Here is a 144179-nt window from a genome sequence, read left to right as displayed (position 1 = left end):
TGCTTGTTAAACAGCCTAGTATCATTTAGTTCTGAAACACAGTATATTTATTTACAGGATTCTGAAAGTAGTTTATTAAAGAACCCACTCCCCATACCGAACTACAGTACATTAAGCGAAAACATTATTATTAAATGGGGCCGTAGCTTTGAAAAGTTGCTACCTTAAAGCAAGATTCTAATGTCAGTTTTGCTGAGAAACAGAACAAACAAAAACTGATTTCATTACAGGCAAATTTATATAATAATGTACATGGCTATCGTGGGTCTTATTGTGCCCATGACAGATTTTGTTCATACTGTTCACCCTATGTGTTTTGTGTTCATGCTATATTTCTTCCTGAAAGGAGAAACATATTTACTTTTCATTTCAGTATTTATTAGTGTAAAATAGAAACAAAAATTTCCATATATCCTCTACACCTTTATAGTGTACCCACTAAATTTTAGGTGCCTCCAAATAGAGGAAAAATCTAAACAAGACCAAAAAGAAATGAACTAATAAAAAATTCTACAAGTACTATTTTTCAAATAGCCTTTAGCCTATGTTACTATAAACCAGTAAAAATTATATATATAAATTCTATGTACATCTATGTGAAAGTTATATATATATATGCATATATATACTAGAGTTTTTATATGCAAATTCCTTCAATGGGGAAAATTAACTAAAAGACTATTAATAGCTGTAAGTCAGTGATATATACCAAGAATTTAGGTGATTTTACTCTAAAGGATCAAATGACTTATCGTAGTCTCTTCTATTGTTTCTTCACACATTAATACATTTGCAGGCCTCTCAGAGTGTCTGCAGTTACTTCTGGCTACAGATGTCTGCCATTTCTGATATATTGTGATTTCTCTCCAACTGGAGGATTTTCTTCATTGCAGTGATTAGTTAAACGTTTTAAACAAAGAGAAATAATTTCCAAATTAAAGAGATAAAGTGAAAAGGAACCAAAAAAATGGCAAGTTATGTGTATTTCAAATAATTGTGAAAATTCCAAGAAACAAATAATTGGGCTGAGATTTCTCAATTTTCTCTCCTCTAGGAAGACTCTCTGGTACCCTGCTGTGGGAATCTGTGTGCATGTATGCATATGTGTTTGTATATATATGTGTGTATGCATTTTAGTTCCTCTTATAAAATAAGCATAACTTAGGCACTAGTTATTTGTCCTTGACACTCATGATCCATAAATGTCATTGTAAATAAGAGGTGCATGACTTTAATATTTCAGTTAAATCTCATAGGTCATGATATAGCCAAGAAATTTTGCAGTTAAAAGTAGATACTCCCCTAGCATGAATGCAAAAAGAAAGGAACTCTATGCTTTAATGCAAGTGGAGGACTGGGAGGTGGAATAATGAATCCTTTTCAGAAAAATGTGTTATGTAAATGTCTTTCCCGCAGCTTAGAACCTTATTCGTGCACTAGACACATAATGATGATTATTCAATATGACTAGATTTAAACATGCAAAAAACCTACTTAGATGTCTCATAATTCTCCGTAAGCCACATGGCTAAACAGCATTTAAAGAGTGAGAAAACAATACTTCAGTCTTGTGAGCCTCACTAAAGGAATGAATAATAAATTTCAGAGAGATATTCTTGGGTTGCTAATGCATACTGGTTTCATTAATTTACCAACAGACTTTGCTTTGTTAGTTGTTCTTACCTTAAAGAGATTATAACAGTAGAAACAGAATGAGTGCAGGAAGAATCAGGAAACAGAAGTGCCAGGTACGTGTGCTTTTTGGTTTTGTTTGTTTTTTAACATAGCCAACAATTTCAGGATCTCAACCACACATTGAGAGATGTTACAGGTTCTCTGTTCTTGAGAAATATCACCTTAATAAACAATCCAATTACACTTAGCATTTTCTTCTTTCTTTCTTTGTTTTAAGTTGTTGCTTTAAATATTGCTGAGTGTGTGTGTGTGTGTGAGAGAGAGAGAGAGAGAGAAATAGAGAGAGAAAATGTTGTACTTTACGTTTTTTTCCTTAATTAAGCATCCATCCTAATTATGTGACTTAAGGATGATATATAGCATTTTCTCTCTAGCAACCTACTTACTAATACTAGTCTTCCATCATTTTCTTCAGCAGCCCTAACACTCTCACAGGTAAACTCATAGGGAGAGGCCATCTCTAGATGAATCATTATTTTTTAAATTTAAATGATAAATGGAACTCTTTAAACACAGCTTGATCGCCAGTAAGGGTTAGTCAAATTTCAGCTGAATAAATTAACTAATGCATTTTAGAATAGAAAGGCAGTGATAATCTATCCACTTTCCTTTAATTCCTGGTTATATCCACCTGTTGTTATATATGGGAAAGTAGAAAGAAGAGAGGGGTAAACAAACAAACAAAACCTTTAAAGCAAAATTATAATCTTGAATTGCTACTAGGAAAATAATATTACATATGTTTCATGTTACAAAATTAGAATTCAAGTGTATGTCATTGAGCATTCTGAACTAGTACACTACTTAGTTAAATTTGGTGAAAATATTTATTCTATCTCAAATAATGTTTTGTATGACTTTTGTGAGCAACACACTGCCATTATTGTTAATGTGTTACATGAATAGAAATAATTCAGTACATAATTTCTACTTTCAAGGGTGTTACAATTTAACTAAAAAACATTTGCAGCCAAAAACTGATTGAATAAAAGTGTTTATAAGTACTTAATAACATATGGCAAATTACATTATTTAGAATGAGGGACAACATGTAGGAGGAGAACAAGATGATCACAGAGGACATGCAATTCACTGAATGATGAGTAATCTCTATGAGACCACCAACTATGTCTATCTCATTCTCTATGGCATTTTCCCAGTGGTTTTCCTATCACAGAAGATAAATAATTATGAAAAAACTTAATTAATTTCTTAGGATAAATCTGACGATCAGAAGCTAAACTGTGTATTATTTAAATGATTACAGAGTTAAATTTGGACACATTTTCTGTTTCAGCTGAGGCATGGAGATCATCAGTATCAAATGATACAATTAGTTGTTATCAGATCACTTTGGAGGGCCTGCAAATAGTATTTATCCAAACATTGTATATACAATTCTTGAAATTTATCACCCAAATTGTGATTATAAAAGACTAGTGATAGTTTATGTGTCATCTTGACTGGAACAAGGGATGTCCAGATATCTAGTTAAACGTTATTTTGGGGCATGTCTGTGAAGGTGTTTCTGGAAGAGATCATCATTTATGTTGGTGGACTAAGCAGATAGCCCTCCCCAATGTGGATGGTCATAATCCAATCTCTTTAGGGCCTGGAGAGAACAAAAAGGCAAGGAAAGTTGACTCACTCCGTGGCTGTCTTATTGAGCTAGAAGATGGGTCTTCTCCTGTCCTCAGATCCTGGTTCTCAGGACTTTATTTTATTTTAGTTTTTAGTTTTTTTTTTTTTGAATGTATATGTAACGTTTTTATTTTTTGTACAAAAATGTTCATAGAAGATTTATTTTATTTTTTAAAACATCTTTTTTTTTTAATTTAACTTTAAATTTTTTTTTAAACAGCAGGTTCTTATTAGTCATCCACTTTACATACATCAGTGTATACATGTCAATCACAATCTCCCAATTCATCACACCACCACCACCACCCGCTGCTGCTTTCCCCCCTTGGTGTCCATACATTTGTTCTCTACGTCTGTGTCTCAATTTCTGCCCTGCAAACCAGTTCATCTGTATCATTTTTCTAGGTTCCACATATATGCGTTAATATGCGATATTTGTTTTTTCTCTTTCGGACTTACTTCACACTGTATGACAGTCTCTAGATTCATCCACGTCTCTACAAATGACCCAAGTTCATTACTTTTTATGGCTGAGTAATATTCCATTGTATATATGTACCACATCTTCTTTATCCATTTGTCTATCGATGGGCACTTAGGTTGCTTCCATGACCTGGCTATTGTAAAGAGTGCTGCAATGAACATAGGAGTGCATGTGTCTTTTTGATTTATGTTTTTCTCTGGGTATATGCCCAGTAGTGGGATTGCTGGGTCATATGATGATTCTATTTTTAGTTTTTTAAGGAACCTCCATAATGTTCTCCGTAATGGCTGTACCAATTTACATTCCCACCAACAGTGCAAGAGGGTTCCCTTTTCCCCACACCCTCTCCAGCATTTGTTGTTTGTAGATTTTCTGATGATGCCCATTCTAACTGGTGTGAGGTGATACCTCACTGTAGTTTTGATTTGCATTTCTCTAAATATTAGTGATGTTGAGGAGCTTTTCATGTGCCTCTTGGCCATCTGTATGTCCTCTTTGGAGAAATGTCTATTTAGGTCTTCTGTCCATGTTTGGATTGGGTTGTTTGTTCTTTTAATATTGAGCTGCATGAGCTGTTTATATATTTTGGAGATTAATCCTTTGTCCGTTGATTTGTTTGCAAATATTTTTTCCTATTCTGAGGGTTGTCATTTCATCTTGTTTGTAGTTTCCTTTGCTGTGCAAAAGCTTTTAAGCTTCATTAGGCCTCATTTGTTTATTTTCATTTTTATTACCCCCATTACTCTAGGAGGTGGATCAAAAAAGATCTTGCTGTGATTTATGTCAAAGAGTGTTCTTCATATATTTTCCTCTAAGAGTTTTATGGTGTCTGGTCTTATATTTAGGTCTCTAAACCATTTTGAGTTTATTTTTGTGTATGGTGTTAAGGAGTGTTCTAATTTCATTCTTTTACATGTAGCTGTCCAGTTTTCCCAACACCACTTATTGAAGAGACTGTCTTTTCTCCATTGTGTATCCTTGCCTCCTTTATCATAGATTAGTTGACCATAGGTGCGTGGGTTTATCTCTGGGCTTTCTATCCTGTTCCATTGATCTATATTTCTGTTTTTGTGCCAGTACCATATTGTCTTGATTACTGTAGCTTTGTAGTATAGTCTGAAGTCAGGGAATCTGATTCCTCCAGCTCTGTTTTTTTCCCTAAAGACTGCTTTGGCTATTCCGGGTCTTTTGTGTCTCCATACAAATTTTAAGATTTTTTGTTCTAGTTCTGTAAAAAATGACATTGGTAATTTGATAGGGATTGCATTGAATCTGTAGATTGCTTTGGGTAGTATAGTCATTTTCACAATATTGATTCTTCCAATCCAAGAACATGGTATATCTCTCCATCTGTTGGTATCATCTTTAATTTCTTTCAACAGTGGCTTATAGTAATCTGCATGCAGGTCTTTTGTCTCCCTAGGTAGGTTTATTCCTATGTATTTTATTCCTTTTTTTGCAATGGAAAATGGGAGGGATTCCTTAATTTCTCTTTCAGATTTTTCATCATTAGTGTATAGGAATGCAAGAGATTTCTGTGCATTAATTTTGTATCCTGCAACTTTACCAAATTCATTGATTAGCTCTAGTACTTTTCTGGTGGCATCTTTAGGATTCCCTATGTATAGTATCATGTCATCTGCAAACAGTGACAGTTTTACTTCTTCTTTTCCAATCCGTATTCCTTTTATTTCTTTTTCTTCTCTGATTGTCATGGCTAGGACTTCCAAAATTATGTTGAATAATAGTGAGAGTGGACATCCTTGTCTTGTTCCTGATCTTAGAGGAAATGCTTGCAGTTTTTCAACATTGAGAATGATGTTTGCTGTGGGTTTACTGTGTATGGCCTTTATTACGTTGAGGTAGGTTCCCTCTATGCCCACTATCTGGAGAGTTTTTATCATAAACGGGTGTTGAATTTTGTCAAAAGTTTTGTCTGAATCTATTGAGATGATCATATGGTTTTTATTCTTCAGTTTGTTAATATGGTGTATCAAACTGATTGATTTACGTATATTGAAGAATCCTTGCATCCCTGGGATAAATCCCACTGGATCATGGTGTATGATCCTTTTAATGTGACATTGGATTCTGTTTGCTAGTATTTTGTTGAGGATTTTTGCATCTATATTCATCAGTGATATTGGTCTGTAATTTTCTCTTTTTGTAATATCTTTGTCTGGTTTTGGTATCAGGGTGATGGTGGCCTCATAGAATGAGTTTGGGAGTGTTCCTTCCTCTGCAATTTTTTGGAAGAGTTTGAGAAGGATGGGTGTTAGCTCTTTTCTAAATGTTTCATAGAATTCACCTGTGAAGCCATCTGGTCCTGGACTTTTGTTTGTTGGAAGATTTTTAATCACAGTTTCAATTTTTTACTTGTGATTGGTCTGTTCATATTTTCTATTTCTTCCTTGTTCAGTCTTGGAAGGTTTTACCTTTGTAGGAATTTTTCCATTTCTTCCAGGTTGTCCATGTTATTGGCACACAGTTGCTTGTAGTAGTCTCTTAGGGTGCTTTGTATTTCTGTGGTGTCTGTTGTAACTTCTCCTTTTTCATTTCTAAATTTATTGATTTGAGTCCTCTCCCTCTTTTTCTTGATGAGTCTGACTAATGGTTTATCAATTTTGTTTATCTTCTCAAAGAACCAACTTTTAGTTTTATTGATCTTTGCAATTGTTTTCTTTGTTTCTATTTCATTCATTTCTGCTCTGATTTTATGATTTCTTTCCTTCTGCTAACTTTGGGTTTTGTTTGTTCTTCTGTCTCTAGTTCCTTTAGGTGTAAGGTTAGATTGTTTATTTGAGATTTTTCTTGTTTCTTGAGTAGGCTTGTATAGCTGTAAACTTCCCTCTTAGAACTGCTTTTGCTGCATCCCATAGGTTTTGGATTGTCGTGTGTTCTTTGTCATTTGTCTCTAGGTATTTTTTTGATTTTCTCTTTGATTTCTTCAGTGATCTCTCGGTTATTTAGTAACGTATTGTTTAGCCTCCATGTCTTTGTGTTTTTTACTTTTTTTCCCCCTGTAAATCATTTCTAATCTCATAGCATTGTGGTCAGAAAAGATGCTTGATGTGATTTCAGTTTTCTTAAATTTACTGAGGCTTGATTTGTGACCCAAGTTGTGATCTATCCTGGAGAATGTTCCGTGCACACTTGAGAAGAAAGTGTAATGTGCTCTTTTTGAATGGAATGTCCTATAAATATCAATTAAATGTATCTGTTCTATTGGGTCATTTAAAGCTTCTGTTTCCTTATTTATTTTCATTTTGGATGATCTGGCCATTGGTGTAAGTGAGGTGTTAACGTCCCCCACTATTATTGTGTTACTGTCGATTTCCTCTTTTGTAGCTGTTAGCAGTTGCCTTATGTATTGAGGTGTTCCCATGTTGGGTGCATATATATTTATGATTGTTGTATCTTCTTCTTGCATTGATCCCTTGATCATTATGTAGTGTCCTTCCTTGTCTCTTGTAACATTCTTTATTTTAAAGTCTATTTTATCTGATATGAGTATTGCTACTCCAGCTTTCTTCTGATTTCCATTTGCATGGAATGTGTTTTTCCATTCCCTCACTTTCTTTCTGAATGTGTCCCTAGGTCTGAAGTGGGTCTCTTGTAGACAGCATATATATGGGTCTTGTTTTTGTACCCATTCAGCAAGCCTGTGCCTTTTGGTTGGAGCATTTAATCCATTCACGTTTAAGGTAATTATCGATATATATGTTCCTGTTACCATTTTCTTAAGAGTTTTGGGGTTGTTTTTGTAGGTCCTTTTCTTCTCTAGTGTTTCCCACTTAGAGAAGTTCCTTTAGCATTTGTTGTAGGGCTGGTTTAGTGGTGCTGAATTCTCTTAGCTTTTGCTTGTCTGTAAAGCTTTTGATTTCTCCATTGAATCTGAATGAGATTCTTGCCAGGTAGAGTAATCTTGTTTGTAGGTTCCTCCCTTTCATCACTTGAAGTATATCATGCCACTCCCTTCTGGCTTGTAGAGTTTCTTCTGAGAAATCAGCTGTTAACCTTATGGGAGTTCCCTTGTATGTTATTTGTCATTTTTCCCTTGCTGCTTTCAATAATTTTTCTTTGTCTTTAATTTTTGCCAGTTTGATTACTATGTGTCTCGGCGTGTTTCTCCTTGGGTTTATCCTGTATGGGACTCTCAGTGCTTCCTGGACTTGGGTGGCTATTTCCTTTCCCATGTTAGGGAAGTTTTCGACTATAATCTCTTCAAATATTTTCTCGGGTCCTTTCTCTCTCTCTTCTCCTTCTGGGAACCCTATAATGTTGTTGCATTTAATGTTGTCCCAGAGGTCTCTTAAGCTGTCTTCATTTCTTTTCATTCTTTTTTCTTTATTCTGTTCCACAGCAGTGAATTCCACCATTCTGTCTTCCAGGTCACTTATCCGTTCTTCTGCCTCAGATTTCCTGCTATTGATTCCTTCTACTGTTTTTTTCATTTCAGTTATTGTGTTGTTCATCTCTGTTTGTTTGTTGTTTAATTCTTCTACATTTTTGTTAAACATTTCTGGCATCTTCTCTATCTTTGCCTCCATTCTTTTTCTGAAGTCCTGGATCATCTTCACTAACATTATTCTGAATTCTTTTTCTTGAAGGTTTCTTTCCTCCACTTCATTTAGTTGTTTTTCTGGCGGTTTATCTTGTTCCCTCATCTGGTATATAGCCCTCTGCCTTTTCGTCTTGTCTATCTTTCTGTGAATGTGGTTTTTGTTCCACAGGCTGCAGGTTTGTAGTTCTTCTTGCTCCTGCTGTCTGCCCTCTGGTGGATGAGGCTATCTAAGAAGCATGTGCAAGTTTCCTAATGGGTGGGACTGGTGGTGGGTAAAGCTGGCTGTTGCTCTGGTGGGCTGAGCTCAGTATAACTTTAAACCACTTGTCTGCTGATGGGTGGGGCTGTGTTCCCTCCCTGTTATTATTTTGGCCTGAGGTGACCCAACACTGTAGCCTACCCTGGCTCTTTGGTGGGACTAATGGTGGACTCTGGGAGGACTCACGCCAAAGAGTACTTCCCAGAACTTCTGCTGCTAGTGTCCTTGTCCTCACGGTGAGACACAGCCACCCCCCACCTCTGCAGGAGACCCTCCAACACTAGCAGGTAGGTCTGGTTCAGTCTCCTATGGGATCACTGCTCCTTCCCCTGGGTCCTGATGCGCATACCACTTTGTGTGTGCCCTCCAAGAGTGGAGTCTCTTTTTCCCCCAGTCCTGTCTAAGTCCTACAATCAAATCCCGCTAGCCTTCAATTTCTGATTCCCTACGAATTCCTCCTCCCTTTTCCAGGCCCCCAGATTGGGAAGCCTGACGTGGGGCTCAGAATCTTCACTCCAGTGGGTTGACTTCTGTGGTATAAGTGTTCTCCAGTTTGTGAGTCACCCACCCAGCAGTTATGGGATTTGATTTTATTGTGATTGCGCCCCTCCTACCATCTCATTGTGGCTTCTCCTGTGTCTTCGGATGTGGAGTATTTTTTTGGTGAGTTCCAGTGTCTTCCTTTTGATTACTGTTCTGCAGTTAGTTGTGATTCTGGTGTTCTTGCAAGAGGGAGTGAGAGCATGTCCTTCTACTCCGCCATCTTGAACCAATCTCTCAGGCCTTTAGATCCAGACTGGAATCTACACCATGAACTTTCTAGTTTTCAGGTCTTCAAATTTTACCACTGGTTTTCCTGGGTCCCCAGCTTGGAGATGGCAGATGGTGGGACTTTTCAGTCTCCATAATAGGTGAGCCTACACCTTACAATAAATCTCTTCATATGTATATATCCTAATGCTTCTATTTCTCTGGAGAACACTGAGTAATACACGACATAAAAACAAATGTTTTGGAGGCGATTTTATATTTTGATTTGGAGGGGATTTTATGTTTATTTTTGTTTTGTTTTGTTTAGATAGAACTCTATATTATTATCTGTTCAGGGTAGTTTCTATTGATGAATGTAATTATGGAGGAAAATGTTATTTGTTCCTCTTTCACTCCAAGCTGAAAATGTGGAGCTCAAAATTGGACTACTTGTAGAATGTAATATGAGTTCTTTGCAATTGGAGGGGAATGGGAAGGGAAATTTAATGAACTTGTGTTTGGAAAGCCTACAGATTAAAAGAGATATGGTTTTGCTGGGGAGCTGAAATTCCTCAAGTTTCTCAGGCCAAAATGATATGTGAAGTTTTTCTAAGATTCAAACATAAACTACAGGGGCTAGAGGGACAATAAAACTGCAAGAGACAGTTTATGCAGAAGGTACTACCTGAAAATCAGGTGCTAAGAAAGAAAGTAGAAGATACTAATTTTTTACTACCTAGTTGAGAGTGGAAATTTTTAGTCAAAGGAACAGCAGGTGAAAAAAATTCTAAAAATTAGAATGCTCTAGAAAAGCATACATACAACAGCTCATGAGAGAAAGTCAGTTGTGAAAATATAAGTAAATAATAATGTGTAAGAACATTTCATGACAGTACCAGCAAGTTACACTTTTCCTGATTCTCTAAAGAGAAGATAGGGGAGAAGTGGAGATTTAAGTCTGGCAAAGAAAAATATAGGAAGATAGTCACTTTAAGCAGCTATTACAGATTTCTTGTCTACTGTAAGGTCCAGATGGGGCAGGAGGGAGAAATATAAATAACAATGGAAACTTTGGTTGTATTGTAGAAGACTGGGTAATTAAAGTACAGTTTTGGGTCTTTTTTGTCTCTTTTTATATAAATTGATCATAGAAATTACACTGCATACAAATGTATATAATGCTGAACATACAAATGTTCAATGTGAATACAATAATAAACAGTATCTCACTGAGTGTGATACACAGTTTATGTGTTACTCTGCTCCCCAAACCAGAAATTAAAAAAAAAATTTTGATGGCATTTATCACCTTCAATTACATTAGTGCATGGCTGTATAATTGTAATAAATATATCAGAGAATGCATTCCATTGTTTGCTTTTCTGGTAGGTGCAAAGGTAACAATTGCTTTTTAAACCAAAAAGGGGGGGTGGTGGTTGGTTAGTAAAAAGAAGTTTTTGTTTTTAAGTATGTAATTGCTCCACAGATTTCTTTTACTTTTTAAAACTGATTTCTCATTTAAAAAAATACTCTAGACAACCACATAACACAGAATATGTACATATATATCTAGGTACCCACAAACAGGTATGCACATATATATTTAGGTACACACAAACATTTTCAATGAGGTGTTCTGCATTGGGGTGAGAATGCACTGCTGTTTTGAATGTAAGAGTTAGTTTCCTTTAACTTAATATTAACACAGCTTTGAACTCTTAAAGTCTGCTTTCTAGGTCTTTATAGTAATTAAATTATTAGCTATCCTATTTTTAACTTATTCAGGTTTTTGTCATATTCTTTTAATCGCCAAATTCATGTCTCTGAAGTTCTTATCCATTGCTCTTCTCAGGCTACCAAAGCTGACAAGTTACTGATGAAGGTTTTCACAGCATACTAAATGCTGACTCTAAGACGCATGGCTTTTCCAGTGAAAATAAAAATAAATATAAGGTAATAGAATTTTCATTGGACATTTATAAAGAGCACAGTTTCTTCTGGGAAAATATTTGGAATTCTCAGAAAGTAATCTAATAATTCAGTTTTAAATAATAAACATGGAAAGTAATATTTTATTATCTTGTTTTAAATTATTCTAAGGATGGCCATGTGTTTACCTCCTTTCAGAGGGACTAGGATACTGGCAATAACTGGTTTTCTTAGTTTTTTTAAAAAATGTTTAACCATATGTATATAGATGTTTCTAAATGACCAGCTAATTTAATAGAACAAAATACGACAGAATGGTATTTTATTTTAGGGCATATCACTCCAATGAAAATTTAGAAGTTTTCAGTTTACCATGACAATAAATAGCACTTTTCAAATATTTTCCAATAAATAAGATTGTCAAAATCTCATTAAGAACAATTGACAGCAATAAAATCAGTTTTTTAATTTCTCTAAAATTATCTGGTTCTTTTATGACTTTCCAGGTGGTAGCAACTTATAAATTTCAATTAATTGTTGGGCTAGGAAGGATAATAAGCTTCCTTCAAACTCCCAAATTCCATTATTCCAGTTGATAGAAGCATATACTGGTTGCTACACAGTGACATTAATCACTGTTTCACTTTTTTGCTGACTTTCCTGCTGACCATGAGTGTCAGAGACCTACATATATCCACAACTGCAGGATATATCTTGTATTTCTACATACTTTGCAAGCAGAGGCACTTAATGGCTTTGTTCCAGACTATCTTTTCAAGGACATTTATGTAGCAAACATCCTTGGAAGATTACGATAACATCTCCTTTCACTTCAAAGGACAAGGTTTCTTTAAGCTTAGTATAAGAAAGATAATGTCACCATTGGGACAAAGGTCAGGTAGGATTATTGAACGTTATACAAGATTTGGATTCCCTAAACTCAAGGTTTCTCTCCTGTTTATAACACACCGCTAGTGGGTTTTTTTTCTTTAGAAAAATGAGGATGGTTCCTCTTACTTGCAACCAAAGTATTTCTGAATAGAACATCGGTTTATTTTCATAAGATCTATGAAATTATCAGCATTGTTTCATCTATTTCACTGCTATGGACAGAGACTCAGAAAGATTAAATGTTATTCTAATTATAAATAAATGATCTGGGTCTTAATCACAGATATTTTACCTTCCCAAAACTCAGTACTTAAAACAAATTTGGAATTTCATTGTAATAAGTAGCACATATATGAACTAGATAATCCAAAAAGTACAAAAATTAAAATCCTTTTCTTCCCTGTCAAACAGCCACTTAAATTTTAACCTCCAAGCCAAGATCTTTGCCAGTTCTTTTTTATTCAGGAGTTAATTTAGACTCATATAAGTATATACAATTTAAATTCTTGTATAATAATATTAGCATTTAATGTACTCAGTTATTCACCTACCTTCTTTTCACTTAATTATATATTGATATTTGAAAAAGGGTTCATTCAGGAAAGCACTCTGGGCATTTTGAACAAAAAAGCGTTCAGTAAAGTGAAATTTTGTTTTTAAATACATAATTTCTCTACACCTTTTTTTTACCTTCTAAAGCTTGTCTCATAAAAATTAGGCTATAGACAACCAAATAACACATAATATATTCCTTACTTTTCTTATGGGTATGATTCAATTAATATGAACACTTACTAGAAAAAGAGAAAAATGCACATGGGTTTAATGAATACATGGCTCCCAACATTTCATTAAGAGTTGCAGGTAGTTTTTAACATCACTAGGGGATCACTTCCTTGAGAAGACTACATACAAATCTTGTGTTATTGCCCTGTTATAGGCATAGAATAATTCTTTATTTTAAAAAAAGGTATTTGTGCCCTAGAAACTTCGTATGATTAGCACGAAGACATTATGATAAGTGACAACCACATTTTTAGGTCACTCAAACCATCTCTTTTTATCTATTCAGAACATGAAGTTTCCAATAGTTCAGAATTATAATACATTAGTTATGAAAACAAGCAATGATGATATGATACCTTTGGTTTATATCATGGCCAGGTTTCCACATATAATCAATTGTATCCTTCTAATTGCCCATTCATATTTAAAGTTTTCCACATGATCAGTAAAAAGAAAAAGAGAGAATTGAATGAATAATTGTCAGATAAGTTACTTCTATCCCAGTCTTTCTAATAAAATCTGGGTTTCAGTCACAGGTCTTAGATTTAAACCTCCCTCCCTCCTGTGTGATTTGGTATTTTACCAACTTCTACCGAAAGCATAGAGAAAGTAAGAGAGAGTGGGAACTCTTGGACCTTAAGAGAAGTATTAATACCAATTACCCATGAATTATTGGAAGAGAATGAGAAGCAAACCAGAGAAATGATGTCAATTTGAGTGTTTGCCTTTTATGTCATGGTGATATGACCCCTAGTATCTCTGGACAATTCAACATCTAAGATTCTAAGAAAGTAGCTTAATATGCATGTAAGGAGAGGAAAAGCATAATTTTTCCTGCAATAGGCAAAAGGCAAATAAACACAGCTAATTTATCATTCATCCATGATACAAACTTACTGCTTTTTAACTCTGAAGTGTTGTATTTTTCCCCATTCTGTGGTAATGGTTAATCCCCGAACACTCTGTGACACTAATCTGTTATTCTTTGAGGAATGTAGTAAACTGTACCTTTCTTTGGGTCAATAGTCTTCAAAGAAAGTATACTTTATCTAGTAATACTGCTCCTTCTTGCCTGTACCTTGGCTTTGGAGCATCCAGATTTATGTAAAATCCTCATTTGTTGCCCTAACCCTTTTTAGTGCTCTAGCACAAAAAAAAGATTGTATTTTTTCTGCACCAAGATAAGAATGAGGTCTTTGCTAACTCGTCTTTGTAAGAAGAAAATCACCTTGTAATAGACACTGATCTTGAATACGACATGAATTTTTTCTTTCAATTATGGAGACAATGCTGTAAAATAAAAATATGAAATGCTCAGCCTAAGACCATACACTGAGACCAAAATAAACTTTATGACTCTCCAAATATTTTATCACTAAAAGTCTTTCACAATGCCTGTTGATACAAAGATGTTCATCTGAGCATTTTTTAGGTTAGCCATACAAAATATAAAAACAAAATGGAAACTCATGGAAATGCATGACAATAGAAAATTGGTTAAATAATGTAACATGAGGAATATCCATAAATAGAACCATAGAGACATTTAAAATGCTTACAAAAATATTACTAATGTTAGAAATGTCTACACTCTCAAGTAAAGAGAAAAGTTATAATATGAAATTATGTATGTGAAGCACTCTCAGTCATGTAAAATATTGTACAAAGAAAGAAAGAAATTTGCCAAAAGTCAGTTAACTGTGGTCACTGAGTGGTCACTGTGGTTCTTTGGATGGATTTAATTTCTTTTACACATTTTTCTGCATTTTATAATGTGCATATTTTACTCTTAATCAACTCTTACAAAACTGCTTATTTTAGGCATAGTTTTGAAAGCACTTTAGCTGTAGGTTTTCATAAAAATTTACAAGTTAAATGATTAAGCACTTATCATTTAAAGAGGTTGTACTGTGTAACATTCTGGTAATTTTATCAAATTAAACTCCCTATTAGCAGAAAAGGGTGAAAGTGCAAAAACTTTTGAAAGGACAATTTAAATTTCTACAAAATTTTGTACTGTGTTCTGACATTTGTTCCAGCCTTCCATTCTAAGTACCCTATTTTTCTCAGCTTTTCAGCTAATCTAACAAGAATTGATGAAAAACAGTATAGCCTTTTGTTTAATCACACTTGATGTATAGATTTGGCAGGTGTAGAATTGTATGAGCTTTAACTCTCTCTTATTAACCATTCTGAAATCCACTGAGTCTAGGAATTAGGTTCAGTTAATAATCCACTGACATCTAAGGTAAAATTCACAGTCACTGTATATGCATGTCAAAATCTATTAAAACAAGTGAACAAAGGGTTTACTCTACAAAGCTTAATTAAACAAATAGATTTTCACCAAGCTGATTTCAGAGGAATGACTGTATCTAAATGGTGATAAAAGCGTTTCCATTAAAAAACTGTCATTCAAGTTGTCCCCAGTATATATTGTAATATCTCCTGTGGTCTGCAGCTATATTGTCATGTTTATATTTATGAAAGGATTATATATTTTTCTACTATATTCCACATATATTTGGGCCTAAATTCATGGTAAATGAAAACCCACAAATAGCTATAAAAGACTACCTTTTACCAGGTACTCAACAAAATGTAAATGAACACAGACTAGAGGTTTGACACTGATCACATTCAACTGGGAAACATAGTTAAGAATTTAATTCATTGGTGTCTCATGACAACTATTGGGAGTATTCTACATAATTAAGCTGTTGCTTAAAGTAACCATGGAACAGCCAATGGAAAATTGAGGTTAAAAAATCATTTTGCTAGCATTTACTTTCACGTGCTAATCTGTTATTCAAAAGTTATTGGGCTGGCCAAAAAGTTCGTTCGTGGTTTTCCGCAACACCTTACGGATGCCCAACCCAATATTTATTTAATATTAACTGTGTGCATACTGTTTACCATGCAGGAAGCTGGAGAAGCACAGAGTCGCCCTGCCTTCCAAGTACTTATTATTGAAATATGTTGAGATAGAGATAAGTGTTTCATGAAACCCAAAATAGATAGAAATGGCTAAAATACAGGATGAAAGGGAGATAGTAAGAATTGAATTTTTTAATATCTACTACATTGTATAAATTTAAAGTTGTGCTATGTTTGATAATTTAATATTTTAACATTTGCAAAGTTACTTCCCAAAATTCAGCATTTCTTTTTTTTTATATATTAAATATTAGGCTGGATGCTGTATCACTTCATTTGCTTGTAAAGTAATTGAAGTGTAGGGAAGGTAATCTCACCCTACCCTCACCCCTTAACCCCATAGATAATTATACCTAGAAGGTATCAAAACCAGAATTTGAAACCAGATCATCTGACTAAACTTTGCATTGTTTCATTAAAATACGCTCTTCTGTCTCAAACGCAAAAGAAAATGAAACAAAAAATAAAGCACTCACGCACAGGTGTGTGTGCTCACACACACACACACACACACACACACAACTATTCAAATTCAACCTGAACTTAAAACTCAATAGCTTTGCATTGGGTTTAAATTGCACATAATTGTAACACTAGAATGTACAGACTTGACTGCTTTCATTTTTATAACTGAACCCAACTTGACTGTTAAGTTTTCAATTCGTTATAGAGTCATAAAACTTATTCTTGCCAACTCAGGCTTCTTAGTCACTTCTAGTTTAAATTACAGTGTCCCTTGGTTAATATTGAAGTTCAAGGTTCACAAACTTATCTTATACCTTTCCTTATTCCATGGTGGACACCAAAGCCCACAGAGAGCTTACTTATAAACCTGACATCTGGGGCAATGTTTCTAGAACATTTAGCACTGCATTGTCCTGCTGGCCTGCACTGTGGAGTAGAACCCCTCCTATTTAGTGTTTGTCTGACTCTGACTCTGCTTGCATCCACAGTTGACAACCAAATTTCCACTATGTGGTACCCCTTATGAGGGCTAGAATTCTTCTTTTGTATGTTAAAAGATAAACTGAAGCATATTAAAACTTTTAAGAGTTTGAGTAAAAGTCATTTCCAGTGGGTCAGTGGCAAAACAGACGTGGTTAGGAGAACTCCTTGGACAGGAGCCAGGGGAAAGGTTTATATAGAGAAGGTGCAGATGCAAAGAAAATAAATTATTTGATTGGATAAAGCTTAAAGCTGAACTGACTGTTTGTGATGGGTTGTCCTTAGGTTTCTATTTCATAACCTTGAGACATTTACAGAATTAGGTTTTGGTTTGCTTACATAGGCCACCATAGAATTGGAGCCAACTTAGTCTAATGGCCTCCTTGTTTAATTAATTTAATAGGTATGTGACATCCCAGCTATTCTTCCTAAAAGTTTCAAAATTTCCTCCACATTTCTCAGATAGTGGGTAAAATTTCCCTCAATGGTATACATATAGTCATCTCACTTATCTTCTATCCCTGTGGTATCATAAAGGACATGAAACCCTGCTAAGTGATCTGCTGTTGCCCTCTTTTACAACCTTGGAAATTAATCAAATTCGCCATGTCCTTTGGGATGACCACAAATTGCCTGTGCCTTCTCTTGCTTCTGATTCACTTTGGGAATAAGACCTGAGATATAGGGACTTGAAGTCCCTATCAGTGAATAGATTTTCTTTCTTCCTCATCCTTTGTTTAAATTCTAACCCCAAATGCAGAAATGGTTCACATTTCCTCTCTGTGTGAAAGTTAAAAAAATAAGCTTTATGCAATCATGAACACATCTTCAATCTGTATGTTAACTGAGCTCTAAAATTCCTAGGGTATATGCTCTTGCTATTGCAAACCAAGATTTTTAGATTTGAAAACTCTATTTTCTCTTCTCAAGCACCTAACTCTTAATAGTAAAATGCTAACCTTTTAAGACTATGTCTCTGCAAGGCATTTAAAATAATCCATTTACATGTTCAAGTGACTTTGTTCTAAGTTACATCTGACAAGCTTCACAAAGCAACAGACGTCAATGAATTATTAAGTATAAAAGTGAAGGCAATAGAAAAAACTTTAGAAATGAAAAAATATTGATTGTCAGCAGAAAAAAATTGTTTTTACATGCGTCATCAATATTGTTTAATATATTTGCAATGATTATATCATTATAGAATATATGAGCTAAATTGTAGCACTTTATGAAAGCTAAGTAATCAGTTAACTAATATAATGACTAGTCAAGGACATTAGTTAAAATATAAAGATACACATCCCTATATATATGTATATAAATAAGAGATTTTGTATGACAAATAGTAACATATAGTTAAAAAATACCTTGGCCTTTTCCATATACCAATTACTAATCTGATACATTATATTAGACAATGCATAATTTTTAAAAATTTTATATAACAATATAACTCAAATACATGAAGAGAAAATTAGACCCATAAATGACTTAGAGAAAAATTGGTGCTAAATATGGATAGACAATTTAGGTTAAAGTGAATACATAATGAAATCTAAATATGTTGTCAAAATGGACAAAGAAATTGTCTCTGGTTCATCTGCTGACAAATTAATTTCTTTAAAATTCTTTTTAAATCACTATATCAATTAAACACTGCTAGGAATTCTAGGAAGTGATGTGATAGTCAGCCAATAAGTTTTCATTTAAACATTCCTTAAGTAATTTAATCTAAAGAATAAATTAACTTAATTTAATAAGCCCACTTGTTCTTTGTTTTTAAAGTTTCAATATTGTATGAACTAGTGTTGTATAAGGTTAGAGCTAACAGAAACTCAAGAGGTCTGAAGCAGACCTGGCATGGATTTAGTGGCCCACTGATGTCAGAGTCAGTATCTCTGCAATTCTCTGAGCCTGTTTTTCCAAACTGTAACCTCATGGTTACAGGATATTCACTATTGTTCTAGAATTCACATTTATAGTAAAGGCAGGATAAAGAAGAAAAATATCGTTTTCTACGTACAGCTCACCTATAATCAGCAGAGCAAAATTTTTCAGAAGACCCTTCTTTCCAGCAGATTCCTGCTTAAGTCTAATAAAGTTTAGGTTAAAACTAGGTCACATAGCAACTTCTAGCTTCAAAAAATAGAAAATGGGAAAAATAGAAAAATGGTTGTCATGACTGACTAAATTCAGTTATAATCCACTATTTGGGGTAGAAACATTAATCAGGGTTCTATTAAACCAAAGAATAAGGGAGAATGGATATCAAGGCGAAGACAAATTCTGCCACAAATTACCATCAGATTCTGACTGCAAACTGGGACAAAATTCCTCTCCTGATTATCTAAATTGATATGGTATATCCTATTTGATGAGTGAAGGATATGACCTAAGGTCACATAATTTCTTTGAAATGTGAAATTCAAAGCCTTTGTGTCACTCACTCAATCCAAAGGGTCAGTCTTTGTTACTCTTCTATGAAAACTTGGAAACTTGGTGACCACATTTGCCACTAAAAGTTCCACTGGCATTGGCAAATGATATCATCTAAAACAGGCTTTCCAGTAATCTGAAGACAGTGTTATTGACCATAGGAAGCATCATGGTTTCCAATGCCTTGTTTGTTACAGCAGTGAATTTTGCAGTAGTAACTGCAGTCTTCGTGTGTGTTGTGGTACAGGAATACAAGATAGTCTGTAAGTGTTATCATCAACCCCTGGCACACAAAAACAAAAACTATCTGAGTTCCCAAAGTTCTAGTCTTTAGCTTTTTTTAGTTCTTAAATATATATGCATTTTCTCAATGCCACCCAAGGGCCTGGAGTTGGGGACTTCCATGTATAGACTATGCTCAAAACAAATCCCTGGTACAAATTATCCATCCAAACTTCTTTATCTCTTTTGGTACATTTCTTCTCAGTGAAGTCTTCCATTTGATATTATTCAGGGCTACATCAGTTTATTAAACATAATTTCAAATCTCAAGAGTCAGGAGTTGGTGTCTTGATCATTTTCTTTTAAAGAGATATTTGTGTTCCTTATGCACTCACATTCGCCCTGAGACATCATCTATCTTTAATACAAATTGATGAGAGGTAATGGGTAGGTGGGAGTTAATTGACCCTTCATACCTACAGAACCAAGAGCTAGGCCAGAGTTCATATTCAGCCAGGAATGACATATCCACACTGACTGGGAAAATATTTCTGCATTGCTTAGTGTCCTCACTATTGTACCCTTGATTTCCTAGACACCTTTGCACTTTGCCACTGTCAAGCACATATGTTGTCTCTTGAAACAACATAGGTTCCCCAGGACCTAGCTCCACTGCTATGGCTTTTACCAGCTCTGATTGGTCCTTGTTATTACATCTGTGGCTCCAAAATACTTTCAATATTACACCTGGGACTATCCCAAGCCCCAAACTGTGAAGTTATGCCCTTATCCCAGAAACATGGGGATGAACTAGTCTTACATGTGTGTAACTGAAAGGTATATTTTATTTTCCACAGAAAATTGTCTATTTCCGATTTTAAGAATGCTGCCAGGAATTTTAGAGTAACTGCTACTACTCTCTAGACTCTCAAACTGGTACCATGTTAAATATTTCATTGCTGAAATTATACCTAATTATTTCCCCAAATGCAACATTTACCTAATCCAGTGGCCACAGATGGCATAGTAATATGCTTTTAAATGGCATCTTCCTAATAGAAAATGTTTATGTATATAGAAATATGAAGTAAATGCAAACAACACCTCCCTTAAATATCAATAATATTTCAAAACTTAAAAAAAAAAAGTCAACAATTATTTCCTTCATACAGGCTAACTGGATTATGAACCCTATGTTCTAATCTTATGAATTCTCTAAACAAAATCTTCAAGTCCACCTAGGATTTGTTGAATTTTCTCCTAATAACCAATTTAGTGTATTATTTTGCCTTCTGTATTAATCGCTGAGTACTAAACTTAAAGTACTTATTTTTGCTTAAATTTTTCAAAGATATTTATAGATTAATTTTCAAGTTCTCCCATTCTTTCTTTCTCTCCTGGTGACCCTTAATCTGTTTTACTACACTGGTGGAGTTAAAATTATACTAGATGTCCTGTCTAAACCACTGAACACTATTTGGTCTCAGTCACTGTGATTCTCACCCAAACCCCAGCCTACATTAAAAGGTAATCTTTCTAAGTAAGAGACCTCTGTTTTGTTAATATTTATTAACTAGTTGTTAATGTTTATTCACTAGTTGTTAATGTTTATTCAGCAACTAGTTCAGTGGTTTGTGCTTAGTAGGGCTTTTTACAAAATGTTAATAAATCACACATTTTATTTTTACTTTTCACCTTACGTTTAATGAAATAATTAGAAAGTTTTATTTTAGTATAGTTACCATCGAATGTTGAAATTCTATGAAACGCCACTTAATAATTCATTATCTTGCAACAGGAACCAGACTTTAAGAATTTATTTGAAGACTGTTATGTAACATTAGTGAGTATGTATAAATTTGGCATTGGCTCTTATTTCTGTCTTCATTGAAAGAAGTGTCAAATAAGTTGATTTAGAATTTTTTAAATTCACATATTAATTTTCCACACTGGAGCTGATATGAGATTCTCCCTTTCATGTTCAATTAAAGTTTAATTGAGCCTATTAAATGTGGCAGGTTTTATAATTAATATAAAACATTTAATTTATGGTTTCTCAAACGTCAAACAAAGAGGCAGATAGTGTAAACTGAATCTATTATTTTTCCTTAAGGATGAAGAAACATTGTAGGATGCAAGGCAAGGAGTACCTATTAGGTTACGAGAGGACCAGGAAGTAAAATTTCTAAATTAAGATTGGGTAAATTAGACCCAAGAAGAGAAAAATCAAAGAAAAATTCTGTTGAAAAGGAATTTGTTACAGCAGTCCTAGGAAACTAATACATATTGTAATATGTGCTATTTTGTGGCCATTGGCTTTCAAGAGCAAGAGGAGAGCCTGCAGGTGATAACTGGTTAATGCCTAAATTAGGGACATCCCTGAAGGGTCCTTCATAGGATTGCCTAAGGCCCCTGTTGCAATTGCGTCACAGTTCAACTTCCCCATCTTCCCAATCCTGCAACACTACTATCTTACTGGTGTTGTTCCTGAGAACACTACTAAATACACCTTAGTGCATCCAAATCTTAGAGTCTATTTCCTAGGGAACCCAGCCTTTGGTAGTTGGTAGAAGTCTTGTTTTTAAGAAGCAGAACCTAAAAAGAAATTTCAGAACTGGATTACCTACAGGCAAGCTAGAAATGAGGAGCCTAACACTGGAGGAAAGTAGCATATCATAGATGTTAACATGCTGTTGGACCACAATTGCTAAAATGTTCAACAGTGATAACCTTGAACAGAATTACTGTGAAAGACATTGCACAGGCTAGTATGTATTATCTCAGGCTTTGAGAGGCAGGAGATGTAATAATTATATGACTATTTTATGCAGAATAGTGAATGGTTTTGCTTATTGGTCAAGGACTGGGAGAAGAAAGATGAAAAATTAGGGACATAGACAACTGGTAAAGAGACATACAGATGGAGTTATGGGAGAGGTATGACCTTTTATGGTGCTGTTTCCCCAATAAATAGAATTTGTATGCCTGAATCTAAGTGGTAGCCATATGAATTGTCCTTATTAGCCTCACTCCCGGTGACTCATCTGGATTATTTGTATTTCCTGACCCTGAAACTCTAATCTCTGCCATTCTAGATACCATGGTTAGAGGTTGAATGCTTATAGGAGTGTATTGCTGTCACCTGGTCACTTTGGGCTCTTTGTGCCAAAAGCCCTGCAGTCAATGCTGACAAGGATAAGAATAATTGATCTTGACCATCAGATTAGACAGGATTGCTCTGATATAATGGGGACTGGGAAGATAGTGTTCGCACCATCTTAATCCCCTGTGACAACTATTTGACTTCCCCTGCCCAATTTTGATGGTTAGTGAGCAAACGTAACACCAATGATCTAATAAGGACATGAAGATCAAGGCTCAGGCCTCTCAGGTATGCAAATCTGGTTCTCCTCAATAGGTAGCTACCTAGACTAATAGAGATTTTAGTCAACAGTAAAGGAAATCTAAAACATATAGTAGAGGGTGCAAATAATGAATAAACAGTTGCCACTATGAGATTGGTTGTGATGGGGATATTTTTGTTCCATTAACATTTCTCTTATAAGTTGTCCAGAAAAGAAGCCAGCCAGAATCTTGGAAAACATATTCCCAGATCAGGTGAAGTTATTAAACAAAGCAAATAGATTCTCACTAGTCAAGAAAGAGACTGTATTGAATTGTAGATTTGTCTCAGATCCACTTTCAAGTCCAAAGCACTCAGTACTCTATCTGCCAGGACAGATGTTTACAGGCAATCACAGATGAGACTCAAGGAATTTCCCATGGTCAAAGGTAACAGCTTCCTTACTGTTACAACCTCTCTCAGGGGTCCTTCACTTCCAAAAACTGGTCTGTGCAGAGGTACAAAGACCCAACTTTCTTGCCTCCATTTGGGATATCTCTGAAGTGCCATCAGCTAAGGCCTCTGTTGCAATTGCATTGCAGTTCAAATTCTCTCTCTGCCTAATCCAGCTTCCCTCACTCATAAATGGGATGCATGAATGACAGAATGGCAATTATGAAAGTGTACATTTTGATCACAGGATAGTCTTCACTGAGGATCTGCATATACTTTAAAAGCTATTCTTTCCTAAATATTTCATAGAAAAATCTTCATATACTTCCAGGTGTACACATATTGAATTTGAAAAGGCTGATCTATTTCAGCCATTATTAAGTACACTTTACATTTGGAATCCTCATTATAAATCATTTTATGAAAAATAAATTAAAACATTAGATAGAATTAAGCCTGGAATACTTTGTTTACATTTCTTTTAAATGTTTTATCATATATGACAATTTATTTACTTGCCTGGTGTTCCATTAAGTGTCAGACATTTGCATTTTATTCAAAGTTTATATCAAACTACCACAACCTCTTCTCTCTAATAACTGGTCAATATCATTTTGAAATGAACATAGGAAGAATGTGTATATAAAAGATAATGCATTCTACTGAACTAGATGTCATTTGAAGTAAAATTATCAGTGAAAGAACATAAAGATGGTATGATTCAAGCAACTTATTTTTATAAAGCAAATCCTTTGTTCTTGCCTTAGGGGAAAGACTAAGAGTGTTTCTGACTCAGGCAACAGGATGATATTAGGTATGATTGGAATCTCACTAGGCAGATGTGCAGTCACTGTAAATGCCGATAATGTTCTTGTTTAGTACAGAATGTTTATAATTTCTCATGTAATCAATGACAGCCTGTGACAGATTTCTCACAAATAAAGGTCAAATTTTGCACTAGCTTGTCATAATTGATCTTTGCACAAAAATAGAAACAGGAAAGTCCCAAGAATTTCTGTAGCTATGTCTTTCAAGACTCCCTTTCTTCTCTTTAGGATGTTTTCTACATATAGGTTAAGAATTTAATACTTTTTTTATTCTTCCTACGTTATAACAACACATCTTCAAAACAAGTAATATGCGTAAATAAATTTTGCAGGGATATGTTACAATATATATTATTTTAATAAAGATGTCTAATGTTTCTGGAGAATTGGCACACAATGAATGAAGCCACTCAGCCCTGAAAATAAAAGTCATAGTTATCCTCAGAATTGTAAAAAATAATTAAAGGTCATCTGGTATAATTATTCTCAACTGGGGCAATTCCTGGTAGAGGCCAGGGATCCTGCTAACATCATACAATGAATAGGACAGATTCCCACAATGATTATCCAGCCCATGACATCAGTAGTATCCTGCCTGAGGAGACTGATCTAGTGTAAACTTTCTATTTTAGGTAACATTCAGATATGTTTTCAATAGAATCATTTCAGTTTTCAAATGATTCAGAGAAAGTGTTCTACAACAACTTTAGAAAACAAAGTTTCATTATATTACCACTTTAATGATATAGAACTGGGGAGGTATATAAATTTTCCGTAATAGTTTTAGAAAGGAATCTAAATTAGGTTAAGTCTATGATTTCTGAGTCATTTACCTATGTTATTTAATTTGGAGAGAAATCAATATAAATACAAATAATATAACTCTATGTAAATGATCTGGCTAGTAATTTAGGACAAAGTTTTTGTTTTGTAAACCCTTCATAATTTATGCATATTTATAAAAACTCCTCTACCCAGATCTATTCAACCTGTGAAAAGAGAAATATAAGGTTCTTGTAACTTACATAATGTTAATGTTAATTCTTTTCTTTTGAAAAATGTAATTGTATTCTACTGCTCCTATTTTCTTTTCTCAACATCCATTACTCTTTATGTTTTTAGTGTTTACTTCTTTTTATGAGACATGTACAAGTATGTGGTTTATTTTATATTACTCATATTATCACTCATATTATTATCTGTTTTCTGTGTACCTACCTATTCCAATTTTTTTCTCATTTTGCCTACCTTCTGATTTAAAAAATAACTTATAATTTGTAAAAATGTTTTCCCTTCTACTAATTTTACATATGTATGTGTGTGTGTAATTTTACTATTCTAGAGATTAAAACTTTTAACTTTTACCTATTACAGTTTTAACACAAATTGTTACTTTCACTGGTCTTGCTAGAAACTCAGAATATTTCATTCCATTTACTCCTCTATATTTTGAGTTATTGTTCTGAAAAGTTTTAAAGCCACAAAACTACTACTGTTATTTTATACCTTCATTTACTTTATCACTGTTCATTTATATTTACTCTTTCATTTCCCCCATTGTTCTCTCCTTCCTGCATGGCTGTGTTTCCATGTGGGGTCATTTTCTTCAGTCTTAACAAATCACTTTCAAATTCTCTTAGTCCAGGTTGTCTGGTAACAAATGCTATCAGGTTTTCATCTGAGTCATTTTATTTTACCTTTATTCTGAAAAACATTTACTTGGGATAAAATTCAAGATAGGTATTTATTTCCTTTTAGCACTTATAAATACCACTCCATTATATTCAGTTTTCCATTTGTTGAAAGAATATTTGCTGTCTTGATATTACACTTTTGAAGATAATACAGACTTTTCTCTAGCTGCTTTTAAAATATTCAATTTGTTTGATTTTCAGCAGTCGTACTGTTGTGTGTCTCTAGGTACAGTTTTCTCAGAATTTATTTTTGATTGGAGTTTGCAGAGATTCTTGAACATGTCACCTGAGGTCTTTACTCGGTTTGGGAAACTTTTCAGCAATTTTTCATTCCATATTATCATTGTCTCTATTCTTTTTTCCATCTGGCACTCAAATTGCAAGTATGTTGGGCTTTTTCATGGTACCCCATCAATATTTAATGTTGTTTTATATAGTTTCCATTTTTTCTTTCTGTTTTAGTATGTATTCTATGGATATATTTTATTGGCCTATTTTCCAGTTTACAAATCTTGAATTCAACTGTGACTGATCTCTTATTAAAATGATTTAAAAGTTAAATATTAAGCAAATATTTTAAAATTTTAGAATGTCATTTTAATGGATCTTAAAAATCTGATGAAATTCTTCATCTTTTATCTTATTGTTCTATCTCATTCTGTACTTGTTTTTACAAATATCTGTGCCATATTCTTGTCTGTTTCTACTGTACATTTTTTATCTTGTTTTAGTTACACAGCTTTATCTTTTGTTATATCTAGTAATTGTTTTATTGAATGTCATAGTGTGTATTAAAAATATAGATATTCTTATTAATGGCATCTTGTTCCAGAGAGTAGGACAATGTAGTATTGGCTGATTACCTTAATTTACTAAAGTTTGTGCTCATAGAGGCCAGATCTGGTAGAACTTGGTATTTTAGTTAATACTAGGGTCTTTTTTTATTGAGATATAATTGATGTATAACATTGTATATATATATATACATGAATTATATAGGTAAAGTTACATATGTAATGTATATTTTATATAAATACATGTAAAATGTATAAACATTATATTTAAAATAGATAAATATATTTTTGTTTATATATTTTTGTATTTATAAATTTAAATATACATAACATATATATATATACACATTTCTCACTGAAATAAATATTTTATTAGCATTTGATAGTAGTAAGGAAGAAGATGTAAATGTAGATGAATCTAGGAATTCAAAGGCCAGTCAGAGTCAATGAAGTGGTCAAATAGAATATTTCCTTAAATGTTTAAATTCCAGGAATAAATTTAAAAATTATTGCAAGTCTGTATTATATCATTAACTAATTCTTATATTACATCAGTGAGGAATAATTTTTCAGTAGGATAATTTTCTGTCTATATATCTATGTTTCTACTTATCTATCTATGGATATCTCTCAATATATATTTATCAGTTTACATATATCTAGTAAAGAGTACCCAATAAACAAATTAACCAGCCTGAATTATAACATATAAATTCAGACTTTTTAGACACCAATGTTCTCCATTTAAAATTTAGAGATAAATTGCACAGTTTAAAAATTATATACCTGTAGCCTTTTTGAACACTCTTGGACTTCTCCATACACTATAATTTATAATATTACCTCCTTAGAGTAATGACTTCTTTTCCCTCTAGGAATCTAGTTGGTCCCAAGCTTGCCATATCCCAGAGGCACTTATTGATGCCCAGTTCTCTTGAAAATAAAAATCTAAGTATTCATAACTTTGTACAGTTTATTCTACCAGTAAATCATATTGTTTTATATTTTCAGCTTGTTTTTTCAAACACCATACACATAGTCAAAAACTTTATTCATCCACTATCAGGTCAGAGAAACCCTTCCTTTACGTAGAGTTGTATTCCCTCATTTTCCATTCGTTACAAAACAAAAATCAAAAACAAACAAAAAAAAACCCTTAGTCTTCATAAATCAGGCAAAACATCATAGAACTGCAGAAATGATGAAAAATTACAACCTGTGTTCAATAATGGTAAAGCTATACCCATAAAAAACATTAATAGAAGGCTGAATAATGCAAATACCATATTGATGACCAAGGAAAGTGGGAACACAAATAAAGAAAGGGATTTCAAGCTGGGTGACCAGGGAGTGCTAAGTGAAAGTGTTGGTTTAAATTAATCATGTGAAATAAAAAGAATTTACCTGGATGTAAAGGCAAACTCATTAGTTTATGTAATTCCTCTAATTGCTTAATTTAGACCATCTCCTAATTTAACTACTCATATTAATTTACAACGTTTTGGCAACCCCTGTACCATTAGTGAAATGGTATATGGATTATCAGTTATATAATGGGGTTTGGAATGTTTGCATATATATATATATATATATATATATATATATATATATTTCTATTTTTATTTATTTATTTATTTTACTTCAGAAACAAAGACTGTGTTATTGTGTTACCAGATTCCTTTGTTTTTTCACACAATACTTAGTAACATATAAATCTGTTGTTCAATAAATGATAGTACTGCAATCAGCATTATGCAACAATAATAGCAGTGTATGGAATTCAAGTCATACAATTAATAATTGATATCTGATATTTTCTTGAGAAAAAGTTTTCTAGGGAACTTCAGGGGAAGAAGTATACCAGCATTCTCAAAGCTGAAAGGACTATCGTGCACTGTAAAGACACAAGGAAGGAGAGAAATAACAACATAAACATACCCAGCATTCATTGAGCCCGGTATCTGGTTAAGTACTTTCTGTACCTGATCTCATTTTTGTCTCAGAGAAAAAAAGACCCGTTTGGCTCATTAATTCCTATTTCTATTACATATTCAGTTTATGAAATAACAGCAATTTAATTTTATATCTAGATTACTTTAGATAAACTTGTTCAAATGCTTCTGTAGTTGGGGAAACTGAAAACCTATTGTTCAGAATATCTGGTCACTAAAAAAAAGGGACATGCTTGTTTTATGATTACTCCCAGGATCCCAGGGAGTACTTATTTTTGCTTAAATTTTTCAAAGATATTTATAGATATTTATAAATATATGATATATGAACCTTATTTATAGATATATGGTATATGAACCTTATGTCAATCTTATGAATTCTCTTAAATAAGTATGTTAAGTTCAGTACTCAGGGATTAATACAGAAAGCAAATAATCCCATTCTGATTACTCCCAGGATCCCAATGCCTTATCCATTCCTTGGGACAAATCAAAGAAGAAAAATGGAAGGTCACCTTTGGGTCACTGCTATTCAGTTTGCTGTGCCAAGCTGAAAACCCAGGCCATTAAATATGAAAATCCACTCATTGTCTCAGACCTGATTGTATCCTGTCTTTCAGATCAGACTCACCATAGTCATAGCAACCCTAATGGGCGGATGTGCATTGGACCACATCAGTTGCAGGGTGTCTTTAACTGAGAAAAGTTTTGTTGAAAATATGTGTGATTAACGCCTTCAACTATTATCTCTAATTGAACAGACATGAAAGAGGGTCATTTTGTTGTCCCAGATAAGCCTATTGCATGGCTATTAAAGGCATATTGAGCCCTTGCTGAATTAATCTATTATTGCTTCTTGTCTTTGGTAACCATAACATGTCGTTGGAAGGCGGTGCAAAATTTGAGTAACTGTTTGAAACACAGCTCCAGTAATCCTCTAAACATGGGTATAAGAGAAGAGGGAAAAGCTGTTTAGTGCCTAATTGAATGTGCTGTGCTGTTTGCATTAATATTAAGGAGTGGTACTTTATTTTACTGTGTTTATAGCAGAGTGATGCATGACCTCAACATCAGCAGCTACTCAGCAAGATTCATGGAGTTTCTCTATCCATAATATAACTAAAAGAGAAGATCAATAGAGAGATTCAAACTCTGTGTCAGGGTGTGTGTGTGTGTGTGTGTGTGTGTGAGAGAGAGAGAGAGAGACAGACAGACAGACAGACTGAGAGACAGAGAACATTCAAACTGTAAAGAACCAAAAAGTTTTTCAGAGATGTGCAGCTGACAGTGGGTCAACATCTATGTACTTCATATAGAATATGATTTATGGGAAGTACATATTTTGAGAAATAAATCAAATATTGATGGGAATTAATTCCAGAAGAATAGACTGTCTGGCTGAACGTTGAATCTTGGAGGAACTTGGGCTATGATTAGATGGGCAAAAAATGATTCTTATGGAGACTTAAAGGTAGCTGTGTCTAAAACAGGTAAAAACAAAAAAGTGATGAATATGTTTTGTTATTTTGAAAAAGTAAGAGCAAATTCTACTCTATTATGTGAACAATGGCATTTATGATAATTCTATCTGTGTTGAGCAATAAAAAATATAGAGAAATTAAATATAGCAAGTTAAAGTTGCAGAAGAGATAAGCTAATTTTTAAAATAAATTTTAATGCCTAATTTTTCATATCAAGTATGGTCTTTTATAATTTGTTAACATCTAATTGACTATACATTTATAATATAATAAAATTAAATCTGCACGTAACACATTAACAGTTATGTGGATGTGCATTCCAAAATGACCAAAGGGCCAAGCATAAACAACCAAGTAAAAATGTATGGGAATAAATCTAGGAGAATTTGAAAAATAATCTTGAAGTGCAGGATGTCAACATAAGTGTCAAATTCTGAAGTAAAATATTGTCAGAAACTACATAAAATTAAAAATTTCCATACAGAAAGAAATTACATAAACAAAATTAAGAAAAAGTGAAAGTCTGCATGAAATACTTGTAATATAGAACAATAGGTTTTTTGGTCACAATATTTGAAATATTCTAACATTTAAAAAATCACATTCAATTTAAAAGAGTAAAAAGTTTTGAACAGTTGTTCTTAAAACCATTCAAATTTATTATGTAACATTGCCTGTCTAACAGACAGAAAAATGAAAAATAAATCAATGACATATTATTTTGTCCTAACAGAGTGACAAAATTTTATATCCATTATCAGCTAGGGTATGCAGGTAAGAACAGTTTTATATATCCCTGGTGCCAAGTAAATTGACCGGAGCTTTGAATGGGGACGTTTTTGAGTATTCTATATCAAATTAAATATTTTTCAGTGAAACATACATTCAACATAAGAAACATGTTCCATAGAAATACAAGTCTGCATATTTCTTTTTAAAAATCACATACAGGTATATTAATAACAGTATAGCTTGTAATTATGACCAAATGGAAACAATTATAAAGTTCCACTGATAAAAGAAGAGTTAAATCACAGAAAAATGTATCCTCTAGAAAACTACACAGCCATTCAAAAGATATACTAAAATGAATAGATTTCTAAGACACAATGTAAAGTTAAAAAAAATGGACAGAAGACTATGTGAACTATTATTTACTTTATGTAAAGACAATCGGGAAAGTAGAACATCTTTCTACATGAGCATATACATACACGTAGAAAGGGATCTGAAATATTCTAAAATAAATCACAAATAGCTATATGTGCATGTCATTATTTTAAATATTCTCTCTTCCCTATATCTCAGTTACTTTCAGATCCTGGCTTCAGAACCCCTTCCTCTGTAAACTTGAGAAAATTTCTTAACTTCCCTGTACTTCAGTTATCTTATCCTTCATTGCTCATATATTGTGGTATACATGCACACACACACACACTCACATACCCATACTGATCTTGAGTGGTGCAAATTTGCTACATTCACTCATTACTTCTAGAAACCTTTTGTAGATTTCTTAGTATTTTCCATATATACTCTTGTGTCTTCAGTGAACAAAGAACTCTTTACTGTTTATTTTCCGAACTGTATGAGTTTTATTTATTTTCTCTCTGATTGAACTGACAGGATCTATAGTACAATATTGAATAGAAGAGGTAAGAATGGACATCAATGTCTTGTTGTTGACCTTGGGTAGAAAGTATTCCGTTTTTTACCATTAAGATAGTAGCTGGGGCTTCCCTGGTGGCGCAGTGGTTGAGAATCTGCCTGCCAATGCAGGGGACATGGGTTCGAGCCCTGGTCTGGGAAGATCCCACATGCCGCGGAGCAATTAGGCCCGTGAGCCACAATTACTGAGCCTGCGCGTCTGGAGCCTGTGCTCCGCAACAAGAGAGACCGCGATAGTGAGAGGCCCGCGCACCGCACCGCGATGAAGAGTGGCCCCCACTTGCCACAACTAGAGAAAGCCCTCGCACAGAAACGAAGACCCAATACAGCCATAAATATTTAAATAAATAAAAAATAAACCCAAAGTTTAAAAAAAAAAGAGAGTAGCTGTAGATTTTTCATATATGCTTATTATTAGATTAAGCATGTTATATTTGCTTTCTAGTTTTCTAAAAACTGTAGTCACAAATGAGTGTTGAATTTTACAGGCATGTTTCTGCATTTATTGAGAAGATTATATGCTATGTCTTAATTTTATTAATATAGTGTAGAGCATTAATTAATATTTGGAAGTTAAACGAAGCTTAAATTCTGGTGATTAGCCCCACTTGGTCAATGTATATATTTTTTATATACTACTGTATTTGATTTGCGAATATTTTGTTAAGGCTTTTGTAGCCATGTTCGTAAGTGATACATTTTCATATTTCTTTCCTTGCAGTCCTTTTGTCTGAATCTGTATGAAGTAACACTGGACTCATAAAATGAGTTAGAAAGTGTTCCTTTCTTCTCTATTTTCTGAAGGTTTTGATCTAGTCCATAATATTCCCTTATTCTTTGAATGCGCTTATTACCTCTAGTGATGTCCCCTTTCATTTCTGATACTGGTAATTTTTGCCTTCTCTCTTTTGTCCTCTTGATTGGTTTAGCTATTTTTCTTACCATTTTATGGGTCTTTTCAAATATTCAACCTTTGTTTTTATTCATTATCTTTATTGTTAAACTGTTTTCAGTTTTATTTTCTACTTATTTTTCTTGTTTCCTTTTTTCTACTTCTCTTGGGTTTAATTTGATCTTTTTCTGAATTCTTATGGTGAGAGCTTAGAAAATCAACTTATTTTTTGAACATTAACATTCAAAAGTATATATTTCCATCTGAACAGTTCTTTAATTTCATTACAGCACATTTTGATGAGTGTTTTAATGTCATTCTATTCAAATATTTTCTAATTTCTCATGTTATTTCTTCTTTAATACCAAGGTAGTTTAGAAGCATGTAGTTTGACATTTATATATTATTACCTTGATTTTTTTTCCTGATTTTTGTATATAATTTAATTCTGGTGTCAATAGAGAACAAGGACTATATGATTCAATCCTTTTAAATTTTGAGAATTATTTTATTGTCCAGGATATATTCTGTCCCAGTAATTTTTCCATATACTATCTCCAAAAAATATGTATGGCTGTAGTGTTTTATAGTTCTTTGTTTGTCCAAGTTGGTTAATAATGTTTTCCAATTCTTGTATATCCTTACTGATTTTCTGTCTGGTTGCTCTGTCAATTCGTAAGAAAAGAATATTTAAATATCCAATTATATTTATGTTTTTGCCTATTTTTTTGTTACACGTATTGTGAAACTTTCTAAGTGCACATACACTTATTTTTTTATGTTGTCTTGCCCTCCTGATCCTCTTGTCATGATGAAATATCCTTCTTTGTCTGTAGTAGTATTTTTTCTTGAAGTCTATTGTGTCTGACACTAGTTTAGACACTTTAGCTCTCCTATGTTTACTTTTTGCATGGTCTATCTTTTCCCTTTTGTCTTACTTTCAATCTATTATTTCAGTTTTTGATTTAATGTATTTCTCTTGTGGACAACTTTTAGCTCTACCTTCAGTCAGATTAATTTTGTTTTTTGGAACACAGTGTTCAGTCTGCTCACACTTGAAATAACTAAGCATGTATTTGGATTTATGTCTATCATTTGACTATTTTCTATTTGTCTCATCTCCCTTTTGTTTCTTGATTCCTACTTTTTTGATATCTCTTTTGCTAAATATTTAACATATTATTTTAATGGCTCTATGCATTTTAGTTATATTTTGTGCTATTTTTAGTAGTTGCTCTGAGAATTTTAATATGCATATTTTACTTACCACAATTTATTTTGTTAATATGGACTTTATCCTAGTCATATTTTACCTATAATGTCTCCACTTCTCCCCTTCTTTATACTATTGCTATCATGTGTATTAAAATTTATGTATGTTGTAAACTCAAGAATACAGGTATATGTGTTCCTTTAGGCAGTCATATGTCTTCTGCAGAAATTAAAGAAAAACATACAACATATATAACATATATATCTAATGGAACATTTTATATTTATGATCTTTATATTTATCCACATGTTTACTGGTTTCATTCCTCTCATATTGCTTCTTATGGATCTGAGTTACCATCTGGTATCATTTTCCTTCAGCCTGAAGGACTTCCTTTTTGCATTTCTTATAGCATGGGTCTGTTGGCAATAGATTCTTTCAATTATTGTTTATGTAAACATGTCTTTATTTTGCTTTCGATTTGAGGGATAATTTGCTGAATATAAATTTACTGACTGATTTTTATTATCAGCATCTTCAATATACAATTCCATGTTTTTTGACATCAGTATTTTTTATAAGAAGATAATCATTAATTATATCATTGCATCCCTGTATATCATTTTTTATATCATTTTTCTCTTGCAGCTTTCAAGACTTTCTCTTTTTACGTTGGCTTTCAGCAGAGTGACATAATGTGAATTTCTTTGTACTAATCCTACTTGGGTTCGTAGCTCCCTGGAGTTGATCTTTTTTAGCACTGAGGCAATGTTAAATGTGGGCAAAGCTTATGATCAAAAACCTAAAGGCTGTAAAATGTTCACCTTTTGTTGTCTGAGTTGAATTCAGAAATGTAGCAAATTTGCAATTTTTTCTGGTTTTACATTTTAACTGGACTCCCTATTTTCTCCTATGTGCATGTGTATCTTAGCAGTAAGCCAGGGTTTTGTGGCAGGTTAATATCACAGTGCTTCATGGCTCTCTCACTTCCAAAATCTCTGCATTAAATTTCTCAGTGCTCTGTCACCTTCCCTGAACAAAAATCATCACTTCTGGCAGATAAAGCTGTGGGTTTGGGCACCCTTGGTAGGGGAATGAAAGCTCCATCAGGTAAGTGGATCACAGACTCGTGGATCTTATACAACACAGTAGCAGTTTTTTAATGAGTAGATACAGTCAATCTTCATTATTCACTGACTCTATATCTGTGAGTTTGCCCACTCACTAAAATTAATTCATAATCCCCAAGTTAATACTCATGGTCTTCAATGCTTACTCAGAAATGTGTGGAATGGTAAAAACTTTGAGTGGCACACATTCCCAGCTGAGGTCAAACAAGGTAATGATCTGCCTTCTTGTTTAAAATGCATTTTTGTGCTTTTTTTTTTTTTTTTGGTGATTTCACTGTTCAAAATGTCCTCCTAGCATAGTGCTGAAGGGCTGTCTAGTTTTCCTAAGCACAACAGGCTGTGATGTACCTTACCAAGAAAATATGTTTAGTTACACAAACTTCATTCAAGCATGAGTTATAATGCTGTTGACCTTGAGTTCAATGTTAACGAATCAATGATATATATTGAATAAGGTATCTTGAAACAGAAACCAATATAAAATAAGGTGTTGTACTGATCTGGTGATGAAAGTTTTGAACAGAGGCTAGCAGGAATCTAACCCTCTATTTTTCTTGAGGGTAATGATTCAGTATTCAACTTTCTAGAACATAACCATGAATAACAAGAATAAACTGTACTTCTCAAGTTGTTGACCACCTTCAATCATTTTCCAGTGTCCTGATATTGTTGTTTATGGTAACTTGGTTCAGTCATATTATTCTTTTCTCTTGAGTAGATTTCCTCAAACTTCCCATGTTGCCATTTCTGGAAGTGGAGTCTGCTGCTTATTTTTTCAATATTAATATATTAGATTTTATATGTTTTATAATTTCATTCATATATGCTTTATTTCCTCATATTATTAGCTATGAAAAAATATATTGAAAAGAATGATTTATGAGACGCTCTGTATTCTCAGTCATTTGGTAATGTGGCTTTCATATACAGATGTTTTTCTTTTAGCTACTTGAAAAAAAGAAGTCTAAATTATTTGGAAAATTTTCAAACCAAAATATCTACTTTTTATATAATTTAAATATATATATAAATATAATATATAGAACAGAAAAGTGACTAGAACATATATATCAAGTATAAATAAATTAAGAAAGTGAATAATCTTATTATGGTATATGGAAAAATAATAGAATATTATCAGAACTTCAGAAGTAACCCAGATTCCCTTCCTCTATCATAAACTTGATCCTTCTCCCAGAGTTAGTAACTATCCTGAGTTCTGTGATAATCATTAATCATTGTTCTTCTTTCTTTAATTTGGATTGATGTATGCATTCTGAAACAATGTTTTTTAAGTTTTACTTGTTTCTGAAATTTATAACAATGGACTCAGAGAGTATATACTTCTATTGAATCTGATTTCTTTTGTTCAAAATTATATTTATAAAATTCATCCAAATTGTTGCATGTAGGTTTAGCTTACTCATTTTTATTGTCATATGATCTCCTATTGTATGAATATACCACATATTTATTTAATCCATCCTACTGTAGGATGAGTTGTTTCTATTTATTATTTGTCCCAAATAATGCTGCTATGGATGTCCTGTGTATATTTTTTGGTGTACGTGATGGTTTATCTAGAATCTATACATAGTGGTAGAATTGCTGGATCAGAGGGTATGCAAACCTTATAATTTAACAAGTAATGTCAGAAATGTTCTAAAGAATATACTAGTTCATGATGCTCTGCATCCTTGTTACTAATTGATATTTTCAATAGTGGTATTGTCTTGAGGTTTTAATTTGCTTTCTCTGATTACAAATTTGATTACATATAATCGCTACTATTATCTACTTCAGTTTCCTTTTAGTAAAATTCCTTTACAAGTCTTTGGAATTTTTTTTTTTTTCATTTGAGTTAATATCTTTTTTTACTGGTTGGAAAGTGTTCTTTTCATATTTTGGACACAGTTCTTTGTTAGCTTTTTAAATTTTTGATATTCTCTCCCATGTTGCAATTGGTATTTTTATTCTGTTTACGGTATCTTTTGGTGAATGCAATTCTTAATTTTACTGTATTTTAATTTATTAGTCTTTTACTTTGTGGTCAGTGTTTTATGTGTCTTGTTTAATGACTCTTTCCTTGCAGCAGGTTATTGAAAATATTCCACTCTATTATGTCCTAAATCTTTATAATTTTAGCTTTTCTTTACTTGAAATTGATTTTTTAATATGGCAGGATGAGAGGCTGTGATTTCATTCTACTTCATATAGATACCACTTGCCCTATTGTCATTTATTTCAAAGGGTGATATTGCCCTATTGGTCGTTTATGCCATGCCCTTTTGCTCTTACACTAGTCCATACATCTATCAATCTTTTTTTTTTTCTAATTCTTTGTTCCATTTACATGGGTAATTTTCTACACTTGAAACAATACAACGTCATCTTAATTATCATAAGTTTAATACTGCCTTGTCATTTTCAGAGTAAATTCTTCCACCTTGTCCTTTGATCAATGAGTGTCATTATTGTCCCTTTAGATTCAACTCTGAATTCTATACTAAAAAAATCACAATTCTGTGGATATTTTAAGTAGCATTGCTTTTAACCTATTATGAATCTTAGGAAGTTGCCATTTTTACAATATTGAGTTGTCCAGTCTAATAACATGAATGATCTCCCCATTTATTTAGTTCTTCTTTCATTTTATCTATAAATTTATATAATTTTATCTAATTATTAACTTGCCCAACCTTGAAATTAACTCCTAGGCCTTCCATGTGTTCAGATCAGATCACTATACTTTATTCCTTTAAATATCATTATGTTTATATCTGTATCTAATTACTTCCTGCACTAAATTTAAAGTATTTTTTACATATGTTTATCTCTCAAAGACAGGGAATATATCTCATTCATTTCTGAGCCTAACATAGTTTCTCAGTAAACATATGTTTATTAAAATGTGACAAATATTCAGCCATATGGAAATGGTTGTGACAATTTATAAACCATTTTAGCATAATGTTATATAAGAAATGATTATACAGATGGTCATATCATGGAAAGATATCCATGGCATTTTAAATAAATAACTTGGAGTCATCCTCATCTCCCCTGACTCTCACATCTCTCATTAACTCCATCAGTAGATCATGTTGGGCTCAGTTCTTAAACTACACCTAGAAATCCTACCCTTTACCTCTACCCTCTGCACTAAACACTAGTCCAAGCTTCCACCATTGTGAAACCCTCTTTTCACTCACGCAGTCCATTTTATAGAGTTATCAAAGTAATAATTTAAAACTAAAATGAAATCAAAAGGATACTCTGCTTAAAAATGCTCTAAAATCACTTTTCATCCACTCTGAGGAGTAAAAGTCGAAGTCTTTACAATAGTCCACAAGGTTATAGATGACCTGTCCTTGCCTTATCTCCAAATGCATCTACTGCTTTTGGCATCCTGTACTATTTTTCATCTATAGTGACCTCCAAGACGTTTCTTGAACTCACTTCTGTTTCAACTCTGTGTGCCTACTTTTACCTCTAAATTGGACCCTTTCTGGGTATTCAAATAGATTTATTCCTTGACTCCATTAAATTTTTGATTAATTATCATATTTTCAGTGAGGCTTTCTGTGACAAGCCTATGCAAAATGGCACTGCTTCATCTCCCTCCACCTTAAGTTCAGTCTTTATGCTTATTTCCTATTCTACTTTTCTTACAACCCTTATTACCATCAAACATCTAACATGTCTTATCATCCAACATGTATAAGATTATGTAAATATTTTTTGTATAATGTACCTATTTAAATTATTTATTGTCTGTCTTTCCCCATTCTAGAATGTAAGCTCCCATAGTAGAGAAGTTTTGTTATGTTTTATTTAGTTTTGTTCTTTTCCCTTTTGTTCATTTCTGTATCTGGTGCTGAGAATTGTTATCTGGCACATGGTAGGAATTCAAAGTTACGTTGGATAATTTAAACAAAATTACATAAATGAACAATGTTTGAAAATTATTTTAAATGGTTTAATATGAAATTACAGAGAGGATGTTTCTGTTTGTTCCTAAATAATATGCTATGATATATTTAGCCCCATACTTATTATCTGAGCTATTTCACTAAAGTATTAAGTATGTTACAAAATTTGGATTACAAATAAAATAATAGATATTATTGATTCATAAAAACAATAAATAACATGAATAATACAACTTCTCTATTTACATTTTAACAGATTTATAATAGAGCCATCAAACCACACTCTTGAGGAAAAAGACCAAATAGGTTAAACATTAGTATATCCAGACATAAGTGTTATTTGGAAGTCATTTTTATAACGCTGTATATACTTGAAGTGGGATTTCTCTTTAATTATCATCATATTTCAGACACACTGAGAAGCCCATTAACTATGACCTTGTCAAAGAAAACAGGGGAATAGTAGTTAGAATGATAGAATCTCTCTTTGGAAGTACATAGTTGGCAGTGAGACCAGATTTTCCTAGATCATTAATAACACATTTTCCAGTGTTTGTCCTTTAATTATTTAAAAATAAATTTTAATGAAAGCAAATTCAGAAGTCTCCCTTTAAAATGTCTGATCAACAATCACTGGCATAAAAACCAAAAATAAGTTATGGAAAATTATTTTTTAAATCCATAATATAATCAGTAATTTTAAATTTTAGGTTACTGTTGATGCAACACCAACTATCCCAAATGTTTTGGGTTAAACCTAATTTCTTATTTCTCCCAATTCAGTTGTATACTCTGTCATTTCTTCTGTTGGTTACACCTGGGCTCACTCACAAGTTTGAGGATCAGCTGGTCTGGGAGGTTTAAAGATGGCTTCAGTCGCAAGTCTTGGAGCTGCTGGCTGGCTGTCCGCTTAGGTACCTTGGTTCTTCTCTACAGGGCCTCTCAACTTACTTGAGGTAAGAATATGATTCTTTATGTGATGGTCAGTACTGTTCCAAGAGGGTCAGGTAGAAGTTACAAAACTTTATGAGACCTAGGCTTCAGAACTCACACAATGTCACTTCTATTCAAAGCAGGTTATAAAGGCTGCTAAGATTTAAGGGGCTGGGGAACAGGCTTTACTTTTAATGAGAGGAGCTACATACAATCTATGGCCATATTTCATTTACCATAGTACTGTGAGACTATTTTATTGAATTTTGCAATAAGTTCTGAGTCACAGAGGTAATGTTTAAGAGTTTACAACAGAGTACAGATTTAGAGAGAGGGTTACTAATCTAATGAAAGATAAAAAGGTAATCAACAAAAGAACCCAATGTGATGTCCAATTACGTAGTTCATTTTCCTATAGCCACTTGGTTTCATGATTTATTTTACCAGAAAATGAAGTAAAATAGGAACAAAACAATTGGTCAAATCAACTTGGAGGTAAAACCAAAGTTATTTACACAGTGAATATATTATAGGTCTGACTGAGCTTCACTGTGCAGGTTAATGAATAGAATACAAGTGTATAAAGTGCAATCACTTCCCACACAGATTTTCTAATCTCTAAAGGAATACAATATACAAATATATTAAATGATTCAAACATCCTTTTTAGGTGCATAGTGCCTAGGTGTGCTACTAATAGTATAGCAGCCAGAGGATTAATTACTAGCTTCGGCACCCTTGTCAAGTCAGAGACAAGATACAAAGTGTAAGATGAAATCATTAAATTTGAGCAGGATTAGATAAGAAGCAGCAGGTGAGGTTTAAACAAAGTGGGGTAAGAACCAGGAGAGATGATTCGTAGGCTCATCACATACAGCTAGAAACCAAACTGAAAAAAAATCCTTTGGAATAAAGTTCAGATGCTTTTGATAGTTTTTATTGCTATGTGTGTGGCTACTAGTTTAACCAGGCCAAGGTCAGTTAAAGCTGCTGACATTATGCAGAGACATAGGAACCAATACACACAATACACTCATACATACATATTATCTAAGGGCTAAATTTAGTGACAAAGGCAATCTGAAATAGTGTTCTAAATCAGTGATCCTCAAACTTTAGTGTCCATTGGAGTCACCTGTAGAGGTTCACTGACCTATAGACTGCTGGGTCCCACTCCCAGAGTTTATTCTGGTTTGGTAGGTCTGGGATGGTACCTGAGAATTTACAACTCTAACAAGTCCCAGGTGATGCAGTTGCTGCTGGTGTAAGAAACACGCTTTGGTAAACATTACACTAAATCAAAACAGAGCACCACATCAACCTTCAAATGCTACACCCTAAACTTTAGATTACCCACATCCAGGACCCCAGAAGCTCCATTAGCTCTGACATCACTGCTGTTCCTTAGAAAAGCAATTAATTTCTTAAACTACCACAAAGTTCTCCTCTGCAACACCATCCTATGATTCAGTGCACAGGTACCTGCATTTGTTTGGCAAAGCCTAGCTCCCATATTAAACGAGCTGTAGGACAACTTGGGAAGGTAGGTCAACTCGTATGTTCAGGGTGTCCCAAACAGAGTGGTTCAGATTCTGAATAGCCAATAAGAATGACAAATATATGTTCTAGGAAATGAAATCTCAGTTAGCAAAAGGCAAGCCTAACTCTTTCTAGATCTTGATCTCTTAGGTCTCAATTTGGAAGAGTCTAAGATATACTCGAGTTACTATTATATGTGTAGATGAAAGGATGGCTTTGAAAAATAGAGGCAGGCTGAAACCTAGGCAAGGAATTATTACCTTAGTGTAGTCCAAGTTAATAACAAGTATTTTTAAATTTTTAAGAATCACAAGATATAACTTCTTTCTTGGTGTTTATTTTCATTCACTATCAACAAGTTGTTTAAATCATCCAACTTGCTCTCAGTTATCCTACCTTGAAGGCGTTGGCACTTATTCTGAAAGGGGGGGGCGGATGTCTAAGAACCAATGATGATAATGATAAGCAAGGTGGATATTAAGAGGAAATAATACTCAGGTAAGAGAATTCAGGGCTGCAAGATCTAGCTGCCATTTTCAAATCCATAGGATCTGGGGTTTATCTTACAGGGTGAATAGCAACTTTAGTGTGGAAGGTTACATAGAAGACTATTTTAATAATGTAATGTGAAGGTTAAAGGTATGAGTTAGGATGATGACATGAGAAATATGGAAAAGGAATATATCATTTGAAGGAACATGATGGGTCTCTGTGGCTAAATTACCAGCAGTGAAATATTTGCTTCAAGGATAACTGGAAGCATAGGAGTGCATTTTTAAAAGATAAGTTGGTAGGGAGGTCTTGTTTGAGGGAAAGAATCAAAAAGTTTTGGACTAATTGCATTGGTAGTGATGGGGAAATATTTAATACTTATTTTGAGATGCAAGACTGGAACATAGGGAGACAGGAGAATTTTAGAGATTACAATGCCATTCTCCAAAGAGAACAATTTTCAAAAACCTTGGTGACAATGTGATAAAATGTAATAGGCCAGAAGTTTTTTATAAAGGAAAATCATAACTGATATTCTCATCTTAAGAAAAACATATTTCTTCTTTTTTCTAATTTCTGGGTACTGAAGTTGTGGGCATAGTGGGTAGCCAAAAACTTAGTCTTACCGACTAACTGAGCACTTAACTAAGGTTTGTTTAGGAGGAAGGAATTAATAAATATCACTGGAGTTAACTAAAGTGTGTTCCAAAGAAATGAATATATTAGTGAGAGTAGGAAGATTAATACACGGAAGATTTCTTGCCTTTTGTATCTTTACCACATTGTATGTTGCTATATAAACAGTACCTAGAAGAGTGCTCAGTGCATAGTCAATTCTTAATAAATGATTGTTTAAATAATCTGTGTATGGTTTTTGAGCTTTGAAGCAGTTGGTGATGTTGCAATACTAAAGAGAGATCAAAGGCAAACCCAGACTTGACATTTGTATAAGTTGTTGAAATGGAATGCTCATTAATCTTCAGATGGTCGCAATCTCAGAGTAAAACTGTAGACTCTTCATTTAAAATGTTGGACCAGAATTCAGAATAAGCTTGAATTGGTCTTTGATTTTAGAAAATACACTCCTGCTCAACACACCTGTGTACTTGCAGGCAGAACAACAGACATTCTCATTCCCCATGACCCCACTTTCACTCAGCCATCTACACTCAGGATGATTTTCAACACTTTGTGGTCTCTTGGAATTGCTCCACTTCTGCATCTTTAAATTTGAACATCTTAATTGTTGGCACAACCTCATATTTTCCCAGATCCCTAATTCCCTCATCTTCATCTGCCTTTACTTTGACCTTATCTAAATAGGCAAACTTCTTTTTATTCCAAAATATCAATCTCCTACTTGCTTCACTATTTTTGTTATAGAATAAAACATAGACCCTAAGAAAACTCCCTTTAATCAAGCTCTAATCAAATGTCTCATAGTTCACTTCCCTCTTTGCCCTTCATGTTATCACTTCGGAAACATTCATATAACATTCATATCCTTGATTTATAATTTTTGGTTTATGTGTTCCTCACCTCTGTTATACTATGAGAACATTGAGGGCAGGTAGACTTTTACTATTTTTCTAAATCCTCACATTTCAAGGTTTTAAAGGAATAAATTTGGAAAACTATAATACAGTGAAAAATTAAAGTGTCCATTATAATTTATTATGAGAAAGGAAAAGCAACGTGTGCTTATCTAAAGGGAAGGGATTTCGGGCAGAGAGAAAGTTACTGAGTAAATTCATATAACTGGGAGAAGATAGCCCATTTTAGTTAGATTGAAATAACCCTGCCAATAATATCAGAATTTAAAAATTTATATATCAAATGAGTAAGAAAGGATTTCAGACGCTGAGGTACTGAATAGAAAATCATCATGAATATATGTTCTAATATCTGGTCAGTATTCAACCACTTCCTTTGATAATAATTCTAAGCATGTCCTTATGCATTAATCATACAATGGGTAGCATCATCTATTGTTGTTTGTGCCTCTCCTAGGAGTGACTGAAAACCAGAACAAAATCAATGTCAATATTAAGTATGAAAATGCTCAGAATTAATAAGAGGTTAGAGATTATAACAAGTAATAATCAGTATTCATAAGTGTTCAGAGTTCAAAAGTATTTAGAATTCATAAAATAAAAAAATCAGTAAATCTTCTTAATATCTTCAAATACAAAATTCTGTATACACTAAAACTTTAATGTAGCCCCAAATTAATAATCTAAGGTCATAAATCAAGCCTTGCTAAATTAAAGAAAATTGAAATCATATCAAGTATCTTTTCTGACCACAACACAATGAGACTAGATATCAATTACAGGAAAAAAACTGTAAAAATTCACACATGGAGGCTAAACAATACACTACTAAAAACAGAAATATAAATCAGTGGAACAAGACAGAAAGCCCACAGATAAACCCACGCACACATGGTCACCTTATCTTTGATAAAGTTGGCAAGAATATACAATGGAGAAAAGACAGCCTCTTCAGTAAGTGGTGCTGGGAAAACTGGACAGCTTCATGTAAAAGAATGAAATTAGAACACTCCCTAACACCATACACAAATATAAACTCAAAATGGATTAAAGACCTAAATATAAGGCCAGACACTATAAAATTCTTAGAGGAAAACATAAGCAGGCACTCTATGACATAAATCACAGCATGATCCTTTTTGACCTATCCTCTAGAGAAATGGAAGTAAAAACCAAAAGAAACAAATGGGACCTAATGAAACTTAAAAGCTTTTGCACAGAAAAAGAGTCCATAAACAAGATGAAAAGACAACCCTCAGAATGGGAGAAAAGGTTTGCCAACGAAGCAACTGACAAAGGATTAATCTCCAAAATATACAAGTAGCTCATGTAATTCAGTATCAAAAAAAGAAACAACCCAATCCAAAAATGGGCAGAAGACTTAAATAGACATTTCTCCCCAGAAGATACACAGATTGCCAACAAACACATGAAAGGATGCTCAACATCACTAATCATTAGAGAAATGCAAATCAAAACTACAACGAGGTATCACCTCACATCGTTCAGAATGGCCATCATCAAAAAATCTACAAACAGTAAATGTTGGAGAGGGTGTGGAGAAAAGGGAACCCTCTTGCACTGTTGGTGAAAATGTAAACTGATACAGCCACTATGGAGAACAGTATGGAGGTTCCTTAAAGAACTAACAATAGAACAACCATATGACCCAGCAGTCCCACTACTGCGCATATACCCTGAGAAATCCATAATACAAAGAGTCATGTACTGCAATGTTCATTGCAGCACTATTTACAATAACCAGGACATGGAAGCAACCTAAGTGTCCATCAACAGATGAATGGATAAAGAAAATGTGGCACATATATACAATGGAATATTACTCAGCCATAAAAGGAAATGAAATTGAATTATTTGTAGTGAGGTGGATGGACCTAGAGTCTGTCACACAGAGTGAAGTAAGTCAGAAAGAGAAAAACAAATACAGTATGCTAAAACATATATATGGAATCTAAAAAAAAAAATGGTTCTGATGAACCTAGGGGCAGGACAGGAATAAAGACAGAGATGTAGAGAATGGACTTGAGGACACGGGGAAGGGGAAGGTAAGCTGGGACGAAATGAGAGAGTGGCATTGACATATATACACTACCAAATGTAAAATAGAGAGCTAGTGGGAAGCAGCCGCATAGCACAGGGAGATCAGCTAGGTGCTTTGCGACCACCTAGAGCGGTGGGATAGGGAGGGTAAGAGGGAGACACAAGAGGGAAGGTATATGGCGGTATATGTATACGTATAGCTGATTCATTTTGTTATACAGCAGAAACTAACACAACATTGTAAAGCAATTATACTCTAATAAAGATGTTAAAAAAATAAAATTAAATAAATAAATAAATTACTAAAAGTAAAACACTGTTCAAAATAAAAATGGAATATAATGTTAAAATGTATACATAACTTACTAATTTTACATAAATGTATTAATATGAAAATTATAGCAATTTAATTCTGTTTAAAAATGTGATCTTTGGACACAAAGAACATCTATGCTTTTGGCATTAGCTGTGAGAATTTGTGTGTATGTACACTCATGCACACATATTTCCCTCTGATTGAGAAATTATTTCTGACTCTGGTATAGTTGGGGAGTGTTGAAGTAGTAGATATTTATGAGCTAATTTCAAGTATTTTCCTCAAGTTCTTTCATCCTCAAATAATCCCACATTTTCCTGGCTAATTTGGGAAAAGTTTTTCTTTCTAAAGCAGTAATATAAATACTTCTATTGATAAATAGCAAAAACTGCTTTTTCCAACTTTTCCCAGTCAACTTCATTTTGCATTTCGATCATCTAGTTTATTACTGTCATCGTCATATTCTACTTGTCCAGAAAGTCTTATATTAGAGATAAGTTTATTCTTGCCTGATAGTTTCCTCCCTTGTCTTTATTTTACTTTGACTTTCTTTTTACTACTTCTCCTTCTCCTTCTCATTCTGCTCCCTCTACTCCTTTTTACTTCTTTTGGCAGTTACCAAAAGTGTACAGATAAATCTACACAAGTCTACAGAAATAATACTTTCCTCTTGCAATGATGCGAAGAAAAAGTGCATTAAAATGTATGTATGTAAGACCATGCAGTTATTATCAGATAGAATTTTACATATTGGTCCTACTTAGATAAACAATAATTGTCATTAGTATCCCCTAAGCATTCAAGCATATATCTGTAAAGAGAAGACAATACACCGGGAAAGGACTTTATTTGCTTTAGTTATACTATGATAGAGTTTTAGCAGTATATGAATATATAATCCTAAGCATTTGTATTTTTAAGAAGTACAATATTTATCTACTTTTTGAGTCTCCAGTCACGTAGAGGTTATGCTTTACTCTTGAGTAGTTACTTTGGTTTCTCTTTTAGAATTCTTAATTAAAACTCCATTATGGACAGAAATTCATTACAAATATTTTATTTAGCTCATTGTTTTGGCTTCTCTATTCATGTAAAATAGGTCATATCCTGGAAAATTATTTCATTTTACATGGTCAGTATTAGAGATCGTTTTTGTGGCTCTTATTTTTTCATATATGTAATTTGAACTTTTTCAACAGCTGGAAAATTTACAACTCAAAATCAGGAAATGGACTTTCCAACATACAATTACTTCATAAAACTTCAAATACTTGGCAGAATGTTCCAGTGGCAGAAACTATCTTGCTCAGTACAATAATTCAGGAGTTTGAAAAGGATTGGGAGGGGGGTGCAATGCATACAAGGGCGATGGAATTGGCTGACTGGTATTAAGTTTCATTGACATCCTACAGCAAATGAAAAGCAGAAATGTTAACAAAAAATTGAATACTAAGTGTGAAGGTTGAGGGCCTTTTGGTAGCTTACAAAGAAGCCCTTGTCTGCTGCTGTGGGAGAGCAGGAAAATGTGGAGACTAAACTCAAGATTTAATATTTAGAGTCCCTGAACTTCAAAGACCCATGGAATGAAGATCCCATATGCTAAAATTAGGGTCCTGGTTCAAAAATTCAGACACTCTAGCACATGGAATGGGGTCAGAGGAATGCATGACACTCAACATTTTAGTTCCCCAGCCTTTTAAACCCTAAGTTTACAGAGATGGTCCATCCTTCCCTAATAAGACTGTCACTTTCCTTGAGTAGAAAGCACTGAAGAGGCTTCTCTCCCACAACATAAAAGGTTCTGCCTTGTTAATATCTTTTCCCAACTCCTTGACTACTGCCAATTGTAGCATAATCCAGTCAGGCATATGCTAGATCTGATGAGGGAGAAAAGGGTCAATGACCCAAAGGAGCTGCAAAAGTTAGCCAGCAGATTTCATCAGGAGCTGGGAGATTGCCAGTGTGACTATATTAAAAGGATGCTTGATAATCTAGGGGACAGAAACTTAGGACTGGAAAAGAGAATTTATTAATTTGAGGATATTTCTGAGATACAATATATAATACCTTGGTAAGAAACCCAGGCAAAGGCACTAATTAGCTGTTTGGATGACTTCTATAAACCTGGAGAAAATGTAGACACTGTTGAGTGGTATGAAAATATTTATATTTCTATAGCAGATAGTAGAGAAAGGGATTAAAAGGCACAGGAAAATGGGCATGGTGAAGTGTATGCATTACCTTAGGCCAGAATAATGACCACACCATTCACTAAAGTCATCAATAATGAGCTGGTGACAGGTGCATCAATTTCACTAAGTTCAGTGGTGGTTGGCCCTTCTCTACAGTTAGGGCTAATGGCAGGAGAGGCTGTCACACAGCTTGGTTGGTTTGGGTATGATGGGCCTCAAATAAATAGACATCAAGTGATCATGCTAAAATGTCAGACACTGGGTGGTCACAGTTACAATACCAGCACAGTCTTGAGTTGCTGTTAAGGGAGCATAGGATTATGCAAATGAATACTAGAATGTAACATCCCTGAGGGCAAAATAATGGGCAGCCCATGAGGTTGCTGCATAATATAAATAAAAGAATGGAAAACAGATGAGTAGGAGTTCAAGGGTAGTTACTTCAATAAAAGTTCAAGGCCCAGCATTTATTGTTTGTAGATTTTTTGATGATGGCCATTCTGACCATATATACACTACAAAATGTAAAATAGATAGCTAGTGGGAAACAGCTGCATAGCACAGGGAGATCAGCTCGGTGCTTTGTGACCACCTAGAGGGGTGGGATAGAGAGTGTGGGAGGGAGATGTAAGAGGGAGGGGATATGGGGATATATGTATACATATAGCTGATTCACTTTGTTATACAGCAGCAGCTAACAACTAACACACCAATGTAGAGCAATTATACTTCAATAAAGATGTTAAAAAAATATAAAAGTTCAAGGCCCTTTACCCAATTCCTGGGAATGAGACAATTTTCAGACCTTCAAATGTTGAATGAAATGGTCCTGCTCCCCAGGAAGGACTCTGCAACCACAGAGCAAATGTATGTATAAACGATTCCCTAATCTTTTCTCCATGGATCCGAAAGCTGTTCGCTTATGTGTGTGGTATGTTGGGGAAAGGAATAGCAGACATTTTAATAACTACTGAAAACAGTGTCTCAGATGATATTAATACGCAGAGAATTTAAACATCGTCATAGTTCTCTGACAAAATTCTGGCATATTAGAGTCATGTAAAACATGAAGACCTGGCCAAAATCCAGCCTCCAGTGAGCCTACAAGTTTTATATACTCACTTGTTGGTCAGTTCCCAAGACTCTGACTATATAATTGAGACTGACATACTTGGCAGTTAAAGCAACGTTTGTATTAGACTCTTGGTCTGTGGAGTAAAGCTATTATAGTGAGGAAGGCCAAAGGGGAGCTTCTGAAACCACAACCCTTGAGGGAGTAAATCAAAAACAGGATAAGATCCTTGTGTGACAGGGACAGGGGGAGTGAGGATGTTTGTTGCCACTTTTCAGTATCTCAGGAATGCAGGGTGATGGTCCTTTATATGCCTTCATTTACTTTACCAGTCTAGCCACTGCAGTAACCAAATGATTCTGGAGAATTCCTGTGGACTACTGCAAGCTCAAGCCAATGATAGCCTCAATTTCAACAGCCAGGATATTTTTGGTATCTTTATTAGAGCAGGTTAATACAGTCTGAGTACATGGTATGTGACCTTTGAGAGTGTGTGTGTGTGTTTAATTTCAATGAAGAAAGAGGGACAGAAACACTTCTCATTCACAAGGCCTAACAGACCCGCAAACGGAGTGTTTGTGGTGGCAACAGCAGAGACTGCATGGGCCCATCGGCATGGGTTCCTACTTACCAAGGCTTATCTAGTTATTGCCACTTCTGCATGCACAGCATACCAGCAACAGAAACAAAAGATGAACCTTCGATATGGCCATTCCTCAGAAGAAGCAACCATCGACTTGGTTGTAAGTTTGCTTTTACCAAGTCCCTTCCATTTTAATGGGCCTGCAATTTGTTCTCAAACAATAGGCACCTGTTCTGGGTATGGGTTTGTATTTTCTGCTTAGAGAGCCTCAGCTAGCACCACTATATAAAGGCTTAGGAAGTGCATACTTCCTAGGTATGGAATTTCACACAGAGGAATCGTATTCCTTCAGGAATGAAAACGTGTGACACTCCACTAGGTAAGTCACCAAAACCAGCAGAAATAGTAGCTGAGGGTGAAGGAAAGTTGGAAGGAATATTGAAACACAAAGATGACTAGTAGTAAGTAAGGCCTTCCATTTTCTAAGTCTCCCCTTAGGAAATGAGGCCCACTAGAAACCTCTAGGAGTTTCCCTCCAAATGTATTGGGTTGGCTAAAAATTTATTTGGGGTCTTCATAAGACCTTACGGAAAAACCCCAATGAACTTTTTGGCCAGCCCAACTTCATTTGGCCAGCCATATGGAGAAGTGGGTCTGTGCTTCACAAATGTTCACCTGTGGCAGTCCTGGTGGTGAACCACTCAATTATCCCTTCTAAAAAGAACCTGCCTCCAGCTGCAGCAACTTGAAAATCTTCTGCAGATTTCCTTCAAGGCCATGCTTTTCACAGGTACTAGATCAGAGTTGCTCCCTGAAACCTTTTGCTGAGAATCCTGCTTCCTCCCTTTTAGTTATTCGCAGATGTTCCCCCAGGCAGACGTCTTGCATTCCTAACTCCATCTCAGTACATCTGCGTAAGTACTTTGAATGAATACACCCAATGTCTTCATGTTGGTTCAATCTTTTAAAAAAATCTCATAAATGTTCTAATAGTGTCAATTTGCTTACCATAAGTGTCATTTCTTAAATTATAAATGCAGTGATGTGACTTGTGATGTTGAAAATCCTTTCAATATATTTTCTAAACTCAGAGGTTTTATGTGCTTTTCAATATAGGGTAAAATGAAGAGATAGTGTACGTGCATAGTTAAAGTCACAGGGTCACCATGATACATCTTTGCATATTTGTTTTAATTATTTTGAAGAAATTAAAATTGAAGTTACTATGTATATATTAAGGAATAAATGGCAAAATATGCAAAAATTCTAAGGGTAAAACATGAGTCTCAAAATAAATAATATTTTTGTATCAAAATGTTCTGAACTTAGGGCAATATTCCCAGAGCCGATGTGGTTCATATGATGTCAGCTCAGTCTTAAGAGGCACTTTATTATGTTTTTTTAATTTATTTATTTTTGGCTGCGTTGGGTCTTCATTGCTATGCGCCGGCTTTCTCTAGTTGTGGTGAGCGGGGGCTACTCTTCGTTGCGGTGCATGGGCTACTCTTCGTTGCGGTGCATGGACTTCTCTTGTTGCAGAGCACAGTCTCTAGGCGCGCGGGCTTCAGTAGTTGTGGCTCATGGGCTCTAAAGCGCAGGCTCAGTAGTTGTGCCACACAGGCTTAGTTGCTCCGTAGCATGTGGAATCTTCCCGGACCAGGGCTCGAACCCATGTCCCCTGCATTGGCAGGCAGATTCTTTTTTAAAATTTATTTATTTTATTTATTTATTTTTGGCTGCATTGGGTCTTTATTGCTGCCCATGGGTTTCCTCTAGTTGCAGTGAACGGGGGCTACTCTTCATTGTGGTGCACGTGCTTCTCATTGTGATGGCTCCTCTTGCTGTGGAGCACGGGCTCTAGGCTCTCAGGCTTCAGTAGTTGTGGCACATGGGCTCAGTAGTTGTGGCTCGTGGGCTCTAGAGCGCAGGCTCTGTAGTTGCGGTGAACAGGCTTAGTTGCTCCGTGGCATGTGGGATCTTCCCGGACCAGGGTTCGAACCCATGTCCCCTGCATTGGCAGGCAGATTCTTAACCACTATGCCACCAGGGAAGCCCAAGAGGCACTTTAGAGGAGATGTTTATCCATATTTAAATAGGATTTTCATATTCTAGGATGTTTATTAAAACTCTCTAATCCAGTAACTATTTCATATTATACAATCCATTTTGCTTCTGGAATCTGTAATCTTGATTTGGAAAGGAAGGGATAGTATTTAGGATTCAAAATGGGAGATTTATTTTATCCTTGCAATGCCTTTCTCATCATTCAATTCCCCTCAGTTCTCACCATTATCACCTTAGCTCAGGACCCCTATCATCAATTAACTATTTCAATACTGTAATGTCTAGTCTCCTGACCCCAGTTTATTAGAAGCATAATAAACTCAGTGACTTTAAATTCTTTACTGTGAGTTAGGAAATGCTATTCATGAACAGGAAGCTGAAACAATAAATCAGTAACAGAACACATCTGGATATAATGTTTTGTCCTTTCAAAAGCCACTTACACCACATCCAAATTTTTACTTTCTAAATCTCCTTTTCATTCAGTTTTTTTAACTTCTGTGCTCAGCTTTCTCTATTATGATATAGCATGTCATGTTCTCAATGTTCATTATTTTTTTTAAAGTACAGAAAATATAAGACAATGAAGAACAAATAATAATTTATAGTAACAGTATGTAAGTCAGTCTTGGTTTGTAATTTGGTTTCTTCTCCTCCCAGACATTGGTTCTGCTCTCACCTACTAAACACAATGCTGATTCTTGACGCCCTGTCTGGCAACTAATCTTGTCATTTGACTCATGCCATTCAAAGTGCCCTGGAACTTGTTAGTGTTCCCTTCCTTCTATTCAGCCTATAGCTGCTTATTATTATTTTTTTTCTAAAGAGCAGTCATAAATAAGTCACTGTCAATCACTCAATAATATCAACATCAACAGCAGCAACAAAAATGTTAAATAAAAAACACCCAAAACAGATGTTTTATGGCTTTCCATGTCTTCAGAAAAAAAGTACTGGACCATTAATTGACAGGATAGATTTGGAATCTTGGTGGAAGTAGATGTGGCAATCCAAGTGTCTCCCCAACATGAGACCACTTTACTAGGATGATCTGATTTATACAGTAAATCAACTTCCTTCTCTTAATGTGTGAGGAATCAGAATGAAGTTGATATTGTTTAGGAATATTAACACAATACAAAAACTGTTTTTTCTCAAAGTAAACTGCCTGGAACTCTAAATAGAGTCACTTTAAAAACCATATTTCAGTAGTTCTTGTAACAATGTACAATTACAGGTCATTGATTCCCTGATAATAGTTTTCACATTTTTTTCCCAGGGGTCACTTTAGTAAAATGATCTTGTTGTGGGCTCATGAATTATGCTTTTTTTGTGACTGCAATTCTTCCTTTCTTTCTCTCTCTATTCCCGATGCAAATCATCCTGCCCCTACCTCTGATCCAAGGCTTCCAGCATCTGCTAAACCATATAAAGATGCCTTGATAAATCTCTTTGGTGCCCACTGAAAAGTCACTTTCACTTGACTTTTATTAGGTTCTACTCCCCAGGCTCTGCAACCACCTGTTCTGAGTGTAGGTATTTCCCCCAGGCATCATCGCCTCTTCTGTCCATACGCCCACCTTCGCTGAGCAGTGCACACTCTTCAAACATGACTGCTCCCTCCACTGGATTTTACAACTTGTTTCTGTTTGATCCAGCTTGATCTCCAAGCTATGTCCATCAGGGGAATTAAACCTGTGTAGCTAACATGCAGTGTACAGCATCGAGGTGTTTATTTCTGTAAGGTGTTTAAGGGCAGCCCCTCCTTCTATACAATACTATATGCCTTCTAAATGTCAACTGAAAAAAAACCCCACACAACCTAAAAGTTGAGAGTTATGTTTTATTTGAGGACCTTACTGAGGACTATAGTTCAGGAGACAGCATCTCAGATAGCTCTGAGGAACTGTCCCAAAGAGGTGAGGAAGGAGCCAGGATATGTAGAAGTTTTTGCTGGGAAAAAAACAAAAACATGTAGCTGAACGTCAAAAGATTACTGTTAATCACAAAAAAATAGATACCTCAAGTTAATAGATACCTCAAGTTAATACCTCAAAAAATAGATACCTCAAGCTTTTCTGTGTATGTGAATATGCAAAAGTCTGGGCTCATTGAAATTATTCCTTTGATATGCATCTTAACTATCTAGGGCCAGTATCCTGTTTTTCTCCATCCTGAATTCTCCTCAGGGCACACCATCAGGGCCCAGGCAGCTGCAGTGGCTGATGGCAGGTAACATTCATTGTTTACTGAAATGGCAGGCAACATTTTTGTCCACGTGAAGTACACTACTTCTCACATCAAGAACAGCCTTATTACTAAGGCAGTAATATTATTAAGCAGTCTTTTTACTAACACTGTTCCACTCTTGGTTTTTGTGTCAGTTTGGGTTCTCTTAGAATCAGATACCTATATAAAATTAGATATGCAAAAGTTTTATTGGGAGAGATGCTGTGAAGGATAAAGTAGGCAGGTGCTAGAGTAGACAGTGAGAGCCTCCAGCCGACAAGGCAGGCTGACTCCTGTGAAAGGAGAGGGGGAAAGAAAGATTGGGCAGAAAGAGTCTGACTGCAGCACAGTTCTGAGAAAGCCCTGGCCAGGCCCATGTGGAGTCCATGAGCAAAGTTGCCCAGTCCTGAGTCTGGCTTGACTGAGCCAGCTTTAATACCACTCTACCTCACCATGGTCATTCACTGGCTGAGAGCAACCTAAGAGGAAGTGTGGCCTCATTGTGACCACTCTAGTACACCCAAAGGGATAGTAGGTGGTGGATATAAATGAGCTATTCTCTTGGTAGTAGCTTCTCTTAATGGAGATTTCACAGGGTTCCTTCATGGTCGTGGCTATTACCAACCACAGGGGTTATAGCTCTACAGGATTCTAAGGCAAAGTAGAGTAGAATGTACATAACAAGTAAATAATAACTTATCTCTCTATCTCATACTGAAGTGTTATCGAAATCAGAATTTTCTAATTCTACCTATTGTCCTCTCTCTTCTCTCTGCAAAATCCAGTTATCAGTCTGTGGGGACCTAAGTTGAGCACAAATCTGGGTCTCAGATAACATGGAATACTTATAACTTTTTCTTCCTTCTGATATCTGAATTTGTTTGGGAGCTAATAGTGTCTGGCAAATTCCAGTTCAGTGGAGATTGATGCCTTCCTAGGGTGCTCTTCAACACCTCATGGGATCAACTCCTTGATCTTGATCCTTGGCCCTGCACATTAGCCCTACAGGTTTGGGTTCACCTGATGGAAATAGTTTGAGGATCAAGCTAGGTCTCCCACGACATTATCATAAAGTTGTACAGGATAGAAATAAAAGAAATAATAAGCTACTTTCTCCATAGATATTGAAGACCACCAACCCCTTACATTAAATTAGGTGATTTTTTTCTCTGTTTCAGTATAGGGAATTTGTAACGCAACTCATTGTGTTGCTTTGATCTCTATACTAATGACTGCTATAATAGATTAACTTATGTCCAGCATATATTGTTCTCCCCCAACAATGCCACCTTCATGCTTCATTAATTTTGGCCTTGACTATGTGGCTGACTGTGTCCAAAGCCATGGGTGGAAGTGACAGTGTACCAATTTCCTATCCACATCTTATTGGCTTTTCCTCATCCCTCTGAGATTTATAGCCTTTATCATAAGAAAAGCAAGTCTCCATGGATGCTGACACTTCAGACTTGCCCCAGATGAGATCTATGTAGCCAACTCAAACTCAACAAAAATCCTGAAGCAGAGCCACACAAGCTAACACACAGGTGTCAGACTGAGAAATAACTGCCTACTTTTGCATTGCTACTGAAGTTTCATTATGCACAAAAGTTACTCAAGTAAGTACTATTATCTCCACTGTCATTGATAAAGAAGTCAAGTTTTTTGTGACGTTTTCCTTTTGGCTCTGAGATCCAACACGTGAGCCTCCTTCATGAAGGGTAGCCATTCATATTTGCTGTTATAGTCTTTTCCACTTGAGCTGCTTTGTCTTTCGTGCTCATTTTCTTTGTGATTAGAATGGGTCATGGAAAATTCACACATTGAACTGAAGGAAAATAGTATTAGTTTTCAATTTCCAGTAATGAGATTTGGTGAGAAACAATGAACCTTTATCGTATAAATACGTGCCATCAAGGTAGAATGATTTCCTAAAGTATGCACAGGGATGTGAAAGCTAACACATGGTAAATAGCAAGCATCTACTTTTGAGTGCAACATCACTCTCCTTTATAGATGTCTATTGAACATTTTGTAGGGAATTCATAGAAATGAGGCAGATTGTTAATTTAGGGAACTGACCTAACAGGATTGAAGGAGCATAGGTACGCAAATAAAAATGGATATTGAACAACTGAATAGTTACTTTTAAAGTTTTTATTGGGAAAATTACACAAGCTTTAGCAAATATTGTCAATTCTGCTGATGCTGCCCAGCAAAATGCAAATTATAGCAAGCTACAGTGATTTTTGAAGGTTGCTGAAATCAATACTAGAGAGAGGTTAGAAGTCTTAGACTAAATCCAATACGTTGACGAAGGAAGAAAAAAAAAACTTTGTAGCTTAGATATGACAATTTTTGAGGACAACTTCAGAGCACAACATTTTGTGATCCCACAGTCCATTTAGGTGGCCACATCAATCTGCCTTATAAATTTCTATAGTAAATGGTACTCTAGAACTTTTTTCTATACATCTCATGTTTGTTATTTTTCAATTTCATTGGATCAGTAATAGGTTAAATTGTACCTTTTCAGTTAAGAGGCATATGCTTAGATTTTTTTTTTTTTTTTAAGTGGGATGAATATCAGGAGTCCCACTTTTTTTTTTTTAATTAATTAATCTATCTATGGCTGTGTTGGGTCTTCGCCTCTGCGCGAGGGCTCTCTCCAGTTGCGGCAAGCGGAGGCCACTCTTCATCGCGGCGCGCTGGCCTCTCACTATCGCGGCCTCTCTCGTTGCGGAGCACAGGCTCTAGACGCGCAGGCTCAGCAATTGTGGCTCACGGGCCCAGCCGCTCCGTGGCGCGTGGGATGCTCCCAGACCAGGGCTCGAACCCGTGTCCCCTGCATTAGCAGGCAGACTCCCAACCACTGTGCCACCAGGGAAGCCCCATATGATTAGATTTTATGTTTGTGTCTTTCTACCTTCATTCTTTTCCTCCAATATTTCCCAGGCCCATACCCTCCCTGACTATCACAAATCTTTTGTGGGCAACCAAGCTCACAAAAGCAGCAGACATTTTAGTTGTCCCTTGACTTGAATGCTGAATAAGTGTCAGAATAGATACAAAAAGAAGGAATTATTATGCTAAATACCAAAAGTAAGTAAATTCTTTGAATACATGTAAATATTTTATTTCCCAGATGGGGAGAATGAACATAAATATATATTTTTAAAGAAAAATATCAATTGCTGATTATGTATTCTGTTTTTCTTTATTTAAAAAGTCAAAGCATAATATCATTTTAAAGCTCTACAGATAGACCTGATCTTTTGTTGAATTATCTAAAGCCTCCAATATTAGAATTCTTAAGATGTGCATAGATATTTGTTTGCAGTCCTTATGAAAGAGAAACTTTGGTTTGGGATTTTAATTTCAAACTGTGGCAGTAGAAGGTCCTTTACAACATCTAGTTTCAGTTTTTTAAAAAAAACACTTAAAAATAAAGCAGGACAAACAATGCACATTTTTTATCTTTACAATATATTGATATTCTGAACTTAGAGCTGTTGGAGGTCACATTACACATAAAAAGCACAGTTCTGTCTCAGAAATCAAAAATGGCACTTAAGCAAAAAATGTATTTTTCATTTATCATTAATAAATTTGATCTTTTTTTTAAACAAAAGGATTACTTTTAAGACAACATTGTTCAGCCAAATCAAAGAATGTGCAATTTTTACACTGGAAAAGTATAAAAGCACCACCTTATACTATTATTTATGTTAAATTATAATCTTATGGATGGAAAACTTAGTTTTTAACCTAGAGATAAATTCCTTATATCACTTTTAAACAAATGTTAAAATTGGCTTAAAAGATATTAATTGGCATGACTATTAAATACATATTACAATTTAGGTTATCTTCCAAAATTAATAGTTTGCATTGTATTCATTGATTTAAATAAAATACAGCATGATGTGTTGTGACAAATAGAGTTAAAACTGTCTCCTACTTTTAAGAAATTCCGCTGATCTGTTATTATCATTCATAGTAGTGATAAAGTAATATCATCCAAGATTGATTCTACTGCACAATCACCTGGTCAACAGTAAGGATTTTTAAGGTGAAAAATCTAACTCAGGAGTATAGGATTTTTCCTTGATTCCCTTCCTCCCTACCTCATTTTTCTTTTTTTCCCTGTTTCTCCCTGCCCTCCCATACTTGTTCCTCTTTTACTCTCTTTCCTTCATCCTTTTTTTTCTTTCATTTTTTCCCTTGGAAAATTTATTTTTTTAAATTAAATGAATAAAGTATATCTCCATCACAGCAATCACAAGAAGTCAAATCCACATTAAATATTGTGTTTTAACTCATCTTTATTTATAAATTTATTTTAAAACAGTGTGATGAATGTAAATGGTAAACACAAAATATATATATAATAATAAAAAAACAAACTTCCTAACTTCTCCAAATACCCCCATCTTCACTAGTGTTATGCGATTGCTATTACCAGTTTTCTGTGTGTCTTTCCTTACTATTTGTGTGCATGTACCAGCATGCATATGATTTATATTTATGTCTTCATACTTTTCATACTCTTAAGCAACTTTCATAATTTTAATTTATCATTGAATTCTTTTTTTTTAAACATCTTTATAGGGTATACTTGCTTTACAGTGTTGTGTTAGTTTCTGTTGTATACCAAAGTGAATCAGCTATATGCATACGTATATCCCCACATTCCCTCCCTCTTCCGTCTCCCTCCGATCCTCCTTATCCCAACCCTATAGGTGGTCGTAAAGCACCCAACTGATCTCCCTGTGCTATGCAGCTGCTTCCCACTTGCTATTTTACATTTGGTAGTGTATATATGTCAATGCCACTCTCTCACTTCGTCCCAGCTTACCCTTCACCCTCTCTGTGTCCTCAAGTCCATTCTCTACATCTGCGTCTTTATTCCTGTCCTGCCCCTAGGTTCATCAGAACCTTTTTTTTTTTTTTTTTTTAGATTCCATATATATGTGTTAGCATACAGTATTCGTTTTTCTCTTTCTGACTTACTTCACTCTGTGTGACAGACTCTAGGTCCATCTATTCACTACAAATAACTCAATTTCATTTCTTTTTATGACTGAGTAATATTCCATTGTATATATGTGCCACATCTTCTTTATCCATTCATCTGTTGTTGGACACTTAGGTTACTTCCATGCCCTGGCTATTGTAAATAGTGCTGCAATGAACATTGTGGTACATGTCTCTTTTTGAATTATGGTTTTCTCAGGGTATATGCCCAGTAGTGGGATTGTTGGGTCATATATCATTGAATTCTTTACAAATCAACTTATACAGAATGATATTGTTTTCCAAGGAATAAAATTCATTTTATGAATATGCAATTAATTATTGAAACAATATTCCTATTGATAAACATTTGGACTGTTTTTTTATATTTTCTAAGTACCCTGTTTTTTGTATGTTCCTTGTTACTTAACCGTTTCCAGACTGATGGAAACATAGGATGCCTCCATTTTTCTCTAACTACAACTAATATTGAAATGAATATGTTCACATAGATAGTCTGCCACAGTTTTGTGCATATATGCATAGACCAATTCTTACACTGGAATTGCTTTGAGATGACAAGGGTCATGTATATTTGTAAATTCAATAGATATTACCATATAACCCTCCGTGTTTTTGCATGATAGTTTTCATCTACCCATACTATTAAAAGTGTTAAAATTTCAAACTTTAAAATACTTTTGCAGTTCTCACAAATTGAAAAATGCTTTATCATCGTTTTGATTTACATTTCTTCTATGAGTAGGGATGAAGGTCACTAGCCACTTTAAATTATTTTCTGTGAAATACCACTCATAGCATTTTTGAATTTTTTTCCAATTAAAAATATGCATTCTGACAAAACAAATGTAGCAGTGGTGAAGACAGTCAAATTGAACAAAAATATATTGGGACTAATGTTACATTTTAGTATGATAAAGTTTAATTCTGTATTGTACTTCTGTACTGCTTTTGTGCCTGATTTACACAAATCAAAATAGGTTTGTTAAGAACATTAGGAAAAACCTTAGATAAGATTCTGAGATGTTAGATAGGAATGAGCTCCAGTGCCCATGCAAAGGATTATCCTCAGTAACAATAATAGTAGGAAAGGATATGCCTAAAAGGAAGATGAAAGAGATTTTGTTCAACATTTTCCATTTTCTCTGTGAGGCAAATATCTGCTGATGGTCATGTGACATAATTGCTTTAGAAAATAAATTTAGACGTTTCCCTTTATTACATATTCTTTGGAACAGTATATCATTGGGGCTATCTGGTTTTCAAAATTCCATTCTCCTGTGAAAGTAATTGGGGCTGGTGGTTTTGGAGATAATTCCTTGATAATTTTTCTCTATTCATTCTAATGAAATGAATATCTTTCAGTTTACAATTTCTATTGTGGTCAATTGGGAAAATCGCAGTTTTCAAGTAAATTTTTCCTTTTTACCAAGGTTTCTATGTGTGTTTGCATAGAATTCTATAAAATAGACATTTCTGGAATTTTTGTTTGTTTCTTCTAATAGTTATTTCCCTTGTCATTTCTTATTTAGCTTATTTGTGATTTCTACCTTACTAAATGGAATAAGTTAGCTACCAGTTGGTTAAACTTGTTAATTTTCCCCATGAACCAGGACTGTGGTTTATTATTAGATCTACTCTTTTTCTATTCTATCAATTTCTTCTTTCTTACTTGTCTTTATGCTTCTCAGACTAGAACCACTGACGACAATATTCATAATGTTTACCTGTGTAGTGACGTTATAGCACAAGCTTATCTCATTGAGGTTTGAGGTCTTTGTGACCAAGTTTTTGGTCCTTATTAGCCTACATTTCAGACTCTGGAAATTGAAAAAAACAATAACTGAAAAGCAATCAGGAAAACCTATATTATTGGATTAATTTGTAAAAAAAAAAAAAAAAAAAAAAAAAGAAATTCCTTGCTATGTCCCATCCTTTGGTTGAATGTTTGTTTCTTCCATTATTTGAGTTATTCTGAAAATAGGATCTAACACATCATTGGCTGCAAGGAAACCATGATCTAGCAAATATTGAGAAATCTCAGGAGAAAATATGTGTATAAATTTGGAGTTGGCGTGATTAAGAAAGACAAAGTATAAAATATCAAATACGTGTCAATATATTAGTCATCTTTGAGCAGTTCTATCTAGTGCAAAAATGAGTCACACAATGATTTGCTCTAAAGTTTTCATAAAGTATCTTGAAATCTCTAATTTTAGTATTTTTTATTGCAAGTTTTGTAATGAAGACTATTGTTTCAAAAATAGTTATACATTCCCACTTCATTAGAAGCTTTAGTTTGATTTAACATCTTTTGTCTTGCCACATCTAACTATGCATCCTTAAAGTACTGTGACCAGAGAGAATAAGAAAGCAATGTTTTGAGAATATTATTTATAGCTTTTTAAGTTTATAATCCCATCACATTGTATTGTTCTCCTTGTAAAAATATACTAAAAGAGAATTTAAAAAATAGGCTGGACACCCACCCCTCAATCAAATCCACAGGGATTTTACATGGCCTATATAGAGCAGGTTCATTGCAATCAACGTTTGTCTTTCTTATACAGAACAAAAATCAAGTAAAATGAATTCAAAGAAAACAACACGCAGGCTTAACATTTATTTTTTTCTTGGAATATTACGCTTTTTTTTCCTGAAAAGTTAGAATATCTGATTTATTTAATCTTTATCTTTTCAGCAGAATGATATGGATGAAAAAGAAGCTCAATTTTGTAAATAACATCTGTAGATTCATTGCTATTCAGTATCACAAAAAAAAAAAAAACATTGTACCATTCCTCATCATCAAATTTTAATCTCTAAAAGGAGATTGAGATTTCATTTTTTTTCAATAATGTTTCTACATTGAAACAAATATTCTCTATCATCATATTGATAAATATATAAGTGCAAACAATAGTCATAATTTAATATTTAAGTGATTATTATCTGCAAAACAGACCATAGTTTCTAATAGATATCACCTTACCTAATACTGATCCTCTATTATGAATGTACATTTTTTTATCTTGAAGTAGGTTTTAATTAATAGAGAAGTTAATTAGTCGGTCTATTTTTTTAAACATCTTTATTGGAATAAAACTGATTTACAAGGTTGTGTTAATTTCTGCTGTATGACAAAGTGTATTAGCTATATGTATACATGTATCCCATAACCCCTCCCTCCCACCCTCCAAATCCCACCCCTCTGAGTGGTCACACAGCACTGGGCTGATCTCCCTGTGTGATGCAGCTGCTTCCCAATACCTATCTATTTTATGTTTGGTGGTGTATATATGTCAATGTCACGCTCTCACATCGTCCGAGCTTACTCTTCCCCCTCCTGTGTCCTGAAGTCCATTATCTACGTCTGCGTCTTTATTCTTGTCCTGTCCCTAGATTCATCAGAACTTTTTTTATTTTTTATTTTATTTTTTTTAGATTCTATATATATGTTTTAGCATACGGTAATTGTTTTTCTCTTTCTGACTTACTTCACTCTGTATGACAGACTCTAGGTCCATCAACCTCACTACAAATAACTCAATTTCATTTCTTTTTATGGCTGAGTAATATTCCATTGTATATATGTGCCACATCTTCTTTATCTATTCATCTGTCGATGAACACTTAGGTTGTTTCCATGTCATGGCTATTGTAAATAGTGCTGCACTGAAAACTGTGGTACATGTCTCTTTATGAATTATGGTTTTCTCAGGGTATATGCCCAGTAGTGGGATGGCTGGGTCGTATGGTAATTCTACTTTTAGGTTTTTAAGGAACCTCAATACTGTTCTGCATAGTTACTGTATCAATTTACATTCCCACCAACAGTGCAAGAGGGTTCCCTTTTCTGCACACCCTCTCCAGCTTTTATTGTTTGTAGATATTTTGACGATGACCATTCTGACTGGTGTGAGGTGACACCTCACTGTAGTTTTGATTTGCATTTCTTTAATGATTAATGATGTTAAGCATCCTTTCATGTGTTTGTTAGCAATCTGTATATCTTCTGTGGAGAAAGGTCTGTTTACGTCTTCTGCCCATTTTTGGATTGGGTTGTTTGATTTTTGATATTGAGCTGCAAGAGCTGCTTGTATAATTTGGAGATTAATCCTTTGTCAGTTGATTCATTTGCAAATCTTTTCTCCCATTCTGAGGATTGTCTTTTCATCTTGTTTATGGTTTTCTTTGCTGTGTCAAAGCTTTTAGGTTTCATTAGGTCCCACTTGTTTATTTTTGTTTTTATTTCCATTTCTCTAGGAGGTGGGACAAAAAGGATCTTGCTGTGATTTATGTCATAGAGTGTTCTGCCTATGTTTTCCTCTAAGAGTTTTATAGTGGCTAGCCTTATATTTAGGTCTTTAATGCATTTTTACTTCATTTTTGTATATGGTATTTGGGAGTGTTCTAATTTCACTCTTTTACATGTTGTCCAGTTTTCCCAGCACCACTTTTTGAAGAGACTGTCTTTTCTCCATTGTATATTCTTGCCTCCTTTATCAAAGATAAAGTGACCATATGGGCATGGGTTTATCTCTGGGCTTTCTATCTGGTTCCACTGATCTATAATTCTGTTTTTGTTCCAGTACCATACTGTCTTCATTAATGTAGCTTTACAGTATAGTCTAAAGTTAGGGAGCCTGATTCCTCCACCTCCGTTTTTCTTTCTCAAGATTTCTTTGGCTATTCGGGGATTTTTGTTTCCATACACATTGTGAAAATTTTTTGTTTTAGTTCTGTGAAAAATGCCATTGGTAATTTAATTGGGATTGCATTGAATCTGTAGTTTACTTTGGGTAGTAGAATCATTTTCACAATGTTGATTCTTCCAATCCAAGATCATGGCATATCTCTCCATCTCTCTGTATCATCTAATTTCTTTCATAAGTGTCTTATAATTTTCTGCATACAGATCGTTAATCTCCTTAGGTAGGTTTATTCCTAGGTATTTTAATCTTTTTGTTGCAGTGTTAAATGGGGGTGTTTCCTTAATTTCTCTTTCAGATTTTTCATCATTAGTGTATAGCAATGCAAGAGATTTCTGTGCATTAATTTTGTATCCTGATACTTTACCAAATTAATTGATTAGCTCTAGTAGTTTTCTGGTAGCATCTTTAGGATTCTCTATGTATAGTATCATGTCATCTACAAACAGTGACAGCTTTACTTCTTCTTTTCCATTTTGGATTTCTTTTATTTCTTTTCCTTCTCTGATTGCCGTTGCTAAAACATCCAAAATTATGTTGAATAATAGTGGTGAGAGTGGACAAATTTGTCTTGTTCCTGATCTTATTGGAAATGGTTTCAGTTGTTCACCATTGAGAATGATTTTGGCTGTGGGTTTGTCATATGGCCTTTATTATGTTGAGATAGGTTCCCTCTATGCCTACTTTCTGGAGAGTTTTTATCATACATGGGTGTTGAATTTTATTGAAATCTTTTCCTGCGTCTATTGAGATGATAATATGGTTTTTAATCTTCAATTTGTTAATATGGTGTATCACATTGATTGGTTTGCATATATTAAAGAATCCTTGCATTCCTGGGGTAAATCCCACTTGATAATAGTGTATGATCCTTTTAATATGCTGTTGGATTCTGTTTGCCAGTATTTTGTTGAGGATTTTTGCATCTATGTTCATCAGTGATATTGGCCTGTAGTTTTCTTTCTTTGTGACATCTTTGTCTGGTTTTGGTATCAGGGTGATGCTAGCCTCATAGAATGAGTTTGGGAGTGTATCTCCCTCTGTTATATTTTGGAGGAGTTTGAGAAAGATAGGTGTTTGTTGGTAGGATAGGTTTAGTTTGTTGGAAAATTTTTTTTTTTTTTTTTTGGCTGTATTGGGTCTTCGTTGCTGCGCAGGCTTTCTCTAGCTGCAGTGAGCGGGGGCTACTCTTCGTTGCGGTACACGGGCTTCTCGTTGTGGTGGCTTCTCTTGTTGCGGAGCACGGGCTCTAGGTGCACGGGCTTCAGTATTCGTGGAGCACAGGCTTAGTTGCTCCACGGCATGTGGGATCTTCCTAGACCAGGGCTTGAACCCATGTCTCCTGCATTGGCAGGTGGATTCTTAACCACTGAGCCACCAGGGAAGTCCCTGTTGGAAGATTTTTAATCACAGTTTCAATTTCAGTGTTTGTGATTGGTCTGTTTATATTTTCTGTTTCATCCTGGTTCAGTCTCAAAAGGTTGTGCTTTTCTAAGAATTTGTCCATTTCTTCCAGGTTGTCCATTTTATTGGCATATAGTTGCTTGTAGTAATCTCTCATGATCCTTTGTATTTCTGCATTGTTACTTATCCCTTTTGCATTTCTAATTCTGTTGATTTGAGTCTTCTCCCTTTTTTTCTTCATGAGTCTGGCTAATGGTTTATCAATTTTGTTTATCGTCTCAAAGAACCAGCTTTTAGTTTTATTGATCTTGGCTATTGTTTCCTTCATTTCTATTTCATTTATTTCTGATCTGACCATTATGATTTCTCTCCTTCTGCTAACTTTGGGGTTTTTTTGTTCTTCTTTTTCTAATTGCTTTAGGTATAAGGTTAGGATGTTTATTTGAGATTTTTCTTTTTTCTTGAAGTAGGATTGTATTGCTATAAACTTCCCTCTTAGAACTGCTTTTGCTGCATCCCATAGGTTTTGGTTTGTAGTGTTTTCATTGTCATTTGTTTCTAGGTATTTTTTGATTTCCTCTTTTATTTCTTTAATGATCTCTTGTTTATTTAGTAGTGTATTGTTTAGCCTCCACATGTTTGTATATTTTACAGTTTTTTTTCCTGTAATTGGTATCTAGTCTCATAGCGTTGTGTTCAAAAAAGGTACTTGATATGATTTCAATTTTATTAAATTTGCCAAGGCTTGATTTGTGACCCAAGATATGATCTATCCTGGAGAATGTTCCTTGAGCACTTGAGAAGAAAGTGTATTCTGTTGTTTTTGGATAGAATGTCCTATAAATATCAGTTAAGTCCATCAGGTCTAATGTGTCTCTTAAACCTTTTGTTTTCTTATTTATTTTCATTTTGGATGATCTGTCTGTTGGTGAAAGTGGGGTGTTAAAGTCCCCTACTATTATTGCATTACTGTCAATTTCCCCTTTAATGGCTGTTAGCATTTGCTATATGTATTGTGGTGCTTCTATGTTGGGTGCATAAATATTTACAGTTGTTATATCTTCTTCATGGATTGATCCCTTGATCATTATTTAATGTCCTTCTTTATATCTTGTAACAATCTTTATTTTAAAGTCTATTTTGTCTGATATGAGAATTCCTACTCCACCTTTCTTTTGATTTCCATTTGCATGGAATATCTTTTTCTATCCCCTCACTTTCAGTCTGTATGTGTCCCTAGGTCTGAAATGGGTCTGTTGTCGACAGCGTATATTCGGATCTTGTTTTTGTATCCATTCAGCCAGTCAATGTCTTTTGGTTGGAGCATTTAATCCATTTACATTTAAGGTAATTATCAACATGTATGTTCCTATTACCATTTTCTGAATTGTTTTGTGTTTGTTTTTGTAGGTCTTTTCCTTCTCTTGTGTTTCCTGCCTAGAAAAGTTCCTTTAGCATTTGTTGTAAAGCTGGTTTGGTGGTGCTAAATTCTCTTAACTTTTGCTTATCTGTAACAGTTTTAATTTCTCCATCGAATGTGAGTGAGATCCTCACTGGGTTGAGTAATCTTGGTTGTAGGTTTTTCCCTTTCATCACTTTAAATATGTCCTCCCACTCCCTTATGGCTTGCAGAGTTTCTGCTAAAAGATCAGATGTTAACCTTATGGCAATTCCCTTGTATGTTATTTGTTGTTTTTCCCTTGCTGCTTTTAATATTTTTTCTTTGTATTTAATTTTTGATAGTTTGATTAATATGTATTTTTGCATGTTTCTCCTTGGATTTATCCTGTAGGGGACTCTCTGCACTACCTGGACCTGATTGACTATTTCCTGTCCCATGTTATGCAAGTTTTCAACTATAATCTCTTCAAATATTTTCTCCAATGCTTTCTTTTTCTGTTCATCTTTTGGGACCCCTATAATTCAAATGTTGGTAAGTTTAATGTTGTCCCAGAGGTCTCTTAATCTGTCCTCAATTCTTTTCATTCCTTTTTGTTTATTCTGCTCTGCAGTAATTATTTTCCCTATTTTATCTTCCAGGTCACTTATCCGTTCTTCTGCCTCAGTTATTCTGCTATTGATTCCTTCTAGAGAATTTTAAATTTCATTTATTGTGTTGTTCACCATTGTTTGTTTGCTCTTTAGTTCTTTTAGATCCTTGTTAAATGTTTCTTGTATATTCTCCATTCTATTTCAAAAATTTTGGATCATCTTTAGTATCATTGCTCTGAATTCTTTTTCAGGTAGACTTCCTCTTTCCTCTTCATTTGTTTCATCTGGTGGGTTTTTACCTTCATCCTTCACCTGTTGCATATTTCTCTGTCTTCTCATTTTGTTTAACTTACTGTGTTTGGGGTCTCCTTTTTGCAGGCTGCAGGTTCATAGTTCCTGTTGTTTCTGGTGTCTGCCCCGAGTGGGTGAGGTTGGTTCCGTGGCTTGTGTAGGCTTCCTATTGGAGAGGACTCGTGCCTGTGTTCTGGTGGGTGGGGCTGGATCTTGTCTTTTTGGTGTGCAGGGCCACGTCTGGTGGCATGTTTTTGGGCGTCTGTGAACTTAGTATGATTTTACACAGCCTCTCTGCTAATGGGTGTGGTTGTGTTCCTGTCTTGCTAGTTGTTTGGCATGGGGCATCCAGTGCTAGAGTCTTCTGGCCGTTGGGTGGAGTTGGGTCTTGGCACTGAGATGGAGATCTCTGGGGTAGCTCTAGCCGATTGATATTTCATGGGACCGGGAGGTCTCTAGTGGTCCAATGTCCTGAATTCTCCTCTCACAACTCAGAGGCTCAGGCCTGGTGTCAAGCCTGATCACCAAACCCTGTCAGCCACAAGGCTCAGAAGAAAAGGCAGAAAAAAGGAAAGAAAAGAAAATGAAAATTAAAGTTAAAAAATAATTACTAAAATAGAAAAATAAAAAGTAATAATAATAAAAAAGGAAGAGAGCAACCAAACCAAAACAAATCCACCAATGATGACAAGCGCTAAAAACTATACTAAGATAAACATAAAAATCAAAGACAAATCATTTTCAGATAGCAAACCCCAAGTCTACAGTTGCTCCCAAAGTCCATTTCCTCAATTTTGGGCTGATTCGTTGTCTATTCAGGTATTCCACAGATGCAGGGTACATAAAGTTGACTGTGGGCATTTAATCCACTGCTCCTGAGGCTGCGTGGAGAAACTTCCCATTCTCTTCTTTGTTCGCACAGCTTCTGGGGTTCAGCTTTGGTTTTGGCCCCACCTCAGCTTGTAGGTTGCCCTCAGGCTTCTGTTTCCACTCAGACAGGATGGGGTTAAAGCAGCAGCTGATTAGGGGGCTCTGGCTCACTCATGCCAGGGGGAGGGAGGGGTACGGTAGTTATAACTGGAATGTGGGGTGAGCCTGCAGCAGCAGAGGCTGGCATGACTTTGCAACAGCCTGAGGCATGCTGTGTGTTCTCCCAGGGAAGTTGTCCCTAGATCATGGGACCCTGGCAGTGGTGGGCTGCACATGCTACCAGGTGGCAGGGTGTGGATAGTGACCTGTGCTTGCACACAGGATTCTTGGTGGCTGCAGCAGCAGCCTTAGCATTTCATGCCTGTCTCTGGAGTCCAAGCTGATAGCCACTGCTCATGCCCATCTCTGGAGCTTGTTTAGGCAGTGCTCTGAATCCCCTCTCCTCGCTCACCCCAAAACAGTGGTCTCTTGCCTCTTAGGCAGCTCCAGACTTTTTCCCAGACTCCCTCCTGGCTAGCTGTGGTGCACTAGCCCCTTCAGGCTGTGTTCACGCCGCCAACCCCAGTCCTCTCCCTGGGATCTGACCTCCAAAGCCCAAGCCTCAGCTCCCAGCCCCCACCTGCCCCAGCAGGTGAGCAGACAAGCCTCTTGGGCTGGTGAGTGCTGGTCGGCACCGATCCTCTGTGCAGGAATCTCTCTGCTTTGCCCTCTGCACTCCTGTGGCTGTGCACTCCTCCGTGGCTCCAAAGCTCCCCCCCCACCCCCACCCCCTGTCTCCACCAGTGAAGGGGCTCCCTAGTGTGTGGAAACTTTTCCTCCTTCACAGCTCCCTCCCAGAGGTGCAAGTCCCATCCCTATTCTTTTGTCTCTGTTTTTTCTTTTTTTCTTTTGCCCTACCCAAGTATGTGGGGATTTTCTTGTCTTTTGGGAAGTCTGAGGTCTTCTGCCAGCGTTCAGTAGGTGTTCTGCCAGAGTTGTTCCACATGTATATGTAATTTTGATGTATTTGTGTAGAGGAAGGTGATCTCCATCTGTTACTCCTCCGCCATCTTGAAGGTCCCCTCAATTATTGTGTCTTATGTGGGACTTCTAAAAGATTGATATTTGGGACATTTATTTATATTTTACAAACATTTTTTGAGGAACTAATATGCCTTGTATTAATTTTGCCGAAGTTGGAGACACAAGACTAATTAAATAGCTTATAATATATCATAGTTTGCTTTGGTAACACAAAAAGCATAACTCCTTTTGGAGTTAGGAAAGATTTCATGAGGTGACATTTTTAACTTGGTTCTGAAGGAAGAGTAGGGAATTACCAAGGAATAAAGGCAGAGTCACTAGTCTGAAGAAAAAAAAAATATAAACAGAATACACTACCAAAAATAGATAATGTAAATAACAATAATAATACTAATAAACTCAACATGTGATAGTAATGAGGAGAATTTCAGTGTGTCAGAAAAACAAGGTATGGTGGCTTGGCAAGAAAAGGGGCTGTCTGTACAGTTTGAGACAAGATTAGAGGAGGCCATATTTTTAAGACAGTCAGTACCCACCAGGACATATCTTTAGTTTTCTGGTAAGCCTGTCAGAAGAAAGAGCAGCCCCCAAATAGGTTTAATTTTCTTAAGTTTGGCACTTGTGTTTGGGCACCAGGGTTAGCCACTGTATATCTAGAAGGGTCAGAGATACCATTCACACTCCTCTACAGGATAACTTACCTCCATCCACCTAAGGCTCTCTGTGACCTTCTAATTCTGTTCATTTGCTTGAGGCATTAGTGAGCTTTCTCCAGGCCTAGCTGAAGGCCCAGAATCTCACCAGAAAATAAATCATGACTGATCACAGAATGTGACTTCTTACTAACTATAGGTACTTCCCAGGAAATAGTCTGACTAATGTAAAACCCGTCACTGTAAGTGTAGTTGGGGTCTTTTAATTCCAGTGAGATACTCTGATTAAGAAGAAAATACCCACTAGTAAAAAAGCTGCTCCCCAAAGGAGTTTGCTCTCCATTAGGATTTTACTGGTGATCACTCATCAAGGACCTCTCTTTTCCAAGGCCCTTCAAAGGCACAATTTGATGATGGAGTACAGAGTGGGATTCCTTCAGGACCTAAGTCAGAATGACCCCTTTTCTCAGGGACCTGCATGGGCTTCCAGCTTGTTGAGTGGTGTGCTTGAACAAGATCTCTCACTTAGTGTCTCATTATGAAAGATTCCCTCCACTCAGGTTTTCTGTGCTCTTGGCATTTTACTCTTTGATATGGCCCTCAAAGAAGCTGAATTGTAATTAAAAATGTTTCTAATATGTGGAAGAAATGAAGACTGCTTTGTGTCTCTGCCAAGATACAAAATCAAACTAAAAACACTGTACAGTTGAAAATTGCTAAGAGTAGATCTTAAAAGTTCTGATTCCAAGGGGAAAAAAAATTGTAAGGGTGTGCAATGATAGATGTTAACTGAACTTACTGTGGTGATCATTTCACAATATATACAAATATCAAATCATTATGTTCTACACTTGAAACTAATGTTATACGTCCACTGTATCTTCATAAAAAGTTGCTTTTAAAAGAAAGCCAGTAGGAAATTTTAACCATAGGTTGATAACATCAACCTTTCTTTGTCATATAAGAAGATACATGTTTAACCAATTTACCAGAAGAGAAAAAACCTAGTATCAAGGAAAACCTTTAGGAGTCCTTTGCAACAATCTGAAGAGGCATGATGAGGGTCTGAACTGAGGCAATATCACTGGAAGTAGAAAAGTGAGTCAGTAATTGAGACATTTCTGTGGTAGAATCAGCACATTTTGTTGATTTACTGAAAATGGAAGTGGAGAAAAGAGAACCTAAGTTTGACATCAAGATTTTTTGGTCCTCTGATTGGGTGCTTGGTGTTGTCACCATCCAAGTCTTAAAAGAACATGGCAGAAAAATGTGATGGGATGGGGAAAAGATTATTTTGTATATATGAAATTTAAAATACCTGCAAAAAATCTGAAAGGATGTATTGTAGAATTAAATACGTGGTGACTTGGGATGACAGATGTAGTGATAGATACATATTGTAGAACAGCAGTTGAATTTATGTGAGAGGGAAACACAGCAAAAGAAAAAAAAAAAAAAAGATTGAACCCTGTTGGTTCTAGGATTTAAGAGATACTCAGAGTAGGGAATTCTATTCTTAGACATAAGAGAACATCCATCAATTACAGTATGAGAGAGATTATATGAGTTCATAGAATTCCATATCTACCCAGAAGTATCTTTTATTGTATTCTATCTTTTATCAACTTGCCCAAGATCTTAAATTAGGCCTGTTAGAAGTGTTTTCTATATGTGTATTTGAAGCAGTTTATAATCTGTCTATATAAATATAGTTTGAATCACGTTAAATTGACAATATCAAAACATTTTTGACCTAGACAAAATGGCAATTTTATGGTTAGTCTAATAACCTTAAATAATGAGACTCTAACTTAATTCATTAGTCTTAAATAGGGATTACATATGATTAGGTCAGTTTTGGTACGTGGCTTAATATCTAAAAAAGGCTTGATCAAAAGAAAATTTTAAATTTCTGAAACATATATGAAATATTAGTTCACAATTTCTCTAGATGTTAAATTTAGCTATTTTGTACTAAAAGGCTTGGAGCAGAACTGATTTTTTATGAATGTGTGTTTGATATGTTATTTCTAGGAGTGTTAAAAATATGCTGGAAAACATGTAAATAAAATAATGCCTTCATAGACATCTATTTCCCCGTTAGAAAAAAAGAAATTGATAGAATGCTACTGAGTGACTTATCTGGGCAAAACCACTACAGGTAAATCCCTAAGATCTCTTTTCATTTTCTATAGGCTGTTGCTATCACGGGGATTCAGTGTGGTAAACTCTATTGTAAAATAAGGATTAAATACGAATTTAGACTGAGTAGTGTGGCTCCAGTGTCTGATTTTTCCTTAAGAAAAATTGAGAACCTCCTTTAAACTGAAGCTCTTGTCTTCAGGGAAAGATTTACTTTGTATAAATCTTTACAATCTCGAAGAGATGCTGTGGAAATTGTTGCAAATATAAATACTCCACTGAGCTCTAAAGTAGATAAACTTGTGAAAAAATACCTAAAAAACTATAGTATCTACAGGAAAACAATGGGAAGGTAGAGGAAGGTGAGCCACTTATGGTGGCTTCTCTTCTCAAAAAAAGAAGAAAAAAATTATTTATTAAGACATTTAACTATTTGAAACTAGGAAAAGACAAAATCGGCAAAAAGAATAGCACCCGAGTTCTAGCCACGATCTTATCTATATTGGATTTCTGTATCAGCATTCTAACTTATCTCTCTGCTTCCATTCTTACCTTCTACCCTCTGTAGACTACTCTTTACACACTTTAAGCCAAAACTTGATATTTTTAAATATAAATCAAATTATGTACATTTTCTGCTCAAAACCCTATAAAGATTTTCCATCACACTCAGAATAAGCTTTTAACTCTGAACCATAGTTCAAAAGGCTCTTGTAATCTAAGGCTGACTAATAATTATTGGGTGGCTAACTCACTCCCCATTCCTAATATTTTTTTCTCCATTCTCTCGGGGATAGCAAGGCTAAAATAAAATATTCCTCACTTTAAGGGAAATAATTCTAATAAATTATATTAATGTTTATGTATAATATGAACAAAAACTTCAAGTGTTTAGAGGAGAGAGGTGGAGCAAAAAACAGACACTTAAGCAGACAGACAAGAAATAGAAAGGAAAAAAACTACAGAGAGAGACTTGAAAAAGGACAAATAGAAGAACAGAGTGGGAGAGGAAGCTTTCTCCCATCGACTCTAAGTTTATGCCTGCCAGAACCATTTAGTGGAGCTGCTAAACAGCTTTGTTAAGGTGTTTATCTCCTAGACACAGTTCTGAGCTGTGCGTATTCAGTGGTATAGAAACAAATTCAAAGTATGCCAAACACACAGACAAGATTTCCTAGGCAGACACAGTGTTATGACTCATCTGCATAATCCCTTCACCCTACTCAAGAAGGAGGAAGGAGAAGACCATGAATCTGGGAATGTCAGCACTGACAGCTTTATTACAAAGGAGGAGGCACTCAACTACTATACATTCTGGCATTGCTACTTCCAGGCTTGCTAGAGCTACCCAATTAAGAGGATATCCCGGTTATTTATTGTTAATTTATTTCTCTCTAAGGCACAAAGGAGAGAGAGATGAAGATGATGAAATAGATCTGACTACATTAAATAACAGGTTCAATTTCATCAGCTTCTTTTGGCTACCCAGGACTATGGGAGATAAGGAGGTAGAGAGAAAATGGATTTTCTTTTTTCACCCCATACCCATCACTGCTACTTTTCAATACCTGCATTGTTACTGTCAGTGCTATTGTCCTTCTTCCTTTCCTCTCTCCCTCTTTTTCTCTGTCTCCATTCCTCTTAGTAGGGGAAATGTCCAATCATTGCCACTTTAGGAAAAAAAACAAAAACAAAAAAACAAAAAAAACCTTTATACTGTAGTAATACATCAGCTATACTTATTTATCTATTTACTCTATTTACCTATTATATTCCCATATTAAGAAATAGGTAGGTATTTTGGTTAAAACATTACTTTGGCTTTTTTTTTGTCTGAGCCAGAAGTGGGACAAGGAAAAAGCAAAATGAGGACATTAAAGAAAACTGCAATTAATTATTATGAATTTAAAAACCTGAAAAATGCATACATTAAAAACTAGTGGAAAGATTTATCTATTTCCGAATATGTTTCAAGAATTTTATTTCTAGATTAGACTACTCTCCTCGGTGTTGGAACTAGATTTGATCTAGGCAGGTGTAGATTCCATTAATCAAAAATAAGAATGTGGTTACAAAATTAGGCAATAGTCAGAACTAGAACTTTATTGAAAGTAGGATGGAAAAATATTGTAGAATATTAACAGAAGAATGGCATACTCTGATATTTAAAAAAAAATTCCTTCTGACTCTGTTGTAGAAAACCAATAGTGGAGTCAGTGGGGTAAATAAAGTGATGAGTACAGTAACTCAGTTAAATGATGGTGGTGGCTTAGACAAAAGTACAACAGTGGAATCCCCTAAAGTGGCCAGATTCTGGATATAGTTTGGGATAGAGTGCTTAAGAGTTTTTGTTGAATTGATTTGGGACTATAGTAAAAATAGATAAAAAGAAGAATATTAAATTAAATTTCAGTGGTAATGTAAATGGTGTTGCTATTTTCTGAGACAAAAAAAAAAAAAAACTGGTTGTAAAGTAGATTACAGAGTGCTAGATATCAAGAGGTCTTTTATGAATTTGTTAAGCTTAGATATATAGTAGGCATTTTGTGCTCCACATTAGACAACTCCAGGAGTAATAATTTACATGGTCCTCAATAAAGACATTTTACTAGAGATAATCAAATGGATATGTTAAGCTGGCTAAACAAGTGTGAAAATGGGAGATAATTTTAAATTTTACTTAATGTATGCATTTAAAGGCATATAACCACATGATATCAACAGTCAAAAGGAGTAATAAGAAAAGAGAAGGGGGCTCAGGAATAATTACTGTACCATCTCAATGTTTAATTGATGAGCCATGGAGGGGACCTACTAAAAAGATAAAGTCACTCAGATAAGAGAAAATCTGGACAGCAAAAGAAAATGTTTCAAAGAAGTGGTTGTGATAACAGTCACTAATGTGGCTAGAGAAATCAAACAAGGTGGGGACTTGACAGCTAGGAAGCCAATAGAAAACTTGACAAGAAAAATGTCTTGCAGTAGAGGGGAAAGACAGCTAACTGTAGTGGGTTGCAGAGAGAATGGGAAGCAAGCAAAAGAGGAAAGCCACTAGAGATAACTGTTTTAAGAGTTTTTCTGTGAAGGGAAGTTAAACTGAATTTTTATGTTGAAGATAGCTAGGGGGTCAAGAGATTTTTGTAGTTGAGTTTGTTGGGTTTGTTTGTAATTATTATTTAAAATATGGGACCTGCTGAGATGTTTGTATACTCTTCAGGATGATCCAGGAGAGTGAGATAAACTGATAAGAAAAAGATAGGGGGAAAATAATGGAGGAGAATATCTCCTTATAACGCTTGAGAGGCAGGATCCAAGACACAGGTAGAGGTTTTGGGCTTTTATGGTCCATAAATGAGTCATTCCTTATAATAGGAGAGAAGGATATAAATGGCAGATTAGTAGATATGAGTGTAATAATATTAAATAGTTCTTGAATGATTGCTTATAATTTCTAAATTTGTATAGAAGGTCATCAGAGTTAGGTAAGAGAGGTTGCTTTTTATAGAGTGATTAAGAGAGTATGAAATGTTTATTTTGCAGAATGGGGGATTTACATTTTAGGAAGGGTTAGCAGAATTACTGGGCAAAGTTAAGTACCCATTTTTTATTTCTTGGCATAAATGTTAAATGAAAAAGTCAGTCTTTGGGGGTTTTCTATGTTTCTCTTTGTTTTCCTGGAGAGTTCAACTAGTACAGTGAAGGTAAAGAATAGGGAGCTAGCTGGGTGTAATCAGGGCTAGATATGGTCAGGCATGATAGTCGTCAGGGCTATTAGTAATACTCCAGTTTTCTCCCCTCACAGATACTTAGTAAAATTGTACTCCCTTGCCCCTTGAAAATAAGTGTAATTATGTGACTTGTTTTTTTTTCCAGACATGTAAGCAAATTTGACGTTTATCACTTCTGGATGAAGCTCTAAGAGCTATCACATAATTTCACAACTTCTCTGAAATAGTTACTGGAGATTTTGACAGTTTAAGTTCTGGAGTAAAGAGTTCTGCACCAAATCAGGAAGAGCAAGATAGGGGTAGGGGATTAAGAGGTACAAATTACTATGTATAAAATAAATAAGCTACAAGGATATATTATACAGGACAGGGAACATAGACAGCATCTTATAACTTTAAATGGAGTATAAGCTATAAAAATATTGAATAACGATGTACACCTGAAACTAATAAAATATTGTAAATCAATTATACTTCAATTAAAAAAAAAGTTATGTATCAGAACCCCAAAGGACCTGTGACAGAAATATAATAATTGCAAGGAACAAATATTTGTTTATTTGATTTATTTATTATTTGAACCAAGGACAGGAGCTAATGAAGAGACTGATTTGAATGTTGTCACTATAGTATAACTTAAGCTACCCTGTTACAAGTAGCTAATATGAAGAAAAGAGAAGAAACTGAAGGAAATAGAGCTATTTATCAGGGAATGATTATAATACTGCACAAATGATTTAAGGTGCATAAGAAAAAGGTAAATTAATAGAGAAATAACAAGGTCAATGGATTGGATGTCTGAATAAAGTTGAAATGTATTTTTCTAATACATTTGATTATTAATCCCAATTAAATTTTGGGAGTAATAGAGTAAGTGATCTAAAAAGCAGGTGATTTTAGCACAAAGCTTGAAATTGAATTTCAGATAATTCAGTTGGGTATGACATGGTCTAGGTTATCACTCTGGGAATATGTTGTCGAGATTAAGTGGAAGAAAAGATTATTAGAGTGAGGAGGTACAAGATCTGAGAGGCCGGGATATAAATGGATCATAGGCATTTCAAATTTAACAAACCATATTTACCATAAAAGTATAAATTATCTGCAAAGACAAATAAGAAAATTTATAACTTTTATGACCTTATTTCCTACTAAGGCCCACCAAGGATGAGGAGGAGGCTTGCTCCTTCAGGTTCTATATTCTAATCACAGAAGTATCCCCTTATTTTGAATGTACTGTGTTGTTCCTTGAACCTAGGCCTTTGTACATGCTTTGTCCTATACCAGGAACTCTCTCTTCCCCAGACTGACTGTTCCCACAAACTTTGGCATCGGTCAATACTTTATACTTTTCTTTAAAATTTAAGATTCAATGTCAACAACATTTCCAATGGAAATCTTTCTCATCATCAAACTTACCTACTCCCACCTTTAAAACTATGAGGATATTTATATTAATTTTCATAGTATTGTGCCATTTTTCCTGTCACATTATTCTGAGTACGTATAACTTTTCTGTGCACCTTGATAAACTGAGATCTTTTTGATGGTAGGGAATATATTTTGCCTGATGTGTCCCACTTAGCAATGAAGTTAAACTAATTAAATTAGTTGGTTGCTCAAACACTATGGTTTTAAAAGTGTAGGTTTATGAAAAACTTAAAAAAAAAAATCTTAGACCCAGTGGTGAGATCCCGAGTATTTTTGTCTAAATAAAAAACACTTTTCTCTTTCAAGGAAAAAATCGCATACCTTGGAAATGAGAGCCTAAGTTAAAAACAAAAAGTGCTATCTAATTTTCTTTTGATAGTTTTCATCAGGGAATGGCAAATCAGAGATTCAGATCCCCAGGCTAAATATCAGCACTTTGGCTTTCCTTTATCAATTCAAAATAATTTACTTCTTTATCTATTCCTCTTTTTTGCCCCCTTTTTCAAAAAACATATTTTTTTCTGGAAGTAAAACAAAATAGATTGCTGAAATAATAGTCCTAGATTGTGTTCCCAGTGTTCTCAGTTCCTGATGTCCAAATTTTGGTTTGTTCTGTCTATGCTTTAGCAAAATTATATGGAGAAATAGATTAAAGCTGTTCAGGGGATAAATAAGAAGCACCCTAAACTGAGTAATATTCCATTGTATATATGTACCACGTCTTTTTTATCAGTTCCTCTGCTGATGGACATTTAGGTTGTTTCCATGTCCTGGCTGTTGTAAATAGTGCTACATTGAACAAAAGAAGGAAATAATGCCATTTGCAGGAACATGGATGTACCTAGAGATTGACATAGTGAAGTAAGTCAAACCGAGAAAGACAAATATCACATGACATCGTTTATATGTGAAATCTAAAAACAGGCTACAAATGAGTTTATCTACAAAGCAGAAATAGTTACAGATGTAGAAGAAAACCTTATGGTTACCAGAGGGTAAGCGGGGAGAGGGATAAACTGGAAGATTGGGATTGACATATACACACTACTATATATAAAATAGATAATTAATAAGGACCTGCTGCAAAGCACAGGGAACTCTACTCAATACTCTGTAATGGCCTATATGGGAAAAGATTCTAAAAAGAGTGGATATATGTATATGATAACAGATTCACTTTGCTGTACACCTGAAACTAACACAACATTGCAAATGAACTATACCTCAATACAAATTAAAAAGAAACCCCCTACACTGTTCTGAGGATAAATAAGAAACACCCTAAATTGTTTTTCAGAGCATTTTTATCTTTTTTTAAAGATAAAATTTTTTATCTTTTTTCTTTAAGAAGGGAATTTTGAAAAGAGATATAAAGCAAAAGTTTCTTCCTATGCAAATATTAAGCTCATCTTTTTTATATTTATAACAAATTCAGAAATATACTTGTAACATTCATTTACTTTGTAATGTTTTTGTTAAAGAGATAGAAATTGTGCTTCATAATAAAAGGAATTGTATTCTATAACATTGCATTTCACGCCATTTTAGGAAAATACCATGTAAACATATTCTACTGTGTTAACCCATAGGTTAAAAGTCGTGATTAGACTAAAATATTTGTTCAACTTACTTTTTTTTCTGAGTCATCTTCAAAAATCCAGCAGGAGTTATAATCCCTACTGTGATAGTCAGTTTTGTGTGTCAACGTGGCTAGATTACAGTTCCACTTATCCAATCAAATACTAATCTAGGGGCTGCTGTGAAGGTATTTTGTAGATGTGATGAAAGCCCATAATCAGTTGACTTTAAGGAAGATTATCTTGGATAATCTGGGTGGCCCTGATTCCATCAATTGGAAGGCCTTAAGAACAGAGGTAAGGCTTCCCTGAATAAGAAGAAATTATGCCTGTAAATAGCATCTTCAGCTTGTACCCAAAAGTTCTTGTGTGCTCTTCCTGCTGTCGTGCCCTTACAGATGCCAAACTTGGCCGGCCAGTTCCCACAGTTATGTAAGCCAATTCCTTTCAAAGAGTCCCTTACATTGTATCTCCTACTGTTTTTGTTTCTCTGATTACACCTACCTACAAGTATCAGGTGATTTTTATTTCCTCCAGGATCTCATTTCCTCTCTGAGTGTCTTGGAAATTTTAGAGCTGATATGTTTATTTCTGTCCAAGATTTTGCATCTGACTGAGAGTATTAATAACCAAATAGAGAATTTATATTATATAAGGAACAAACAGTAACCGAAGGTAACTTTTTAAATAGAAAAATATTGTTTTCTCAGGTAAGTTACAGTGTCCCTGTCCAATGAAGCAGAATAGTTATAAAAGACAAGATGATAAGAGACATTTTATTGATAATCCAAGAAGTAAATATAAATTGTGTTTGTAGGCAGGCATAATGGTCAAATAATGAATAGATAATACATATAACTGAAATACCTCCTTTCTAATAAATTATTTTATACAATAAATTTTTAAGACTACTTTTTCAGAGAAGTTTCACGTTCACAGCAAAATTGAGAATATACAGGTATTTCACATATACCCTCTGTCCTCACACATGCATAACCTCTCTCATTATCAACATCCCCTACCAGAGTACTACATTTGCTAATATTTGATGAACCTACCTGAAAACATCATAATCACCTAAAATCCATAGTTTATATTACAGTTCGCTCTTGGTGTTATACATTTTTTGGGCTTGAACAAATATATAATTACATGTATCCATCATTATGATATCATATAGAGTATTGTTCACTTCCCTGAAGTTTACCTGTGTTCCACCTATTCATCCCCACTCCTACACCTGGAAGCCATAGATCTTTTTATTGTTTTCATAGTTTTGCCTTTTCCAGAGTGTCATATAGTTAAACTCATTCAATATTTAGCTTTTTGGAGTGCCTTCTCTCACCTAATAATATGTGTTTAAGGTTCCTCCATGCCTTTTAATGGCTTGATAGCTCATTTCTTTTTCTGAGGTACCACAGTTCGTTTATCCATTCAGGACATCTTGATTGCTTCTAAGTTTTGACAATTATGAATAAGGATGCTATAAACAATCATGTGAAAGTTTTTGTGTGGACATAAGTTTTTAACTCCTTTGGAGCAATACCAAGATGCATGATTGACAGATTGTATGGTAAGAGTATATTTTGCTTTGTTAGAAACTGCCAAACCGTCTTCCAAAGTAGCTATCCCATATTACATTCCCATCAGCAATGAAGGAGAGTTTCTGTTGCTCTACCTCCTCATCAGCATTTGGTGCTGTCAGTGTTGTGGTTTTTAGCCATTCTAATAGATATGTAGTGGTATCTCACTCTTGTGTTTTAATTAGCATTTTCTTGATAACGTATGATGTGGAGCATTTTTTCAGGTTTTTTTTTTTTTTCTTCTTTGCCAACCGTATGTATTCTTTGGTGAGGTAGGTACCTGTTAATGTTCTTGGCCCATTTTTTAATCAGATAGTTTGGTTTTTTATTGTTGAATTTTAAAAGATTTTTGTACATTTTGGGTAACAGTGTTTTATTAGACATGCACTTTGCAAATATTTTCTCCCAGTCTGTGGCTTCTCTTCGCAATCTCTCACCATTGTCTTTCACAGAGAAAGTCTTTCATTTTAATAAAGTCCAACTTGTCAAGAACTTTGTGGATTAGTGTTTTTGGTGTTGTGTTTAAAAAGTAAGTGCCATACCCAAGGTCATCTAGATTTTCTCCTAAGTTATTTTGTAGGTGTTTTTTAGTTTTGCATTTCACACTTAGGTGTCTGATACTTTTTGAGTTAATGTTTGTGAAGGGTGTAAGGTCTGTGTCTAGATTCATTTTTTTGCATGTGGATGTCCAGCTCCAGAACCACTGGTTGAAAAGATTATCTTTTCTCTGTTGTATTGCTTTTGCTCCTTCCTCAAAAATCAGTTTACTACAAAACAGAAACAGACTCCCAGACTTAGAGAATGAACTTACGGTTACCAGGGGGGAATGTTGCGGGGAAGGGATAGTCAGGGAGTTTGGGTTCGACATGTACACAATGCTATATATAAAATGGATAACCAACAAGGACTTATTGTATAGCACAGGGAAATCTGCTCAATGTTATGTGGCAGCATGGATAGGAGGGGAGTTTGGAGAGAGAATGTATACATGTATATGTACGGCTGAGTCCCTTTGCTGTGCACCTGAAACTATCACAACATTGTTAATCAGCTATATTCCAATATAAAATAAAAAGTTTTAAAAAATCAGTTGTCTACATCTAGTTCTGTGCTCTTTATTCATTCAATTGATCTTTTGTCTATTCTTTCACAAATACCACACTGTCTTGATTACAGTAACTATGTCGTAAGTCTTGAAATCAGGTAATGTCAGTCTTTCAAACTTGTTCTTCTCCTTCAATATAGTGTTGGCTATTCTTGGTCTTTTGCTTTCCATACAAAGGTTAGAATTGATTTGTTGATACCCACAAAATAACTTGCTTGATTGTGTTTGGGATTGCATTGAATCTATAGAACAATTTGTACAATAGATGTTTTCCCTTAAATGTTTGTAGATCCAGTTTTTAAAATTTGAGTCATACTTGAAAAGTTCTAGATCTATGCTTTCTAACAGAGCTTTCTGCAGTGATGAAATGTCCTGTAATTGCTTGCTAGACCTGTGCTATCTACTAGCCACATGTGTCTACTGAGCACTAGAAATGTTTAGTAGGATTCAGGGACTGAATTTTTTTTTTTAACATCTTTATTAGAGTATAATTACTTTACAATGGTGTGTTAGTTTCTGCCTTATAACAAGGTGAATCAGTTATATATAAACACATGCCCCCATATCTCTTCCCTCTTGCATCTCCCTCCCTCCCACCCTCGCTATCCACCCCTCTAGGTGGTTACAAATCACCGAGCTGATCTCCCTGTGCTATGCGGCTGCTTCCCACTAGCTAACTATTTTACGTTTGTTAGTGTATATATGTCCATGCCACTCTCTTACTTTGTCCCAGCTTACCCTTCCCCCTTCCTGTATCCTCAAGTCCATTCTCTAGTAGGTCTGCATCTTTATTCTCATCTTGCCCCAAGTTTCCTCTGACCTTTTTTTTTTTTTCTTTTTTTAGATTCCATATATATGTGTTAGCATATGGTATTTGTTTTTCTCTTTCTGACTTACTTGACTCTGTATGACAGTATTTAGGTCCATCCACCTCACTACAAATAATTCAGTTTCGTTCCTTTTTATGACTGAGAAATATTCCATTGTATATGTGTGCCACATCTTCTTTATCCATTCAACTGTTCATGGACACTTAGGTTGCTTCCATGTCCTGGCTATTGTAAACAGAACTGCAATGAACATTGTGGTACATGACTCTTTTTGAATTATGGTTTTCTCAGGGTATATGCCCAGTAGTGGGATTGCTGGGTCATATGGTAGTCCTATTTTTAGTTTTTTAAGGAACCTCCATACTGTTCTCCATAGTGGCTGTATCAATTTACATTCCCACCAACAGTGCAAAAGGGTTCCCTTTTCTCCACACCCTCTCCAGCATTTATTGTTTGTAGATTTCTTGATGATGGTGATTCTGACTGGTGTGAGATGATATCTCATTGTAGTTTTGATTTGCATTTCTCTAATGATTAATGATGTTGAGCGTTCTTTCATGTGCTTGTTGGCAATCTGTATATCTTCTTTGGAGAAATGTCTGTTTAGGTCTTCTGCCCATTTTTGGATTGGGTTGTTTTTTTTTTTGATATTGAGCTGCATGAGTTGCATGTATCTTTTGGAGATTAATCCTTTGTCAGTTACTTCATTTGAAAATATTTTCTCCCATTCTGAGGGTTGTCTTTTCGTCTTGTTTATGGTTTACTTTGCTGTGCAAAAGCTTTTAAGTTTCATTAGGCCCCATTTGTTTATTTTTGTTTTTATTTCCCTTTCTCTAGGAGGTGGGTCAATAGGATCTTGCTGTGATTTACATCATAGAGTGTTCTGCCTATGTTTTCCTCTAAGAGTTTTATAGTGTCTGGCTTTACATTTAGGTCTTTAATCCATTTTGAGTTTATTTTTGTGTATGGTGTTAGGGAGTGTTCTAATTTCATTCTTTTACATGTAGCTGTTCAGTTTTCCAGCACAACTTATTGAACAGACTATCTTTTCTCCACTGTATATTCTTGCCTCCTTTATCAAAGATAAGGTGACCATATGTGGGTGGGTTTACCTCTGGGATTTCTATCCTGTTCCATTGATCTATATTTCTGTTTTTGTGCCAGTACCATACTGTCTTGATTACTGTAGCTTTGTAGTATAGTCTGAGGTCGGGGAGCCTGATTCCTCCAGCTCAGTTTTTCTTTCTCAAGATTGCTTTGGCTATTCAGGGTCTTTTGTGTTTCCATACAAATTGTGAAATTTTTTCACTAGTTCTGTGAAAAATGCCAGTGGTAGTTTGATAGGGATTGCATTGAATCTGTAGATTGCTTTGGGTAGTAGAGTCATTTTCACAATGTTGATTCTTCCAATCCAAGAACATGGTATATCTCTCCATCTATTTGTATCATCTTTAATTTCTTTCATCAGTGTCCTATAATTTTCTGCGTACAGGTCTTTTGTCTCCTTAGGTAGGTTTATTCCTAGGTATTTTATTCTTTTTGTTGCAATGGTAAATGGGAGAGTTTTCTTTTTTTTTTTAATTTTTATTTATTTACTTATGGCTGTGTTGGGTCTTTGTTTCTGTGCAAGGGCTTTCTCTAGTTGTGGCAAGCGGGGGCCACTCTTCATCACAGTGCACGGGCCTCTCACTATCGTGGCCTCTCTTGTTGCGGAGCACAGGCTCCAGACGCGCAGGTTCAGTAACACATTAGAGATGTGGGATCTTCTAATCCCATGTGGGATCTTCCCAGACCAGGGCTCGAACCCGTGTCCCCTGCATTGGCAGGCAGATTCCCAACCACTGTGCCACCAGGGAAGCCCTGGGAGAGTTTTCTTAATTTCACTTTCAGATTTTTCATCATTAGTGTATCGGAATGCAAGAGATTTCTGTGCATTAATTTTGTATCCTGCTACTTTACCAAATTCATTGATTAGCTCTAGTAGTCTTCTGGTAGCATCTTTAGGATTCTCTATGTATAGTATCATGTCATCTGCAAACAGTGACAGCTTTACTTCTTCTTTTCCAGTTTTGATTCCTTTTATTTCTTTTTCTTTTCTACTTGCTGTGGCTAAGACTTCCAAAACTATGTTGAATAATAGTGGTGAGAGTGGGCAACCTTGTCTTGTTCCTGATCTTAGTGGAAATGGTTTCAGTTTTTCACCATTGAGGACAATGTTGGCTGTTGGTTTGTCATATATGGTCTTTATCATGTTGAGGAAAGTTCCCTCTCTGCCTACTTTCTGCAGGGTTTTTATCATAAATGGGTATTGAATTTTGTCTCAAGCTTTCTCTGCATCTATTGAGATGATCATATGGTTTTTCTCCTTCAGAGTGTTAATATGGTGTATCACATTGTTTGATTTGTGTATATTGAAGAATCCTTGCATTCCTGGAATAAACCCCACTTGATTATAGTGTATGATCCTTTTAATGTGCTGTTGGATTCTGTTTGCCAGGATTTTGTTGAGGATTTTTGCATCTATGTTGATCAGTGATACTGGCCGGTAGTTTTCTTTCTTTTTGACATCTTTGTCTGGTTTTAGCATCAGGGTGATAGTGGCCTCATAGAATAAGTTTGGGAGTGTTCCTTCCTCTGCAATATTTTGGAAGAGTTTGAGAAGGATAGGTGTTAGCTCTTCCCTAAATATTTGATAGAATTCACCTCTGATGCTATCTGGTCCTGGGCTTTTGTTTTTTGGAAGATTTTTAATCACAGTTTCCATTTCAGTGCTTGTGATTGGTCTGCTCATATTCTCTGTTTCTTCCTGGTTCAGTCATGGAAGGTTGTGCATTTCTAAGAACTTGTCCATTTCTTCCAGGTTGTCCATTTTATTGGCATAGAGTTGTTTGTAGTAATCTCTCATGATCCTTTGTATTTCTGCAGTGGCAGTTGTTACTTCTCCTTTTTCATTTCTAATTCTATTGATTTGAATGTTCTCCCTTTTTTTCTTGATAAGTCTGGCTAATGGTTTATCAATTTTGTTTATCTTCTCAAAGAACCAGCTTTTAGTTTTATTGATCTTTGCTATCATTTCCTTCATTTCTTTTTCATTTATTTCTGTTCTGATCTTCATGATATATTTCCTTCTGCTAACTTTGAAGTTTTTTTTCTTCTTCTTTCTCTAATTGCTTTAGGTGTAAGGTTAGGTTGTTTATTTGATATGTTTCTTGTTTATTTAGGTAGGCTTGTATAGCTATAAACTTCCCTCTTAGAACTGCTTTTGCTGCATCCCATAGGTTTTCGGTCATTGTGTTTTCATTGTCATTTTTTTCTAGGTATTTTTTGATTTCCTCTTTGATTTCTTCAGTGATCTCTTGGTTATTAAGTAGTGTGTTGTTTAGCCTCCCTGTGTTTGTATTTCTTACAGGTTTTTTCCTGTACTTGATATCTAGTCTCATAGTGTTGTGGTCGGAAAAGATACTTGATATGATTTCAGTTTTCTTTAATTTACCAAGGCTTGACTTGTGACCCAAGATATGATCTATCCTGGAGAATGTTCCATGAGCACTTGAGAAGAAAGTGTATTCTGTTGTTTTTGGATGGAATGTCCTATAAATATCAATTAAGTCCATCTTGTTTAATGTATAATTTAAAGCTTGTGTTTCCTTATTTATTTTCATTTTGGATGATCTGCCCATTGGTGAAAGTGGGGTGTTAAAGTCCCCTACTATGATTGTGTTACTGTCGATTTCCCCTTTTATGGCTGTTAGTATTTGCCTTATGTACTGAGGTGCTCCTATGTTGGGTGCATAAATATTTACAATTGTTATTTCTTCTTCTTGGATTGATCCCTTGATCGTTATGTAGTGACCTTCTTTGTCTCTTGTAATAGTCTTTGTTTTAAAGTCTATTTTGTCTGATATGAGAATTGCTACTCCTTCTTTCTTTTGATTTCCATTTGCATGGAATATCTTTTTCCATCCCCTCACTTTCAGTCTGTATGTGTCCCTAGGTCTGAAGTGGGTCTCTTGTAGACAGCATATATATGGGTCTTGTTTGTGTATCCATTCAACCAGTCTATGTCTTTTGGTTGGAGTATTTAATCCATTTACATTGAAGGTAATTATCAATATGTATGTTCCTATTACCATTTTCTGAATTGTTTTGGGTTTGTTATTGTAGGTGTTTTCCTTCTCTTGTGTTTCTTGCCTAGAGAAGTTCCTTTAGCATTTGTTGTAAAGCTGGTTTGGTGGTGCTGAATTCTCTTAGCTTTTGCTTGTCTGTAAAGCTTTTAATTTCTCTGTCAAATCTGAATGAGATTGTTGCTGTGTAGAGTAATCTTGCTTGTAGGTTTTTCTCCTTCATCACTTTAAATATGTCCTGCCACTCCCTTCTGGCTTGCAGAGTTTCTGCTGAAAGATCAGCTGTTAACCTTATGGAGATTCCCTTATGTGTTATTTGTTTTTTCTCCCTTGTTGCTTTTAATATTTGTTCTTTGTATTTAATTTTTGATAGTTTGATATGTGTCTTGGCGTGTTTCTCCTTGGATTTATCCTGTATGGGACTCTCTGTGCTTCCTGGACTTTATTAACTATTTCCTTTCCCATATTAGGGAAGTTTTCAACTATAATCTCTTCAAATATTTTCTCAGTCCCTTTCTTTTTCTCTTCTTCTTCTTCTGGGACCCCTATAATTTAAATGTTGGTGCGTTTAATGTTGCCCCAGAGGTCTCTGAGACTGTCCTCAATTCTTTTCATTCTTTTTTCTCTATTCTGCTCTGCAGTATTTATTTCCACTATTTTATCTTCCAGGTCACTTATCCGTTCTTCTGCCTCAGTTATACTGCTATTGATCCCTTGTAGAGAATTTTTAATTTCATTTATTGTGTTGTTCATCACTGTTTGTTTGCTCTTTAGTTCTTCTAGGTCCTTGTTAAATGTTTCTTGTATTTTCTCCATTCTATTTCCAAGATTTTGGATCATCTTTACTATCATTATTCTGAATTCTTTTTCAGGTAGACTGCCTATTTCCTCTTCATTTGTTAGGTCTGGTGTGTTTTGACCCTGCTCCTTCACCTGCTGTTTGTTTCTCTGTCTTCTAATTTTGCTTAACTTACTGTGTTCAGGGTCTCCTTTTTGCAGGCTGCAGGTTCGTAATTTCCGTTGTTTTTAGTGTCTGTCTCCAGTGGCTAAGGTTGGTTCAGTGGGTTGTGTATACTTCCCGGTGGAGGGGACTAGTGTCTGTGTTTTGGTGGATGAGCCTGAATCCTGTCTTTCTGGTGGGCAGGTCCATGTCTGGTTGTGTGTTTTGGGGTGTCTTTGGCCTTATTCCGATTTTAGGCTGCCTCTGTGCTAATGGATGGGGTTGTGTTCCTGACTTGCTAGTTGTTTGGCATAGGGTGTCCTGCACTGTAGCTTGCAGGTCATTGAGTGGAGCTGGGTTTTGCCATTGAGATGGAGATTTCTGGGAGATTTTCCCCGTTTGATATTACATGGAGCAGGGAGGTCTCTGGTGGACCAGTGTCCTGAACTTGGCTCTCCCACCTCAGTGACATAGCCCTGACACCTGGCTGGAGAACCAAGAGCCTGTCCTCCACACGGCTCAGAATAAAAGGGAGAAAGGAAAGAAAGAAGAAAATAAAATAAAATAAAGGTATTAAAATAAAAAATAATTATTAGGAAAAAAAAATTTTTATGTAATAAAAAAAAAAAAAAGGACAGACAGAACCCTAGGACAAATGGTAAAAGCAAAGCTATACAGACATAATCACACACAGAAGCATACACATACACACTCACAAAAAGAGAAAAAGGGAAAAATATAAACATATCGTTTCTCCCAAAGTCCACCTCCTCAATTCGGTATTATTTTTTGTCTATTCAGGTATTCCACAGATGCAGGGTACATCAAGTTTATTGTGTAGATTTAATTCGCTGCTCCTGAGGCTGCTGCGAGAAATTTCCCTTTCTGTTCTTTGTTCGCACAGCTCCCGGGGTTCAGCTTTGGATTTGGACCCGCCTCTGTGTGTTGGTCACCTGAGGGTGTCTGTTCTTCGCTCAGACAGGATGGGGTTAAAGGAGCAGCTGATTCAGGGGCTCTGGCTCACTCAGGCCGGGGGGAGGGAGGGGTACGGATGCGGGGTGAGCCTGTGGCGGCAGAGGCTGGCATGACGTTGCACCAGCGTGAGGCGTGCCATGCGTTCTCCTGGGGAAGTTGTCCCTGGATCACAGCACCCTGGCAGTGGCGGGCTGCACAGGCTACCGGGAGGGGCGGTGTGGATAGTGACCTGTGCTTGCACACAGGCTTCTTGGTGGCGGCAGCAGCAGCCTTAGCGTCTCATGCCCGTCTCTGGGGTCCCCACTCTTAGCTACGGCTCACGCCCGTCTCTGGAGCTCCTTTAAGCAACACTCTTAATCCCCTCCCCTCGCGCACCAGGAAACAAAGAGGCAAGAAAAAGTCTCTTGCCTCTTAGGCAGCTCCAGACTTTTTCCCGGACTCCCACCCAGCTAGCTGTGGCACACGAACCCCCTTCAGGCTGTGCTCACGCAGCCAACCCCAGTCCTCTCCCTGAGATCCGACCTCCGAAGCCCGAGCCTCAACTCCCAGCCCCCGCCCGCCCCAGCGGGTGAGCAGACAAGCCTCTCGGGCTGGTGAGTGCTGGTCGGCACTGATCCTCTGTGCGGGAATCTCTCCGCTTTGCCCTCCGCACCCCTGTTGCTGCGCTCTCCTCCATGGCTCCGAAGCTCCCCGCCTCCGCCACCCGCAGTCTCTGCCCGCGAAGGGGCTTCCTAGTGTGTGGAAACCTTTCCTCCTTCACGGCTCCCTCCCACTGGTGCAGGTCCCATCCCTATTCTTTTGTCTCTGTTTTTTCTTTTTTCTTTTGCCCTACGCAGGTACGTGGGGAGTTTCTTGCCTTTTGGGAGGTCTGAGGTCTTCTGCCAGCATTCAGTAGGTGTTCTGAAGGAGTTGTTCCACATGTAGATGTATTTCTGATGTATTTGTGGGGAGGAAGGTGATCTCCCCATCTTACTCTTCCACCATTTTGAAGCTCCTCTCAAGGACTAAATTTTTAATCTAATTTTAATTAAGTGAAATTTAAACATCAACTATGGCTAAGTCTACTGGGTGAGTAGCACAGATCTAGAGCATAAAATCTTAGAGTAAATTCATTGTAAATTAAAGACTAATTTCAGAAAAGTTACTAACTGCTGACCATATACCTACACCAATCCAATGTTATAATTAGTTCCTTAAATGATGTGTGTAGCATTTATCAAACATGATGAATTTGATATTTCTATTTTATAAAAATACAATAGCATAAAGTCATAGTTCGTAACAACTTGAGAATAGATATTGCCTTTAAAAATTAGAAATGTGAAGACCACATTACTATTTTGATAGACATTAAATGTCATTTCTTAACACCCATATTATTCTGTGTATTCACTTCTTACTTTCTCTAAATTTCTATCGTTATTCCCTGGGTAAACCAAGAGATGTCTCCATGAATTAAGAAATTTTTTTAAAATATATTATTAGTTTTCAGTATTTTCAATTTAATTTTTCTCATCAACATTTAAACAATTACATTTCAGATATACACATTAATGTAAAAGATACTGCCAATATTGCTGCACATTGTCATGGATTCTCTTACCCTTCAGCTTATTGAAAAATTGATCTTACTTTTTGTGCCAATACCAAAATAGTTTTTACAGGTGTTTGTTTTTTCTCCGTCCCTTCTTCCCTTCCTCCTTTCCTCTCCTCCTCCTTTCCTTTCTTCCTTTTTATTGACTCCATTCCCCACACTGTACATTTCTTATCTGTGATTTATTTATTTTGCAAGTGGAACTTTCTACCTCTTAATCTACCTCAACTATTTCTTTTTCCACCCACCCTCTTCCCTTTGGCAACCATCGACTTGTTCTCTTTATCTATAAGTCTGTTTCTGTCTTATGTTTGTTCATTTGTTTTGTTTATTAGACCTCATATAAGTGAAATCATACCATAATTGTCTTTCTCTGTCGAACTTATTTGACTTAGCATGATACCCTCTAGGTCCATTCATGTTGCTGAAAATGGCAAGATTTCATTTCTCTTTTATGACTTAGTAATATTACATTGTGTGTGCATGTGTGTGTATATATATATGTACGTGTGTATATATATATATATATATACATGTGTGTATATATATGTATATATATACATCACATGATTTTTTATCCATTCATCAACTGATGGACACTTATGTTGCTTCCATATCTTGACTATTGTAAGTAATGTGCTGAATGCAATGAACATAGGGGTACATGTATCTTTTTGAATTAGTGTTTTTGTACTCTTCAGATAAATACCCAGGAATGAAATTGCTGGATCAAATGGAAGTTCTATTTTTAATTTTTTGAGTAATCTCTATACTTTCCATCATGGCTGCACCAATTTACTTTCCCACATTCCCACTAACACTGCACGAGGGTTTCCTTTTCTCCACATCCTCACCAACACTTATTACTTGTATTCTTTTTGATAATAGGCATTATAAAATGTGTCATTTGGTATCTCCTTGTGGTTTTATTTGCATTTCCCTGATGATTAGTGATGTTGAGCATCTTTTCATGTGCCTGTTGGCCATTTGTATGTCTTCTTTGGAAAAAACATCTATTCAGATCTTCTGCCCATTTTTTAGTAGAGTTTTTTTTAATGTTGAATTGTATGACTTCTTTGTATATCTTTGATATTAACCTCTTATTATATATTTTTTTTCAAATATCTTCTCCCATTCAGTAGATGGCCTCTTTGTTTCATTGATAGCTTCCCTTGTTGTGCAAAAGCTTTAGGTACATCCAAATAAATATTACTAAGAACAGTGTCAAAGAAATTACTGCCTATGTTTTCTTCTAGAAGTTTTATGGTTTAAGATCTTAAATTAAAAATGGATTAAAAACTTAAGTGTGTTTTTGTGCATGGTGTAAGAGAGTAGCCCAGTTTGATTCTTTTGCATGTAGCTCTCCAACTTTCCCAGCACCACTTGTTGAAGAGACTGCCTTTTCCTCATTGTACATTCTTGTTTCCTTTGTCATAGATTAATTGCCCATATAAGTGTGGGTTAATACCTGGGTTCCCTCTTCCATTCCAATAATCTATATGTCTGTTTTGGTGCCAGTACTATATTGTTTTGATGACTGTAGCTTTGTGGTATGGTTTGAAATCACAGAGTGAGGTACCTCCAGCTTTGTTCTTCTTTATCAAGATTGTTTTGGATATTTGGGGTCTTTGTGTTTTCATAAAATTTTAGAATTTCTTGTTTTAGTTCTGTGAAAAATGCCATTGGAATTTTTATATGGATTGCATTGAATCTGTAGATTGCCTTGGGTAGTATGTTCAATTTAACAATTTTAATTCTTCCAATCTATGAACACTGTATGTCTTTACATCTGTTTGTGACACCTTCGATTTCTTTCACCACTGTCTTATGGTTTTCTGAGTACAGGTCTTTTACCTTCTTAGATTTATTCCTAGGTTTTGTATTCTTTTTGATGTGATTGTAAATTTTATTTTCTAATTTCTCTTTCTGATAGTTCATTGTTAGTGTATAGGAATGCAGCAGATTTCTTTGTAATTTTGTATTCTGAAACTTTACCAAATTCATTGAGTTCTAGTAGTTTTTTGGTGGCATCTTTAGGATTTTCTATGTATTGTATCATGCCATCTGCAAACAGTGACGGTTTTACATTTTCCTTTTAAATTTAGATTCCTTTTATTTTTCTTCTCTGATTGCTGTGGCTAGGACTTTTAATACTATGTTGAATAAAAGTGATGAGAGTGGGCATCCTTGCCTTGTGTCTGATCTTATAGGAAATTCTTTCATCTTTTCATCATTGAGTATTATGTGGACTTGTCATATATGGCCTTTACTTTGTTAAGGTATGTTCCCTCGATACCCACTTTGTTGACAGCTTTTAATGATAAATCATTGTTGAATTTTGTCAGGAGTTTTTTCTACATCTGTTGAGATGATCAGATGATTTTTATTTTTCAATTTGTATATCACATGATTTGTGGATACTGAGCCATCATTCCATCCCTGGGACAAATTTCACTTGATCATGGTGTATGATCCTTTTAATGTATTGTTGAATTAGGTTTGCTAATATTTGGTTGAATATTTTTGCATCTATGTTCACCAGTGATACTAGCCTGTAATTTTTGTTGGGGGGGATGGGGATATCTTTGTCTGGTTTTGATATCAAGGATGTTGGCTTTGTAAAATGAGTTGAGGGAATTCCTTCCTCTGCAAATTTTTTTGGAACAGATTGAGAAGGTTAGGTGTTAACTCCTCTCAAAGTATTTGGTAGAATTCACCTATGAAGCCATCTGGTTCTGGACCTCTGTTTGTTGGGAGTTTTTTATTACTGATTCAGTTTCATTACTGGTAATTGTTCTGTTCATTTTTTCTATTTCTTCCTCATTCAGTCTTGGGGGATTGTACATTTATAGGAATTTTTCCACTTCTTCTTGGTTGTCTATTTTATTGGCATATAATTATTCATAGTAATCTCTTATGATTCTTTGTTTTTGAGTGTTGGTTGTAAATTCTTTTTTTTTTTCATTTTGTTGATTTGTGCCTTCTTTTTTTTTTCTTGATGAAGCTAGCTAAAGGTTGATCAATTTAATTTGTTATTTCAAAAAATAGTTCTTAGTTTCTTTGATATTTTCAATTTTTCTAGTCTATCATATTTAGTTATGCTCTGATTTTTTAAATTGAAGTATAGTTGATTTACAATATTAGTTTTAGGTGGGAAACATATTGATTCAATATTTTTATGGATTGTACTCCATTTAAAGTTATACAAAATAATAAAACTTATGATGGTTAATAGTAAGATAAAGACAAACACTGAAGCGAAGAATTTATTTCAATCATGAAATATTAATTCTCCCATGCTATGCTAAGTATTGGGGAGTATACATCAGAAAATAAGATGTCCTCAGAGTCTAAAATCATACAGGGCTCATTAGTCAGATGTCTCTCGAATTCTGACAAGCATCATTCAAGCAGTGGTGGAGTATCTGAGGATAAACCATACTGATCTCATTTGTAATAAGTGTCTTTTATTCTCACCAGCACCTTTCAAGTAAAGGTTGTGTGTCAGAAATTATTAATAAAAAATTAAAAAGAGCACAGAGTGTCCCCGACTTACGATGGTTAGACTTAATGGATTTTTGACTTTATATGGTGCAAAAACAATATGCACTCAGTAGAAATAATACTTTAATTTTTGAATTATGATCTTTTTTCAAGCTAGCAATATGCAGTATGATCCTCCCTCATAACGCTGGGCAGCAGCAGTGAACAACAGCTTCCAGTCAGATACAATGACAAGGGTAAACAACCAGTATACTTTCAACTGTTCTATACGTGTACAACTTTTGTTTTCACTTTAGTACAATGTCCAATAAATTACATGAGATATTCAAAACTTTATTATAAAATAGGCTTTGTGTTAGATGATTTTGCCCAAATTTAGGCTAATGTAAGTGTTCAGAGCACATTTGAGTAGGCTAGGCTAAGCTATGATTAGTAGGTCAGGTGTATTAAAGACATTTTTAACTCACCATATTTTCCACTTATTATAGTTTTATTTAGATATTACTCCATCATAAGTAGAGGAAGATCTGTAATTTATACACAGAAAACAAAAGCTAGTTGGAAGGAATTTTAATTATTTGTAGTTCTCTACTGAATGGCCACTTGACTGGAAAAAAATAATTCAAGGAAACACATTATGGCATTAAAATGGCTCATTAAAAATGTTGCCATAATGACATATTGTTCAACAACTCCTTCCTTACTGAATGTCCATTATGAGTACACAGTTTGCAGATTACAATAAAAACTCTTGGGAATTCCCTGGCAGTTCAGTGGTTAAGACTCAGCGCTCTCATTGCTGGGTCCCTGGGTTCAATCTCTGGTCAGGGAACTAAGATCCCACAAGCTGCACAGCGTGGGCCAAAAAAAAAAAAAAAAAAAAGGAGAAATGTCAATTTAAAAAATAAAATACAAAATAAAAGCTTTTTGTATACTTTTAATGTATATAAGTTAAGCTATTTATTCATTTATATCATTCATTTAATATTTGTTGATTAAGCATTCACTATATATAATTATTTTCTGATAATAACAATAACAGTATCACATTACACATATATTGTTTTTAAAACTCTGGGAGCATATTCCCTAACTTGATACCTTTAATAACATTTTTAATTAAGTAGATAAAATTATGGCTTTTACTGAAATTGTGGTTCAGATTGGTTCACTGATTTTTCCAAGAACATACAGCTAGCATCTGATAACTTCAGACTTTTACTGATGTTCTGAATAAATGCTGGAAAAGAACCAGAAAGTAGAAGTAGGGAGTGGGAGTATAAGTAACTGTATATGTCAAGGAGACTACACTCTTTAAAAGGAGATACCCATGTATATACATAATGAAAATAGAAAACATAATGTAATGAGTGGACAAATATGGAAGATTTCATATGCTGTGAAGTTATGCAACGTTAGCCTTTATATAGAGCAATTTTAGTTTTATTTTAATAAACATTTTGAGATAAAATGAAGATTCACAGGCCTCTGTGAGTCATACAGAGAGATCACATGTACCCTTTACCCAATATCTCCCAATGATAACATCTTGCAGAACTGTAGTACAGTGTGTAAAGCAAGATACTGATATTTATGCAAAGGTACAGAACATTTTCATGACTGCAAGGATCCCTCATTTTGCCGTTTAAAAGCCACAGCCATTTCCCTCCTGCTATCTCCTCTCCTTAACCCCTGGCAATCATTCATTTGTTCTCTATTTCTATAATGCTGTCCTTTCAAGAATGTTATAGAAGTGGAAGCATAAATGGTATTGCTTTTTTCCACTCAGCAGAATTCTCTGGAGATTCATTAATGTTGTCACATCCACAGATAGATGATTTCTTTTTATTGCTGAGTAGTATTCTATGGTATGGGTGTACCAAAGTTTGCTTAAACTTTCACTTATTGAAGAACATCTGGATTGATTCTAGTTTGGGCTAACAGAAACAAATCTTCTCTAGTCATCCAGGTACAAGGATTTATGTGAATATAGTCTTTATGTGAATATAGTTCCCTAGGACAAATTCCCAGAAGAGCGATTGCTTGTTCATATTTAGTTTTTAAAAGAAATTGCCAAACAGTTTTCCACAGTGGCTGTGCACTTTGCATATCCACCAGAAATGTACAGGTGATTCAGTTTCTCTGCTTTCTCACTAGCATTTTGTGCTGTCACTATTTTTTATTTTAGCAATTCTAAAAGATGTGTAGAGGTATTTCATTAGGGTACATCATTTACATTTCTTCAATGGCTAATGACATTGAACATCTTTTCATGTGCTTATTTGCTCTCTTTATATACTCTTCAATGAAATTTCTCTTTGTGCCTTTGCCCATTTTGAATTGGATTTTTTTCATTGTTGAATTTTGAGAATCCACTGTATATTTTATGCAATAGTATTTTGTTAGATATGCGGTTTGGAAATATTTTCTCCCAGACTGTAGTTTGAAGTTTGTCTTTTCATCATCTTACAAGGCCTCTTGCAGAGCAAAATTAATTTTGATGAAGTAGTTTATCAACTTCTTTGGCATCAAATAATTTCACCTACTTTAGATCTCAATTTTTTTCTATTTTTTAAAAAGTTTTACACTTTTACTATTTAATTTTAAATACATGACCTATATTGAGTGTACTCCATATAAATGTAAGCTTTGGGTCAAGAATCAATTTTTGTCTTTGTATAGCCAATTGTTCCCACATGGTTTAGTGGTAGGCTGTACATTCTGCATTGAACTGATTTTGCAACTTTATAAAAAAGTCACTTGGGCATATCTGTGTGATTCTGTTTCTAGATTCTCTGTTGGATTCATTGATTTATTCGTCTAGCCCTTTGCCAATACCACACAGGCTAGCTATGTAATAAGTCTTGAAATTGCATAGATGCATCTCTCCCACTTCAAATAGTCTAGTTTATTTTCCTTTCCTTATAGATTTTAGAATAATCTTATTTTTGTCTAGATAAAAATATTTCTAGGATTATTCTTAGGGATTGTGTTAAATAAACTCATAACGATTTGATGAAGAATTGACATTGTACCTATGTTCAGTCTTCTAGAGCATGAATACAATAGATCTATTTATTTAGATATTCTTTGATGTCTCATAATTTATAGCATACAAGTTCTGAATATGTTTTGTTGGATTTGCACCAAAGCGCTTCATTTTTTTGAATTATTTTATTATTTTCAAGATACAAGAATGAATCTGAAATTTTATTTAAAATTATTGTTATTTTAGTTTTAAAATGTTAGCAGTCACATTTTTTAAAGTGTGCTACCATAGTACTAGAAAAAATAATTTTCAGCATGGTGAGCTTCTAGGATAATTTGCCACATACTTGGCAAGACGCTGAATTAAAACCAGTATGCTGATAGAGAAAACTTTTCATGTCTGTCTCTCTCTGTGTCGCTAATTTTGTTCTCAAAATTGTCTTTTTCTTGTGTCCTTTTATTCCTTATGTCAGAAATTTCTTTTTGGTCACATGTGAATTTCCAATTGTTCCAACACCATTGTTGAATAGCAGTTTCTGTGCGTAATGATATATAGTAAAATCTCTATTACATATTAAGTGATCTAATATAACCTCTATTTTTAAGACCACATGACTATATAATATTAAACTGTTGTAATTTTTATAGCTCCAAAATAATTCTTGGTTTAAGTTAAACATTTCAATTTTTTTTATCACTGACATGTTTCCATTTATTTTTTCTACTTTATCGAGGTATAATTGACAAAATTGTATATACTTAAAGTGTAAAATATGATGGTTTGATATACATATAACATTGTGAAATGATTACCTCAATAAAGTTAATTAATGCATCTATCACTTCACATAGATAATTTATTTACACCAGAGAACTTAAAATCTCTTAGCGAATATCAAGTATTAAACACAGTATTATTAACTATAGTCACATGCTGTACATTAGATTCTCAGAACTTATACATCTTATAACTGAAAGTTTGTATCCTTTGACCAACATTTCTCCATTTCCCCCATCCCTGGCAACCACTATACTATTCTGTTTCTATTAGTTCAACTACTTTTTTGAGTCCATGTATAAGGGATACCATACAATATTTGTTTTTCTCTGGCTTATTTCACTTAGAATAATGTTTTGCAGGCTTATCCCTGTTGCCACAAATATAAATAATTCATTCTTTTAATGGCTGAATAATATTACATTATATATATTACATTATATATATATATGTATGTGTGTGTGTGTGTGTGTATATATATATATATATATATATATATATATATATATATATATATATATATATATATATAATGTACACACAACACATTTGCTTTATCCATTCACCCAAAGACATACACTTAGATTGTTTCCACATCATGGCTGTTGTGAGTAATGCTGTAATGAGCAAGGGGGTGCAGATATCTCTTTCTGATACTGAGTTTTTCCCCTTGGATATATACCAGAAGTGGGATTACTGGATCATATGGTAATTTTATTTTTAATTTTTTGAGGGACTTCCATACTGTTTTCAATAATTGCTGTTTACGTTCCCATCAATTACATTCCCACCAACAGTGTACAAGTGTTCCTTTTTCTCCACATCATCATTCACTTTTGTTATCTTTGGCTTTTTGATAATAAACATCCTAACAGGTGTGAGGTGATATCTCAATGTGGATTTGATTTTCATTTCCTTGCTGATTAGTGATATTAACCACCATTTCATGTACCTATTAGTCATTCATATGTATTTCTTGGAAAAATTCCTATTCAGATCCTTTGGCCATTTTTTAAATCAAGTAATTTGTGTTTTTCTATTAAGTTGAAATAGTTCTTAATATATTTTAGATATTAACTTCTTATTGAATATATGGTTTGCAAAATATTTCTCCAATTCCATAGGTTGCCTTTTGTTTTCATTAATTTTTATCTTTTGCTGTGCAGAATTTTTAGTTTGATATAGTCCTACTTGTTTATTTTTCCTTTTGTTGCCTTTGATTTTGTGTCAGCTCACCAAAATCATTGATAAAACCAATGTTAGGGAGATTTTCTCTATGTTTTCTTCCAGGAATTTTGTTTTCAACATCTTATATTCAAGTCTTTAATCCATTTTGAGTTGATTTTTCTGTATGGCATAAAACTAGAGTCCAATTTCTTTCTTTTGCATGTGGATATTTGATTTTCCCAGAACCATTTATCAAAAAGACTATTATTTCCCTATTGTATATTCTTGGCTCTTTTAACATTAATTAATTGACTATATATGCATGGGTTTACTTCTGGGCTCTCTATTCTATTTATTACCTTTTTTAATACAAATACCATACTATTTTCGTTATTATAGTTTTTCAATACAGTTTGAAATCAGGAAGTGTGATGCCTCTATCTTTGTTCTTCTTTCTCAAGATTGCTTTGGCTATTTGAGGTCTATGTGGTTCCATACAAATGTTAGGATTGATTGTTCTGTTTCTGTGAAAAATTTCATTGGAATTTTGATAGGAATGGGATTGAATCTATAGAGTACTCTGGATAGTACAGATGTTTAACAATATTCTTCTAATCCATGAGCACAAAATATATTTTCATTTATCTGTGTCTTCTTTGATTTTTTTTCATCCATATCTTATATTTTACCTCCTTGGTTAAATTTATCCCTAAGTGTTTTATTCTTTTTGATGTTACTATAAATGGGTTGTTTTCTTAATTTCTTTTTTGGTTAGTTCCTTGTTAGTGTACAGAAATGCAACTGACTTTTGTATGTTGATTTTGTATCCTGCAACTTTATTGAATTCTGTTATTATTTCTAACAGTTATATGGAAGAGTCTTTAAGGTTTTCTATCTATAAGACCATGTCATCTGCAAAGAGAGAAAATTTTATGTCTTCCTTTCTGATTTGGATGCCTTTTATTTCTTTTCTTGCCCAGTTGCTCTGCTAGGACTTCCGGTACTATATTGAATAGAAGTGGTAATAGCAGTCACTCTTGTCTTAGTCCTCATCTTAAAGGAAAAGTTTTCAGCTTTTCAACTCTGAGTATGATGTCAGCTATGGGCTTGTCATGTATGACCTCTAAGACATTGAGGTACATTCCTTCCAAATGCCTAATTTGTTGAGAGTTTTTATTATGAAAGAATGTTGAAATTTGTCAAATACTTCTGCATCTATTGAGATGATTATATGATTTTTATCATCCATTTTCTTAATATGGTGCGTCACATTTATTTATTTGCATATGTTGAAAGAGTTGCATCCCAGCGATAAATTTCACTTGATCATGGCGTATTTTCCTTTTAATATACTGTTGAATTAGGTTTGCTGATATTTTGTTGAGGATTTTTCATCTATGCTCATCAAGGATATTGGCCTGTAATTCCCTCTCTCCCTCCCTCCCTCTTTCTTTCTTTCTTCCTTCCTTCCTCCCTCCTTCTCTCCCCTCTTTCCCAGGATCCTTTCTGGCATTTATATCAAGGTAATCCTAGCCTCATAAAATGAGTTGGAATTATACCCTCCTCTTCAATTTTATGAAACAGTTTGAGAAAGATTGCTATTAATTCTCTAATTTTGGTAGAGAATTCACCAATGAAGCCATCTGGTCCTGGTCTTTTCTTTCTTGAGATATTTTTGGTTACTTTTTCAATCTTCATACTCATTATTGGTCTGTTCAGATTTTCTGTTTCTTCATGATTCAATCTTGGTAGGTTGTGTGTTTTTAGGAACTTACCATTTCTTCTCTGTTGTCCAATATATTGGCATATAATTGTTCATAGAAGTCTCTTATATTTGTATTTATGTGGTGTCAGTTGTAATGTCTCCTTTTTCATTTATTTTATTTGAGTCTTCTTTTTTCATAGCAAGTTTAGCTAAAGGTTTGAAAATGTTATCTTTTTTAAAAAACGTCTTAGTTTTTTAAAATCTTTTCTGTTGTCTTTCTAGTCTCTGTTTCAATTATTTCCTGCCCTAATCTTTGTTATTCATTTCTTCTACTAATTTTGGTCTCAGTCTTTTCAGTTTTCTTTTGTGTTTTCTTTTTCTGTAGTTCCTTGATGTGTAAAGTTAGATCATTAATTTGAGGTCTTTCTTTTTTCTTAATATAGGCATTTATACTATAAACTTCCTTCTTAGAACTGCTTTTGCAGCATTCCATAACTTTAGTTTGTTATATTTCCATTTTTGTTTGTCTCAAGATACTTTTTCATTGTTTTTCTTAGAACCATTGGTTACTCAGGAGTGTACTGATTAATCCCTATATATTTGTGAATTTTCCGGTTTTCCTCCTGTTAAAGATTTCCAGTTTCATATTACTGTGGTCAGAAAAAATTATTGGTGTGATTTCCATCTTCATAAAATTGTTAAGACTTATTTATGGCCTAACATATGATATATCCTGGAGCATGTTCCATGTGTACTTGAAAAGAATGTATATTCTGCTCCTCTTTGATGCAGTGTTCTATAGGCCTGTCAAGTCCTTTTTGTCTAAGGTAGTGTTCAAGTCCAAAGTTTCCTTATTGATTTTCTATATGGTTGATCTGTCCATTGGTGATAGTGGGAAATGGAAGTCCCCTACTATTATTGTGCTGTTGTCTATTTCTCCTTTCAGATCTGTTAGTATTTGCTTAATATATTTAGGTACTCTGATGTTGTATGCATATATATTTATGATATATCTTCTTGATGAATTGATCCTTTTATCATTACAGAATGATCTTCTTTATATTTTGTTTAATTTTTTGGCATAAAGACTATTTAATCTGATATGAGTATAGCTATTCCTGCTCTCTTTTGGTTTCCCCTTGTATGGAATATCTTTTTCTACCCTTTCACTTTGGGCTTCTGTATGTTCTTAAAGCTGAAGTGAGTCTCATGTAGGGAGAATATTATTGAGTCTTCTGTTTTTTTTTTTTTTTAATCCATTCAACCACTCTGTGCCTTTTGATTAGAGAATCTGATCCATTTGCATTTACAGTAATTATTGAAAGGTAAGGATTTACTAATGCCATCTTATTGCTTCCTGGATGTTTTATAGTTCCTTATTCCTTTCCCCCTCTAGCTGCATTCCTTTATGAATTGATGATTTTTTTAAATAGCAGGCTTTGATTCCCTTCTCTTTATCTTTTGTCAATCTACTTTAAGTTTTTGCTTTGTGGTTGCCATGAGGCTTTTAGCAAACATATTATAGATATAACAGTCTATTTTATGCTGATAACCTCTTTAATCACATACAAAAACTCTACCCTTTTATTCTCCTCTGTTATATATATATATTTTAATTAATTAATTAATTAATTTATTTATTTTTGGCTATGTTGGGTCTTCGTTTCTGTGCGAGGGCTTTCTCTAGTTGCGGCGAGCGGGCGCCACTCTTCATCGCGGTGTGTGGGCCTCTCATTGTCGTGGCCTCTCTTGTTGCAGAGCACAAGCTCCAGATGTGCAGGCTCAGTAGTTGTGGCTCACGGGCCTAGTTGCTCCGTGGCATGTGGGATCTTCCCAGACCAGGGCTCGAACCTGTGTCCCCTGCATTGGCAGGCAGATTCTCAACCAGAGAAGCCCCTCTCTGTTATATTTTTGATGTCACAATTCACCTCTTTTTATACTGTGTATTCATTAACAAATCTTGTAGCTATCGTCATTTTAATACCAAACTATATATTTTTAATAACCATATTCTTTAACCTTTATTAATTAATGACTTTTTTGGACTTTTAAAAAATATTCTTTTTATTTTAGAATAATTTTTTCTTACAATACAGTCATAAAAAAGAGTACAGAGAGTTCCCACCTACTGTTTACCTAATTTCCCATAATGTTAACATCTTACATTATAATGATACTTCTTTTTTTATTGGGGTAAAATTGCTCCCTGATGTTGTGTTAGTTTCTGCTGCACAGTGAAGTGAATCAGCTATATGTATACCTATATACATAGGTATACATGTATATATATGTGTACCCTCCCTCTTGGACCTCCGTCCTCCATCCGCCCCCCCATCTAGGTCACAGCAGAGCACCGAGCTGAGCTCCCTGTGCTATACAACAGGTTCCCACTAGGTATCTATTTTACACGTTAGTGTATTTATGTTATTTATGTTAAACCTAACCTCCCAATTCATCCCACACTCCCCTTCCCCGCTGTGTCCAGATGTCCATTCTCTTCGTCTATGTCTCTATTCCTACCCTACAAATAGGTTTATCTGTACTGTTTTCCTAGATTCCACATATATGTGTTAATATACGATATTTGTTTTTCTCTTTCTGGCTTCACTCTGTATGACAGACTCTAGGTCCATCCACCTCACTACAAATAACTCAATTTTGTTTCCTTTTATGGATGAGTAATATTCCATTGTATATATGTGCCACATCTTCTTTATCCATTCATCTATCATTGGAAATTTAGGTTGTTTCCATGTCTTGGTTATTGTAAATACTGCTGCAATGAACATTGAGGTACATGTGTCCTTTTGAACGATGGTTTTCTCAGTGTATATGCCCAGTAGTGAGATTGCTGGGTCGTATGGTAGTTCTAGTTTTAGTTTTTTAAGGAACCTCCATACTGTCCCCATAGTGGCTGTATCAATTTACATTCCCACCAATAGTGCAGAAGTGTTCCCTTTTCTCCACACCCTCTCCAGCATTTATTGTTTGTAGATTTTTTGATGATGGCCATTCTGACCGGTGTGAGATGATATCTCATTGTAGTTTTGATTTGCATTTCTCTAATGATTAATGATGTTGAGCAGACTTTTCATTTCAGTTTGAAGAATTCCTTTCATCATTTCTTGTAAGGTAGGTTTAGTGGTGATGAACTCCTTCACTTTTGTTTGTCTGGGAATCTCTCTCCAATTCTAAATGACAACTTTTCAACAACTTTTCTTGTCTTAATTGACAAGTTTTATTTTTTCTTTCAGCACTTTAAATATATCATCCCACTCTTTTTTTTTCTGCAATATTTCTGCTGAAAAGTACACTGATAGTCTTATGGGGGTTCCATTGACATAACACATTACCTTTCTCTTGCTGATTTCAACATTCTCTCTTTGTCTTTAGCTTCTGAATCTTTGATTATAATGGGTCTCATTGTGGATTTCTTTGGAACCATCTTATTGGTGTTTTGGGGGGGCTTCATGGATCTGGATATATATTTTTTTCCCCAGATTTAGTAAGTTTTCAGCTTAATTCTTTAAATTCAATTTCTACACTTTCTCTTGTCTTTCTGGGTCTCCCATAATTTTTGTATTGTTCAGTTTGGTGATGGCCCAAATTTCTTTTAAGCTATCTTCAGTCTTTTTTCGTTTTCTTTTTCTTTTTCTTTTTGCTCCTCTGTTTGATTTCTAGTGATCTGTCTTCAGGTTCACTAATCCTTTCTTCTGACTGATTTAGCCTGCTGTCCAAACCTCATAGTGAATTTTTCAGTTTAGTTCTTATATTAATGAGCTCCATTATTTCTGTTTGGTACTCTCTAATATTTTCTCTGTGGTAAAATTCTCACTTTGTTAATGCATTGCTCTCCTGACCTTATGAACATCTTTGTGACCATTGTTTTTAATTTTTGGTGTTTAACTCACTTAATCTCTTACATAAGGGTCAATTTCTAGAGATTTATCTTGTTCTTTGGCTTGGGATACACTCCCTTGTTTCTTTGTTTTCTTTGACTCTCTGTATTCGTTTCTATGCATGAGATAAATCAACCACCTTTCCCAGTCTTAACAGACTGACATCATGTAGGAAATAAAACTTCCCAGTTAGCCTAGCCCATGATCCCAGGAACTTCTCAAACCTTTGTGCCTGTCCAAACCACCATCTTTGTTCTTAGTGGCTCCTGGGACTTTAGTGTATGCCAAATCCTGTCAGGGCCCCAAAAACAGAGAAAATGCCACCAACACACCTATTTAAACTCCTGGAGTACTAATAATTTCCTGCCCTTTCAGCTCCCAGATGCAGGCTAATTAGAAGCCCAAATTTTTGCAGCAACTGGGAAAATTGGGACATTAGATATAGAGTCTGGCCCCTACTGGGGAGAAATTGTATGTTGGGTGTTTTTCCTACTCACTTTATATTAAGCCAGGGGGAGTAGCCACTGCTAATGCTTGTGTACCCATATAGAACTACTTCTTTGTTCTCTATTGTACCAGGAAAGTCATGAATGCAGAGCTTGATCAGCTCCCAGAGATAAGTGATATAGAAGTCTCTTGGGTAGGAACTATAGAACTTGGGGAACCAAATATGTAGACAAACTCCTTTCAGAGAAAAACTAAAAAAAATGTTTTATTGTTCTGAGGCAAGCTGGGGAATGAAGGCATGGAAGTCCTTACATGCCCATTTAAGCTCCCAGAGGATTACTAATTATGGCCCCCAAAAGCTCTCACATGCAGACTAATTAGAAGTCCAATCCTTGGGCAGCAGCTAGGAAGTATGCAGGTAATCCCTTTCCAGGGAGAAACTGGGAGCCTTGAGTCTTTACCTTCTCCATTTGCTCTGAGCCTGGAGGAAGTGCTTGTACTCCCATTTAAAAACTGTGTCTTTGTTTAATTTGGTTCTAGGGGACTTGCAAATGCTGAACCCCATTGCCTCTTTAAGCAAAGTATTTTGGGAGCCATCCTTTGGATGACATACATAAAAGTTGGCGAGCTAACTATATGGTTCAAACTCTACGTTCCTCAGGGAGAAACTGGGAGTTGGGGGTTCCTTCTGACTATAAGGTGCTGTGCCAGGTGTAGGCTTATCACATGAATGTGTCTCACCTTTTTGTATCTACTTCAATATGGGTATTTTCTCAGTTATCTGATGTAAAGGAATCATTTAACTGATTTCTGGATTTCACTGAGGGAATTGATCCATGTTTAGCTATATATTTGGTGTGTTCACAGGAGGAGGGAAAGTCAGAAGCCTCCTATTCTATCATCTTGCCAATGTCCCTCTTTGAATGATTTTAAATAGTATTATATATTTAATTTTGGTGTTCACATAATCATTAGTGAATATAGAAACACAATTGATTTGCTGCAAAACAAAATCTGAACACTATTTTCAATTTTTGCCTTTTTCCATAAAAGTGAAAATCCTCTTTGGATTTCTTTTAGTAAGTGAGAAAATGTACTAAAATAGGCCTTTTTTAAAAGCAAAGTGACATAACGTATACTTTAAAAATAATTGAGGGATACCAGTATTTGTGGGTTTTGAGGAATTCTTTCATTTCATCTCATTTGTGAAGTTTAAGTTTATAGTAATGAGTGTTCATATTATGTCCTTTCTACCTTTTTGATGTTGCAGGGTTTATAATAATATCAGTTATTTCATTCAGGATAGTAGTAATTCTTATATTTTTGTGTTTTTACTTTGCCAATCATACAAGTGGTTTCTCAATTTTATTTATCTTTTCAAAGAATCAGACTTTGTTGCATTGTTCTTCTCATTTCAGTTTTTTTCAATTTCTGCTCTATATTTTTCTTGCCTTGTGAATATCTTTGGTGATTTTGTTCTTTTCCTAGTTTCTTGAAGTGGGAGCTTAGATTATTAATTTGAAATATACATTTATTCTAAGTATAATTTTCTCAGTGAACATTATTTTGCAAAATTTTAAGTCAGAAAAAGAAATTGAGTTCTTTCCAATGTGCAAGACATTGTTTAAACACAATACCATTTAAGAGGCAAAACAAATAATGTGGATGATCAGAAATTATATTTATTTTTGTTTTTTAATTTTTATGTGCTGAGATAATGAAAAAATTATAATTCAGTATATATTATTTTTAAAAAACTATTTTATTCAGTTTTATCTTAATCACCAAATTTTATATACCTAAAAACTTTATTTTTTTAAATTAATTTTTATTGGAATATAGTTGATTTACAATGTTGTGTTAGTTTCAGGTGTACAACAAAGTGAATCAGTTATATATATAAATGTATCCACTCTTTTTAAGGCTCTTTTTCCATATAGGTCATTACAGAGTATTGAGTAGTGTTCCCTGTGCTATACAGTAGGTTCTTATTAGTTATCTATTTAGTATATAGCAGTGTGTATAGGTCAGTCCCAGTCTCCCAATTTATCCCTCTCCCCCACCCGCCTTTCCCCATTGGTTGTTTTCTATATCTGTGACTCTATTTCTGTTTTAATAAATAGGTTTGTTTGTAGCTTTTTTTTTTTAGATTCCACATATAAATGATATCATATGATATGTATTTCTCTGCCTTATTTCACTCAGTATGATAATCTCTAGGTCCATCCATGTTACTGCAAATGGCATTATGTCATTCTTTTTTATGGCTGAGTAACATTCCATTGTATATATATACCACACCTTCTTTATCCATTGCTCTGTTGATGGACATTTAGGTTGCTTCCATGTCCTGGCTACTGTAAATAGTGCTGCAATGAATACTGGCGTGCATGTATCTATTCAAATTATGGTTTTCTCTGGATATATGCCCAGGAGTGGGATTCCTGGATCATATGGTAGCTCTATTTTTACTTTTCTAAGGAACCTATATATTGATCTCCATAGTGGCTGTACTAGTTTACATTTCCACCAACAGTATAGGAGGGTTCCCTTTTCTCCACACCCTCTCCAGCATTTATTGTTTGTAGATTTGTAATGATGGCCATTCTGACTGGTGTGAGCTGATACCCATTATAGTTTTGATTTGCATTTTTCTAATAATTAGTGATGTTGAGCATCTTTTCATGTGTTTCTTGGCTATCTGTATGTTGTCTTTGGAGAAATGTCTATTTAGGTCATCTGCCCATTTTTTGATTGGGTTGTTGTTTTTTTGATATTGAGCTGCATGAGCTGCTTGTATATTTTGCAGATTAATCCCTTGTTGGCTGCTTCATTTGCAAATCTTTTCTACCATTCTGCAGGTTGTCTTTTTGTCTTTTTTATGGTTTCCTTGCTGTGCAAAAGCTTTTAAATTTAATTAGGTCCCATTTGTTTACTTTTGTTTTTATTCTTTTTACTCTAGGAGGTGGGTCAAAAAAGATCTTGCTGTAATTTTTGTTAAAGAACATTCTGCCTATATTTTCCTCTAAGAGTTTTATAGTGTCTGGACTTACATTTAGGTCTTTAATCTATTTTGAGTTTTTTTTGTGTGTATGGTGTTAGGGAGTGTTCTAATTTCATTCTTTTACATGTAACTGTCCGGTTTTTCCAGTGCCACTTATTGAGGAGGCTGTCTTTTCTCCATTGTATATTTTTGCCTCGTTTGTCATAGATTAGGTGACCATAGGTGCGTGGGTTTATGTCTGGGCTTTCTATCCTGTTCCATTGATCTATATATTTGTTTTTGTGTCAGTACCGTGCTGTCTTAATTACTGTAGCCCTGTAGTATAATCCGAAGTCAGGGGGCCTGATTCCTCCACCTCCTTTTTTTTTTCTCAAGATTGGTCTTGCTATTTGAGGCCTTTTGTGTTTCCATACAAATTGTAAATTTTTTGTTCTAGTTATCTGAAAAGTGCCATTGGTAATTTGATAAGGATTTCATCTGTATATTGCTTTTGGTAGTATAGTCATTTTCACAAGCTTGAGTCTTCCAATCCAAGATCATGGTATATCTCTGCATGTGTTGTGTCGTCTTTGATTTCTTTCATCAGTATCTTATAGTTTTCTGCGTACAGGTCTTTCACCTCCTTAGGTAGGTTTATTCCTAGGCATTTCATTCTTTTTGTTGCAATGGTAAATGTGATTGTTTCCTTAATTTCTCTTGCTGATATTTCGTTGTTAGTGTATAGGATGGCAAGGGATTTCTGTATAATACTTTTGTATCCTGTGACTACTAAATTCATTGATTAGCTCTAGTAGTTTTCTGGTGGCATGTTTAGGATTTTCTATGTATAGTGTCATGTCATCTGCAAACAGTGACAGTTTTATTCTTTGTTACCAATTTGTAATCTTTTTATTTCTTTTTCTTCTCTGATTGCTGTGGCTAGGACTTCCAAATGTATATTGAATAATAGTGGTGAGAGTGGGCACCCTTTTCTTGTTCCTGATTTTTGAGGAAATGCTTTCAGTTTTTCACGATTGAGAATAATGTTTGCTGTCATATATGGTTTGTCATATGTAGCCTTTATTATGTTGAGATAGATTCCCTCTATGCCCACTTTCTGGAGAGTTTTTATCATAAATGGTGTTGAATTTTGTAAAAAGCTTTTTCTCTGTCTATTCAGGCGATCATATGCTTTTTATTCTTCAGTTTGTTAATGTGGTGTATCACATTGATCAATTCACGTATGTTGAAGAATCCTTGCATCCCTTGGATAAATCCCACTTGATCATGGTGTATGATCCTTTTAATGTGCTGTTGGATCTGGTTTGCTAGTATTTTGTTGATGATTTTTGCTTCTGTGTTCATCAGTGATATTGGCCTGTAATTTTCTTTTTTGGTGATATCTTTGTCTGGTTTTGGTTTTAGGGTCATGGTGGCCTCGTAGAATGTGTTTGGGAGTGTTCCTCCCTCCTTCTGCAATTTTTTGGAAGAGTTTGAGAAGGATAGATGTTAGCTCTTCTCTAAATGTTTGATAGAATTTGCCTGTGAAGCCACCTGGTCCTAGACTATAGTTTGTTGGAAGATTTTTAATCACAGTTTCAATTTCATTACTTGTGATTGCTCTATTCATATTTTCTATTTCTTCCTGGTTCAGTCTTGGAAGGTTGTACCTTTCTAAGAATTTGTCCATTGCTTCCAGGTTGTCCATTTTATTGGCACATAGTTGCTTGTAGTAATATCTTATGATCTGTATTTCTGTGGTGCCAGTTGTAACTTCTCCTTTCTCCTTTCTAATTTTATTGATTTGAGTCCTCTTCATTTTTTTCTCAGTGGGTCTGGCTAAAGGTTTATCAATTTTGTTTATCTTCTCAAAGAATCAGCTTTTAGTTTTATTGATCTTTGTTATTGTGTTTTTTTTCATTTGTATTTCATTTATTTCTGCTCTGATCTTAATGACTCCTTTCCTTCTACTAACTTTGGGTTTCATTTGTTCTTCTTAGCTCCTTTAGGTGTAAGGTTAGGTTGTTTATTTGAGAGTTTTTCTTATTTCTTGAGGTAAGATTGTATTGCTATAAACTTCCCTCTTAGAACTGCTTTTGCTGCATTCCATAGGTTTTGGGTCATTGTGTTTTCATTGTCATTTTTTTCTAGGTATTTCTTGATTTCCTCTTTGATTTCTTCAGTGGTCTCTTGGTTATTTAGTAGCATATTGTTTAGCCTCCATGGGTTTGTGTTTTTAAGACTTTTTTTCTTGTAGTTGATTTCTAATCTCATAGCATTGTGGTCAGAAAAGATGCTTGATATGATTTCAATTTTCTTAAATTTACCAAGGCTTGATTTGTGACCCAAGATGTGATCTATCCTGGAAAATGTTCCATGTGTACTTGAGAAGACAGTGTATTCTGCTGCTTTTGGATGGAATGTCCTATAAATACCAATTAAGTCTATCTGGTCTAATGAGTCATTTAAGGCTTGTGTTTCCTTATTAATTTTCTCTCTGGATGATCTATCCATTTGTGTAAGTGGTGTTAAAGTCCCCCACTATTATTGTGTTAATGTTGATTTCCCCTTTTATGGCTGTTAGGCTTTGCCTTATGTACTGAGGTTCTCCTATGTTGGGTGCGTAAATATTTACAATTGTTATATCTTCTTCTTGGATTAACCCCTTGATCATTATGTAGTGTCCTTCCTTGTCTCTTGTGACAGTCTTTATTCTAATGTCTATTTTGTCTGATATGAGTATTGCTACTCCAACTTTCTTTTGATTTCCACTTGCATGGAATATCTTTTTCCATCCCCTCACTTTCAGTCTGTATGTGTCCCTAGGTCTGAAATAGTCACTAGTAGACAACATATATACGGGTCTTGGTTTTGTAACCATTTATCCAGTCTGTGTCTTTTGGTTACAGCATTTAATCCATTTACATTTACAGTAATTATCAATTTGTATGTTCCTAATACCATTTTCTTAATTGTTTTGGGTTTGTTTTTGTGGGTCTTTTCCTTCTCTTGTGTTTCCTGCCTAGAGAACTTATTTTAGCATTTGTTGTAAAGCTGGTTTGGTGGTGCAGAATTCTCTTAGCTTTTGCTTGTCTGTAAAGCTTTTGATTTCTCTATAAAATCTGAATGAGAGTTTTGCTGGGTAGAGTAGTCTTGGCTGTAGCTTTTTCCCTTTTATCACTTGAAACATATCCAGCCACGCCCTTCTGGCCTATAGCGTTTGTGCTGAAAGGTCAGTTGATAACCTTATGGGGATTCCCTTGTATGTTATTTGTTGCTTTTCCCTTGCTGCTTTTAATAGTTTTCTTTGTTTTTAATTTTTGATAGTTTGATTAATATGTGTCTTGGTTTAAACCATTTACCTTGAAAATATTTATTGATATATTAAGCCTAATTCTTCCATTTAATTTTTTGTTTTCTCTTCATTTTCTCTATTTTTCTGTTTCCTTTTTCCTGTTCAATTGTGAGTTACTTGGCCATTTTTATCATTCTTTTTTGATTTATTTACTGTATTTTTGAGTATATCTCTTTCTATAGAATTTTTAGGGTTGCTCTAGATATTACAATTAATATTCACAAATTAACCAATTCTACTGTTATCAATATCCTGCCATTTTGAATTAAGTTTGGAAACCCTACCTAATTTTGCCTCACTTTTCCCTCGCCATTTATAATTGTCTTAAATATTATTTCTGCATACATTTAGAACTGTATCAGACAGTGTTAGAATTTTTTCTTCAACCAGCAAACACAATTTAAAAAACTCAAGACGTGAAAATAATTTACTCATATTTAAAAATGTTCCATTGTACTTCTTTACTTTTTGATGTTCCAAGATTCCTTCTTTTATCAATTTGTGTTTAGAAAATATTCTTTATTCTTTAAAGGCATGTCTACTGGTGACACCATCTTAGTTTTCCTTCATCTACAAATATCTTGTATTCCCCTTCATCCTTAAGCATATTTTTGCTAGACAGAAAATTCTGTGTTGACAGTCCTTTTCTTCCAGCACTTGAAATATATCATGTTATATCTCTTTGGCCTCCATAATTCCTTATGAGGAATCTTATCAATTGAATTATTTTCTCCTTATAGGTAAGGTGTTATTTTTTCCTTCTGTTTCCAAGACATTTTCTTTGTCTGTCTTTAGTTTTCAGAAGTTCTACTGTGATTTGTCTTGATGTGGATTACTTTTGGTTTATCAAATGTGGAGTCTTTTCAGCCTCTTGAATCTGTAGGTTTTTGTCTTTTGCCAAATATGGAAACTTTTCAGACATTATTTGAGTACTTTTTCCAGCCCTGCCCATTTTTTCCTTTCCTTTTGGAATTCAAATGACACAAATATTAGGTCTGACAGGTCTCTGTACCTCTATTTATCATTTTTTTAGTCTGTTTTCCCAGATTGGGTATTTCTACCATTCTGTCTTCAAGTTCACTAATTCTTCAAGTTTACTGGATGACACCCTTTTGGTGGGGAGGGATGCCATGGTAGAGACAAGTGTCAGTTGAAGTCTGGGCTCCCTATGTGATCTTCAATGATACCACAAGTGGGGGAAGAAGGGAGTTATCTCACTGTTGGGGATAAAAATCTTGGCTCCTTACTCTGCCTTCTCTGACATTAAACTACTTGGGGGGTTGTAGTGCCTTGTTATAGCCTAGAGAGAGTTCACATGCAGGCTCCCCACTTGGTCTTTGCTGGCATGGGTGGGGTTTCACCAGTTTCTTCCGTGGTGTTTGGATGGCATAGAGTGGTTATTATGTAGGGTTTTCTTTCTTTAGGCTGCCTCTTTCTTTGTCCTTTGGTGAGAGAAGGCAGCCTTTGGTTGGGACTTTTTTGCTATGTCCATTGACATTTTGAGGCTATGGGCTTTCCCCCCTCAAAGTCTGCAGTATAAGGCAAAAAGAAAACTCAGGGAACTCACTACACTGTTATTCCTGGGTCCTGAGGTGCCTAACTGGTTTTCCTTCTCTTCTCTAAACTTCAGTCTTATATTTGTTTTAAATATAATGTCCAGGGTTTTCCATTATACTTATTGGGAGAAATAGTCAAAAGTATGTCTATTCCTTCTTTCCAGGAGCAGAGTTTGAGATAATATAAGCTTCTTAAAAGTTCATATATTTATATGTTTTGGTGAAGTTTATGTCTCGAGAAGAGAAGTTTATGTCTTTATGTCTTTCATAGATATATATGAAAGAGGCTAATTATAATCAAGAAAAAGAGAGTAGTTTAATTTGAATGAATATAAGAAAAATGAAAAGCACTAACTACGTGATTTGAAAAAGGTTCCTAAGAATGTTTTTGTACTTTTTATGGGATGTAAAAGGACTAGATGAAGAAAAACACTGAAATAGAGGGGAAATATACTATGCTCATTAAGTGTAAGGTAGTGGAGTTAGATCTATTTTGAAAAAATGGATAGAAAAAATTTAAATAACTGGGTTATAACTTTCAAACTTCATAATCTCTCCAAAAGTTATTGTAACCCTAATACAATAGCTGTAGCAGCATAGTTCTGAGTGAATTCTTTAATCTTTCCAAACTTCACTTTCTCACAAGATTGTTTTAAAGATTATTAAAAATAATATAAAATGCTAGTTTAATGTCTGAACGTGGCAAATAGTGAGATTTTGAATAGAGATTCTAGGGAATATAGATAGGGATCACATCATTTCTGCAGAATTCAATGGGTCTAAAAGAAGGCTTTAGCTAAACTAGAAGTATAAACAGGGTAGAAGTTGAGATTTCATGTGGAACCAAACAAGAGAAAGAGTCTTGTTGAAGTGACTAAGCTTAGGAAAATGAATGGAAAATATATGGTGGGAAAGAAATCCTTAAAAAAAATAGGTCAATATATTGCTCAAACTGAACTTAACTCCAAGCCTGGAATTTTTAATGACTCTAATTGGAAAATCATTTCTTTTGGAAATTTTTTACACTAGAAATAATATCTTTTCGGACTCACACACCTCTAGCTTTAGAAGCCCAATCAAGTGCTCCAGATAAGAAACAGAAATGTTGTTTGCTATAGCTTCTATTCTTTCTGTATGCTTAACAAAAAAATTTTTGTTTTGGTGTGAACATAAAAAAGTTTTAAATATGCATAGCTTAGTGTTTAATTCTCTGTTCTTGGATAATAGAAACCTATTTTGCATTCTCTACCAACTGACTTCTTAACACATAGTCAGGACTCTCTTTACTTCAACTCAGTACATTTTCTTGGACTGAACTATTATTTCTCAGAAGTTATAAGAAACTGAGTTTGTACCCTAAATTAAAACATACTTTCCTGTCAGAGAGAAGAGTAACTTATTAATGTACAACTTTGTGTGAGTAAGTTGGGCATTATCTTTCCTAACAGACATTATTAGCATTTCTACCAGATAAAAATTATTTGCAAATTATCAATAGTCTTCACAGTAGCATCTAACCTTACAGACAGTGGGTCATAATAAACAGCAAACAAAATAATCAAATAATAGAGAAACCCCTTTGGCTTCAGATGACTTGAGGCAGAATTTTTTATTTTAAACATTTTTTAAAATTAATTAATTAATTTATTTATTTATTTATTTTTGACTGTGTTGGGTCTTCGTTTCTGTGCGAGGGCTTTCTCTAGTTGTGGCAAGCGGGGGCCACTCTTCTTCGCGGTTCACGGGCCTCTCACTATCGCGGCCTCTCCTGTTGCGGAGCACAGGCTCCAGACGCGCAGGCTCAGTAGTTGTGGCTCACGGGCCCAGTTGTTCCACGGCATGTGGGATCTTCCCAGACCAGGGCTCGAACCCGTGTCCCCTGCACTAACAGGCAGATTCTCAACCACTACGCCACCAGGGAAGCCGGAGCCAGAATTTTTGGACAATGCTCTAGGATAGCTTTGCAAAGACACACAGTGATCATTTGTCATGTTTTTAACTTTGGATAATTTTTATGAACATCTATGTGAGGCAAATAGTTAGCTAGAGATTTCAATGTCTTAGTTTGATCTGAGAATTGGGAAATACCTACCTGAGGTTTCCTTTATGAATGTTTAAAGTAAAAGAATAAACTGAATAAAATAATTTCCAAACATTGACTTTCATCATGAAAATAATTTCTTAAAATTGCTTTATTTGATGCACTAAAGTTTGTTCTTTTGGTCTAATCTATTGTGGTGAATGTTTGTGGTAATTTTCTTGACTACCCTGGTGACCCTCATAAATTAACTCTTCTCTTCATGGTCCATCATTTTAGTCTTCCTAAATGCTATTTGGTAGGTTCCAGATACACACGCTGTCTTTCAGAGTCTTCAAATCTTGATGTGGCTACACAGTCCTTATTGAATCCTTGTGAATAAGGAGATTTGAGCTTCCATGGTTATTATCTCGGCCCACCCTGCACAACCTAGCATCAGGCAGGAATCTCTGAAGTAAAATCATCTGCTGAGCCATCTGTTAATATAGGACAGTTTAAAATATTATTTGCATTTACCATATCCCACAGGAAACCATAGTAAAATTCCCTCTTGGGCAAATCTGTGACATAGATATTAGCACTGAATTTTTAAAGCCAACTATTTGTTTTAATAGGAGATAATATAACACCCATTAACTCAATTGGGAATATACTTGTAATCCCTATTCCCACATCAACTTGTCATCTCCATGAACAGATGTTAATACAAAAATAAAAATCACAATACAAAAATCACAAATCAACACTTGAATTAGTGGGCAAGCGTCTCCATACTGAAACACATTATTACCCTTTTTCATTATGAGGCTCTTTGCTGGCAGATCCCACAGAGAGATGGAAGGTTCACTAAGCTCTAGATAATAACTTGCTGTTTCAGTTCTAGCCTTTATTCCAGATTAGAGTTTGAAAAAAAAAATGTTGGTAAGATTAACTAACCTGTGGTTATAGATCATTTCAAGGTTTTAGTACTGGATCTAAAATACTGGAAATGATATATTCAAAATTCATTCACTTTGCAAACAGAAAACCTATGCTAGTATTCAGAATGCTTAATTAAAGACTTCCAAATTCCTGTTTCATTATCCATACACAAAACATGATGTTATTATTTATAATGTGCCTCTGATTCTACATAAAGTGGTGTACACTAACCTCCCATAAAGAGTATTTAATCATAGCTTAAGTGCATTTGAGAGGAAAAAACATATAATAGCTGGTGGTACTTAAAAAAAAACAACTGAGTAAATCAGATATGAAACCTCGTTACAATTGTTTTTTGTTGTTGTTTTTGCTATTATCCTGATTATTTCACAACAATCCAATTTCATGTTTACTTTTAGACTCTTTTTTAAATGTAATGAAATCCCTACTTTAACTTTCTCTTACAAAATTTTCTATATTCTCCAATACTTAAAGTAAGTCCCCGGCTGCTAATAATTATAATTATCACAAAAAATGTCAAATTATTATTTTTGGAAAAAGAGTAAATTTTTCTTTTAGCAAATTGACTATATGAAAAGAAAATAAAATTTAATTGATCTACTTTTCACTACCAGGTAATAGGCATTATTATTAGAATTAGGTTAGTATCTTTCCAGACACCTTGATTTGCTTATAAAAAAATTAGAGTCTGATAGATTAAAATACTTCTATAAAATTTTGGCCATATTATATGTAGTTATTTGAATATGGATTATTAAATTATATTTAAATTACAAGGACTTCCCTGGTGGTCCAGTGGTTAGGAATCTGCCTTCTAATGCAGGGGACATGGGTTCGATCCCTGGTGAGGGAAGTAAGATCCCACATGCTGTGGAGCAACTAAGCCTGTGCACTACAACTACTGAGCCTGCACTCTAGAGCCGGCACGCCACAACTAGAGAAGCCTGCACACCCGCAGCAAAAGATCCTGCATGCCGCAGCAAAGATCCCACGTGCCGCAACTAAGACCCAACGCAGCCAAATAAATAAACAAATATTTTTTTAAAAAAAACAAGGGCTTCCCTGGTTGCTCAGTGGTTGAGAGTCTGCCTGCCAATGCAGGAGACACGGGTTGGAGCCCTGGTCCAGGAGGATCACATATGCCATGGAGCAACTGGGCCCGTGTGTCACAGCTACTGAGCCTGTGCTCTCAAAATAGAGAAAGCCGCGCAGCAATGAAGACCCAATGCAGCCAAAAATAAATAAATAAATTTTAAAAAAAATTTATAGTTAAATTGAAAGTGAGGAAATGGCTAAAATTCAGTATCTGCAAGGCAAGGAATACTATTACTTAAAAGATTTAACTGTTGGTAACAAAATGTTATGACAAAAATTAATGTGGTTGGAATATCTATTTCTTTCAAATACGTCTTGATTATAGGTATATTTGCCTCTCTGCTGTGATGAGGTCCTTACATTTCCTCCACCTCCTCAGCTCTGATTGTTAGCTGCAGTATCATTTTTTTAAACTCCCAACCTTTAAAATATTTACTTTCTTAATAATAATTTGAACTGCTATCTAGAAATTCAGTGGAATAACTACATATACTGGTTCTTTATCTATGGCTTCTTCATTTTTATGTCCTTTATTTTGATTTATATCTTAAATGGCTAGATTCCTTGGTCAGATTTCTTACTTCCTTCCATCTTTCCTGTCACTTTTCAATGTTTATGTTGATGAGCAGATTTCTTTTATTAGGTTGTTCACAGAAATTATTTATCCTCCCTTCTCCCCTCCTTCCCTCTGTCCCTCCCTTCCTTCCTTTCATCCAACATTCTCTCCTTCTCTTCTTTCTTCAATTCATTCTTATTTATTTTTATAAGGTAATGACAGAGCATTCACTGACCATTTCCTCAATACACTTTTGAAGATTTATATTTATATTTTGCATTTGCTCTGTTTTATTTTTAAATGAATAGTGACATACAATACAAAATAGTGTTACTACCTAAACCTTTTATTTGGAATCTGGAAAAAAGATTAGTTTTTCAAATAGATGCTTAACAATTAGTTCATGGTATACAAGGAACTTGAATTTCATATATGCTGCAGAAAAACAATAGGTTCACATTAGTATGTGTATGTCATCCCTTGCATAGGGATTACAAATAAAATACAGGTCCCTAGTTAAATATGAATGTTAGAAAAAAAATGAATATTTTCTTTTTACTTTAAGTATTCCCTGTGCAACATACTTATACAAATTAAAAGGGAAGAAAATGTGCGTATATATGAGGTTCATATTGGCTGGGGACCTGTACTTTTATCAGATACACTCGCAACCCTATCCTTAGGAAGACAAGGAAAATATGAAATGCAATAAGATTAGAAAATGTGATGAAATTCAAAATCATTGAAATTGACAGTTGATCCTAAACTGTTATGGACTAGTGGACTAGATATACGTGTTTCTTCAAAAGTCATATGTTGAAATCCTAACCCCCATGTGAGAGAATATGATGGTATTAGGAGGTGAGGTCTTTGAGAGGTAAGTAGGGATTCGTGTCCATATAAGAAGAGACACTTTCATTTTCTTTTCCTCCACACTAGGAAACAAGGAAGAGGGCTCTTACCAAAGCCCCACCAGACTAGCACACTTATCCCATACTTCTAGCCTATGAAACAAATTTGTTGTTTAAGCCACCCAGTCTATGGTATCTTGTTGTAACAGTCTGAACTAAGACAGAATCAGATTTCTTGAATTTTTTCTTTTATCATTTTTCTTTTTCCCTTTCATCATTGCCAGTTCTCACTCACCTACTTTGCTGTGAAATTGAGAGTAAATTTTCCAATACTGCATTCACCTTTATAGTAACTTAATACTTTGACAAATGACTAAAGAGATCCATACCATAGAATATTATACAGAAATGACAAAGAAAAAACTGTGGCTACCAAATCAACATGAATGCAGGTTACAAATCAAAATTGGGGGGAAATTTTGGGGCAAAAAAGTAGCCAGACACAAAAGAATATCGACTAATCCAGACATACAATGTTCATATAATTATGAACATATTATATATATGTTAAATATATTTATTATGCATATAAAATTTAAAAAATTAGTGTTAGATATCAAGATAACTGTTACTTTGGAGAGGAGGAATAGGGTTAGGAGTGTTTGGGGAATAGGTGAAAAGGGTTTATGGAATACTGGCAATATTCCATATTTTAAACTTCTCTGTGGTTGTAGCATAAATACTCATCTTGTGCAGTTTATCAAACAGTACATATACTTTTCTTAATGAACATTATTTTGCAAAATTTTAAGTTCAAAAAAAGAAATTATGAATTCTTTCCAATGTGCTAGACATTGTTTAAGCACTTCATACCATTTGAGATAAAACAAATAATGTAGATGATCAGAAATTATAATGTTTATTTTTGTTTTTTAATTTTTACATGCTGAGATAATGAAGAATTTATAATTCAGCATATATTAGTTATAAAAATACTTTATTCAGTTTTATCTAAATCAACAAATTTTATCCACCTAAAAACTTAATTTTTTAAATTAATTTTTATTGGAGTATAGTTGATTTACAATGTTGTATTAGTTTCAGGTGTAAAACAAAGTGAATCAGTTATACATATACATATACCCACTCTTTTTAAGATTCTTTTCCCATATAGGTCATTACAGAGTATTGAGTAGAGTTCCCTGTGCTATACAGTAGGTTCTCATTAGTTATCTGTTTAATATATAGCAGTGTGTATATATCAATCCCAATCTCCCAATTTATCCCTCCCCCTCGTTTCCACCTTGGTAACCATAAGGTTATTTTCTACATCTGTGACTCTATTTCTGTTTTATAAATAGGTTTGTTTGTAGCAGTTTTTTTAGATTCCATATATAAGTGATATCATATGATATTTGTCTTCCTCTGTCTTACTTCACTCAGTATGACAATCTCTAGGTCCATCCATGTTACTGCAAATGGCCTTATGTTATTCCTTTTTATGGCTGATTAATATTCTGTTGTATATATGTACTACATCTTCATTATCCATTCGTCTGTTGATGGACATTTAGGTTGCTTCCATGTCCTGGCTATTGTAAATAGTGCTGCAATGAACACTGGGTGCATGTATCTTTTCGAAATATATTTTTCTCAGGGTATATGCCCAGGAGTGGGATTGCTGGATCATACTGTAGCTCTATTTTTAGTGTTTTAAGGAACATCCATACTATTCTCCATAGTGGTTGTACCAATTTATGTTCCCACCAAGAGTGCAACAGGGTTCCCTTTTCTCCACACCCTCTCCAGCATTTATTATTTGTAGATTTTGTGATGATGGCCATTCTGAGTGGTGTGAGATGATACCTTATTGCCATTTTGATTTGCATTTCTCTGATAATTAGTGATGTAGGGCATCTTTTCATGTGCCTCTTGGCTATCTGTATGCCTTCTTTGGAGAAATATCTATTTAGATTTTGCACCCATTTTTTGACTAGGTTGTTTGTTCTTTTTGATATTGAGCTGCATGAGCTGTTTGTATATTTTGGAGATTGATCCCTTGTTGGTTGCTGCATTTGCAAATATTTTCTCCCATTCTGTGGGTTGTCTTTTTTGTTTTGTTTATGGTTTCCTTTGCTGTGCAAAAGCTTTTAACTTTAATTAGGTCTCATTTGTTTATTTTTGTTTTTATTTTCATTAGTCTAAGAGGAGGTGGATCAAAAAAGATCTTGATTTATGTCAAAGAGCATTCTGCCTATGTTTCTTCTAAGAGTTTTATAGTATCCGGGCTTACATTTAGATTGTTAATCCATTTTGAGTTTATTTTTGTGTATGGTGTTAGAGAATGTTCTAATTTCATTCTTTTACATGTAGCTGTCCAGTTTTCCCAGTACCACTTATTGAAGAGGCTGTCTTTTCTCCATTGTATATTCTTGCCTTCTTTGTCATAGATTAGGTGACCATAGATTAATGGGTTTATCTCTGGACTTTCTATCCTGTTCCACTGAGCTATATTTCTATTTTCGTGCCAGTACCATGCTGTCTTGATTACTGTAGCCCTGTAGTATAGTTTGAAGTCAGAGAGCCTGATTCCTCCAGCTTCCTTTTTCTTTCTCAAGATTGCTTTAGCTATTTGGGGTCTCTTGTGCTTCCATACACATATGGAAACACCTAAAAATTTTATCACTAAATTTTTTTTATTGAAGCATAGTTGATTTACAATGTTGTGTTAGTTTCAGGTGTACAGCACAATGATTCAGTCATATATACATATATATACACACATACACATATATATTCTTTTTTCAGATTTTTTCTCTTATAGCTTATTACAAAATATTGAGTACAGTTCCTTGTGCTATCCAGTAGGTGCTTGCTGGTTATGTATTTTATATATAGTAGTGTGTATATGTTAATCTCAAACTCCTAATTTATCCCCCATTTCCCCTTGAGTAACCATAAGTTTGAAATTAAGAGATTAGATATCACTAATTTTTATAAATGTGAATTTCAGAGTAAGGAATAGAAAGTAGTTTTAAGTATAACATATTGTTTTTACTTGTTCTTGTCCTCTGATATTGCAGATATCTGAATCATACATATATGAGTTCATATACTATATTTGATAGATAATTATCTAATTGAATTTATCAGTATTCTCTTGTCCAACCATTTTCAATGTTTACCCAAACCCATTAACATAAAATATATGTTCCCTTATCCAACAGGATAGGTAATGTATAACATGGCTTAACTCATTTTGGCAATGCATCTCCTAATACAGTACAGCCTCTTCAGTAACCTGTCTAGTCAGTGACTATAAACATGTCTTTCCTTACCATCATTGCAATCCTCATGCTCAGCATCATCGTCAGTCTAAGAGCTTGACATATAAATTATTTAATCTTACTAATAACTCTGTGAGAAAGGTACTATAACTATCCTTATTTTATAGGTGAGAAAACTGAAGTATAGCATTTAAATAACTTACTCAAGGTTATATAGCTAGGAAGTAGCTGTTTTATAAGGAGAAGTTATATGCAATAAGTTATTCACAAAAATACTTAGGCTTAAAACTTCTCTGTGAGAAAAGCAAAAATAAAACATTTTCTGATATGAACTTTAATTATTCATCTTTTTTAAAGTACAATTTAAATGCGTTTTTTGTATATTATGTTTATCTTAGTGGAGATACTATATGAATCTTAGCTATATAACAATCTATTTACAAAGAATCATAATATTACCACTACATCTTATGATAACATACTGATACATTGTGACCTCAAAAAAAGGAAAATGCAAGCTTACATCACAAATGTAATTATATGTAATTCATTTCATTTTGAAAGATCATTGAAATATTGTGATAAATAATGTGGTTTTCTCCCTTTGGATCCCAACATTTATTTTGATATGTTTCAAAATCATGCATCTCATGCATGCACTTAAGGCTTGCTGTGTAATGAATATATCTATTTGTTCATGTCTAGATAAACAATTAAAACCTCATTTCCAAACTTTTATTAATAACAGCAACCAAAATAATTCCTTCAGACTAGAGGCAAAAAGGAAACACGTAACTTGTTCAGTTTATCATATTTTAATTTTGCAGAATTATTGAACCTTAGTTTTATTTAGAAAAGTACGGAAACCACAAAACGCAAATTCTAACCCAGCGAATGCACTTCATCTTGAAGACTTCCTAGGAATAAAACAAAGCAGGCCAGCAATACATATGTGCATAGTCTTGAGCTGGCTTCTTTCCAGAAATCCCATTTAGAGACTTCAGATCTGTGAGAACTGAAAACCAGCATTAAGTCCACCAAGACTGGTCGAGGAAGACTCCATGACAAAATGTAGGGCCTGAGAACTTAGATTCCTCCTGAAGTCTCTCTCTTGTCTTACTCTCTTAGGGAGGACCAGATAGTTTTTGTGTGACAGACTTTTGAAAGTCAGCGTCCTGGATGGGCAAGTTCTTACTTTGTATACACTGTTTAGCCATAGCAATTTCATCATTCCCAGATGTGTTTGGGGGATTGACGTTCCAACTGCCACAGATAATGCAAAACCAAGTGATCAGGGAGGAGGTTAAGTCATAGGTTCTTGGGTAATGTCGTTTCGTAGGGACTATGTCAGGGTTAGACCCAACTCTGAAAAAGTTTCTTCTTCTACTTTCTTTCAAGACATACACTTGACTGGAATAGCATGAATAGCCAGTGGGGAGACATTATTTTCTCTCAGGCCCTGGCATTAAAATCATGAGATATTGATCAGAAATGTAGCCTGGCACAAGACAGTCCTGGGGAGAATATTGAAAAGGAACAATATCATAGCCATTATGTATGGAAGCCAGGAGACACCATTGATAAAGTATTGATAAAGAATAGTAAGGAAAGATACATTTTCAAGAGAATTAAAATTAGTTTATTTGAGGAGTGTGCCAGACAGTCATGCCCTAAGCTGGGGAATATTTTAGACTCAACACCAAATTAATTGGACCTGAGGTTCATATAAACATCTTCCAATTCTTTTGGAATATCAGAGATTAAAATAAATAAATCATTATTGTCCCATGAGAAGGCTAACAAAAAAACCTAAGGAACATCCTAAATGAATAACCTTTATGTTGGGGAAGAAAAACAATAAGCAGGTCCAGAAGTAATATTTTGGGTAGAGGCAGAGAATTCCCAAAACATAGATTGGGTGTAGTCATAGAAAACGTAGATATGGGTGTGGGCAGAGAATACCCAAAACATAGATTATCAGGAGCATGGCATAGAGAAGAAGGTACAGGCTCCAGATGAGTATGTCCACTTACACCTGAGGACTCTTTGCCCCTGAGGATATAGACAAAAGAAGAGTGATTGCAAGTGTTCTAAAGACCAGGGTCCAGATCCAGGGTCCCAGTTGTCTGGGTCTAAGAGATACTAAAAAGATTCTGAGATTTATTGTTAAATACGTGTTATTATGGTGTAAAATTGGGTGAACTTATATATCAGGATGTTTTCATTTTACTACTTTTTCTTTTTTACTATTTAATCTGTGCCACTTTTGAGGCAATGATCAAAATATCAGCAACGTATAATATAACTTTTTTTCTGTTGCTATAAGTAGGTACTTTCTCAAATGTAAAAGAGTTCTACAAGTCTATATATTAAGATATTTATTCTGTGAACAGTTACTGTCTCAAATATTGTGCTAAATACTATACTATGGAAATATACCATAATTATTTCCCTCAAGGAATTTTCAGCCTCATGGGAGAGACAGAAATCAAATGGTAAATACATTGAAGAGGTTTGCTTAAAACTAATTAGCACAAAGGCTACTATTTATAATCTAATGGCAGGCTGAGGGAAGATTTCTCTTTTTATTGGGGAATTCTATCTTAGTTTGAAGTACATGTTAGCCAAGTAGGCGCTGGGCAAAGGAAGGAGGAAAGATTATTTTTGGCATAATGACCAACATATGAAGACAGAAAACATAACACTGCTAAATCTAAGATTAATAGATTTCATATGGGAGATTACGTTGTTATACGAAATAAATGATTCTCTTCCATGCTTAGCCTTAATCATTGGATTTGTGTCACCACCTACCTGAAAGTTTTGAAATTCTTAGAGGAGCCTGGTTGCTCACAACCTCTGTGTGTGTGTGTGTGTGTGTGTGTGTGTGTGTTAGAATGTTTAATTGCTCAGAGGTCTATGAGAACCATTTCTCAATGGATGGGAGAAACAAGGTGCAACACTCAAGGTCAACTATTATGTATCTTTCAAATGGAAACAAGAGAAAATATGTTTGACAAAGTTTGCCTGGGCTAGTGAGGACCCAAGAGGGTAATAAGAGATTCACTACCCCATCCCCTTATTTGCTCTGGAATTTCTTCATTTCTAATAATATTTCACCTCTTACTAAAATAATTTCACAAATGGAATCTGAAGAGGAAATAAAAGTCCACTGTAAGTAAATATTTTCCATAGTTTATGTCCTTTCTGACAGTTAAATATCTGTCATAGATACATTAATCAGGGAATAAGGCAGTTAGTGTGTGATAGGTCATTTTCTTCTATATATAAAATTATTTTGAAGTTGTACTACTAGTACTAGATAATGGTCATTATTTTATATTTAAATTTTGGTAATATATTTTAAATATGTACTCCAATTAATATATACCTGGCAAATCTTTTATTTTTATATTTTTATTGATGTATAATTGACATAACATTACATTAGTTTCACGTGTACAACATAATGACTCAATATTTGTATATAATACAAAATGATCACTGTGATAAGTCTAGTTAACATTTGTCACCATACATTGTTATATTGATGCATTTTTGTTCCTGTGATAAGAACTTTTAAGGTCTACTCTCTTAGCAACTTACAAATATACAATACAGTGCTATTAATTACAGTCACATGCTCTAAATTACACACCCATGACTTATTTATTTTATAACTGGAAGTTTGTACCTTTTGACCCCCTTCACCCATTTCACCCACAACCTACCCCATAACTTTGGCAACCATGAATCTCTTCTCTGTATCCACGAACTGTTTTTTTTTTTTTTTTTTTTAAGTTTCCACATATAAGTGAGATATTATGATATTTTTCTTCCTCTGTCTTACTTCCTTTACTTAGCATAATGCCCTCAAGTTCCATCCATGTTGTCACAAATGACAAGATTTACTTCTTTTTATGGATGAATAATATTTCTTTGTGCGACTGTGTATGTAAATATGTGTGTGTATACCTATATATATATATACACACATATATACACAGCACATTTTCTTTATTAATTCCGGTGGATACTTAGGACACTTAGCTTGTTTCTATATCTTGACTACTGTAAATTACGCAGCATTGAACATGGGAGTACAAATATCTTTTTGACTTAGCATTTTCATTTTCTTCAGATAAATACCCAGAAGTGAAATTGCTGGATTATATGGTAGTTCTATTTTTAATTTTTTGAGGAGTCTCCATACTGCTTTCCAGAGTGGCTGCACCCGTTTACATTCCCATCAATACTGCACAAGGGTTCAATTTTCTCCATGACCTCACCAACTTCTGTTATTTCTTGTCTTTTTGATATTAGCCATTATAAGAGGTGTGAGTTGATATCTCATTGTGGTTTTGACTTGCATTTTCCTGATGATTAGTGATGTCAAGCAACTTTTCATGTACCTGTTGGCCATCTGTATGTCATCTTTGGAAAAATATGTTTAGATCCTCGGCACATTTTTTAAAATTTTAGATTGTTTTTGTTCTGTTGAGTTGTATGAGTTCTTTATATATTATTGATATTAAGCCCTTATCTGATATACAATTTGCAAATATTTTCTCCCATTTGAGATATTGTCATTTCATTTTGTTGATGATTTCCTTTGCTGTGAAGAAGATTTTTAGTTTGGTGTATTTACATGTGTTTATTTTTGCTTTTGTTCCCTTTGATTTTGGTGTCAGTTCAAAAATATCATTGTCAAGACCAATGTCAAAGAGCTTACCACCTGTGTCTTTTTCTAGGAATTTTATGGTTTCAGTTCTTACATTCAAGTCCTTAATCCATTTTGATTAAATGTATGTGTGTGGTATAAGATAGTGATCCAGTTTCATTCTTTTGCATGTGGCTGTCTAGTTTTTCCAGCATCATTTATTGAAGAAACTGTCCTTTCTTCATTGTATATTCTCAGCTGCTTTGTCATAAATTAATTTACCATACATATGTGGGGTCATTTCTGGACTCTATTCTATTCCATTGATCTATGTGTCTGTTTTTTATGCCTATACCATACTGCTTTGATGACTATAGCTTTGTAATGCAGTTTGAAATCAGGACGAGAGATGCCTCCAGCTTTGTTCTTTTTTCACAAAATTGCTTTGGATATTCGGAGTTTTTTGCAGTTCCATGCAAATTTTAATATTGATATATTTTGTGAAAAATGCCATTGAAATTTTGTTAGGGATTGTGTTGAATCTGTATATTACTTTGGGTAGTATGAACATTTTAACAACGTAAATTCTTCCAGTCTGTGAGTATGGAGTATCTTTGCATTTATTTGTATCTTTTTCAGTTTCTTTCATCAGTGTGTTACAGCTTTCACTGTACACGTCTTTCACCATTTTGGTGAAATTCATTTCTATATATTTATTCTCTTCGAGGCAACTATAAATGGGATTTTTATTTTATTTTAATTGGTATGTCTCTTACATTTCTTTTTATGTTTTATTTTATTTAAAAAATTTTTATTCGAGTATAGTTTATTTAAAATGTTATGTTAGTTTCTGCTTTACAGCAAAGTGAACCAGTTTTACACATACATATATCTACTCTTTTTCAGATTCTTTTCCCATATAGGTCATGAATAAATGGGATTTTTACAGTTGTACTTTCTGATAGATGTTATTAGTTTATAGAAACTCAATAGATTATTATATATTGATTTTGCATTCTGCCATTTTACTGAATTTGTTTATTAATTCTTAGAGTTTTTTGGTGGCCTCTTGAAGATTTTCTTTATATTATATAATATCTTTTTATCTGCAAATAGTGACAGTTTTGCTTCTTCCTTTCCAATTTGGATGACTTTTATTTCTTTTTCTTGCCTCATTGCTCTGATTAGGACTTCTAATAATATGTTGAATAAAAGTGAAAGAATGGGCATCCTTGTCTTCTTCCAGATCTTAGAGAAAGTGATTTCCTCTTTTCATCATTGAGTTGTGATGTTAACTATGGGCTCGTCATATATGGCTTTTCTTATGTCAAGATACATTGCCTCTATACCTGCTTAGTTGAGTTTTTATCATAAATGTATACTGAATTTTTTCAAATGCTCTTTTCTGCATCTATTGAGATGATTATATGATTATTAGCCTTCATTTTGTTATTGTGGTCTATCACATTGTTTTGCAGATGTTGAACCATCTTTGCACTCCTGAAATAAATCCCACTTGATTCTTTTAATGTACTGTTGAATTCAGTTTCCTAATAATTTGTTAAAGATTTTTTGCACCTTTGTTTATCAGGAATATTGGTCTGTAAATTTCTTTTTTTTCTTGTGGCACCCTTCTCTGGTTTTATCATTAGGGTAATGCTAGATCTGACAAATCTTGAAAGAATCAATATTCATAGAAATTATGTAAAGAAGGCCGGAAAGAGATGTTTCTAGAGAATGAGGGAAAGTAAACACTTTGCCAGATATTACAAGTTAATTGGCCAAACATCTTCTGCTATTAATTAATTTGGCATTAATTTAGAATGTACAAACTGGCAAACACTCCTCTAAGTGTTTTACATGTATTAACTTACTTGAAACTCATGTCAGACTCTATTAGCTTTATTTGTAGGGAATTTTGGAACAGGTAGATTTCATAATAAAAACACGAACAAAGGCATACAATTAATGAGTAAAAGAACCAGCATTCTAATATAAACTAGAATCCAGTTACCTCTGTTACCATCTTTTTGAAGCATAAGCTACAACTAATGATCAGATAAATAATTTCAACCCATAGCTTCTGAGCTCAACCACAATGCTTTATATCACTACATTAAATGATCTAAACACCTTCTTGAGATTTATTAAAAATACATTAATTATATAATAGGGCTTACTGTAATCACTATAAAGAATTAATAATTTTTGAGTATAATTGAATAGAGTGAAATAGTTTCTTTCATAGTAAAATATGTCTTTGTACTTGCTTAGGTGATCTACTCCATAGCATTGTGCTCTTTATGTTCTCCTTCTGATACATACCAATATTTTATTTATTATAATAGGTATTTAAGAAGTGATACATAATCTATGTCTTAAAAGAGTGAAATAGTCAAAGACTCTTCCACATTTTGTATCCCTTAATTGATGGTAAATCTTTATAAATCATTATTTTTTTAGTGACAACTATGTCATAGACAGTGATACCAAAAATGTAAGTGCATGTCTACCTACAGGGACTTGTACACTAATTGGAAAGTAGTCATATGCTCCTGAAGAATTTTTTAAAATTATCTTGATATCCCAACTGTTGATCTTCCCCCTCTTCATTCCCAGTTTTGCAGCTTGCATATAAAGAATATATATATGCAATATATATATATAATATATAAATTCTTATATGCTTAAGAATTTTACTACATGAACCCTCTGTTTCCCACCTACTACTTTCCTCAATCCTATCATTAAGTCAATCCTTTAAGGGAATGAAAATATGCTCCATCTCCTAAAATGAATGGGGTCCAAACAAGTATATATCACTGAATACTGATGGGACAAATGACATTGTGTTAAGGAGCTCAAATATCTGTAAATGTATCTTTATCAGTGTCATTATCTATGTCTATGCCTATATATTTATATCTACATGTACATCTATATCCATATTATTCATGTTATACAGGCTAAGTGAAAAATGGGCAGTGAGAAGAGACTAATATGGCAAAAAAGCTTTTTATAGAAGAAAGTTATTTATTGATTGTGCTTTCGTGTATTTTATAAGACGTGTAAAGCATTAAGCTACTACTGGGAGCAATATTGAGATTTATTGTTTACACTAAACCACACTCAATACAATGTCAATCCCCTCTTCTCCATTTTCCTTTTTTCATAGCCTTCGGACTTCTAGACGTATTATTTATTACTTTGTTTTTTTATTTTGTGTCTATCTTTACCAGAATATATGTCTCACCAAGTCAGAGATTTTTGCTTTGTTCAATGATAATATCCTAAGTATGTAAAAGAATACCTGGCACATATTGAGCTCTCAATAAATATATGTGGAAATAATTGGATTTCTATGATGTAATTCCTCCTCTTAAGGGTTTTAAACTGTAGTTGGAAAGCCAGGAGAGCTTGTGAGAGATATTTCAAAGGAGTGAATCAGTTATTTCAAGAAAGAAAGGGTGGCCAATAAAGTCGAATGTAACTGAGGGATGAAAGAAGATGTGGAGTAAAATGCATTTCTGGTTTTAAAATCAGACCATTTGGATGAGTTTAAAAGAGGAGCAGAATCAAAGGGTTTTTGGTTTTTTTTTTCATGGTAGCAAATAGTATTGTTGTAAGTTTGGTAAACTCAGGATTTTAAAAAGCAGAAGAAAAAACCCTAGTTCCAATAGAGTAAGAATTAGTGTGAGATGGGTTATGTGAGAAACAGAATGTAACACTTGTTCAGGTGAAGTCCTTAAAAAGGGAAGATAGGGAAAGAGTGTGGTGACATTGAGCAGTGTATAATTTTTGGGTCACTATTTTAACTGTTGAAAAGAATGCAATATAGTCACAAAGGACAAAGCTAGAGGTTCATATCCTTCACCTAGGAGAAATAGTATATTCCTACATATATCTGTGTAGTGTGATGAAGATTCAGTATTCTTTGGGCTATATGCAGTCAGAGAAAATTCAATGTTAAAAAGGAATAAAAATGAATCAGCAATAATTTTTAAAATAGATAAACTTCCCTGGACATCAAATTCATTTCTCTCTTCACAAAACAAGGAGACTCTACACACTAGTGGCTCTGCCAAGGTTTTAACATTCAGTAATATCCCACCAGTGCACACTAAAGAAAATGGAAAGCAAATGCCATGCCAAGATTAGACGTTTGTAGTTCTGTCTGCTTTTCCAGCTCTCATCACATTCAGACACCAGGGACCAAAACAACATCATTTTAAACTTAAAAGTAAATTTTGTCATGTGAAAATTGCAGATGAAATAAATCCTAGATAAGCATGCCATTTTCTCTCAGGAAAAAAAAAAAAAAGGTAAACTGGATTATAAGGATCAAATTGTCCCACTGCTTTAAGACATGTTCAAATATTCAGTTATGCACTGTGCATTTACAATTTATGCATTCTTATTACATTCCTGTTTTTGTCATGTACTAATGCTAGATAAACAGATTCTCTGCAAAATAAACTCTACTTAAGAGATGTTAAGTTTAGTACATATGCATGCGAAAGCCAGCAAATGCAAATTAAAGCTGCCTATTAGTGCTTAGACTGCCCTGCTGAGGCAAGAAAACGCATTCCCAAATGCAGGGAAAGGGATCAAAATTAAAAGTTGGCATGCCCTGAAAATTGTGTCTATTTTTCTCATCTTTGCAAAAATTAGAATCATCAAGTTCAGATATTCGAATTTTTTTAGTGAAAAAAAGTCTAGTTCTAAAAAGTATAAAAATCAGTAGCAGAGAAATACATGAAAATGTACATTTTACATGTTTAATTAAAAATTACTAAGTGACTACTCTTTTTCTGCCCTTTGAAAGTGATTCGTGCTTCAAAAAAATTACAAGATGACAATAGTGGCAACTGCATTCTATTTTATGTTTATAGTTCCCTAAGAATTGTGGAAGTATGACCCAACTTATATTTGGGGGGGGGGGTCTAGTTTATTGAGATATAATCTATACACCATAAAACTTACACATTTGAAATCTACCATTCAAAGTATTTAGTGTTAATTTAGTATTTAGTTTAATATTAGAATTCAGTGTATTCATAGTTATGCAAGCATCATCACAACCAATTCAAAAATATTTTTATCACTGCAACTCCAAACACTGTACCCTTTAACTATCACTTCCCAACCCTAGGTAACCACTAGTCTTATCTCCTCCCTTTACAGTTTTCCTATTTCTGTACATTTCATATAAATAAAATCATATAATATGTGGTCTTTTGTGACTGGCTTCTTTCACTTAGCATGTTTTCAAGGTATATTTATGTTGTAGCTTATATCAATACTTTTTTTTAATGGCTGAGTGATATTGTGGTGTATGGATAAACCACATTTTGTTTATCCGTTCATCAGCTGATGTGTATGTGGGTTTCTTTTTCACCTTTTGTATACTGTTGTCACTGGTAGAATGGCAATTTCCTAGGTTCTTGTCCTTCTCGAGGGAAACAATTCAGTTGAGAGGCATACAGCAGTTTTAAGTAGCAAGAGTTTTGTTAAGCAGAGTGAAAGTACAGTCTCAAGAAAGGATGAGAGCTGGCTGTCTGGAAACCAGAAGCAGCTCCACAGTGGGGTGGCGTTGGGTTTTTTAGAGTGGTGGTCCTTCCCTGTGTCCTGCGTCATTTGACTGATAAGTTGATTGACAACTTTAGGTTTTCTCTTAGTGCGCAGGTGCTTACTCCTAAGCGCCCAAGTGAAACCGATGGGTCGGGGGGGAGGGGCAAAACCCACAAGGCTAATTTATTACAAATACAGCATAATGAATCCTGGGTTACCTTGAGTCATCTTTCAGGTCTTGGTGCACCTGCGCAAACCTGTGCTGGCGGTTTTATCGTGCTTGGTCCTGATATGGCTGGAAACCTAGTGGTGGTCCTTGACCACATGAGGGAGGATCTCTGGGTGTGTGCTCCGACCACTAGTGTCCAGGTGGAAGAGGGAAAGATGAACCATCCAGGTTAGGGAGGGACCTGCTCATGTCTGACTAGCTACATAACACTGTGAATAATGTTGCTATGAAAATTAATGCACAAATTTTTGTGGGGACATATATTTTTATTTCTCTTAGGTATATACCTAGGAGTGAAATTGCTGGGCCAAATGATGATTCTATATTTAATATTTTGAGAAACTGCAAAACTGTTTTACAAAGTGTCTGCAACATTTTACATTCCCACCAGCAGTATATGAGAGGTCCAATCTCTCCACATATTCACCAATGCTTCTTAATATCTGTGTAGATTAATAGTTTACATCAAATTTCAAAAGTAATCAGCCACTATTTTTTGAATACTTTTTCCTTCTCCTTTCTCTCACTCCTCTCTTTCTGGCACTTCCATTTAGTATATATTGATGTAATTAATGCAGTCCACATTTCTTTGAGGTTCTGTTCCTTTTTCTTCTTTTCTTTCTCTCTGTTCTTCAGAGTACATAATCTCTACCAATCTATCTTCAAGTTCACTAATTCTTTCTCCTTCCAATTCAAATCTACTAGTGAGCCCCTCTGGTGATTTTTACTTTTTCATTTTACTTATGTACCTTTGAACTCCAGTATTTCCATTTGGCTCTTCTTTTTTTCCCCAATAATTTCTCTCTTGAATTGATACTCTCTATTTAATGAGACTTTTTCATCATATCTTCCTTTGTTTCTTTAAACACAGTTTCCTATATTCCTTTGAAAATATTTGTAACAGCTCCTTTGAAGTCTTTGTTAAATGTGACTTCTGGTTACTCTCACAAGTAGATTTTTTTTCCTGATCTTTTTCTTCTCATGTCAGAATTTCCTGTTTCTTTGCATGCCTCCTAACTATTTGTTCTTTGAAACTAGATATTTTAGAAAATGTATTGCAAAAAATCTAAGTGTTATTCACCTTCCACCCAGGGCTTTTTATTGTTTGCTTGCTTGCTTGTTTGTTTAGTGACTGGCTAGATTATTGTAGTGCAGTCCATTTCCCCAGCAGTGTGGAGCCTCTGCTGTTGTACCTTAGGGGTGCAGCCTTGAACATGCCCAGTCACCCTGGAATAACAATTATTTTAGCAGGGCTTTCTTCGACTGACCCTGCCTCTTGGCTTTACCCATTAGGAATTTAGCCTCCATCAGGTAACTGGGAGACAGAATGTGAAACACTGATGCCCGACCCCTGACTGGGAGATGGGGGTGGAGGAAGCCCTTTGTTCCTGGCTTCTCCTGCCTGGTGTTTCCATCAAAATGGGCTGGGAGGGGAGAGGGAGAGAGAAGTCTGTGGTTCAGATGCCAGAGGCTTTTACTGCTCTTAGGCAGTGTTAGTGGATTTTCTTGAATAAACATTTCCTTATTTGTTGTGTATTATTGGGAACATTTCCAGAGATTATTTATTTTTAAATAATTTCATTGTTTTTTCTGGGTAGCGGATCTAGAGTGCCCCTCATATAGACATTCTAAAAGTGGAAACCTCAACCTTTCTTTATAGGAATGCAGATAATTTCACACTTTAGTGTTTCAAATTATTAGAGATTTCAGTTGACCTTTCTAAGGCTCAAAATGATTAATCCCTAAATTGGAGTCTTATTGCTGATCACAGATGGGTAACATACCCAAAGCTATAAGATAACCAAAAGGAAGAACCCTTAGCTCTGGAATTGCTGGATTCTTTCTAGTAATAATAGTAACAACTTTCACAAGCATGAATCTCTTCAAAGCCCAGCACATTGTTTTAAATGAATCTTAACAGTAAATTTTGAGATGGTTATTACAATTCTTGTTTTACAGATGGGGAAACATTGGAGATAATTGACTGTGCTTCTCCCTTATACCCCTCCCTTGCCTCTGCCTGTTCTCCCCTGCATTGCTGGGGCTGACCTAAAGGCTATCTTCCCACACTCCACTGTCAGCTGGGTTATGGATGGCATCAGGCAATAGGGCAATACTGGGAGTTGCAAGGGTAGAGGAAAGAGACAATCCAAGTTATTTCTCCCCCTCCTTCTTTGCCTCTCCTTTCTCTCCTTCCATTTTCACCACTGGCAACATCTATTTTATAGTCCTAACTGCCCCTGAATAAGACCACTCTCTTGCAACATCACCTGAATGATCCATACCTTGCACTCTAGCAGCACTACTCCCTCCCTCTGATCTTCTGGTCTTGAGTTTCTAGTAATTTATGCTGGCGTTCATCTGTAGGGTACCTTACTTTCCCCTTTTGGCCTCACATCTCCCTAATCATGCATGTAGCCACATATGCAAATTTTAAAACCCCTTTGTTTTAAATGTTCAAGTGGTTTCTGTTGTGGTTTAGGATCTTAATGAAACAATTACTTAGATATTAGGTAGCAAAAATGAAACTTGAACCCAGAGTATCTGAATATAATTCCAAGGCTGTTTCCAGTTCTACATCAGAGTAGCCATTGAGACTCAGTCCCATGTTGATAATGATCAGAATGAAGGTATTCTGTTTAATGTAGAGAGACAAAAAATATAACATTTTGTGGAGTGACAATTCTAGAAGTTTGTATGCTATACATATAATTAATGGTACTCATTGTTTTGTGATTATTCTAGAGATAATACTAAATCTTGTCGTGTTTTCTTTATTGTTATCAACTATAACAAATGAAATAGTCATATTCTATCAAATAATATATTTATGTTCATTAGAACATTACTTAGTAAAATGTCAAATCAAAAGTATTCAGACACCTTTGTCCTGTATGACTTCTGATTTGTTCCAAACAAGTTGGTAAATGACTGTTTTTAAAACTCATTATCACAATTCATACACAAGGTATGGAACATCATAGCTCATGAGAAAAAAAACTGCTTTGAATCTCTAAATGCCAATGTTCTTTTTCATCATGAAATATATTTTAATATGCATTAATAGTATTTATATAAAAGTTTAAAGTATCAGATTGTATTACTCACTTAAAAATGTGCGTCTTATTTTCTGCCATATTAACTTTTAAGAAATCAATTACTGATTATATTTGGTAATACATTTTTTTCTATTTGTCTTTTCTGATTAATATCTGATAGAGGACTGTCAAGAAACAATAGAAAGGCTGGAGATATATACAGATATATAAATATATGTAGATGTATATATCTATATATCTCCAGCCTTTCTGTTTATATATATATATTTATTTCTACTGTTTATACATTTATACACACACACACGCTTTCAATTAATTCCTGAATACTATGTCATTATAAAAAAGACTATAATGCACATGACTACATTAATCTAATTTACCTTTAAGCTCATTTTACCTTTTTCTTTTTTAACAGCTTAAATGGATGAATTTTATTTTCATGTTCTAATTTTACCTTTTTCTTAAATGTGGTATTAGTTTGGTTCTAATGGGACAATAGCAGAGGAAACCAATACCCCATTTTTGCCCATAATTTGTCACTTTCCTTGCCTTATCTAGTAGCATATAATTTATGTCATTTAAAGCTTATTCTTTTTCTTTCTCATTATTATTATCATACCATCAACAAATATATATCAAGTGCCTACATATACACAAACTCTAGTTACCAGAAATGTATTTAATTTTAAAAGGCAGTTAATATCCTTTCCCAGCTGACAGAATCAAATTAAAATCTATCCTGACAAAACAGACCAAATTGGGAGATAGCTGATATAATACATATCCCCATAAACAAGTAAGTGCAAATGCACAAACACACAATCACTCACTCACACTAGACACAAGCATACATGATGACAATAATCCTAGAATTTTAAACCAAATTTGTATGCTAAGTATCTATCCCAGAAAAGCAGATTAAGTAAGCAATGACTTCTTATTATAGATTCCCCAATTTAAATAGCTACAATACAGCCATCTGGGCATATCCACAGATGCACAGCTTGGCAGCGAGCACAGCAGTTTACAGAAGGTCATATGCTAAATTTGGACATCCCGGTATTCCCTTTGCACTAAATTTTCAAAGCAAGATTATGAAGAAAAGAGTTGTGAATTTAATGCACATGTATAGTTAGCAATATTTTTGCATTTGACATATATGAAATCAATTGCATTTCAAGGATGCAGTTATGTGCTTTCTAACCCCATACTGAACACATCATGGAAGTCATTTGAGAGTAATTGCCTTATAAGACATAGTTCTATAATTCAAGCTCATTCCTTAAATATGTAATTCAAACTTGTGCCTTGACTAAGTTTGTGATTCAGTCCATGATTAGATTTAATTTCTCTTATTTTTGAAAGTCTAATGTTTCCTCAATGATTATACAGTTATGAGTAGAAATAAATTAAGAAAAAAATTTATTATGTAGTGGTGGTCAACTGAAGGTGATTTTCTCCTGAGAGGACATTTGGCAATGTCTGGATTTTTAACTGTCACAACAGAGGGAGGGGTTTGTACAGGCATGTAGCACATAAAGGCCAAGTGGGCTGCTGAACTTTCTACAATGCACAGGACAGTCTCTTGTTATCCACCCAAAAATGCCAATAATTCTGAAGCTGAAAATTCTGTTTTAGTGTAACATTTGGTGATGACATATTATTGTCATGTCACTTCTTCATAAATACCCACATGGCCAGTTTAGTGTAATGTGTAAGAATAAGAAGGCTTCCCTGGGTAGGCCTAAAAGTAGGTTGGAGATGGCAGAATAAAGAGTCACTGAACCTGGAGTCTGGTTGATAGAACTTATTCATTCTGAAAAGTGAGACAAAAAGAGGTGGATTAATAATAATAAAGGGCACCTCAGTGGCATATGAGACAATATAAGATCTCACAAATATGTCATTGGAATCCCAGAGGGAACGAGTAACTCAGAAAAAAATAAAGAGGATGATGGCCAAATATTTTCCAAATTCAGTGATAAACATCAACCTAAAAAAAGTCTAAGAAGTTCAGTGAAGCTCAAGCAAGGTTGTAAACAAAGGAAAGACATCTTAGGAACATCATAGTCAAATCTTTAAAAGTAAAAGAAAAAGAGAAAAGTCTTGATGACAGGGAAAAAAAGATAAATCATATACAGAGAAAGAAACTATAGAGGCCAGAATAAAAAAGACTTTTAAAAAATACGAAAAGATAAAAAATTCTATTAGGCCATAATACAATACCTAGCAAAAATATCCTTCAAAAATACAGGTGAAATTAAAACATTTTCCGATACATGAAAGCTGAGTGAACTTCTCTACTAGAGAAGTTGCTAGCAAACTTCTCTACTAGAAATAAATAAGGAACTTAATCAGGTTGAAGGTAAATTATACCAAAATACCTGAAGTAAAACTAAATCTAAAAGAAGGAATTAAGAGCACCCAAAATGACAAAGAAGTGGTAAATGTAAAGGACTACTTTTTCTGTTAGGTAATATAAAAACAAATTCTTGTTTAAAACAGAAAATAATGCCATTGTAATTGGGGTTTATATTATTTGTAGAACTAAAATACATGACAATAATAGCCAGTGCATGGGGGGATGATGAATGTAATTATACTGTTGTAAGTTTCAAATATTTTAAAACTCAATATGAAGTGAGGATAAATTCACTGGGATAAATTCACTGGGATAAATTAAAGTTGCATTTCATAATTCCTAGAGCAACCATTAAAATGTAATATTAATACATTTGGCTAAAATCCAAGATAGAGAATAAAATCCATTTTAAAAATATTTAAATAATCCAAAAGAAAGCAAGAGAAAAGAAAGGCAGGAACAAAAAAGAGAAGGGGGAAAAAAACACAAAAAGCAAGTATTTAGACTTAAATACAAGATATCAATAGCTATGCTAGATGTAATGAGCTTAACATTTCAATTAAAAGGTCTAGATTATCCCACATAAAAAAGAAAAAAAGACCCAACTACAGGAGTCTGAAAGAGATGCACTTTAAATATAAAGACACACATTACAGGTAAAAGTGTGGGAAAAGTTATATTATGCCAATAATAACCATAAAATAGTGTGGCAGTATTAATATAAGAAAAGTTAGACTTCAAGATAAAGAGTATCATCAGAGATAAAAGGAGCATTTTATGTTTATAAAGGGCTTGATTCAACAGTAAGACATAAAATCCCAAATGCATCTGCACCTAGTAATAGAACTTCAAAATGGATAAAGAAAAATTGACAGCAGTAAAGGGAGAAATAGACACACAAAATTTTCAGAAGTTTCTATTTTGACTATATTTAGTCATGAACATACTGTGCCAAATAACAGGTAGAAATCATATAGGCTTAGTGAATATACCTCACTTTTATTATTGTACAAACATAAGCAGAAAAACAGATAACCGACCATAATCTCAAAACTGACATATTTCTATCTAGAGTTTTAATTCAGTGAGTGCATGGGTTTTAACCAGGAAATTAATCCAACTAATATTATTTGGATCATGTTAAGAATATAAACAATATCAAATGGATTGGCATTCTCTGAGCACACAGTGAGTGACAAAGGGTAAGGAAACTGTCCTGGCAAGTGGTAACCAGAAGCCAGCTTGGAATTAACCAATTTCCTTGGGGCAAATCAAAAATCTTTAAGAGAACACATGGAGATCATAGTTAACTGAATTAGAGTGGTCACAAAGACTTAAAGCAAAACAATCTGTGGCTTGCTAAATTTTTAACCTCAGTAATAGTTCTTTGTTTTTAACACCAATTAAACACAATAATATTGTGTTCCTGATCTATTATTTTTACATGGTTAGTAACAATGTGTATCCCAGTGTCTTCCAAAAACTTCTGGTCTGTGCCCCATAATAAGTAATACATTTAACATTGATATGCATAATACACATATACAAACATACATACTCACTCATACAGAAACCTGGAATTTAAAAATGTTTCATAAAGTAATATACCCCCTTACAATGCATAATGGCAATCTGTTCTATTCTGTTCTATTCAATTCTGTTCTATTAAATTCTATTTATTAATGCTGGGCTTCACCCATTAAACTGATTTCATGACCTACGAATGAGTCATGAATCACAATTTGAAAATTAACATTTAGACTATAAGGAGTATATTTGGTTAGATTAAGCAACCAAATGTAATATATTTTAAGAGGTGACTGCAGTGATTGTGTTAAATTAAGCTATTTAGGTAATCATATTATAAATAGAAATACTTAACTAGATTCTATTTCGTTAAAAAAATTAACTTGATTCTTAATACTGTTCATCTCTGTGGTAGGCATGATTTGCCTTGCGCTACTCAATATCCATGACCTCTTTTCCTCTTCAATTAAATGGGTTGTGTTTACAAAAAGCGTTTCTTCAATGAGTTTTGAGAAGTCAATATGTAACAAGATGTATAATAGGAAGGAGAATTAGAAATATTGATGAAAGGAATTGGAGTAGAATAAGATCGAGGAGAAAATCACACAGTAGAATACAAGACAGAAAAGAGGAAATAAGATAAACAAATACAAAATATTTGCTAAATCAATAAATTATAAAAAGATAAGAAATGCGATGCTACCACTGTGAAATGAAAGAAATGTCAATAACAAGAGGCTTTCAAGGGCAACATTTACTAAAAATGATAGCATAATTGTACTGAGCACTTCTTACTTGTCAGGTGCTTTCCCAAGTGCTGAACATGTGCTAAATCATTTATAGTCTTACAACAACCCCAGAAGGCAGGTGCAGTTATTATCTCCATTTCATATCGGAGCAAGCCAAAGCAAGGTTTTCAAGATCACACAGCTTGTGTTAGAGCCACAACAGGAGCACAATCGTCTAGCTCCAAAGCCCACACTCATACCTACTACCTCACACTCCATGGTTACTACAGTGTGAGCTAGACACAATTAGTTTCATGCTGTGAATAAGGAGGGTTTTTTTTGGAGTCAAACAAACCAGTAAATGACAGAACCATGCTTCACACCCACACGACTAAGTTCCAAACTTGTTCTCTTAAGAACTAGACTCTACAGAAATTTACTATGAACATTAACTGTGCCCCACACACTCCTCTGCATGCTTTATCCTTTTCACAACATGCCCTGTAATTCTCACAAATACCTTATGGAAAGCTCTTATCATCACCTCTGTGTTGTGTATATAGGAAGACATTCATGTACAGATGGTTTAATAGCTTATATAAAATCACAAACATAGTAAATAGAGCCTGGATTCAAATCCAGGCCACTGACTCTAGTGTATTTAGTCTTAACCAATATGGTGTAAAGCTTATCAACAGGGATGTTTCATGGTTGTCATACTTGCAGTACAGCATTTAAAATCATAGGTATTACATATTTTATGAAAGCATTTTCAAATGGAGAGAATGAAGGATCATGGTTGAAGGAAAAAAGAACATACTTGCTGGAGGATCATTGTACCTATTACATCTAACAGTGAAATAGAGAACTGTGGGATATTATCAGAGCCAGTAAGAGTTGTAAATACATAGGTCTACTGTTCTGAAATGACTATAAGTACAATGTAGAATGGTGGGCTTAGTTAGTGGAAGTAGGTCTTCACACACATAAACAAGAAGAGTCATAACTGGTTATTGGAGACAGTGAAAATCCTCTAAGTTTCTCACTTCATATCAAAGACCAAGATAAATTGCTGGTATATAGAATAGTTAACAAAGAAAATAAATAAAGCCAAAAAAATATGTGGTTGGATTTATATTATGACTCAGGTATTTGGGAAGCATAGAAGAAAGTAAAAAAAAAAAAATTTTAATGTGTAAGTTAAAGAACATCTTAATATAATCAAATGCAGTCAAGCAGGAAACCTAGAAAAAGGAAAGTATTTGCAAATATATGACCAAGCAAGTGTTGTCAAGCTTAATCAACAAAATACTCATAAAAATCAATATGAAATACACTAAAATCCCATTAGGAAACTAGACTCCAAAAGGAAAAAGAGAGAAGGTGGTACTTTGTGAGCAGACACGATGACCTTTGATTATGCATAGACATAGGTCATAAAAGAATGAGGTGCTTTATGTGGCTTCAAAGTGAGTAAAAGTTTGGGCTTTGAAATCTGACAGACCTGGGTTTGAATCCAGTTTCATTCAACCTCATAGCAACTATGTGGCCCTGGTCTAGTTAGCTTTAAATTCCTTCAGAAATGTGACTGTTTTCAACATTGATTCATTTATTGAATTTATTTTTTCTGTCTCTGAGGCAAAATTTTTATTACAATTTCTGCATGTTTTTCTCATATTACTTCTTATTCTGTGGGCCTGCCTCATATGTATTTCTTATAAGTACCTTGCATTCCCTCCTGTCTTCCTTCTGTTCTCTTGCCATCTCTTCCTCTTTTATTGGCCTATCCCTATATCTTGAAGATTATTTAATGGAGGAACCATAGAAAGTTAGCATTATTAATACATATAAAAGAGACAATGTAGAACATTTGGGAGGGGGAGTCAAATTTGGAAATTCTCAGAGGTAGTTCTAAGGAAGATAGGGTTGCCATATATAATACCAACACCAGTTAAATTTGAATTTCAGATAAAGAATGAATATTGGGGACATACTTATACTAAAAATGTTTTTAGTAAATATGACAATCATAAAGAAAGGGTATTGTACCAAATATAACAATCTTAACATTGGAAAATTCAATTTAAAGGTGATCCATTGTTGAAATTAACTAAAATGACAAACTAGACACTTAAGGAGAAATGAAACAAAAACAATGTTAAAATACATCAAGCCACTAAAAAGAAGAATGTGGTTTAAAGCGTGGAACTGATGGCTGGCCCTAAGATATATCAGATAAGACTTGGGAGATTTATTGCAAGGATGAGTCACCAAGGGAAAAAAAGGTTAGATTTATGATTATGTATAATCCAAGGAGATAGAAGTCTAGAAAAAAATATTTGTTTATGAATGGAAATAGAAGCACAATGCAATATGTCAAGCAATATGTCAAGTCAAAAGTATGTCAAATATATTAGTTGTAATGGATGTAAGTATCCTAAAATTCTGTTAGGACAATGTCAACCACCATGTGGAAGGGTATTTTTTATAAACTTTTATTAGAGCCAATGGTTGTGTCAACCTTTTTCTTTGGTAGGCATAAGAATATTTTTTCCTAGAAGAGCTTATGTACAAGATTGTTACGTAAAATAGACAATGCAACTGCAGTGGTGGAAGCAGTTGAGAAGCTCATTGTCCCATTAAAAACCAGATGAGCAATTTAGCAGTCTCAAACACAGAAGTAGTGATGACTTTCCTTACTATGTAATAAACTCATACACACACACACACACACTCAAAATTGTAAAATACTTTGAAGTCTCAAAGCATCAATTTCTAATTGATTCTTATTTTCAAATGTAATTAAAAAAATTTTTCCACCTTTTGGAGTACTTGCTTTACTGACAGTTTATACAAAGACATAGTACACATCCTGGATAACTCAGCAATGATAAAGGTTATGATATCTCTCCTGCTTCCTCCAAAGGGGGTTCTAAAGAACAAGAGACTTGATCAAGAATATATTCAAAGCAAAGACACATAATTTCTGTAAAAAATGACAGGAACTATGAGCAAGAAGGAGTGAAGGTTGTGAAGTGTGGAGTCAAAGATAGCAGCTTTCCTGATTGTTGTGGTTTCAGAACTAAAAATTTATGTTTTAAAAACTAGAAATGTTACATAGAAATCATCTAATTCTTGTGATAAGAGGGAGTTTTTACAGGGGAGATAAGAATAAAAAGGAACAGAAGCCCTGTTTTTATTTCAAAGTGGCAAAGTATGAGTACAGTTTAAAATAGAATATAAAGACATCTCTCACATAAAGGAAGTATAAAGCTCTGGGATTTAAGGAGCATAAGTAGGTATTTCCAATTGCAAAATCATTTAATGGAGTACAAAGACAGAGAGTAGAAATTGAAGAAAGAACAGGGGATAGAAATGCTTCATCTTCACCTACACTGTATAAGCATTTCTAGATATTCTGGTCACAGGCTTTTATTTATTACACTCTCCTCCTGGGCATTCCCACCTGCTCCCAGGACTTCAGATATCACCTCTATGTTGTTAGTGTCCATAAGTACAATAGATATTTCAAAACATTTCACAGGACTTTTACAGAGTGGACTTGGTGGATGAGAGAGAGGGAGAGAGGGAGGAAGAGAGGGAAATGCGGGGAGGGGGAGGGATGAATGTGAGGAGACCCAAAGCAACAGGGATTGCATTTGCATTGCAACTCACACCTAGTTCTGAAGCATTTCCATTCTCACCTTTGGTCTTTACTTTGAGGTATGCTGTAAAACAGAAACACCATTTCAATTTAGGTCTTAGAATTCTAGACTTGAAGATGGGGCTGTAGCATTCGCCTTGGGTGTGAGCAACTTTGGCAGACAGAATTTAAAGGTTCGTCTCACATTCGTGGCCCTTAATTTTCATCTAGCAGTTGTTATAACTCCATGCTGAGTTGAGAGGTAGCAGGTTCACTGTGAAGTCGGCAGTGGCAGAGCAAGAAAGCCACTCTTCTCTCCCCAGCAAGCAGATGCTGAGGGAGGCTCCTGGCCTGTGTTTTTCCCTTATTGGGGAATGTTGCAGAAACCTAGGGCCTGGTAGCTTCCTAGAGTCTAATGGCATTTGGGTCAGCTTGAGAGTGCTAATGGGTGTTGTCCAATCCAAAAGAGAGATTAATTCATTAGCTATACCAAGCTTAGATTCCAGCACTAAAGATGAGCCAAGAGCTAGTGACCAGACGATGCTGAGGACAGTGCCCAAACCCCAAAGTGACATCTTTGCACTATAGCTGTCCCAACTTTGCCCTGTCTCCGCCCACCTTCCCCACCCATGCCAGAGGATGAAAAAACCATACTCCCTGTCCAAGAACACATTTTATTTTTATTAAAATGAGACTGAGTATTACTTAAGTAGACTCTTTACATTGTTATGTAGGATTAGGTTTATTGTTTGTAACTAAATAAAGTTAATTGTTTTTCACATTAAACCATAAGTGAATTCTTATGAGGAAGTAATAAAATAAGTAAATAAGATTAAAAAGCAATGCTTTCTCAGCACATAAGAGTTGTGGATAGGTGAATTTTGCCAACTCACTATGAACAATTCTATTCATTTTGCTGCATTTACTAACACCTGATATGTATCATACACATTCCTTGGCAACTGTGCCTCCAGAATTTTGGTAATGGAGAAAATTAAATTAGGCAATATTGTGAAAGGAGGGCTGAGGTCCTATCTTGAAAACTTCTTTGCTCTGAAAACATTCTTTTCACTTAGAGTGAATGCTTATCTAGTGTGGTTTTGATGGAATTGAATAAAACTTATTCAGTGCTTTTCCCAATGTCTTAAGGAGCGCCTATCTGAAACTGTTTATTATGCTTTCCGAGCAGATAAATACAGAAATTATGACTGGCAGTTATATGTGAA

Source organism: Eschrichtius robustus, chromosome 4, assembly GCF_028021215.1.
Source record: "Eschrichtius robustus isolate mEscRob2 chromosome 4, mEscRob2.pri, whole genome shotgun sequence".
Taxonomy (NCBI): Eukaryota; Metazoa; Chordata; class Mammalia; order Artiodactyla; family Eschrichtiidae; genus Eschrichtius; species Eschrichtius robustus.
Note: the sequence above shows the minus strand (reverse complement) of the source record.